At 31.8% G+C, this 144179-nt stretch overlaps 7 protein-coding genes and 1 pseudogene across 7 annotated transcripts; 7 read left to right on the top strand and 1 right to left on the bottom strand.

The window, feature by feature from the left end:
- The first annotated feature begins 6104 nt into the window (after positions 1–6104).
- LOC110660499 (ent-kaurene synthase TSP4, chloroplastic) lies at positions 6105–11807 on the top strand. The gene is made up of 11 exons (XM_058129468.1): positions 6105–6548; positions 6639–6841; positions 8402–8522; positions 8742–8839; positions 9441–9646; positions 9729–9838; positions 10148–10246; positions 10362–10577; positions 10805–10946; positions 11035–11280; positions 11400–11807. The coding sequence occupies exons 1-11, from the start codon at positions 6109–6111 to the stop codon at positions 11718–11720; spliced, it is 2202 nt and encodes a 733-aa protein (XP_057985451.1). The 5' UTR covers positions 6105–6108; the 3' UTR covers positions 11721–11807.
- Positions 11808–16953: 5146 nt separating this feature from the next.
- On the top strand, positions 16954–19939 carry LOC110660509 (la protein 1-like; annotated as a pseudogene).
- A 661-nt stretch (positions 19940–20600) lies between these two features.
- On the bottom strand, positions 20601–21669 carry LOC110662234 (uncharacterized). The gene is made up of 3 exons (XM_021821151.2): positions 21413–21669; positions 21248–21317; positions 20601–21119 (listed from the first exon to the last, which is right to left on the bottom strand). The coding sequence occupies exons 1-3, from the start codon at positions 21667–21669 to the stop codon at positions 20601–20603; spliced, it is 846 nt and encodes a 281-aa protein (XP_021676843.2).
- A 26286-nt stretch (positions 21670–47955) lies between these two features.
- Positions 47956–54966, top strand: LOC110660517 (ent-kaurene synthase, chloroplastic). Its single transcript, XM_058129899.1, has 13 exons — positions 47956–48075; positions 48502–48545; positions 48665–49137; positions 49226–49428; positions 51364–51484; positions 51704–51801; positions 52406–52611; positions 52694–52803; positions 53117–53215; positions 53331–53546; positions 53774–53915; positions 54004–54249; positions 54369–54966. The coding sequence occupies exons 1-13, from the start codon at positions 48003–48005 to the stop codon at positions 54687–54689; spliced, it is 2352 nt and encodes a 783-aa protein (XP_057985882.1). The 5' UTR covers positions 47956–48002; the 3' UTR covers positions 54690–54966.
- Positions 54967–58046: 3080 nt separating this feature from the next.
- LOC131170214 (la protein 1-like) lies at positions 58047–76019 on the top strand. Its single transcript, XM_058129284.1, has 9 exons — positions 58047–58092; positions 58267–58409; positions 58531–58643; positions 58863–58964; positions 59052–59475; positions 59746–59893; positions 60095–60173; positions 71691–71790; positions 75939–76019. Exons 1-9 carry the CDS (start codon positions 58047–58049, stop codon positions 76017–76019), a joined length of 1236 nt encoding a protein of 411 aa, XP_057985267.1.
- Positions 76020–84852: 8833 nt separating this feature from the next.
- Positions 84853–91229, top strand: LOC131170577 (ent-kaurene synthase, chloroplastic-like). Its single transcript, XM_058129898.1, has 13 exons — positions 84853–84985; positions 85315–85358; positions 85477–85949; positions 86040–86242; positions 87779–87899; positions 88109–88206; positions 88812–89017; positions 89100–89209; positions 89511–89609; positions 89722–89937; positions 90165–90306; positions 90395–90640; positions 90760–91229. The coding sequence occupies exons 1-13, from the start codon at positions 84913–84915 to the stop codon at positions 91078–91080; spliced, it is 2352 nt and encodes a 783-aa protein (XP_057985881.1). The 5' UTR covers positions 84853–84912; the 3' UTR covers positions 91081–91229.
- Positions 91230–97300: 6071 nt separating this feature from the next.
- Positions 97301–100884, top strand: LOC110660481 (la protein 1). Its single transcript, XM_058129897.1, has 10 exons — positions 97301–97434; positions 97529–97607; positions 97725–97874; positions 98395–98534; positions 98655–98803; positions 98989–99090; positions 99178–99601; positions 99871–100018; positions 100230–100308; positions 100465–100884. Exons 1-10 carry the CDS (start codon positions 97384–97386, stop codon positions 100562–100564), a joined length of 1422 nt encoding a protein of 473 aa, XP_057985880.1. The 5' UTR covers positions 97301–97383; the 3' UTR covers positions 100565–100884.
- A 34734-nt stretch (positions 100885–135618) lies between these two features.
- Positions 135619–142227, top strand: LOC110662210 (ent-kaurene synthase, chloroplastic-like). Its single transcript, XM_058129467.1, has 13 exons — positions 135619–135761; positions 136186–136229; positions 136353–136825; positions 136917–137119; positions 138653–138773; positions 138983–139080; positions 139684–139889; positions 139972–140081; positions 140384–140482; positions 140598–140813; positions 141036–141177; positions 141266–141511; positions 141631–142227. The coding sequence occupies exons 1-13, from the start codon at positions 135689–135691 to the stop codon at positions 141949–141951; spliced, it is 2352 nt and encodes a 783-aa protein (XP_057985450.1). The 5' UTR covers positions 135619–135688; the 3' UTR covers positions 141952–142227.
- The last annotated feature ends 1952 nt before the right edge of the window (positions 142228–144179 follow it).

Below are 144179 nucleotides of genomic sequence, written 5' to 3'. Positions count from 1 at the left end.
CACATTGAATTCCAAACTTAACAGAGTTCTAAGAACGTAATGTTGGAGAAATTTATCTAGGCTGACTCATTAATAAATAATGTCAATTCCTGCAAAATGAGTAACTATAAAATTAGTATCCCAAAAACTCAAAATCCCTAATCTATAGATGGTGTCTCTCCCATTGTAAAGGATCTTCTCTCATGCAATGAAATTAGAAGAGAAAGACACACGCAGAGGTGGACAACCAAGGAATGGTGAGTTTGGAGTAGCAACAATGCAAAGGTAATCCATCTGTCCAAATTGCTGCAAACAACAAACAAGAGGCAATACTTCTTCATTTTTGTGCTTCTTTGTATCTTCCATCACCATTTCCTCTTTCTTACTTTCTTTTAGAATATTCATCTCTTCCATTACTGTATCAATTTCCTCTAAAATAATACCTGCCCTATCCATCTTCCTTAACTCCTTCATCTCATATTCTAGCTTTTTGTTCTCCCTCAAAACATCATTAATCAAATCATTCACTCAAGCAGGTGCCTCAGCATCAATCCAATCAAAATATCCATATCCTCTATAATCTCCATTATGCATATGCATATAAAATTCAAAAATTCAATTCCTAAATTAACATTACCACATAATAACAATAACATCTAATTTTATTAACAAAATTTACTTGCCCAAAATTTCGCACATCTAGAAAAAGGTCCTGATTTGTGTCCTTCCATGTTGTCCATATTTTTATAGGTACATGATAGTAGCACCATCTTTGACATGCCCTCTTTTGTGTGAACTACCTCTTGCTGAAGCAAATGATAGCGTCGATAATGAAGATGAATCCATTCCACCTTATCTCTCTCACAAATCCTCACACAAGGATCAACGAACTATCTAAATTTGTTTACGATTTATATTGAAATTGTGAGTGAATGGAGATGATGGCAAACAGTTGGAAGAAAATAGTGTTTATTTGTCACGTGACCACGTGACTCCTTTTTGGTCTAAAATATGTTAATCTATGTTAAGTTTGGAGTTTAATGTGCTGTTTTAAAAACTTGAGAGGCTTAAATGGACCTCGAAAAACTTTAAGTACTAATTTGACTTTTGCATAAAACTTAAAGGGCCAAAATGGGCCTTTTGCATATATATATATATATATATATATATATATAGAGAGAGAGAGAGAGAGAGAGAGAGAGAGAGAGAGAGAGAGAGAGAGAGCCATGCTACATTATAGAGATAAGGTTTAAGTACAACTATGAGATATGTAGAAAGTAATTGATATTGACTAGGATATGACCTATCACCTAAAACCCCTTATATCTCCATTTCTAATTTGAAAAGGTATGAACGCAGCCCATTCAGAATTGCACTATCTCTACCAAACAAAATGGACAATGCATCTCCATATGTTCGGAAAAATTTCGATAGCATCTCCCTATAATTCTCTGAGTGCACGATATGAAATATGCACTTAGAGAACAAAAGAAAGACAACATTCAAAATTAAGACAAATATATGCATATGTATGGAGAATAAATTCAATCCGTCTCGTTGACTAGTAGAGTTTGCAGTTTCGAACTATCCAAAATGAAAATTCATTGGCCACCCACATCAAATATGAGAAAGCACAATGATGAGTTTATACATTTTAACAACTATCATGTAATAAATCTACCAAAAAATAGATAGAGTTTCCATAAAAATTAGACATTTTGCAATTTCAAAGACAGAACGTGTATAAAAGAATGTCATTCCAGCCTGCACATTTATTACAAGCATCTCTAGAAATATCCAGAAAAATCAAATGCAAGTAAATGTGATTTCACCAAAGTTAATTGATAATGCATACTCATTCATAACCCACAATCACAAACAGCAAGTTTGAATGAAGCAATTACAAAATAGAATCAAGTTTCACATATTTTATATACTTAAATTAATAAATTGAAAACTTGGAAAATTAAGAAGGTATTTGAATTGATAGAAACAAAAATGATAGAGAATCGCTACATAATTGCAAAATGGAAGCAAGTGAAACTGTAAACTCTAATTTCATAAAAGACTCATTTAAAATCCAGAACCATTTTTATGAAATCCTAAAATGTTGTGAAGATGAACTTTAATTCTTGAACTTTTAATAAATGTTGAATAGTTTGACTTTTAAAAATCCTAGAGGACTGAATTGTAAATCTTTTTCAGGTCAATTTAGGAAATAGAGATGAGGACCAAAACATGAATATATGTAAATAATTGAAATTACCAATGAATTATTAATGGATTAGGTCAGTTGCAGTGAATTTCGTTGGTAATCTTTTTATTAATGGATTTTAAGTCCATAGGTATTTGCCAACATATCACTAGCGGGTCTTTCATTGGTAAATTGAGAGTAAAATAAAAAATTTAGAAAATATCAAATATTACAATCCGTGGGTAATTTAAAAAGTTTTTTTAAAAAAAAAGTATTTTCAATTAAAATAATAATTTTATTATTATTTTTAATTAATTTTTGATATTTAAAATTATTTTTTTGTTATAAATATGTTTTTATTTTATGATAAATAATTATTAGAAATACATTATAATGAGAGAAAAATGATATTAGAAAAAAATAAGGATGAGGAAATGATACGATGGAAAATTGTATTAATGAAAATGGAAACATATGGTTAAAATTAAAAGGGTGAAGGAAAAAAATGAAAGTAAAGAAAATGATAGAAAAGAAAAGAAAAAAAGAAGAAAAAAAAAGAAAATGAGTGAAAGAGAAAAGAGAATAAAATGAAGAGAAGAGAAAAGAAAATGGAATAAAATAGATAAAAATGAAAGAAAAAAAAAGAAATGACAAAAAAAAAAGAAGAAAAATTGAAATGGGAGAGAAGAAAATTATTGGATGAATGAAATGAAAGTTAATGTTTGTATATATAAATATGCAATTGACAAACAAATTGTAAAATCCGTTGCTTGCTTTAAATTTTTCTTTTTTCCTCTAAAAATTATTAGCAAATTTCAAAATCTATTGGAAGTTGAAAAAAGATGAACTTTTAGAAAAAAAATTGAGATTTTTCTCTGAAATTTACCAACAAATTTTGAAATTATTAGTAATTCATTGGTAATATGAACAATTAATTTTTTTTTTTATATCTCACAATTTATCAACAAATTTGAAATCCATTACTAATTTAAAAAAATAATAAAAAATATAATAATATTTTTTTTGACAATTCTGCATTAACACTCTAATAATGTATAAATATTTTAAATTATAATAAGTCACATTCATTTGTATTTTAATTAAATTATTAAAATGACTCTAATTTAAAATTCAAATGCTATGTGTTAGAGATTTAGAGAGCCCAAAATGCCTGGAGTGAATTATTCTTGATGGGTCTTATAAAATAACACACTAATAAGTTTGATATCACATCTAACTCAAAACCTTAAGGTGTTTTGAGCTCTATAGATCTCTAACAAATTGTATCAGAACTGATGAGTCGACAATGATGAATATGAAAACGGTAATCAATAATTCTCATAGTATTCTGATACATGGATGAGTCTGTTAAACCCAATAGAGCAAGAATGTACTCTTCTAATGAACAATAGACTGATAGAGTAATAGACTGATAGAGTGAAAACTCTTATTACACTTGATAGCTCTAACTTTAGGCTCTGTAAATCTCTAACATTTTAATTTATATTATTTAATTTTTTTTCCATGTTTCGTTGGCTCAATATTTTCTTCAGTGGAAAATTGTTTATTTAATATTATTAAGTAGGAATTTATGCGTGAATGGGGGGAGGAAGGAATTTGTTGTCATCTATCATGGACTTTGACTCATCCATCGTCTCGGTTCAATGTAAGTAATCGTTTTCAAATTGAGAAAAAAAATAGTTCCAGGAGCAAAGTGGAATTCTTGACAGGAATTAATATTTCAAAAGCTAATTGTGAAAGATAAAACAAACTTTTGGCTGTTCAACCTTAATAATATGTCTCAAAATTCTTTTATGGAAAATCTCTGCAATTCAGATAGATCTAGACTGTGAAATATATATTTAATTCAAATATAATATATGATTAACTATAAATTAGTGATACAAAGCAGATTTTAGGGTTTAAATGCATGATTTAATATGATTATAGTTATATTATTTTTTCAAATATCCTTTAAGAATTACCAATAAATTTTAAAATCTATTAGTGACCCTTTAATAATTGAAAAAAAAAAAAGCAAGGTTTTTAAATAGAAAGACGAAAATTTTCTTTTAAATTTTATCAACAGATTTTAAAATTTGTTAGCATCAATAAATTTCAAATCTTTGGTAATTTAAACACTTAATTTTTTTTTATATCTCACAAATAAATAATGAATTAAAAATTTATTATTAATTTAAAAAATAAAAAATTTATTATTTTATTTGCAGCGGGTCATATGCAATGTGCATTTTTAAATTATTAAAATACTCCAATTCAAGATTCTACTGCTTCAATTTGTATTTTTTTTTTAGCTCAATAATGGAAATTTGTTTATTTAATATTATTAATTAGCAATTTGATAGTGGCCTGCATTGAATTTTATAATAATTAAATTGTTATTAAATGACCCTCCAACCAATCTAAGATTAATGTATTATCTCCTCATCATCATAATCTAGGCCAAATTGGAATATTAGGGACAAAAATTAAGTCTAACAAGAAAGCCTAATCTCTCTTGGGTTTGTATTCTGTTTTTAATTTTTGATGGCGAGTTTGATGGGTCTCGCCGGTCCTCTAGAATAATCAAGTCCCTCGCTTTCAAATGTGGCGGCTTTAACTGTGACTCCCTTTTTTAACTCAACCAGCTATAATGTCTTTCAATGGCCACCTTTGCCTTCAAAGCTTTCAACAAATGCGTAAGCCACTTGTGGAGAGTAATATTAATTAAATGATGTATTGCTTTGGGTAAGGTTAATTTTTTTTATTGCTTTAAAGGTTAAAAAATATTTTAATATTTTTTTATTGAAATAAATAAAATTTTATTTTAAATTAAATATGTTATTCATATATATATATATCGTACGTCATTTTTAATTTAACGGAGCAGGAGAGTCATTGAGCCTTGTTCCCTGATATTCCATCGAATTGCGAACAAGTGGGGCCACAATATATGCACACACTTGTATTTTCCATATGTGTATCCTACGTCAGTTTGAAGGAGCAGGAGAGTCATTTTCCTTGGCTCCTTCCCTGATATTTCGTCAAATTGCGAATAAGTGGGGCCATAAATTAATATTTTCAATTAAATTATTTTTATCTTAAATCACATAATTAATATATATATATAAAGATAAAATAATTTGTCTCTATAAATATCGGAAGGACTCTAGTTTTATGGAAGCACCATTACTCTCTCTGTCTCTCTCTCTCTCTCTCTCACACACACAGGAGAGTTAACAGTTGCCACAGAGTTAACATAATGATGCTCTCATGCACTGGGACTCTCAAGATTGTGCTATCACAAAGCACCAAAGGAGAGCCAAACTCAGCAGGTAATAGAAAAAGAACGCTAACCGCATAATTTATTTTTGTTACACATATTTAAATTTCATGAAAAATATTTTTTAGATAATATTTTTTATATTTGATACACTTAGAAAAATTGAATAATGAAAAATATTACCTTAATAAAAGTAAAAATTAAGTCATTTTTAAAAAAAATAACTCTATTTTTCAAAATGAGAGTTATTTTTTATTTTTTAAATTTTGATAATTTTATTAAAATATAAATATATATATATATATATAATAAATACGTATTATTAATTTAATATTATGATTAAATAATAAAAATATTTTTATAAAAAATATTTTTTATATACAAATTATGGTTGAGAAACAAACGGAGCCTTGTTATTAAGGAGCAATTCTCTTATTTTCTTTTGTATTGAGCTTGCGCAGACCCATCTCTACAACTGTTCAATAAAAAGCAGCAAAATGTTGTCGTAAGCACACTCTCTCTCTTATGAAGATCTAATTTTTTTTTTTTTTATGAAACATTATAAACTATTAATCAACTAATTAAGATGGCCACATTTCCACATTTCAATCTGTTACAGAACACAAAAGATTCACTTAGAAAAATCAAAGAAATGTTGAAGAAAGATAAGGTTGAGCTGACAGTTTCTTCATATGACACTGCATGGGTTGCGATGGTACCCTCCCAGAATAGTTTCAAGCAGCCTCTTTTCCCAGAATGCTTGAACTGGATAATGGAGAATCAACAGCCTGATGGTTCATGGGCTCTCGACAATGCCCATCCCCTCCTAATTAAAGACTCACTCTCTTCCACGTTGGCCTGTCTACTAGCTCTACACAAATGGAATGTTGCAGACCAACTTGTACATAAAGGTCTGGACTTCATCGCCTCTAACATTTGGGCTGCCACTGACAAGCATCAACGTTCTCCGCGTGGATTTGATATAATATTTCCAGGCATGATTGAGCATGCCAGAGAAACGGGCTTGAATCTTTCTTTCAACAACTCTGCAATAGAGGGGATGCTTCTCAAGAGAGATTTGGAAATTAAAAGGCATAAATATATATATTTTTTATTATTCAACTTTTATGAATAATTATTGACTTGGCGTTATATTTTAATACTGAGTTCCTCCATGTACAGTTTCCTGGGAGAGACAAACCGTTTTGCATACGTTGCAGAGGGACTAACCCGATTAAATGATTGGCAAGAGCTAATGAAATATCAAAGAAGCAACGGCTCACTCTTCAATTCACCATCTGCAACTGCAGCTGCTCTAACTCATCTTCATGATGAAAAATGTTTAGAGTACCTATCCTCACTGGTGAAAAAATTCGACAACGCAGGTGATCATTTATAGTTTTATTTTTAAGGCTATTGAAAGTTATTATTAAATTGTTTAAAATTAAAAATTCTACGTATAATTAGTAAATAAGGTAAAATTTTAGATTTATTTAGCCGATAGAAGTTAAATTACAAGTTAAATTACAAGTTAATTAATAAGGTTTGTCACAACCCACAACTTAAAGCCTTTATTTTCAATTTGAAATACTTTAGACTCTAAAATTTTATTTTATTAACAAATTAGTTCATCCACCCAAATTTAACCAATTTACCATTAATTATATAAAAAAATAACTAAAATAGTTTTAACTTTATTTTCAATTTGAAACAAATAAGTCTCTTCAGTTTTATTTTATTAACAAAAGAAGACACTTCATCTGAATTTTATATTTGAATAATTAAAATATTTTTATTTAAATTATTATATATATTATTTAAATAATTAGATATATTTTGTAAAATATAATATATTCATATATTATGTCTAAAATATAATAAATATAATTTTATTAAGATATCCTCTACTCATGTTCTAAATCATTAAGAATACATGCGTTAAAATATTTGTGTCATTCTGTATTTATAATTTTTAAATTAATTAAATATGTGTTATTGTCATAAGAAACTTTTAAAATTAAAAGGGTAAAATAATTTGATTATAATTTTTCATTATTTATAGCAATATTTTATGGGTAAATATTACATTAACCAAATTAATAAATTACACAATATGGTAACTTTTTATTTATACGTGTATAGTATATTATAAATATAATGTATTATATTAATCAAATTAATAAATTGTACAATATGAAAAAGGAGAAATCGTTTAAATAAAAAATAGTTTACCTAATGTTTTTTTTCCTTTATATTTTCTCATAAAACTCTAATTTGTCACTATATAGTCTAAAATTTTATTTCTTAAGTAATAATTAAAACTAGTGTGATAGGAATTCTAAAAAAGTTAATGTGATTGGATAATTTTCTTATAAAATTATATGAATAAAAATGATCACATTTTGAAAATTATTAATTTGATAAATATAAAATTTACTCATAAGAGTTTGCTATAAATCATGAAAAACTAATATATATATATATATATATATATATATATTATTCTAATATTAAATATTTCTTATCACACCCATATACATGTAAAAGGTTTATAAATCATAAATATGCATACGAAATGCAAATATTTTCGAACAGTTGAAGAGATTTTAATATATTTAAATGCAAGGATCATTTTGTTAATAAAATAAAAATTTAGAGATTTAATTGTTTCAAATTGAAAATTAAAAGTATTTTGTTTATTTAACCCATAATTAATGATAAATTTGATGAAATTTGGATACACATACTAATTTGTTGACAAAACAAAAATTGATTTCAACTCAATTATTTAAAATTGAAAATAGATAACTAAATTATGGATTTTGACGAACCTCCTAAACTAAGTTGTAATACACTTAATTTTAGATGTAAATTATGGCATTTTTCAGATATATATACTTGAGGTTTTATGTTGCATGTGCTGAGTTAAAATTTTTCTTTTACAGTTCCTACCATTTATCCCCTGGATATCTATCCCCGTCTCCATATGATTGACAATTTAATAAAGCTGGGAATAGATAGACATTTCACAGAAGTAATAGCAACCACACTAGATGATATATACAGGTGATTCCTCACTTAACCCTTTATTAATTGGAAAATTAAAGCATGCTCCAGGAGCATAAAAAATAGTGATTCTTTATACACAAAATTTTTGTTTTTCCTTGTTTACAGTAAAGTGAAACTCATATATTTATAGAGAGGGAGTATATGCTCTGAAAGCATTGAATAATCCCTTCTAGTAATTAATTAAGAAATGAAATGATTAAGTGGGTTGGTGAACAGATCTTGGATGCAAGGCAGTGAAGAAATATTTTTAGATCCTGCATGTTGTGCCTTGGGATTTCGACTTCTACGGATGAATGGCTACGAAATCTCTTCAGGTAAAATTTTTCCATCTATGAATTTGAGGTGTTTGAGCGTTAGTACTTAGCTTACCATTGGAATACCTATTAGGGGGTGTTCGATTTTGGCTTTGAGTCTAGTTCTAACTAAGAATTGAAATTGGAATCAAGCCTTTAATTTTTTAATTTTTAGGAATTAAAATTGGAACTAAAATTTGACTTCAATTCTAGATAAGTTCTAAACAATTTTGGTATGATTTCAATTCTAGTTTCGGTTCCATTTCGATTGCAATTTTAGTTTCAATTTCAGTACAAATCTTGATTCATACACCTAAAACTATAGCATTCCTGTGTTCATTTCAAAAGAATAAATTTAGCCTTAAATTTCTAACATCAAAATAAAAACAAAAATAATAGTATTAACATTATACAATAGTGTGTGTATAACATACGTTTAAATTCAGTTTCGATTCCGTTCTTATAAAGAACTAAAACTGAATCAAAACAATAAATATAAGTTTAGCTTGCTATGGTTTAGTTCTTATAATGATGGTTCTTCTTTCAATTTGGGTACCGTTTTTCAATTCAGTTCTAAATTAGAAACTGTACACAACCCTAATTTCTATATGTCTTGGTGCAGATGCATTGGCAAATTTTGACAAACAAGAAAATATTTTAAATTCAATGAGTGACATAAATTCTGCTTTGGAGTTATACAAGGCTTCACAGATGATAATATTTCCAAATGAACCTGTTCTTGAAAGAATTTATGATTGGACAAGAACTTACCTTGAAAATGAGTTAGTGAGTACTGGGGCGATTCAAGACAAGAGTTTGCATAATGAGGTACAACACTTGAGCAAATCACATTTTCAATTAATTAATGTTTTCTTATATTAAAAATAATTAAATAATATTAAATTTACAGGTGGATTATGCTCTGAAACATCTATACGCCAGTTTGGAAAGAACTGAAAGTCGTCGCTACATTGAGAATTACAATGTAGACAACATTTTACTTCTTAAAACATCTTATAGGTAAGGTGACATCTCTTGTTGGGGAAATTTTTAAATAAATTCATCGTGAACCTAAGATATAAATAAATAATAGACTATATCTATATAAAGGTAAATTCTACAATAGACACCCGCTGTAGCATGTGCTCCCTCACTCACATAAATGTGAGATCCACTTCTCATAACTTATGGTAGCACTCACATTTATATGAGCGTTAGGAGCACTAAAATCTAGTGTGCTAGACACACCTAATAATTTCCTGTAACTGTGAGGAAGTTTATATTTTTGAATAATAATAATAATATATTCCTTTTTTTTCCTCTTTATAGGTATTTCAATATTGATAACAGAGATCTCTTGACACTTTCATTCCAAGACTTCAATAAGTGTCAGGCCATACACCGCGAAGAACTGGACTATTTGGAGAGGTAATTTCACTAGTCTGTTGTTGTTTTAGTTTTAGTTTTCCCCTAGCCAATGGAGGAAAAAGGAATTTCCTTGAATAATTAATTTTAAATTGTATTTTTGAATAAAATTAAGCAGATGGGTCAAAGAATATAATTTGGATAAATTGAAGTTTGCAAGGCAGAAGATCGCATATGCCCATTTTTCCATTGCTGCAGTCCTTTCCCACCCTGATCTTTCCGATGCTCGCATCTCATGGGCTCAAAACACTGTTCTAACAACAGTTGTTGATGATTTCTTCGACTTTGCTGGTTCAATGGAGGAACTTCTAAATCTAATCGAATTGATTCAGAGGTATATATAAAAAAATTTACTTAGACTTGAAACATCATGAATTCAAGATATGAACATACGATTTCATCTATTTTACATGTGATTTTTATTATATATGTTATGTCTTAAATTCATAATAGATTAAGTCTAAACAAGAATTTTTTGGTATACATATATGTAATATACTAGAGCTTCTATTATCCATTTTATGATATAGCTAACAAATTAAATGATCTATTGAAACTCAGATGGGATGAACACTCAACAATTGGATTCAAGTCCAAAGATGTGGAGATACTCTTTTATGCAATTTATGGCACAACTAATTACCTTGCTGACAAGGCCAGCAAACAACAAGGCCGATGCGTCAAAAAGCATTTGATTGATATTGTAAGAAGTATTCATTTTAATTAATTAGTTTGCTAATTTATATGTTTAACGTAATCATCTAATAATATATTTATATTCATGTGTGTAGTGGATCACTCTGCTGGATACCATGTTAAAGGAAGCTGAATGGGCCAAAAACAAACTAGTGCCGACAATGTATGAGTACATTACAAATGGATATGTATCATTTGCCTTAGGACCTGTTATTCTCATATCACTTTATTTAATGGGATCTAAGCTCCCTGAGCAAGCTGTGGAAACCCAAGAGTACAATAATCTCTTCATGCATGTCAGCATAATTGGGCGACTTCTAAATGATTGCGTAACCGTTGCGGTATGTATATGTAGCTAGGTTAATTCCTCAGTGTATATAAATATAATAACCATACATCAATTTCTATTCACCAACTTCATCTTTACTCCATCTGTGCATTGATGCAAATTAACTTGCAGAGAGAAGGTGCACAAGGAAAACTGAATAGTGTGTCATTAGCTATAGTACATGGTCGTGGAGCCGTAACTGAAAAGGAGGCTCAAGAGGAGGTTACAAGACTCATAGAGAGCCATAGAAGAGAATTACTGAGAATGGTTCAGCAAACAAAAGGAAGTGTGGTTCCTAAAGATTGCAAAGATTTGTTTTGGAAGATGAGCAAGGTCTTGCACCTCTTCTACATGGGTGATGATAAGTATTCAAGTCCACACAAGATGGTTAGCGCTGTGAATGAAATCATTAATGAACCAATCCTTCTACCCCCATACTCAAAGTTGGATTAAATTAATAAACCTTAACCATGATTAGACTGTGCTGGGATTACTCCCTTTTTTTTTTTTGTTTTTTTCCCCACACCCTTTAAAAGCAATAGTCCCTTCAGATTCAATATATGCGTATATGCAAGGTGGAAAATTCTGTACTATCAATTTAGTGTAATGAAGTTCCAAGTCTTTTCTCTTCCACCAATGAAAATGAAAAATTCAGTGTTGAATGGACTAAAAAAAAGGAAGGAAATTCAAGTAATGCTGAAAATTCAAAATCACATGCAATTACTATTGTAGTACGAATTCTACATTTTTACAATTAAAAATTTGTGGCTGCACTGCCACATGTATAGATTAAAAAAAAATAGAAACTCAATAAAATTTCTTACTTATACAAATAATATAAAAAATAATTAATTGTTTTTCGCATCTATCAAAATTTCTCTCGTAAACACAATTATAATGAGTTGTTTTGTCCGCACCCATTGCGCAAATTATTTATTGTTTTATTTTAATAATATAATATAATTTTCATTTAATATTTTTGAAATTATAATTTTGTTAATGATTGAATTTTAATTAATTAGAACTTATTTTAAGTTTTAATAAATAAAATTTTTTAATAGTAACTGATAAATTTTATATTTGATAAAAGATATAAAATTATTTAGTTTTCAATTTTAAATTTTGAAATAAGTTTATTAATAGATTATTTTTGATTATTTTTTTAAATTAATTGATATGTACCAATCAAAGGATAAATAAAGTAGAAAAAAAATATATAAGCTATTTTTGAAGTTTTATTATTAAAATTTTTAAATTTTAATTATAAGAAATTTTTAAAAACAAATGTTTAAATTTTGTAATAATTTTTTATTGAATAATTTTATATATATATAAATATATATATATTTAATTTTCAAAGAATAAAAAGACGGTTAAATTTATTTTGAATAATGTCAAAAACTAGAAATCTTACAGTAGTTCACCATTTTTCTAATCTCATTGAAAATTTAGTTACAAGAATTATTGATTTTTAGAGATATATGATATGATGAGTAGAGTTTTATAATACATAAAATTGTAAGTTTAAGAATTTTAAAGTTCTTACTTATAAAAAAAATAGGATTTTAAAATTCTTAATACATGTAGTAAAAAAATTTAAGTAACATTTTTTTTGTATGAGATAAGATTTTAGTAATTGAAATTTTTAAACTTTTAGATAAAAATTGATGTTTAATATAATATGCTAATTTTTATATAAAAAAAACATAAAAATAAAGATAAAAATTAAGAGGATATATATATATATATATATATATATATATATATATATATATATATATATATATATTATTTTCTTTATGCCCCACTGAATTTTTTTCAATGCTTTTATTGAAAATTTTCCCCCTAAACTATATAAGATTTTATATATGAGAATCGAAATTTGATTAGAATATATTAAGGTTTAGTAATTATTTAATTGTTTACTGAGGAAATAATTTGAAAATTTTTGATAAGATTCTTACATTTAACAGGTAGCCGTAAGCTGTGAGATAATCAAATTGTTTCTCAAAAAAGAAACAGGTAATGATAAACTTAACAATTTTATTCAATAAATTATGATTTTTTGGGTTGAAACTCACTATTGTAGTGTTATTATCATTTACAAAAGGATTAATCAATGAAAAAGATGCTTTTATAGCATCTGATAAATATTTTAGGTTCAATGCTAAAGATTTAAAAACTATTAATCAAATTTTGAAACTTTTATTCACCATTAATTAACATTTAATATAATTAAAAATTAATAATTTTATTTAAAAATACGAAATATTCTAAATTTCACTTTTTATATATACAAGTGAAAGTAACTTAGGTAAGACTTTAGTAAGCTTGAAATTTCATTTAATTTATATTTTACAAACTATAAATTTAATTATTAGCAGTAGATAATGCTTAACTTAATAATTTTATCTTAATTAAGTTAAAATTTTTATTTTTATTTTTATCTCTTAATTATAGATTTAAGTAAATAATAAACAAAATTGGATACTTCTATTCACCATTAATTAGCATTTGGCATAATTAAAAAATTAATAATTTTATTTAAAAAATATAAAATGTTATAATTCTATCTCTTAAGAATTTTTCTTACAGAATTTTTCATATATTTATTTTACTTTGATATATGATTTCGATTTAAACTAAATACTGCTAAATTAATATATATATTGAGATAAAAATTAATATAATATAATTTTTAGCAATATATAATGGAAATAAATAATTCAATAGGTTTAAGTTCACTTGATTCAAATAAAATAAAAATTAAAAATAAAGCTAAAAATTATTACCGTGGAACACGTGGGTAGATGACCAGTTGCAAATTTGGGACAAATAAGAAAAGTAAGTTTATTTTATAAGACAGAAAGACTATATAATTTCTCATACTTTTGGATTCTTTGCAATTCTTCAAATCGATTTTCACTATATTTGGGAGAAGATTTTTTTGAAGATAAGGTGTGAGTTTTGAAGGTAATTGTAATTAGCTGACATATTTGAGAGTATGATTATTTTAATGAGGTAAGGTTTTTGAGAGTTTTTAGAAATTTTTAAAACTTTCAAAACCTATATTTTTTATTCATCAAATTGGTAGATTTTGAATGTGTTATTTCCAATATTATCTCTTTATTTTTTATTAAATTAAATATTTTATGTTAACTATGTTATCTTTTACCAGTGCCGATTTTGACAACTTCAAAGGATCAAAGATTGATATCATTTCATTTTTTTTTTTTATATAAATGTTAGTTTTCAACTTATGGGTCAATGGATTTCTTGTTGCATTTGTTAGATTGTACTGATTTTTCTATATTTATTTTTAAATTTTATTTAAAAAATAGTATTTTTTTAGATTTATTTTTTATTTAATTTTTTCTTAAAATTTATTTAAAAGAATCATATTTATTAAAAAATGATTAATTTAAATATTAAAATATATATCCCTATATGATAAGGATATTTTTGTTATATCATATTTCATCCTATCTTCCCATACATTCCACTCTAATAAAATAAGATTAAAAAAAATTTACTTTTTATTACCTTACCTTATCTTACTTTACTTAAAAAAAAAAAAAAAAAAATCTTACATTGCCTCCTTAAATTTCTCCACATAGTATAAGACTGCCTCCTTAAATTTCTCCACATAGTATAAGACTAAATGATAACTACTCAATCTTGTAAATATGTTTTTTAATTTAAAAATTCAAATAGCTAAAAAATTGAGTTTTAGGATCTAGTTGGATAAGGGGTAAAGAAAAGTAAGAAATTATGTCAATGTTTAGAAATGTGTGAATTAATGGAAAGTAAAGGTAAGTAGGGGTGCGCCTTACCCTCCCTTACCTCTCAAATCTCAATTTTTCTTACATTTCAAATGAGAGATAATAATAGGAGGTGAGACCTAGAACTATTTTTATTTCTACACCCTTTTTTGTAGTCAATCTATATTTTGCATATTAATCCCATTGTAGATGTGTTTTTTATTTCTACATCTCTTAAGTTTATTCTTCCTTCACTTCTTCTCAATCATAAAAAAAACATATTATCTATCTATACATTTCCATTAGGTCATGTTTAGTACGGCATAATCAAAGTTGCAATATAATTGTGATTACATTATATATTTAATTACGTAGTTTGATAACACAAAAAAAAAATTAACGTAATGTAATGACAATTACATAATGTAATTAATTAAAGTAATATAATGATCGTTGCACATAAGAATGGATGTAATTATGATTATATGTTTTCATTTTTTGTAGTTATTATCAATACTATCACTACTATCTGGTCACCATTGCTACAACTACCACTACCTCTATTCTATCACCATTACTACCACCACCGCTACCACCACCACCACTCCATCATCCTATAATATTACCACTAGTTGACCACCGGTATCACCATTTAGCCATTGTTACCTCAATCAGCACTTAGCCACTATCACCATTGCTAACTCACCTTGCTATCGCCACACCATTTATTGATGTCGCTACCACCACTTAGTCACCATTACCACTTGATTATAAATCACTGAATTACTATTTATTATTAACATTATTAAATAAATTAAATATTAAAATAAAAATTAGCGTTACATTACATTAGTTATATTTTTATTTTGCAACTAAATATATGAATGTAATGATAATTATATCACATTATATTACAATTTTGATTGTATTATATAATTGATTACATTACATTACATTCTACAAAACGTAACCTTAATTCACCCATTTCCAAATATTTTTTTTTATTGTAATCCCCTTTAATCTTCCTTGTCCTTGCCCTTTATTACCCTTCCATATTACTTATCCTTTTTTTACCCCATACAAACAGAACCTCAGTTTTTATCCACTTTTACCATCTCAAAACAACTATATCATTATCTGTTTTTAGAATTTCTTTACATTACATAACATTTTTCATGTGAAAAATATTATCTGGACATTTTTAAAATTTAATTTTAACTTTATTTCTTATGGAAAAAAATTTCCATATATATTTTTTAAAAAAAGGTTAATTTAGTTTTTTTTTATTTATAAGGTGTTTGACTTGTTTACTTACTTTAATTTTTGACTTAAAATAATTTTTTAACTTAAAAATAAATAATTAATCATTTGATAAAATTACTTAAAAATAATTTTTAAATAATTTAAGTGTTTGATTAAAAAGCGCCTAAAAGTAATTTAATTTATTAATATTACTAAAAAATTTATATAATTTAAGTGTTATAGTAGTTAAAATAAAAATAATGTTAATATTTTTTTAAAATTATAAGAATAAAATAATTTTTTATTTAATTAAAAATAATTTTAAAATAAAATATATTCATTTATGTTCCTTAACTTTTTAACTTTATAAATTAAATTAAAAGCTAGTTTATATAAAACTCTTTAATTATATGTAAAACTAATTTGCTTCTAAGTCAAATCATCTTGATTTTTGTCTAAAGGTTTGCTGCCACGACAAAACCGTGAACCGCGGAGAAGCTAAACCCTTAACCGTGTGCGGTTCACAGGACGCACTTACAAAAGTTAAATCCCTCTCTCTCAACCGGACTTCCAAAAACCCTAGCAAAACTCTTTTGCTTTTGATTGATCAGCTTCTCTCTCTTTTTCCTCTCTCTCTCTCTCTCTCTCTCTCTCTCTCTCTCTCTACCTTCAGCTGTACGATAATGGCGATGCCTTCTTTGGAATAAGGGACGGCGAAAGAAGTCCTTAGACAGGTGTGTTGCATATAATCTGGAGTTCGATTTCTTGTTCAATGGCATAATAAATTATTAACTTCTCACTATTTGGTTCCTGTGCTGTGTATTTCAGGTGGAGTTTTACTTCAGTGATAGCAATCTCCCTAGAGACAATTTTATGAGAAGAACTATCAACGCCAGTGAGGATGGCAGTATCCTTGCACTTTAATATCATTTCTCTTTTGTATATGATTGTGAGTTTGGCTTCAGTTCAGATTAGATTCTTTGTTGTTTGTTTGGAAATTGTTGATCTTGACTCCGGGAAAAAGTGGTAAGTCTTGCATTGATATGCTCGTTTAAGAAGATGAAAGGTTATCTGAAATTGAAGGACTTGAAGCCCGAAGAGGTGCCGGAAGATACTGTCAAGGCAGTTGCTGAAACTCTTAGGAAATCTACTTCTCTTAAAGTTTCTGAAGATGGTAACTTTTCTGTCATTTTGCCCCCTTTTTTTGTCCCTAAATTTCTTTTATTCTTTGTCTAGGCAATGAGTGAATCGCACGATAAGAAAAGAAAATCAGCTTAGTTAATTTCGCTGAACTAAGATTTCTAAAATCTTTGCTCAGTGGAACTTCGGTTTAACTTCATGGCTTAGAAGGGAGTTATTTCATTTTGTTTTGTCCTTTGTGCTATTAGATTTCGATTTCATAAGGCTGCAGCAATTTTATCTTTCCACTACTTTTAGAGGTTGATGCAAGTACCCTTCAAGAATTCAAGCTTTCTGACTTGTTTTCTTTGTTGGTTTGTCTTAGTGGGATTGGGTTTCTAAATCTGGGAATTTTCCTAGTTGAATATCTGATTTGAACGGTAATTTGGGCTCCAAACCGAATCTGTCATCTGTTGTTTTGCCTCGTATTCACAGAAAATGTAATTTTTCTTACCAAATTATTTGTTGGCTTTGTCCATCTTAGGGAAAAAAGTTGGTAGGATTGCTGCACTCTTAAAGCCAGAAGAGGCAATAGAGCAATTGGACATAAGAACAATTGCTGCATCACCTCTAGAGTATGATGTGAAGCGGGAGGATGTGGAATCATTTTTAGGAAAATATGTCAAGGTAATAGATGGTCCCACGAGTTGCTGTGACTGGTTTTGGATTATCAACGATGCCACATGAAATATAGCTGCTTCGTGAATTTATGGTTTTTAAAGCTTGACAATCTTTCTACCCATTTTAGGTGTCAAGTGTGAGGATGCCTCGTCACGTGGCAGACAAAAGGGTATTTCGTGGCACTGCATTGATTGAGTTCTCAACAGAGGAAGATGCTGAAAATGTTTTGAAGCAAAGTTGGTTTTTGGTGGTGTACAACTAGAATTAAAGCCAAAGTAAGCTATAATTGTAATTGTTTCTTGTCATGCTAATCATGCATGCATATTCTTCTTTTTAATTTGAATAATGGACATGTGGTTATAAAGTATGAAGTAGTACAAAATTTTTGTTGTCCAAGAGAATTGCTCTCTTTTTTTTCCCCCTTTTCCTTCTAATATATGCTTTGTCCAAATCAGGAAGGAATTTGATGCAGAAAGAGCAAAACAAGAAGAGGAATTCAAAAATTCCGCCTCTTGACAGTTTCAAATAACAAGAACTATTCAAATGCAGAAGCAACGTTAGTAACAACCGATCTTTTGTTTTCTTGTGGAACTTTTTCTCTGATGGTTGTTATTGAATTCATCTCTTGATGTTATGATAACAGCAATCCAAAGGGTTTAATCGTCGCATTTACTTTAAAGGGCTTGTCAGCTGGAGATTCTGTGGAAGGCGATGGTGCTCAAGAGCCTGTCAGTGTTGATTCAAAGGTCTGTAAAGCTGACGGGGGACTAAAATCCTCAGAGAACGATGCTCAAGAAAATGAACAGAAGGAGTCAGAGAATGTCTCTGATGATAAAGAAAATAATGAGATGAATGTTGAGGAGGGAAAGGAAGAAAAGGCCAATGAAGAAATTGGCTCTGAAAGTAAAGAAATACAAGTGGAAGAAGGGGAGAAGTCTGCTGAAGATCCCACTGGAAAGGACAAGGAAAAAGAGGGGAAATCCAAAGCTGATGCCTATAGGGACGACATGAATGTTGTATTGCGTGAAGATTTGAAGGCTGTCTTGGGAAAATTTGGCACTGTCAAGGTACCATGAAGGTTCCCTCTTCTTTCATTGGGCTATAATTATCCTGCTTGCTAAATTATGTTATTTTTCAAATCCAAGGTCAAAATCATCAAGAAGCTGTGCGCTGTACTTGAATCTTTCATCTCTAGTGTCGGTCCTTTTCTTTCTATTCCAATCATTTGGTTAGGATGGAGAAGAAATTCTTGCAACTTGTAACTAGAAGTTGGTCTGGGTTTTTGTGCTTTTTGCATTGCATTGACTCCTCGTTATTTTTTTCCCTCCTTGGTTTAGTTCGTTGATTTCAAGATTGGAGAGGATTCAGGATATGTTAGATTTGAACAACCTGAAGCAGCACAGAAAGCTCGTGCAACTGCAGTCTTAGCTAAAGAAGGTGGCTTGGTTGTAAAAAATTTCATTGCCATTTTAGAACCAGTGACTGGTAGGTTCCAACGTCAGCTTTAGTCGAGTTCGAAGTGTTGCTTGAGTTCTTATATTGTCACTTATTTTAATATTTTTCTTTTCTTTTTTCCTTTTACTTCTAAATTGCATTCCGATTGGTGGGCCTTTTATGGCCACTGTTCTGCATGACAAGATGTGAACTGATAGAATGTTGTTTTTCTTTCTTCATTTGTGCTCATAGGTGAGGCAGAGGAGGAGTACTGGAACCTGCTGCGTGGCAATCAAGAAAAACATTAGGAAAATAAAGGCAACCGCGGAAGGTCGGACTTAATATATTTTATACTTCCCATTTTAAGAGTATGTTTGGATATTTTGAAGGGGAGGAAGGAAAATAAGAGTGGGAAAATAAAATAAAATTTTCTTATTTTCTTTTCTCATGTTTGGATAAATAAAAATAAAAGAGGAATGAAAGAAAAATAAAATTTATTTTTCCTTGTTTGGAAATAGATTGAGTGGAAAGAAAATAATATAAATTACCATTTTATCCTTTTTTATAAATTATATTTTTACTATATACTAGCAAACTCATAAATAATAATACAATTAAACTATTTAAATAATAATAATAATTCCCTTATCCTTTCTACTTTTACATCTAATATAGACGGAGATAAGATTAATACAAATAATATAATAATATTTCTTTTCTAAATAATAAATAATATAATAGATTTTATAGATCACATAATATAATTAATTTTCTTACAATACTTGGATGCTTTGCATTCCTATAGCCATAATTGACATTGCCTATTGCTGCTATTGTTTCAAGCAAAATCTAATTCCAATATTGATGGTATGTCCTATTAACCATTAAAATTTATACATATAAATCAAAATACTATTATTTATGCCTAATATTACATACAAAATAAGTTCACATAACACTAAATATCATCAGTCAAACAACATACAGTCAATTAGCCTTCATCTTTAGATCACTTGTCATTCACAACTCTCATCAACCATTCCAAATGCCTTGCACGTGGAACACCAAAAAATGACCTTGTTGCTGATGGATTTTTTTAAAGGTAACAATAAGCTGTCATCACGAAATCCGGATGGACCCCTATTAATTCCAACTCTGTAAATAACTCTTCCTCTTTATAATAATGGGGTCGACCACTTTCAAGAATTGCAAGAGACTTTTCTGCAATAGCATTTCCTCTTTCCAAGATTTTTGACACCCTTTCAATTCCACTATTTAACCTTTCATATTGCTTTTCTAACATCTCCATCATTGAAACTTTGCATTTAGAACCTCTAGAAGAAGTGCCCTGAGAATGAAGTGAAGGTTCAGGACTATTCATATTGTTATCAGTGACCTCATTAGCCCAATTGAACTCACTGTCAGACATTATGACATTTTCAAATGTGTCATTCAAATCAATTTGAGATGAACTTCCCTCCCGTTGCCAGCGTCTAACCTTTTCTCTTGCACTTTCTGCATATTCACCTGTAGCTCTTTGGTTAACATAAAGCTCATATAGTTTGTCATAATTATTAATTGGTGTATGCATCCACTTGCGTGCTTCCGGTTTTTCCTAAATTAAAAAAATACCATTTTATTAAGTAAATAATTACATAAACAAATCTAAATTAATGAAAAAGCATATATATTACACTACTAAACTTTAACTTAATATATTCTTATAAATATTATAACCTTTACCTGAATTAATTGCTCCCAAAGATCAAAAGTAGCTTCAAACAATTTTGTTACAGGATTCCAAGCAAAGCCACTAAGACCATGAAATAAACATCAAAAGTAGCTTCAAACAATTTTGTTACAGGATTCCAAGCAAAGCCACTAAGACCATGAAATAAATCCTTACACTCAGCAAAGGTTCTCTTCAAGGTCTTCATTCGATTCTTAATGTTTGATTTTTGAATTACAGGGCCAAATGCTGCCCTTAACACTTGTAGCATATTGTCAAAAGCTCCACTATTCCATGTTCCTTCAGGTCGATTCCCTTTATGATCTTCTTCCAACATAGCATTTATCAACACATTGTCCATTTCATTTGTCCATACTACATGTTCTCTTCCATACATTGAACTTTCCTGGTTTGGAATCTTTTTCCTCCTTGGCATTTTTTATCTGCAAGAAAATTACATAACATATTTTTGCTGAATAGAAGATATTAAACATGGAATGTAAATTGTATACCACACATGTATATATAATAACAATAAATATCTTAGTAATATATATTTACTTATTAATGTTAAGAGATCATACATACTAGTTACACATTGCAAGTATTTGTGATTACAAGTTATTATAATAGTCATTCCACATTTGTGATGCTATTTGTTCCCTTCACATAACTCCTATTCTATAATCTGCATCCGTTGCTAAACCACTAGTGCCCACATGGTGATCAACCTCGGCATGCATAAGCTCACGATCAACTTCAGCAATTAAATTTTCATCTGGATCAACACCCATTAAGAAGTTGTGTATTATACAACATGCCAAGACAATTTCAGTCATTGTTTCAAATGAGTAATGGGGTTCAGTGCCACTAGCTATAATTGGAAACGTTTTCTTTAAAACACCGAAAGCTCTTTCAATGACATTACAGAGTGATGCATGATGATGGTTAAATAATTCTTTAGCATTTTGAGGTCCGCGTCTGGAGTATTCATTCAAATGGTAATGAACACCTCGATATAGTGCAATTAATCCACTCCTCAATGGTAATCCAGCATCCACGAGATAAAATTTTCCTACCAAAGAGGGAAATTAATGAATTTTTGTCCAATAACATACTTAAATGCAAAAGCTTTCCATATTCAATTATACTTACCTTGTGGAATTAAAAGTTTATCCTCTCCATCCAATGCATTTTTTAGATTCTTGAGTCAGAGGCAGTTCCTTCCCAACCAGGTAACACATAAGTGAATTTCATATCAAAAGAACATGCTGCTAACACATTTTGTGTAGGCCATTCTTTTCTCCCTCGAAATCTAGGGCCATTTTGTGTGTTCCATCTAATGCACCAACACAATCCTGTATAGACAAGTAAATGCACCTAGATCTTCTTAGAAGTTACAGTAACAAAATAAAATACGTAATATATATTCATTTGACCTGAAATTTGCTTACCTTGAAGTATGGATAGAATCTATTATTATTCAAAATCTGAGGGGGAACATCAGCTCCAGTTGGTTGGTTAAGGAACTCGGCTTCAAGTGCCACTACTGCTCTCAAGACATTATGAAAATGATGATCGATGGAAAAAAAATCCCAATGCGTGATTTCTAAAGTTCTGGCCTAAAATTTGCAAGAACTTAGCTACTTTCTCTTCCATTGTAGCACGTCTAAAGTCCTTAAGTAAACTAGTAGCTCTGAGCTTTCCACAAAATTCAGTAAATGCGACTGGACCCATGCGAAGAATATCACGACAAGTGACTTCATTTGCAGTGAGCTCACGCATTAACTTATGTCATAATGCATCTCTTTCCGCATTTATACTGCTTAAGGGTTTAGCAATAATAATTGCTTGGATGTTCAATAACCATAAGAGATTAACGATATAACATAATAACTGAACTATAGCCTCCACTCGTTGTCGTTGCCAAGTGTCCATAACATGTTTCCACATATTTTCAAACTCTAAACCATCATTTGTATTGGATATTGACATGTCATCACTTGCATCATCTACATTATCTTCTAGGCAATTTTCTCCACTATGTTCCCTATCCATCTACAAATTAAATTATTAATATACTACTCCTAAATAATAAAAAATAAATGCATCATAAAGTAAACTATTTAATTGCAAACACATCTATATGTACTTATACTTTTTTGTGTTAGATTTTATAAAGTTTAAGTTTTACATAATTGCTTTGTTTAATGATTTCTTAAGGCAACCTTAAATATGAAATTTAATCCAACATAATGAAAGTAATACCATATCTAATGAGTAGCATGAATTTAAAAGTATTATAAAGTAGAAATTGTGTACCTCAAATTCAATATGAGATTCAAGAATTGACAGACTTCAACATGGTTGGCACCGGTATTAGATTTCCAAATGCACTAATCAACACTTCAGGAAGAATCCGCAAATGTCTAAAGAAAGCATGCAAGTGTAGCAAATTTCTAAATTACAAAATAGTACAAAGCCATAAATAAATAAATAAATAAACAAATAAACAAATAAATAAATATATATATATATATATATTGTAACACCCTAGGCAAATCCCACATGGGCAAAACATGGGAGAGATGCTGGGTTTATAAGTTGGTTGTTCGTAACCCCTAGTGACGCGTTTTAAAACCGTGAGGGCTTCGGCCCAGAGCGGACAATATCACTAGTGGGCGGAGCCGTTACATTAGTGGTATCAGAGCCGCTCCGCGTGCAACCTTGAGCGATGGTGGGGCAAACCTCAGCGAGGACGCTGAGTCCCATAAGGGGGGTGGATTGTAACACCCTAGGCAAATCCCACATCGGCAAAACACGGGAGAGATGCTGGGTTTATAAGTTGGTGGTTCATAACCCCTAGTGACGCGTTTTAAAACCGTGAGGGCTTCGGCCCAGAGCGAACAATATCACTAGTGGGCCGAGCCGTTACATTTGAAAACCATCGCTCAAGGTTGCACTCGGAGCAGCTCTGATACCACAAATGTAACGGCCCGGCCCACTAGTGATATTGTCCTCTCTGGGCCGAAACCCTCACGGTTTTAAAACGCGTCACTAGGGGTTACGAACCACCAACTTATAAACCCAGCATCTCTCCCGTGTTTTGCCGATGTGGGATTTGCCTAGGGTGTTACATATATATATATAAACACACGCATATAAAATAAATGAAGATAAGAGAAATTAATTAATCTTAATCTAACTCTTTGCTAAGTTGTGGTTGAGCATTTTAGATTTTCTTTGCAAACGTTCCTCTTTTATTTGTCCCTCAACCAGTTAGCATGCTTATGGCCTTCTACCAGTACAATAGAACCTAGTTTGTTTCTTTCATTATATATATGTATATTGTAAAAGATTATTATTTGTTTCTAACAGAGTTCCACCCTCATGAACATAATTTTATAAGGCCTAGAACCAACTGCTAGCTAGGTCAAACAACAAATCAACAATTAATTAATTTTACTAGAAGTTGTTTCCTTTAATGGTACATTGTTTCATAGTCCATTTTCTCAACAGTTATTGAACATAAAAAACAAATAGACCCAAGTATGTTTAAATTAAGGTGCTAAAACATATGCCACAGTTAGAAGTGTCTAGTAATAAAAATAATCTCACAACATCTAAGAGAGTCAAGAAACAGGTACAAAAAATCAGAATTGAAAAATATACAACATCAAGGAAATAAGTGTGATTCTATCATTGCAGCATATTTCCTAGGCAATTTCTTTAAATAAACAGCACAAACATAGTAGGACCTATCAAAAGAAAAAAATCATTTATTTATCAATAAAGCTGACAGGTGATGTTCAATAGCCATTCCATTAAGAGAACTGGTTTTCCCTCTTGAGACTTATCAAATGCCTTAAGCTTGAATATTACATAATGCATTCATATTTCTCCTTTTTCCCTCTTTTATGGATACAGAAGCATACAACTTAATGGACAACAAAGAAAAATTGAAATTGTATACTTTTTGTCCATCAAATTATGCATACAACAATATATTCAACTTCTTATGATTGTGACCAATTTGAAATTATTAACTATAATATATATATAAAATAGGAACAACACCATCAGGTCATAGGTAGATTTTTTTGTTAAGCTGAGAATGTATGGGAAGTGAAAGTTCTCATAATCATAAATTGAATTTCAAAAAATCATAGATAAATATGTAAACCTTCACATGAACAGATAATTTTATCTCAATCAATTTATGCTGGACAATAGAACTCTAAAAATAAATTTACTTTTCTTAATTTTCTCCATGATTTCCCTCCATCCAAACAGAAAAGGAAACAAATCAATAATACGTATTTTAGTCTCTCCCATCCAATTTAAAAAAAAAAAAACTCAAGCCTCGCTAATGAACAGAATGCATGAAAGGTGAATATATCAAAATAACGAAATTCAAATATTATTCTATCCTCATAAAAACCAGAAAACCATTTCAGTTAGTTTCCGTATACTAAAACACACACACAGAGCATAAGATCCAAAAATTTTCCTCTCAAATCGCTCACTTTCCTACTAACCAGGGAAAAAAAAATTAAATATGAAGCGTACCGTATTGGAAGGCCCAGCTCTCAGTCGCTTGAAAGTCGTTAAAGAAGCCCAACATTGAACCTCGACTCAACCACAGTACTCCAGTACTTCAAAATGCTTATCGCTACAACTTGTCATACGGTGATTTATTAGATTAGAGAGTTAACTCAAGAATTGAGAATCGGTTAAAGATCTAGAGAAGCATATAATGAAATGTACCTAGGGTTTTTGATTTGGTAGATAGCCACTCAACAAGAAAGAAGAAAAAGAACAAAAAAGCAAAGACACTAATTTTTCTCCAATGTTTAGAATCTTCACTTTTTTGCTGGAGTAACAATTTTATAACGAAGGCAATAGTGAAGGAAATATCTTGAATTGTTTTTCAGTGGTAGAAGAAAAGGAATTTTTGGTAGAGGGTTTCATTTGCCATTGTCAGGCAGAAAAAGAAGATATAGAAGTGGAAGGGTAGTTAAGTAATTTATTATGCAGACACATACTTTCCCCTCTGAATGCTTATTTTCTCTCCGATTTGGAGAGAAAAAACACAGAGGAAAATAACATCAACTTTCCTTCCCTCTATTATTTTCTCAGCTTTATCCAAACAAGAGAAAGGGTCATATCAAAACTATTTTCTCCTACTTATTTTCTTTCCTCTCTCCTTTCCCCCTTTCCAAACAAAGTGTAAAAGTTTATTGTTTGGTTGATAAGAAAAGAAAACAAAATTTGAATTCTATTTAGCGTTTGATTGAAGTGAAGAAATATTGGGAAAAAAAATTTTATAGGAATATTTATGCAATTTTTTAATAAATTTTGATTTAAATATTTGTAAATTTTTAATAATATTTCAATATTTTTATATTTTATAAAATTATTTTATTTATTATTAACAATATAAATTAATAAAATTAATTATTAAATTTTTAAAATTAATTTTATTTGTTCAATGGAATTTAAATTACCATGCGGTTGTTTATAAATGGCCATCTTTATTTTTATTTAAAAAGGAAGAAATTTTAAAGGTGGGTTTAAATGAGTGAAAAATTTGAGCACAACTTTAAGGTTTTGAAATTTTGATTTTAAATGTTTAATTTAAAAATTTAGAATTTAAAATTTATAAATTTAAAAATATTTTGTTTGACTAATAAAAAGAATTTTCATGAATGTACGTAAAAGATATGATATATATTTAATTGTAGTGGAATAAATTTGAAATAATAAGTTAAAAGTAGTTATTATAAATTTTTAGTTTTTAAATTTTTTTATAAATACATGGTATTTAGATCAAATTCAAATCTATTTTAATTTAAAATATCTAAATAATATATTTATTTCAAATCTAAATCCATATAGTAAAACCCCTCAACCAAACATAGTATAAGTGAAATTTGCTCCATTTTTCAAATGCTTAAGAGGGTTTTTGCCAATTTTAATCAATCTTATGAGGCAATGCGCATCAATTTCTTGGTGGAGAGGCGTGAGCCGGCCTGGTGGGGCTAGTTAACCCAAAATTGCCTAAAGTATTATCTCCGAGATAACGAGAAAGTATAAGGCTACATTTATTGGAAAATAATTTATATATAAAAAATATTTTTTAGAAAAAATTATTTTTTAAAAAATATTTTTATATTATTAAATTATAATATTAAATTAATGATATATATATTATAAATATATATATATTTTTCATATTTTAATAAATTTATCAAATTTAAGAAAATAATTTTTTATTTTGATTTTAATAAAAAAATATTTTTTGCTGATTTTTTTAAGAGTCTGAAACACTAGAAAATGCACTTAAATTTTCAAAAGGTTTTGGATCATAAAAACTAAAAAAATAAAAAAAAAAGCTATATCTTTTCGTGCGTTTTCCAAATTTTATACATATTTTTTTAATTTGAGAAATTTCATTTTAATGGATAAAAGTTGTTCAATTGTATTTTTTTAACCAAAAGGTTTATTTTAGCCATTAAAATATGAGCCAATAATCATATAAGTACTTAAAACATTTCGTGATACAATTAAACCTTTAAATTAAAAAAAAATTAAATAAGTGCTTCAAATTTTAAAAATATATCGAATGAACATTTTTACTATTTTGAGGATAAATAAGCCTTTAACTTTCAAAAATAGATAAAAAAATATTAAATTTTAATTTGTCTTTAATATAAATCCAACCAAGATTATACACGAAAATCTTCTAGTGCATGGAGTCCTCATCAACAATCCCAATTATTTGATTCGGTAAGTATCTGTTGCATCTTAGAGCATATTGATAAGTTATTTTTTGTTGAATTATTCAAGAAGCTTCTCATGGGTTCGCAATATTCGTTATAATTTCTGTAGAGAAACTTCTTAAACCATTCGATGAAAAACAACTGATTAATTTACTCCAGAATATAGCAGATATCCACCAGGATGTTGCAAATCATATATGCAGGATTGCTAATGAGGATGTCGTACACTAGAAGAGAAGGAGCATCATCCAAAGGCATAAGTTGATATTGGGGACCGACAAGATCAAACACCCTATGCCTATAGGGATTGTTGTCACCTTAGACAAATTTTGTAATTGGAACTATCCTTTTAATCAAGATGTTGAAGAAAAGTATAGTTCACCATATCTATGCCATTTATAATAATCCAGTCTAAGCCCCACTTCATAAGATGTAATTGATATTGACTAGTACATGGTCTATCACATCCCCTCAATCAGAAAACAGTGAGGCTCGAATTGTTAGCTAATCCTAAAGGCTGTGTTCAAGTGAGAGGTTTGGTTAAAATGTCAGCCAGTTGATCCTTTGAAGAAATGTACCAAACTTATATTTTTTTCTTAGCCACCTCAATGTGTTTGGTTTGTGCATGAAAAATTGGATTATTTGTCAAGTATGTGGCACCAATGTTATCACAACATAGAGTAGGAATGTGCAATAGACTATAACCAATTTCCCTTAAGAAGTTTGGATCCATGTGACTTCAGTAATATCGGCACCTGTAACGTGATACTTAGCTTTAATAGAGGATCGAGCTATAGTTTTCTACTTTTTGATTACTGAGAAATAAGATTGGAACCAGGAAAGATAGCATACCTAATTATGGACTTTTGGTCATCAACATTACTCATCTATTCAACATTCGAATAAACATGCAAAGCATTACTAGAGGACTTAGTTAGATGTAGGTCGAAAGTGCTCGTGGCGTGATGATATCAAAGAATCCATTTTACCTTGAACCAATGCATATCCATGGGACTATGAAGGAATTGCACCACTTTGTTTACAGAGAATGTGAGGTTGAGACGTGTAAAGGAAAGGTATTGAAGCCCTCCAACAATGTTACGAAATAAAGTTTGTTGCTCTATAGGTGTCCCTTTAGCAAGAGTTAGTTTGTCATTAGAAGAGGCAAGAGTGGAGATTCAATGACACATTGTAACGCCCTCACCATAGGTAGTCGATACAATTTACTGTTCCGATGACTAATGTCTGTTCGAATAGTCAAAATATCTGGAACTACACCTAGACTATAGTGAGGAGGCATAAATTGAAGAAATAAATGTTAAGAAAATATAGGAAAAATGTAGAGAAAAAAAATAAATTAAAGTTTAGAGAATTTATAAATTGATACAAAAATAATAAAAATAACCCAATATGCACTACTAAGGGCATTTTGGTCATTTCACCCCTAGAGGTGAATTTTGACTTAAATATCAAATTAAAATTTGAAAATAGAATAATTAACATAAATTAATTTTATGAATTTGAATTTGAAAAATGAGAAGAGAAAGAAGAAGAAAAGAAAAGAAAAGGAAAGAAAAGAAAAGAAAGGAAATAGATTTATGAAATTTAAAAACAATAAAGTACGCATAAATGTATATATATAAATAACCACAAAAGACAAAACCCCACCAACCATCTTCTTCTTCCTCTTCTCTCTTTCTCCTTGCCGTCTCCCTTGGTCTATCCCTCCCCACCATTGTTATCAAGCTTAAAGCTTGATTTCCCAAGCTTTCACTCACCAAAACCCATAGACCCTTTCACAAAAAATATAGCCCACACCATAAGGAAGCTTTAGATACCCATAAGAAGAAGAAAGATTAAAGTTTGAAGTGGGTCATAAGAGGTTAGTGCACTAATCCCTCTTCTTCTCTTTATTAAACATGAAAAACATGTTTAGCTAAGCATAAATACCATTAAGACAAAAAGAAAATCTAGAGGAAAGAACCCTTGAATTTTTTGACAGCCATGGAACTTGAAGTTTATTGCTTTTAAGTGATGAAAAATGGTTCCATGAGAATGTGTAATTAGTTGAAATGTTTGGGTGTTTGATTGTGTAGTATTTGTGTAAATTTGAAACTTTGAAAACTAGGGTTTGTGTAAATGTTGAGGACTTTGTGTAAAATGTTGAGATTGACCTATTGGGATGAGATTGTTGCTTATAGAAGTGTATTGCATGCAAATTGAAGTAAGGAAGTTGGAGGAGATTGAGTTTTGGAAGTGTTAATTTTCTGCAGGTTGTGTTTGTTGAGGGCAGTGTACATTTTAGGCCATAAATAAAATTGTGTGACCCCAATTGGTTTGAGGCCAATTGGAGGTGAAACTAGACCCAAAATAGCCCATTTTCCATGAAGAAACCATGCCTAAATTCTGTCCAAAACTTGAGCTAAATACTGCCCAAATTCGGATTTCCCTGCACCCAACCCAGAAAATGACCAAATGAACAGTACGTGTTCGTTTGGTCATAACTCTCTCTATACTGGTCCAAATGACCTAAAATTTTACCCATGGAAAGTTTAGACATAGGGATACACTTTTCATGAAGACTACTTAACCCAGTTTTGCCTTTAACAAATTCAAATTGTTAGCACAAGTTGGGTCACTGAAACTGCCAACCCAGAAAATGACCAAATGAACAGTACGTGTTTATTTGGTCATAACTCTCTCTATACTGGTCCAAATGACCTAAAACCCATGGAAAGTTTAGACATAGGGCTACACTTTTCATGAAGACCACTTAACCCAGTTTTGCCTTTAACCAATTCAAATGGTTAGCAAAAGTTGGGTCACTGAAACTGCCAACCCAGAAAATGTCTCAAAATACTATTCCTTTGGTATTTTATGCATAACTTGAGTTCTATAACCCCAAACTCAGTGATTCAAAAACTGAAATTCAAGTTTAAACATAGAGGAGCAATTGTTATGAAGGAATTGTGACTAAATTGACATCCCAACCTAGTCAAATTCCTAGATAAAGATAACACATCAATATGAACCTAATGAAAAGTTCATCGGAAAAATGCTATATAGGATAATTAAAATACTCATAAGGAAAATTTAATATTAAAAATGATATGAATATGTAAATTAGGACTAATGTTCTATTAATATGAAATTTATGGTACTAATGAACAGTACTAGAAAATAGTAATAGTGAATAGTGCTAAATTAATTAAAAATATTTAATTGCCCATAGTATACCTAGACTTATTTATTTAGTTGGATAAATTGGTATACCAATTAGGGACTACAGATAGCAGTACTGCCTACCGAGAAAATCATGAACTGACAATATATGTCTAGTATGATTGTTCTACAGGCTATATGCCTACTTTATTTCTGGCTTTACAAGCTCGACAGAGTCTTGTGCCGACGGTGGCCTCGTGCACGATGGACATTCTTGGATAGACATATGGCTTTCTAACCAGTATACACCCGTACATCCAGCTTTTATAATTTGTTATAGGTTTTCTTGGGCACTGATAAAAAAAAATAATAATAATTAAGACTTAAAATACAATAAGTAATCATAAAAGATTCCAATAATGTTTATTATTTCCAAAGAGCAATAAAAATGTAAAAGACCCAGAAATTATGAGTTGCATATATTGTTTCAAAATATTAAATTATTGTTATTATAAATTATGCACCACTAAGCATTATGCTTAGCGCATTGGTTTTCCATCGCGTGAGTCTGGAGATCGGTCCAGCAGTGAAGACACCGATAGTGCACTGACAGAGCTTTGATTAGATCTGCCATTGTCCAGAGTCACCTCACCGGTCTGTTGTATTTTGGTAGGGCCCATGTATAGACTAGTATTTTGGTTCATTATGTTTAGTCATGATGTAATTACTAGTTTATGATGTATTTCATTTTGGACTTGTAATTAAACTTTGAGATTGAAATGAAAACTTGTAATTTATTATCTATGAATTTCTATATGAATGCAATAGATAATACTTCATTTTGAGATCTCATAAATAATTGTAAATGATATGATACATGAGAATATGATATGGAAATGTGTGAAATGAATATGGACATGTTAACAGGTGATTAGTGGAACCCGCCAGATGCTAATAAAATAAGGGAGGCTCTATCCGGGTCTCCACAGAAATAAGATATAAAAAAAAAAAATCTACACATAGAATACATGTTTTAAATGACATCAAAAGTTTACAATAGATATGATAAAACAAGATAGGGTGCTCCGGCACCGAATGTGGCACTTCTTGCTCGACTATATGGTAGACGGGTAAGGGGCGTTACATTTAGTGGTATCAGAGTAGAGGTTTAGGCGGTCCTAGACCTAGATAGATAGAAAGAAATAGTTGCATCACATGCATGGGCCTTTAAATAGAGTCGAGGTGACACTAATGCAGATATGTTCTTTGTCTATTTTATAGGATCGATGGCATCTGATCCATCAGAGCACGGACCTCCGAGACCGATAGAGGAGGAAGTAGAGAGTCACGCACCTGCTCTTAGTCGAGGAAGAAGTGGTAGTAGAGCAGAGTCATCTCGAGATACTGTGAGTAGGGCACAGCAAGCCTTCTATGAACAGATGACACAGCTATTCCGTCAGTTCGCCGGAGCCATTCCCCAGCCACAGCCACCTCCACCTCCACCTCCACAGCCACAGTCACAGCCACCTCCACCTCCACAGCCACAGCCACAGCCACCACCACCACCACCACCTGTACAGCCACCTCCATCCCCACAGCCGCAACCTATACACAGATCTCCACTAGAGAGACTGCAAAAGTATGGGGCAATTGATTTCAGAGGTAAGAGGGATGATGATCCAGCCACAGCAGAGTATTGGCTGGAGAGGACAGAGAGGGTATTGCAGCAGTTGCACTGCACCCCAGAGCAGCAGTTGGAGAGTGCTCTGTCACTGCTACAGGAGGATGCATATAGATGGTGGGTGACAGTATCTATAGTAGTGCAGCCTGCACAGATCACCTGGGAGTTCTTTCTGGCTGAATTCAAAAAGAAATACATCAGTCATATGTACTTAGAGGCCAGAAGAAGAGAATTCCTGGCACTGAGACAGAGGCAGCTGACAGTCTCTGAATATGAGCAAGAATTCGTGAGACTTAGCGAATATGCATTGGAGTTGATGCCGACAGAGGTTGATAAATACAGAAGATTTGAGGACGGACTGAATGACAACATCAGGTTAATAGTGACATCTCACCACTTCACAGATTTCTCTCTGTTGATAGCATCAGCCCTTGATGTGGAGAGAGTCAGAAATGAAGAGCAGTCCAGAAAGGATAGGCAACGTAAGAGGGGTTAGTGCAGTCGGTCGGTTCAAGTGACACGGGTAGTAAGAGACCCAAGGAGTCTCAGGGTTAGACTCAAGGTCGGGGCAAGAAACAGAAGTCTCGGTTTGCTCCAAGGAGAGGAGGAGGACAATCTGGTGCATCAGTGGGTAGTTCACCAGGTGCAGCTACACGGGGATCAACCCCGCCACCTGCTTGTGTACATTGTGGTAGACCCCATAGAGGAGAGTGCAGATTGTTGATGGGTGGATGTTTCAGATGTGGGTCTACGGATCACTTCCTGAAGGATTATCCACAGAGGAACACTAGTGCTCCCACTGCTCCACCTCAGATGGAGAGTGCGCGGCCACAGAGGGTAGGAGACTGTGAGGCTGATCTGGTGGCACGTCACAGAGGCCTACTGCAGAGATAGTCCAGAGGCAGGAGATTAGGGTAGCACCTAGTTCTTATGCCATGAGAGCTCTAGATGAGCCTGAGCCAGCTGATGTCATTAGAGGTACATTTTCTTTTTATGACCTGCTAGTATGTGTATTGATTGATCCGGGTTCCACACATTCATATGTGTGCATCACACCACCAGTTGATAGAGGGGTACAAGTAGAGGAGCTAGAGCAGGACATACAAGTCACAAACCCTTTAGGCCATAGTGTCATGGTGAAAAAGGTCTACAAGGGTTGTCCTCTGAAAATACAAGGGTATGAGTTTTTAGCTGACTTAATTGAGCTACCATTCCATGAGTTCGATGTGATATTAGGTATGGACTGGTTATCACGTCATCAGGCGATGGTAGATTGTCGACTAAAGAGGATGTCACTACAGACAGTAGATGGGGATGTGATTACAGTTGTGGGTGAAGGAACGGGTTGTCTTTCCACCATCATATCAGACACAACAGCCAGGAGATTGATAAGAAAGGGCTGTGAGGCTTTCTTAGCACATGTGGTTGATACCAGGAAGACTAGCCCAAGCATGTAGGAGATCCCCACTGTATGTGATTTTCCAGATGTGTTTCCAGAAGAGTTGCAGGGTTTGCCACCCGATAGAGAAGTGGAGTTTGCTATAGAGGTTATGCCTGGTACTGCACCAATGTCCATTGCTCCATATAGGATGGCACCTACTGAACTGAGAAAGTTGAAAGTTTAGTTATAGGAGCTACTAGACAAGGGCTTCATACGCCCTAGTGTGTCACCCTGGGGAGCACCAGTGCTATTTGTGAAGAAGAAGGACGGTACCCTTCGGCTATGTATAGACTACCGACAACTGAATAAGGTGACTGTGAAAAACAAATACCCTTTACCTAGGGTAGATGACCTGTTTGATCAGTTGAGGGGAGCTGGAGTATTCTCCAAGATAGATCTCAGATCAGGCTATCACTAGTTGAGAGTGAAGGAGACAGATGTTCCTAAAACTGCTTTCAGGACCTGGTATGGACACTATGAGTTCCTAGTGATGCCATTTGGGCTAACAAATGTACCAGCAGCTTTAATCGACCTAATGAACCGCATCTTTCATCCCTACTTGGATCGGTTTGTTGTGGTCTTTATAGATGATATCTTGGTGTATTCTAAGAACCGGGAAGAGCATGATGAACACCTGAGAGTAGTACTACAGACACTGCGAGAAAAGCAGTTGTATGCCAAGTTATCCAAGTGTGACTTCTGGTTGGATGAGATATCCTTTCTTGGACACATTGTGTTAGCAGATGGAATCAGGGTAGATCCAAGGAAGATTGAAACAATAGTTGAATGGAAGCCTCCCAAAAATGTAACAGAAGTCAGAAGCTTTTTGGGGTTAGCTGGATACTACAGGAGATTTATGAAGGGATTTTCCCTTATAACAGCCCCACTGACTAAGTTACTGCATAAGAATGCAAAGTTTGACTGGAATGAAAAATGTCAAACCAGCTTTGAGAAGCTGAAGGCTATGCTTACAGAAGCTCCAGTATTGACACAGCCAGAGTCAGATAAAGACTATGTGATCTACAGTGATGCCTTTCACAATGGGCTTGGGTGTGTTATAATGCAGGAAGGGAAAGTAGTTGCCTATGCTTCTAGACAGCTAAGGCCACATGAAAAGAACTACCCAACTCATGATCTGGAATTGGCGGCAATAATATTTGCATTGAAGATATGGAGGCATTACCTATATGGTGAGAAGTGTTACATCTACACTGATCACAAGAGTCTAAAGTACTTGCCAACTCAGAAGAAACTCAATCTGAGACAGAGGAGATGGATTGAATTCCTTAAAGACTATGACTGTGTGATCGACTACCATCCTGGGAAAGCAAATATAGTGGCTGACGCCCTAAGCAGGAAGTCCATAATGGCTTTGAGAGGATTGAATGCTCGGTTGTCTTTAGCACAGGATGGGGTACTTTTGGCTGAGTTGTGTGTAAAGCCAAGTTTGTTACAGCAAATACAAGAAGCACAATTAAGGGATGAAAAGTTGCTAACTGTTATGGGCAGAACTAAAGAGGGGAAGGAGACTGATTATGAGTTGAGAGGAGATGGGTGCCTGTACTATAAAGGCAGAATATGTGTACCAAGAGATGAGGAACTGAAGAAGAATATCTTGAAAGAGGTGCACAGTAGCTTCCATGCTATGCACCCAGGAAGTACCAAGATGTACCAAGACCTGAAAACACATTATTGGTGGCTTGGAATGAAGAAAGAGATTGGTGATTTTGTGACTAGATGTTTGACATGCCAGCAAGTTAAGGCTGAGCATCAGGTTCCATCAGGGTTGTTGCAACCTATATCCATACCAAAATGGAAATGGGACCGCATTACCATGGATTTTGTGACTGGGCTACCATTGACACAGAGGAAGCATGATACTATATGGGCGATTGTGGATAGATTGACCAAGTCAGCTCATTTCCTACCAGTTAGAACCAGCTACTCATTAGAGAGATTAGCAGAAATTTACATAGATGAGATAGTCCGGCTACATGGAGTGCCAACATCGATCATATCTGACCGAGACCCGAGATTTACTTCGAGGTTTTGGAAGAGGCTACAGGAGTCTTTAGGCACTCGACTACACTTCAGTACGGCTTTTCATCCACAGACGGATGGACAGTCAGAACGGGTGATTCAGGTATTGGAGGATATGTTGAGAAGCTGCATCATTGACTTTGAAGGAAGTTGGGAGAAGTATCTTCCTTTGGTAGAGTTTGCTTACAACAACAGCTACCAAGCCAGTATAAAAATGGCTCCATATGAAGCGTTGTATGGGAGGAGATGTAGAACTCCCTTATGCTGGACAGAAATGGGTGAGGAGAAAATAGTGGGCCTAGATTTAGTGAGACAGACAGAGGAAAAAGTGAAACTCATCAGAGACAATTTGAAAGTCGCCTCGGACAGACAGAAGTCATATGCCGACCTGAGGAGAAAGGATATAGAGTATGAGGTTGGCGAGAAGTGTTTCTTAAGGTATCGCCTTGGAAGAAAGTGCTAAGATTTGGTAAAAAGGGTAAGTTGAGCCCTAGGTTTATTGGTCCATATGATGTCATTGAGCGTGTGGGTCCAGTAGCCTACAGGCTAGCTTTACCACCTAAGCTGGACAAGATCCACAGTGTATTCCATGTGTCGATGCTCAGGAGATACATATCAGATCCTTCACATGTCATTTCAGCAGAGGAGATAATTGTGCAACCTGATTTGACATATGAAGAAGAACCAGTCAGAATCTTGGCACGGGAAGTGACAGAACTCAGAAACAAGAGGATCCCACTAGTGAAAGTCCTATGGAGACACCACAACATGTAAGAAGCGACATGGGAGAGCGAGGAGACGATGAGGTAGCAGTTCCCTCAGCTCTTCACATTAGGTAAATTTCGAGGACGAAATTTCTATTAGAGGAGAAGAATTATAACGCCCTCACCGTAGGTAGTCTATACATTTTACTGTTCCGATGACTAATGTCTGTTCGAATAGTCAAAATGTCTGGAACTACACCTAGACTATAGTGAGGAGGCATAAATTGAAGAAATAAATGTTAAGAAAATATAGGAAAAATATAGAGAAAAAAAAATAAATTAAAGTTTAGAGAATTTATAAATTGATACAAAAATAATAAAAATAACCCAATATGCACTACTAAGGGCATTTTGGTCATTTCACCCCTAGAGGTGAATTTTGACTTAAATGTCAAATTAAAATTTGGAAATAGAATAATTAACATAAATTAATTTTATGAATTTGAATTTGAAAAATGAGAAGAGAAAGAAGAAGGAAAGAAAAAAAAAGGAAAGAAAAGAAAAGAAAGGAAATAGATTTATGAAATTTAAAAACAATAAAGTATACATAAATGTATATATATAAATAACCACAAAAGACAAAACCCCACCAACCATCTTCTTCTTCCTCTTCTCTCTTTCTCCTTGCCGTCTCCCTTGGTCTCTCCCTCCCCACCATTGTTATCAAGCTTAAAGCTTGATTTCCCAAGCTTTCACTCACCAAAACCCATAGACCCCTCCATAAAAAATATAGCCCACACCATAAGGAAGCTTTAGATACCCATAAGAAGAAGAAAGATTAAACTTTGAAGTGGGTCACAAGAGGTTAGTGCACTAATCCCTCTTCTTCTCTTTATTAAACATGAAAAACATGTTTAGCTAAGCATAAATACCATTAAAACAAAAAGAAAATCTAGAGGAAAGAACCCTTGAATTTTTTGGCAGCCATGGAACTTAAAGTTTATTGCTTTTAAGTGATGAAAAATGGTTCCATGAGAATGTGTAATTAGTTGAAATGTTTGGGTGTTTGATTGTGTAGTGTTTGTGTAAATTTAAAACTTTGAAAACTAGGGTTTGTGTAAATGTTGAGGACTTTGTGTAAAATGTTGAAATTGACCTATTGGGATGAGATTGTTGCTTATAGAAGTGTATTGCATGCAAATTGAAGTAAGGAAGTTAGAGGAGATTGAGTTTTGGAAGTGTTAATTTTCTGCAAGTTGTGTTTGTTGAGGGCAGTGTACATTTTAGGCCATAAATAAAATTGTGTGACCCCAATTGGTATAAGGCCAATTGGAGGTGAAACTAGACCCAAAATAGCCCATTTTCTATGAAGAAACCATGCCCAAATTCTGTCTAAAACTTGAGCTAAATACTGCCCAAATTCGGATTTCCCTACACCCAACCCAGAAAATAACCAAATGAACAGTACGTGTTCATTTGGTCATAAATCTCTCTATACTAGTCCAAATGACCTAAAATTTTACCCATGGAAAGTTTAGACATAGGGCTACACTTTTAATGAGGACCACTTAACCCAGTTTTGCCTTTAACAAATTCAAATTGTTAGCACAAGTTGGGTCACTGAAACTGCCAACCCAGAAAATGACCAAATGAATAGTATGTGTTCATTTGGTCATAACTCTCTCTATACTGGTCCAAATGACCTAAAATTTTACCCATGGAAAGTTTAGACATAGAGCTACACTTTTTATGAAGACCACTTAACCCAGTTTTGCCTTTAACCAATTCAAATGGTTAGCAAAATTTGGGTCACTGAAACTGCCAACCCAGAAAATGTCTCAAAATACTATTCCTTTGGTATTTTGTCCATAACTTGAGTTCTATAACCCCAAACTCAGTGATTCAAAAACTGAAATTCAAGTTTAAATATAGAGGAGCAATTGTTATGAAGGAATTGTGACTAAATTGACATCCCAACCTAGTCAAATTCCTAGATAAAGATAACACATCAACATGAACCTAATAAAAGGTTCATGGGAAAAATGCTATATAGGATAATTAAAATACTCATAAGGAAAATTTAATATTAAAAATGATATGAATATGTAAATTAGGACTAATGTTCTATTAATATGAAATTTATGGTACTAATGAACAGTACTAGAAAATAGTAATAGTGAATAGTGCTAAATTAATTAAAAATATTTAATTGCCCATAGTATACCTAGACTTATTTATTTAATTGGATAAATTGGTATACCAATTAGGGACTACAGATAGCAGTACTGCCTACCGAGAAAATCATGAACTGACAATATATGTCTGGTATGATTGTTCTACAGGCTATATGCCTACTTTATTTCTGGCTTTATAAGCCTGACAGCGGGTCTTGTGCCCGACAGTTGGCTTCGTGCCTGACAGACGTATACTGGATAGACATATGGCTGTCTAACCAGTATACACCCGTACATCCAACTTTTATAATTTGTTATAGGTTTTCTTGGGCACTGATAAAAAAAAATAATAATAATTAAGACTTAAAATACAATAAGTAATCATAAAAGATCCCAATAATGTTTATTATTTCCAAAGAGCAATAAAAATGTAAAAGACCCAGAAATTATGAGTTGCATATATTGTTTCAAAATATTAAATTATTGTTATTATAAATTATGCACCACTAAGCGTTATGCTTAGCGCGTTGGTTTTCCATCGCGTAGAGTCGGAGATCAGTCCAAGCAGACCACGGCGGCACCGATGAGTGCAATCGTGAGCTTTGATTAGATCTGCCATTGTCCAGAGTCACCTCACCGGTCTGTTGTATTTTGGTAGGGCCCATGTATAGACTAGTATTTTGGTTCATTATGTTTAGTCATGATGTAATTACTAGTTTATGATGTATTTCATCTTGGACTTGTAATTAAACTTTGAGATTGAAATGAAAACTTGTAATTTATTATCTATGAATTTCTATATGAATGCAATAGATAATACTTCATTTTGAGATCTCATAAATAATTGTAAATGATATGATACATGAGAATATGATATGGAAATGTGTGAAATGAATATGGACATGTTAACAGGTGATTAGTGGAACCCGCCAGATGCTAATAAAATAAGGGAGGCTCTATCCGGGTCTCCACAGAAATAAGATATAAAAAAAAAAAAAATTTCTACACATAGAATACATGTTTTAAATGACATCAAAAGTTTACAATAGATATGATAAAACAAGATAGGGTGCTCCGACACCGAATGTGGCACTTCTTGCTCGGCTATATGGTAGACGAGTAAGGGGCGTTACACACATTGACATGTTTGCTTTTTGTAATAAGTCATGGAGATACTTGTGATGGGTGAGAAATTGACCTTTGGTAGTTTTGAGGATCTTAATCCCCAAAAAATAATCAAGATGGCCCGAGTGTTTGACTTTAAAATGATGTTAAAGGGATTTTATAAGCGAATCCATAAAGTTTAATTGTTACTAGTTAGTACAATGTCATCAACATAGACAAGATAGAAAATTTTTATTCCATAACATTACTGGTGAAAGAAAGAAAAGTTAGCTGTAAAAGCTTGGGGAAGCCATGACTTAATAGCGCTCCCGTTAATTTCTTATGCCACTGCCTTAGAGCTTGCTGAAGACTGTAGGAGACCTTTACAAATTGCATACATAATCAGATTTATCTGAATCAATGAAACCTGGTGGTTATTCTATGAAGACAGTATCATTAAGCTTGCCATTTAAAAAGGCATTCAATACATCAACTTGATGAATTTCCTAATCATGAGACACAACGATGGGTAAAACTGTGCAAATAGTTGTAGGCTTGACCACAAGAGAATAAGTTTCAAGAACTTCACACCTAGTTTTTGTTGGAAGCCTTTAGCCACTTATAAGCCTTATATTTGTCAAATTACCATCGGGCTTTTGCTTAATGTAGAAGACTCATTTACACTCGACAATGTTATTTGCAAATTATTGTTGTACTAGCTCCCATGTTCCATTTTGGATAAGAGCATTAACTTCCTTATTCATTGCTTCTCGCAAATTCTTATCAATAATTGCCTTGGTATAGCATGTGGGAACAATTATTGAAGTGGTGGAGGCCAAGTAGGTTTTAGGTTTTAAAATGCCTATTTAGGATCTAGTGATCATAGTATGTGTTTTAGATGGTTGGGATGGCTAGGATGGTGGTTGAGTTGGAGAAGGATCGGTTGAGTTTGGATAAGAGGTGGGATCTGTTACGAGGGAAATACATTATTGTCTTGAAGTGGGAGTCGATTGAGGTGATCTTGTAAAGAGGTGGTTGGATTGGGTCGGATGTTGTTGGGCATGTTGGAGATGGACTTGTAGATAAAGAATTTGGATTAGGTTGGGGATTATGGCATGGTGTGGTTGGAGTAGGACATGGCCGAGATGGTATAGTGGTAGGGGGAAGGGAATTTTACTTCTTTCAGGTCCTAAAATACCTGCTTGTGTGATGGAAGTAGGACTATTAAGGAGGATAAGCGATGGAATGGGTGGACTTGGTGGCAAGGCTCACAAACATTCGTACTAGTAGCTAATTGATCACCTCGTTACAAAAAAGGAAAATCTTGTTCATAAAAACACACATGATGTGAGATATACAATTTACCAGTAAAAAGTTTCTAGAAAAAAAAATACATTTTATGAATTTTATTGTACACAAGGAAAAGACATTTGCTAGATCTTGGAGCTAGTTTATTTGGGGCAGATGGTTTGAGCTAAGGGTAACAAAGACAAGCAAAGACATGTAATTCATGATAGTTGGGTTTCATTTTAAACAATAATTCATATTGTGTAGATTTTTCTGTTAAATGAATTGAAATATGATTAATTGCATAAACTCCACAATCAAAGGCATCATTCCAAAATTTATCTAGAATGTTGGAGTGATGGAGTAAAGCTCTTATTGTTTCAACAATAATCAATGTTTGCGCTCAGCACAACCATTTTGTCCTGGTGTATGTGGATAAGAAACACATTGCGTTATATGCCATTATCACACAAATATTTGGTTAAGGCTTGAAATTCACCTCCCCAATCTGCTTGAAAACTTTTTATTAGTAAATTAAAAAACTTCTCAACAATGTGATGAAATATAATAAAGGTATTCAACACTTTAGATTTCTTTTTGAGAAAATATACCCAAATATATTTGCTATAATGATCAAAGAATAAGACATGATAACAAGAACAAGTTGATCTTGTTTAAACCATGGATTTGTACACTATATTAGGAGTGTCATCAGCATTTTGTTGTGGTGGTGAAATAGAATTCAGCACAATATGAGATGCCAAGTTGTAGCTATGCAGAATGGGCATCAACTGCACCTTCCAGAGCAAATAATGATTAGAGGTAAGTTTAATTGAAAGGTATTGGTTAACATTAGGAAGAGAAGAAATAGAAGAAGAGGTAAAAGATGTTGGGTTTGACGTTAAAACTTACTCGATCACCATTTATGGATCTGTTTGTAGAGCTGATGTGCTTTGATACCATATAGAGACACACAATATTTGGCTATAATCAAAACTTGCATTTATATATATATATATAGGCAAAAGGCCTATTTTGGCCCTTTAAGCTTTATCCAAAAGTCAAATTAGCTCTTAATGTTTTTTGAGGTCCATTTAAGCCCCTCCATTTTTTAAAACAACACATTGAATTCGAAACTTAACAGAGTTCTAACGACGTAATGTTGGAGAAATTTATCTAGGCTGACTCATTAATAAATAATGCCAATTCCTGCAAAATGAGTAACTATAAAATTAGTATCCCAAAAACTCAAAATCCCTAATCTATAGATGGTATCTCTCCCATTGTAAAGGATTTTCTCTCATGCAATGAAATTGGAAGAGAAAGGCACACGCAGAGGTGGAGGACCAAGGAATGGTGAGTTTGGAGTAGCAACAATGCAAAGGTAATCCATCTGTCCAAATTGCTGCAAATAACAAACAAGAGGCAATACTTCTTCATTTTTGTGCTTCTTTGTATCTTCCATCACCATTTCCTCTTTCTTACTTTCTTTCAGAATATTCAACTCTTCCATTACTGTATCAATTTCCTATAAAATAATATCAGCCCTATCCATCTTCCTTAACTCCTTCATCTCATATTCCAGCTTTTTGTTCTCTCTCAAAACATCATTAATCAAATCATTCACTTAAGCAGGTGCCTCAGCATCAATCCAATCAAAATATCCACATCCTCTATAATCTCCATTATGCATATGCATATAAAATTCAAAAACTCAATTCCCAAATTAACATTACCACATGATAACAATAACATCTAATTTTATTAACCAAATTTACTTGCCCAAAATTTCGCACATCTAAGAAAAGGTCCCGATTTGTGTCCTTCCATGTTGTCCATATTTTTATAGGTACACGATAGTAGCACCATCTTTGACATGCCCTCTTCTGTGTGAACTACCCCTTGCTGAAGCAAATGACCACATCGACAATGAAGATGAATCCATTTCACCTTATCTCTCTCACAAATCCTCACACAAGGATCAACGAACTATCTAAATTTGTTTACGATTTATATTGAAAATGTGAGTGAATGGAGATGATGGCAAATAGTTGGAAGAAAATAGTGTTTGTTTGTCACGTGACCACGTGACTCCTTTTTGGTCCAAAATATGCTAATCTATGTTAAGTTTGGAGTTTAATGTGCTGTTTTAAAAACTTGAGAGGCTTAAATGGACCTCAAAAAACTTTAAGTACTAATTTGACTTTTGGATAAAACTTAAAGGGCCAAAATGGGCTTTTTGCTTATATATATATATATATATATATATATATAGAGAGAGAGAGAGAGAGAGAGAGAGAGAGAGAGAGAGAGAGAGAGAGAGAGAGAGCCATGCTACATTATAGAGATAAGGTTTAAGTACAACTATGAGATATGTAGAAAGTAATTGACATTAACTAGGACATGACCTATCACCTAAAACCCCTTATATCTCCATTTCTAATTTGAAAAGGCATGAACGCAGCCCATTCAGAATTGCACCGTCTCTACCAAACAAAATGGACAATGCATCTCCATATGTTCGAAAAAATTTCGATAGCATCTCCCCATAATTCTCTGACTGCACGATATGAAATATGCACCTAGAGAACAAAAGAAAGACAACATTCAAAATTAAGACAAATATATGCATATGTATGGAGAATAAATTCAATCTGTCTCGCTGACTAGTAGAGTATGCAATTTCGAACTATCCAAAATGAAAATTCACTGGCCTCCCACATCAAATATGAGTAAGCATAATGATGAGTTCATACATTTTAACAACTATCATGTAATAACTCTACCAAAAAATAGAAACAGTTTCCATAAAAATTAGACATTTTGCAATTTCAAAGACACAACATGTACAAAAGAATGTCATTCTAGCCTGCACATTTATTACAAGCATCTCTAGAAATATCCAGAAAAATCAAATGCAAGTAAATGTGATTTCACCAAAGTTAATTGATAATGCATACTCATTCTTAACCCACAATCACAAATAGCAAGTTTGAATGAAGCAATTACAAAATAGAATCAAGTTTCACATATTTTATATATTTAAATTAATAAATTGAAAACTTGAAAAATTAAGAAGGTGTTTGAATTGATAGAAACAAAAATGATAGAGAAAAGATGCATAATTGCAAAATGGAAGCAAATGAAACTATAAGCTCTAATTTCATAAAAGACTCATTTAAAATCCAGAACCATTTTTATGAAATCCTAAAATGTTGTGTAGATGAACTTTAATTCTTGAACTTTCAATAAATGTTGAATTTTAAAAAGTTTTTTTAAAAAAAAAATATTTTCAATTAAAATAATAATTGTATTATTATTTTTAATTAATTTTTGATATTTAAAATTATTTTATTGTTATAAATATGTTTTTTTTATGATAAATAATTATTAGAAATACATTATAATGAGAGAAAAATGATATTTTAAAAAAAATAAAGACGAGGAAATGATATGATGGAAAATTGTATTAATGAAAATGGAAACATATAGTTAAAATTAAAAGGGTGAAGAAAAAAATGAAAGTAAAGAAAATGATAGAAAAGAAAAGAAAATAAGAAAAAAAAAAAAGAAAATGAGTGAAAGAGAAAAGAGAATAAAATGAAGAGAAGAGAAAAGAAAATGAAATAAAATAGATAAAAATGAAAGAAAAAAAAAAGGAGAAATGACAAAAAAAAAGGAAGAAAAATTGAAATGGGAGAGAAGAAAATTATTGGATGAATGAAATGAAAGTTAATGTTTGTATATATAAATATGCAATTGACAAACAAATTGTAAAATCCGTTGCTAGCTTTAAATTTTTCTTTTTCCTCTAAAAATTATTAGCAAATTTCAAAATCTATTGGAAGTTGAAAAAAGATGAACTTTTAGAAAAAAAAAAATTGAGATTTTTCTCTGAAATTTACCAACAAACTTTGAAATTATTAGTAATTCATTGGTAATATGAACAATTAATTTTTTTCTTTTATATCTCACAATTTATCAACAAATTTGAAATCCATTACTAATTTAAAAAAATAATAAAAATATAATAATGTTTTTTTGACAATTCTGCATTAACAGTCTAATAATGTATAAATATTTTATTTATAACAGGTCACATTCATTTGTATTTTAATTAAATTATTAAAATGACTCTAATTTAAAATTCAAATGCTATATGTGTTAGAGATTTAGGGGGCCCAAAACGCCTAGAGTGAATTATTTTTTATGGGTCTTATAAAATAACACAATAATAGGTTTGATATCACATCTAACTCAAAAAATTAAGGTGCTTTGAGCTCTCCAGATCTCTAACAAGTTGTATCAGAATTGATGATTCGACAAGGATGAATGTAAAAACGGTAGTCAATAATTCTCATAGTACTCTGACACATGGATGAGTCTGTTAAACCTAATGGAGCAGGAAGGTATTCTTCTAAAGAAGAGCAGACTGATGGAGTAAAAACTCTTAGTACACTTGATGGCTCTAGCTTTAGGCTCTCCAAATCTCTAACATTTTAATTTATATTATTTATTTTTGTTCCATGTTTCATTGGCTCAATATTTTCTTCAGTGGAAAATTGTTTATTTAATATTATTAAGTAGCAATTTATGCGTGAATGGGGGAGGAAGGAATTTGTTGTCATCTATTGTTTATTTAATATTATTAATTAGCAACTTTGACTCATCCATCGTCTCGGTTCAATGAAAGGCTTAGAGCCTTAAATGGTTAAAGCATACGTTGTATAGTTTCCAAATTGAGAAAAAAATAGTTCCAGGAGTAAAGTAATCATTTCTTGTATTTCGAGAGGAAGTGGAATTCTTGACAGGAATTAATATTTCAAAAGCTAATTGTGAAGATAAAACAAAATTTTATTTTTTTTTCTTCTTTGGCGGCTCAACCTTAATATAATATTATGCTCTAAAGGTGTTTCAAATTTTTTTTTATGGAAAATCTCTGCAATTCAGATAGATCTAGACTGTGAAATATATATTTAATTCAAATATAATATATGATTAACTATAAATTAGTGATGTGCATGTGAAGGTACTCTAAAGGTTTCTTCATAACGGTGCATGTGCATGTGTAAATATTTTTCTTTTAAAATATTTAATAGAAAGACGAAAAGAAAAAAAAAACAAGGTTTTTAAATAGAAAGACGAAATTTTTCTTTTAAAATTTTATCAACAGATTTTAAAATTTGTTAGCATCAATACATTTCAAATCTTTGGTAATTTAAACATTTAATTTTTTTATATCTCATAAATAAATAATGAATTAAAAATTTATTATTAATTTAAAAAATAAAAATTATATAATAATGTTTTTTTGACAATTCTTCACAACGGTCGATCAACGTGTAAATATTTTATTTGCAGCGGGTCAAGATTCTACTGCTTCAATTTGTATTTTTTTAGCTCAATAATGGAAAGTTGTTTATTTAATATTATTAATTAGCAATTTGAGGCCTGCATTGAATTTTATAATAATTAAATTGTTATTAATTAATTAAAGAAAAATGACCCTTCAACCAATCTAAGATTAGCGTATTATCTCCTCATCATCACAATCGAGGCCAAATTGGAATATTAGGGACAAAAATTAAGTCTAGCAAAGCAGCCTCATCATCATCGCTTTCAGATGTGGCGGCTTAACATTGACTCCTTTTTTTTTTAACTCAACCAGCTATGATGTCTTTCAATGGCCACCTTTGCTTTCAAACCTTTCAACAAATGCGCAAGCCACTTGTGGAGAGTAATATTAGTTAAATGATATATTTTTTTTTTTATAGATATAAAAATATTTTTATATTTTAATAAAATAATTAAAATTTAAAAAATCAAAAAATTATTTTTTTTAAAAGTATTTTTTAAAAATAGATTAATTTTTTTCTTTGAGTAAGGTTAATTTTTTTTATTGCTTTAAAGGTTAAAAAATATTTTAATATTTTTTTATTGACATAAATAAAATTTTATTTTAAATTAAATATGTTATTCATATACATATATATCGTACGTCATTTTTAATTTAACGGAGCAGGAGAGTCATTGAGCCTTGTTCCCTGATATTCCATCGAATTGCGAACAAGTGGCGCCACAATATATGCACATGCTTGTATTTTACATATGCATATCCTACGACAGTTTGAAGGAGCAGGAGAGTCGTTGAGCCTCCTTGGCTCCTTCCCTGCTATTTCGTCAAAATGCGAATAAGTGGGGCCATAAATTAATATTTTCAATTAAATTATTTTTGTCTTAAATCACATGATTAATATATATATATATAAAGATAAAATAATTTGTCTCTATAAATATAGGTAGGACTCTAGTTTTGTGGAAGCACCATTACTCTCTCTGTCTCTCTCTCTCTCTCACACACAGGAGAGTTAACAGTTGCCACAGAGTTAACATAATGATGCTCTCATGCACTGGGACTCTCAAGATTGTGCTATCACAAAGCGCCAAAGGAAAGCCAAACTCAGCAGGTAATAGAAAAAGAACGCTAACCGCATAATTTATTTTTGTTACACATATTTAAATTTCATTAAAAATATTTTTTAGATAATATTTTTTATATTTTTTATATTTGATACACTTAGAAAAATTAAATAATAAAAAATATTATCCTAATAAAAGTAAAAATTAAGTCATTTTTTTAAAAAATAACTCGATTTTTTAAAAAGAGAAAATTATTTTTTATTTTTTAAATTTTGATAATTTTATTAAAATATAAATGTATTTATATATTTATAAAATAAATATATATTATTAATTTAATATTATAATTAAATAATAAAAAATATTTTTTTATAATAAATATTTTTTATATACAAATTATCGTTGAGAAAAAAAACGGAGCCTTGTTATTAAGGAGCAATTCTCTTATTTTCTTTTGTATTGAGCTTGCGCAGACCCATCTCTACAACTGTTCAATAAAAAGCAGCAAAATGTTGTCGTAAGCACACTCTCTTTCTTATGAAGATCTAATTTTTCTTTTTTTTTTTTTATGAAACATTATAAACTCTTAATCAACTAATTAAGATGGGCACATTTCCACATTTTAATCTGTTACAGAATACAAAAGATTCACTTAGAAAAATCAAAGAAATGTTGAAGAAAGATAAGGTTGAGCTGCCAGTTTCTTCATATGACACTGCATGGGTTGCGATGGTACCCTCTCAGAATAGTTTCAAGCAGCCTCTTTTCCCAGAATGCTTGAACTGGATAATGGAGAATCAACAGCCTGATGGTTCATGGGCTCTCGACCCTGACCATCCCCTCCTAATTAAAGACTCACTCTCTTCCACGTTGGCCTGTCTACTAGCTCTACACAAATGGAATGTTGCAGACCAACTTGTACATAAAGGTCTGGACTTCATCGCCTCTAACATTTGGGCTGCCACTGACAAGCATCAACGTTCTCCGCGTGGATTTGATATAATATTTCCAGGCATGATTGAGCATGCCAGAGAAACGGGCTTGAATCTTTCTTTCAACAACTCTGCAATAGAGGGGATGCTTCTCAAGAGAGATTTGGAAATTAAAAGGCATAATATATATATTTTTTATTATTCAACTTTTATGAATAATTATTGACTGGGGGTTATATTTTAATACTGGTTCCTCCATGTGCAGTTTCCTGGGAGAGACAAACCGTCTTGCATACGTTGCAGAGGGACTGACCCGATTAAATGATTGGCAAGAGCTAATGAAATATCAAAGAAGCAACGGCTCACTCTTCAATTCACCATCTGCAACTGCAGCTGCTTTAACTCATCTTCATGATGAAAAATGTTTAGAGTACCTATCCTCACTGGTGAAAAAATTCGACAACGCAGGTGATCATTTATAGTTTTATTTTTAAGGCTATTGAAACTTGTTATTAAATTGTTTAAAATTAAAAATTCTACGTATAATTAGAAAATAAGGTGAAATTTTAGATTTATTTATCCCATAGAAGTTAAATTACAAGTTAATTAATAAGATTTGTCACAACCCACAACTTAAACCCTTTATTTTCAATTTGAAAAAATTTAGACTCTAAAATTTTATTTTATTAACAAATTAGTTCATCCACCCAAATTTAACCATTTTACCATTAATTATATAAAAAAATAACTAAAATAGTTTTAACTTTATTTTCAATTTGAAACAAATAAGTCTCTTAAGTTTTATTTTATTTATATTTAAATAATTAAAATATTTTTATTTAAATTATTATATATATTATTTAAATAATTTGATATATTTTGTAAAATATAATATATTCATATATTATATCTAAAATATAATAAATATAATTTTATTAAGATATCCTCTACTCGTTTTCTAAATCATGCGTTAAAATATTTGTGTCATTCTGCATTTATAATTTTTAAATTAATTAAATATGTGTTATTGTCATAAAAAATTTTATTTAAATTAATTAATTTTTAAATTAATTAAATATGTGTTATTGTTAAATAATTTAGACTCTAAAATTTTATTTTTAAATTAATTAGTTCATCCACCCAAATTTAACCAATTTACCATAAATTATATAAAAAAATAACTAAAATAGTTTTAACTTTATTTTCAATTTGAAACAAATAAGTCTCTTAAGTTTAATTTTTTTTAACAAAAGAAGACACTTTATCTGAATTTTATATTTGAATAATTAAATTATTTTTATTTAAATTATTATATATATTATTTAAACAATTAGATATATTTTGTAAAATATAATATATTCATATATTATGTCTAAAATATAATAAATATAATTTTATTAAGATATCCTATACTCATGTTCTAAATCATTAAGAATACATGCGTTAAAATATTTGTGTCATTCTGTATTTATAATTTTTAAATTAATTAAATATGTGTTATTTTCATAAGAAACTTTTAAAATTAAAAGGGTAAAATAATTTTATTATAATTTTTCATTATTTATAGCAATATTTTATGGGTAAATATTACATTAACCAAATTAATAAATTACACAATATGGTAACTTTTTATTTATACGTGTATAGTATATTATAAATATAATGTATTATATTAATCAAATTAATAACTTGTACAATATGAAAAAGGAGAAATAGTTTAAATAAAAAATAGTTTACCTAATTTTTTTTTCTTTATATTTTCTCATAAAACTCTAATTTGTCACTATATAGTCTAAAATTTTATTTCTTAAGTAATAATTAAAACTAGTGTGATAGGAATTCTAAAAAAGTTAATGTGATTGGATAATTTTCTTATAAAATTATATGAATAAAAATGATCACATTGTGAAAATTATTAATTTGATCAATATAATATTTACTCATAAGAGTTTGCTATAAATCATGAAAAACTAATGTATATATATATATATATATTATTCTAATATTAAATATTTCATAAATATGCATACGAAATGCAAATATTTTCGAACAGTTGAAGAGATTTTAATATATTTAAATGCAAGCATCATTTTGTTAATAAAATAAAAATTTAGAGATTTAATTGTTTCAATTTGAAAATTAAAAGTATTTTGTTTATTTAACCCATAATTAATGATAAATTTGATGAAATTTGAACATAGATACTAATTTGTTGACAAAACAAAAATTTATTTCAACTCAATTATTTAAAATTGAAAATAGATAACTAAATTATGGGTTTCGACGAACCTCCTAAACTAAGTTGTAATACACTCAATTTTAGATGTAAATTATGGCATTTTTCAGATATATATACTTGAGGTTTTATGTTGCATGTGCTGAGTTAAAATTTTTCTTTTACAGTTCCTACCATTTATCCCCTGGATATCTATCCCCGTCTCCATATGATTGACAATTTGATAAAGCTGGGAATAGATAGACATTTCACAGAAGTAATAGCAACCACACTAGATGATATATACAGGTGATTCCTCACTTAACCCTTTATTAATTGGAAAATTAAAGCATGCTCCAGGAGCATAAAAAATAGTGATTCTTTATACACAAAATTTTTGTTTTTCCTTGTTTACAGTAAAGTGAAACTCATATATTTATAGAGAGGGAGTATTTGCTCTGAAAGCATTGAATAATCCCTTCTAGTAATTAATTAAGAAATGAAATGATTAAGTGGGTTGGTGAACAGATCTTGGATGCAAGGCAGTGAAGAAATATTTTTAGACCCTGCATGTTGTGCCTTGGGATTTCGACTTCTACGGATGAATGGCTACGAAATCTCTTCAGGTAAAATTTTTCCATCTATGAATTTGAGGTGTTTGAGCGTTAGTACTTAGCTTACCATTGGAATACCTATTAGGGGGTGTTCGATTTTGGCTTCGAGTCTAGTTCTAAGTAAGAATTGAAATTGGAATCAAGCCTTTAATTTTTTAATTTTTAGGAATTAAAATTGGAACTAAAATTTGACTCCAATTCTAGATAAGTTCTAAACAATTTTGGTACGATTTCAATTCTAGTTTCAGTTCCATTTCGATTGCAATTTTAGTTTCAATTTCAGTACAAATCTTGATTCTTACACCTAAAACTATAGCATTCCTGCGTTCATTTCAAAAGAATAAAAATAACCTTAAATTTCTAACATCAAAATAAAAACAAAAATAATAGTATTAACATCATACAATAGTGTGTGTGTGTATAACATACGTTTAAATTCAGTTTCGATTCGGTTCTTATAAAAAACTAAAACTGAATCAAAACAATAAATATAAGTTTAGCTTGCTATGGTTTAGTTCTTGTAATGATGGTTCTTCTTTCAATTTGGGTACCGTCCTTCAATTCAGTTCTAAATTAGAAACCATACATAGCCTAATTTCTATATGTCTTGGTGCAGATGCATTGGCAAATTTTGACAAACAAGAAAATATTTTAAATTCAATGAGTGATATAAATTCTGCTTTGGAGTTATACAAAGCTTCACAGATGATAATATTTCCAAATGAACCTGTTCTTGAAAGAATTTATGATTGGACAAGAACTTACCTTGAAAATGAGTTAGTGAGTACTGGGGCGATTCAAGACAAGAGTTTGCAAAATGAGGTACAACACTTGAGCAAATCACATTTTCAATTAATTAATGTTTTCTTATATTAAAAATAATTAAATAATATTAAATTTACAGGTGGATTATGCTCTGAAGCATCCATACGCCAGTTTGGAAAGAACCGAAAGTCGTCGCTACATTGAGAATTACAATGTAGACAACATTTCACTTCTTAAAACATCTTATAGGTAAGGTGACATCTCTTGTTGGGGAAATTTTTGTATAAATTCATCGTGAACCCAAGATATAAATACATAATAGACTATATCTATATAAGGGTAAATTCTACAATAGACACCCGCAGTAGCATGTGCTCCCTCACTCACATAAATGTGAGATCTACTTCTCATAACTTATGGTAGAACTCACATTTATATGAGCGTTAGGAGCACTAAAATCTAGTGTGCTAGACACACCTAATAATTTCCTGTAACTGTGAGGAAGTTTATATTTTTTAATAATAATAATAATAATATCTTTCTCTTTTTTTTTTCTTTATAGGTATTTCAATATTGATAACAGAGATCTCTTGACACTTTCATTCCAAGACTTCAATAAGTGTCAGGCCATACACCGCGAAGAACTGGATTATTTGGAGAGGTAATTTCACTAGTCTGTTGTTGTTTTTGTTTTAGTTTTCCCCTAGCCAATGGAGAAAAAAGGAATTTCTTTGAATAATTAATTTTAAATTGTATTTTTGAATAAAATTAAGCAGATGGGTCAAAGAATATAATTTGGATAAATTGAAGTTTGCAAGGCAGAAGATCGCATATGCCCATTTTTCCATTGCTGCAGTCCTTTCCCACCCTGATCTTTCTGATGCTCGCATCTCATGGGCTCAAAACACTGTTCTAACAACAGTTGTTGATGATTTCTTCGACTTTGCTGGTTCAATGGAGGAACTTCTAAATCTAATCGAATTGATTCAGAGGTATATATGAAAAAATTTACTTAGACTTGAAACATCATGAATTCAAGATATGAACATTCGATTTCATCTATTTTATATTTGATTTTTATTATATATGTTATGTCTTAAATTCATAATAGATTAAGTCTAAACAAGAATTTTTCGGTATACATATATGTAATATACTAGAGCTTCTATTATCCATTTTATGATATAGCTAACAAATTAAATGATCTATTGAAACTCAGATGGGATGAACACTCAACAATTGGATTCAAGTCCAAAGATGTGGAGATACTCTTTTATGCAATTTATGGCACAACTAATGACCTTGCTGACAAGGCCAGCAAACAACAAGGCCGATGCGTCAAAAAGCACTTAATTGATATTGTAAGAAGTATTCATTTTAATTAATTAGTTTGCTAATTTTTATGTTTAACGTAATCATCTAATAATATATTTATATTCATGTGTGTAGTGGATCACTCTGCTGGATACCATGTTAAAGGAAGCTGAATGGGCCAAAAACAAACTAGTGCCGACAATGTATGAGTACATTACAAATGGATATGTATCATTTGCCTTAGGACCTGTTATTCTCATATCACTTTATTTAATGGGATCTAAGCTCCCTGAGCAAGCTGTGGAAACCCAGGAGTACAATAATCTCTTCATGCATGTCAGCATAATTGGGCGACTTCTAAATGATTGCGTAACCGTTGCGGTATGTATATGTAGCTAGGTTAATTCCTCAGTGTATATAAATATAATAACCATACATCAATTTCTATTCACCAACTTCATCTTTACTCCATCTGTGCATTGATGCAAATTAACTTGCAGAGAGAAGGTGCACAAGGAAAATTGAATAGTGTGTCATTAGCTATAGTACATGGTCGTGGAGCCGTAACTGAAAAGGAGGCTCAAGAGGAGGTTACAAGACTCATAGAGAGCCATAGAAGAGAATTACTGAGAATGGTTCAACAAACAAAAGGAAGCGTGGTTCCTAAAGATTGCAAAGATTTGTTTTGGAAGATGAGCAAGGTCTTGCACCTCTTCTACATGGGTGATGATAAGTATTCAAGTCCACACAAGATGGTTAGCGCTGTGAATGAAATCATCAATGAACCAATCCTTCTACCCCCATACTCAAAGTTGGATTAAATTAATAAACCTTAACCATGATTAGACTGTGCTGGGATTACTCCCTTTTTTTTTTTTTTGTTTTTTTTCCCCACACCCTTTAAAAGCAATAGTCCCTTCAAACTTCAAGATTCAATATATGCATATATGCAAGGTGGAAAATTCTGTACTATCAATTTAGTGTAATGAAGTTCCAAGTCTTTTCTTTTCCACCAATGAAAATGAAAAATTCAGTGTTGAATGGACTAAAAAAAGGAAGGAAATTCAAGTAATGCTGAAAATTCAAAATCACATGCAATTACTATTGTAGTACGAATTCTACATTTTTACAATTAAAAATTTGTGGCTGCATTCCCACAAGTATAGATTAAAAAAAAAAAAGTCAATAAAATTTCCTAATTATAAAAATAATATAAAAAATAATTAATTGTTTTTCGCGTCTATCAAAATTTCTCTCGTAAACACAATTATAACGAGTTGTTTTGTCCGCACCCGTTGCGAAAATTATTTATTGTTTTATTTTAATAATATAATATAATTTTCATTTAATATTTTTGAAATTATAATTTTGTTAATGATTAAATTTTAATTAATTAGAATTTATTTTAAGTTTTAATAAATAAATTTTTTAATAGTAACTGATAAATTTTATATTTGATAAAAGATATAAAATTATGTAGTTTTCAATTTTAAATTTTGAAATAAGTTTATTAATAGATTATTTTTTATTATTTTTTAAATTAATTGATATGTACCAATAAAAGGATAAATAAAGTAGAAAAAAATATATAAGCTATTTTTGAAGTGTTATCATTAAAATTTTTAAAAACAAATGTTTAAATTTTGTAATAATTATATATATATATATAATTTTCAAAGAATAAAAAGACGGTTAAATTTATTTTGAATAATGTCAAAAACTAGAAATCTTACAGTAGTTCACCATTTTTCTAATCTCATTGAAAATTTAGTTACAAGAATTATTGATTTTTAGAGATATATGATATGATGAGTAGAGTTTTATAATACATAAAATTGTAAGTTTAAGAATTTTAAAGTTCTTACTTATAAAAAAAATAGGATTTTAAAATTCTTAATACATGTAGTAAAAAAATTTAAGTAACATTTTTTTTGTATGAGATAAGATTTTAGTAATTGAAAGTTTTAAACTTTTAGATAAAAATTGATGTTTAATATAATATGCTAATTTTTATATAAAAAAACATAAAAATAAAGATAAAAATTAAGAGGATATATATATATATATATATATATATATATATATATATATATATATATATTATTTTCTTTATGCCCCACTGAATTTTTTTCAATGCTTCTATTGAAAATTTTCCCCCTAATCTATATAAGATTTTATATATGAGAATCAAAATTTGATTAGAATACATTAAGGTTTAGTAATTATTTAATTATTTACTGAGGAAATAATTTGAAATTTTTTTATAAGATTCTTACATTAACAATTGCCTAATTATATTGTATGAGCTAAAGTAATATATATATATATATATATATATATATATATATATATATATATATATATATATATATATATATATATGAATAAATTACTTATATATTTTAATTGATTGGTAATTAATCACTAATATTTTATTTAAAATATAATTAAAAAACATATAAATAAATATATAATCATTTTTTATTTTTTTAAGAAATATAATTAATGATATAATTGAATATTATACATTTCATTTCAAAATAAAGTTTAATAAATTGAAATTTTAGCATATTTTATTAAAAATATATATATATTTATTTATTTATTAATGACACAATATTTTATAAATAAAAATATTTTTATTCAAATATTTTATAAATACATGAAGATAAAATTTTTACCCTCACTAATAAAAATTTTTGGCTTCGCTTTAGAAAGTTATTAAATCTTCTCTATTTTTTTAGTAATTGGTTAATTGCTCTAAATTATTATTAATTCAACCTTAATAATAATAATAATAATAATAATAATAATAATAATAATAATAATAAGCTATTATGGTAAGTTACAATATTTTATTATTATTATATAAATATCACCAATAACAAATTACAATATCATTTGTTTTAAAATATGATATAGAAAAGTGTATTTATGAGTGTAGAGAAATGAAGGAGCCATAATTAAGCTATAAGATGGCCAGGCCAATTATTACAAGCTTTACTTTTAATTCTTTTAACTTCATTTAAACAACTTTATATTGCACTTGTTTCACGATAAAATCATTGGCCTATTCAAAATAGCGTTTTTAAGGTCCGGACGCTATTCAAAATAGCGTCCGGGTGAAAAAGTTGAAAAAAGAGCTGGACGCTATTTTAAATAGCGTCCAGTTCAGCTCTCAGTTTAAAGGTTGGATGCTACTTACAGTAGCGTCCAACCTTTTTTTTTATTTTTAATAATTTTATTTTATATTTTAAATAAAATATAAATATTATTTTAATAAATAAAATTATAATATGTAATATTATATATTATAATATTTTTATTATGAATATTATTTTTTAATTTAAAATTAAATTAAAATTTAAATAAATAAAAAATTAAAATTAAAAAATAAATAATTAAAAAAATTTAAGAAAAGTTGGACGCTACTATAAGTAGCGTCCAACTTTTCTTTAAATTTTTAATAATTTTATTTTATATTTTAAATAAAATATAAATATTATTTTAATAAATAAAATTATAATATATAATATTATATATTATAATATTTTTATTATGAATATTATTTTTTATTTTTTAATTTTAATTTTTTATTTATTTAAATTTTAATTTAATTTTAAATTAAAAAATAATATTCATAATAAAAATATTATAATATATAATATTACATATTATATTTATTAAAATAATATTTATATTTTATTTAAAATATAAAATAAAATTATTAAAAATTAAAAAAAAAGGTTGGACGCTACTATAAGTAGCGTCCAACCTTTAAACTGAGAGCTGAACTGGACGCTATTTAAAATAGCGTCCAGCTCTTTTTTCAACTTTTTCACCCGGACGCTATTTTGAATAGCGTCCGGACCTTAAAAACGCTATTATAATTAGCGTCCCGCACTCACCTCCTCCACCTCAGCAAAATTTATCCCTTTTTGATAATTAGTTTCAAACTCACCCTTTTTTGATATTTTATATTTTTTTATTACACTTTTTTTGTCAATTGCCCGTTAATTTCGCTGAACTGAGATTTCTAAAATCTTTGCTCAGTGGAACTTCGGTTTAACTTCATGGCTTAGAAGGGAGTTATTTCATTTTGTTTTGTCCTTTGTGCTATTAGATTTCGATTTCATAAGGCTGCAGCAATTTTATCTTTCCACTACTTTTAGAGGTTGATGCAAGTACCCTTCAAGAATTCAAGCTTTCTGACTTGTTTTCTTTGTTGGTTTGTCTTAGTGGGATTGGGTTTCTAAATCTGGGAATTTTCCTAGTTGAATATCTGATTTGAACGGTGATTTGGGCTCCAAACCGAATCTGTCATCTGTTGTTTTGCCTCGTATTCACAGAAAATGTAATTTTTCTTACCAAATTATTTCTTGGCTTTGTCCATCTTAGGGAAGAAAGTTGGTAGGATTGCTGCACTCTTAAAGCCAGAAGAGGCAATAGAGCAATTGGACATAAGAACAATTGCTGCATCACCTCTAGAGTATGATGTGAAGCGGGAGGATGTGGAATCATTTTTAGGAAAATATGTCAAGGTAATAGATGGTCCCACGAGTTGCTGTGACTGGTTTTGGATTATCAACGATGCCACATGAAATATAGCTGCTTCGTGAATTTATGGTTTTTAAAGCTTGACAATCTTTCTACCCATTTTAGGTGTCAAGTGTGAGGATGCCTCGTCACGTGGCAGACAAAAGGGTATTTCGTGGCACTGCATTGATTGAGTTCTCAACAGAGGAAGATGCTGAAAATGTTTTGAAGCAAAGTTGGTTTTTGGTGGTGTACAACTAGAATTAAAGCCAAAGTAAGCTATAATTGTAATTGTTTCTTGTCATGCTAATCATGCATGCATGCATATTCTTCTTTTTAATTTGAATAATGGACATGTGGTTATAAAGTATGAAGTAGTACAAAATTTTTGTTGTCCAAGAGAATTGCTCTCTTTTTTTTCCCCCTTTTCCTTCTAATATATGCTTTGTCCAAATCAGGAAGGAATTTGATGCAGAAAGAGCAAAACAAGAAGAGGAATTCAAAAATTCCCGCCTCTTGACAGTTTCAAATAACAAGAACTATTCAAATGCAGAAGCAACGTTAGTAACAACCGATCTTTTGTTTTCTTGTGGAACTTTTTCTCTGATGGTTGTTATTGAATTCATCTCTTGATGTTATGATAACAGCAATCCAAAGGGTTTAATCGTCGCATTTACTTTAAAGGGCTTGTCAGCTGGAGATTCTGTGGAAGGCGATGGTGCTCAAGAGCCTGTCAGTGTTGATTCAAAGGTCTGTAAAGCTGACGGGGGACTAAAATCCTCAGAGAACGATGCTCAAGAAAATGAACAGAAGGAGTCAGAGAATGTCTCTGATGATAAAGAAAATAATGAGATGAATGTTGAGGAGGGAAAGGAAGAAAAGGCCAATGAAGAAATTGGCTCTGAAAGTAAAGAAATACAAGTGGAAGAAGGGGAGAAGTCTGCTGAAGATCCCACTGGAAAGGACAAGGAAAAAGAGGGGAAATCCAAAGCTGATGCCTATAGGGACGACATGAATGTTGTATCGCGTGAAGATTTGAAGGCTGTCTTGGGAAAATTTGGCACTGTCAAGGTACCATGAAGGTTCCCTCTTCTTTCATTGGGCTATAATTATCCTGCTTTCTAAATTATGTTATTTTTCAAATCCAAGGTCAAAATCATCAAGAAGCTGTGCGCTGTACTTGAATCTTTCATCTCTAGTGTCGGTCCTTTTCTTTCTATTCCAATCATTTGGTTAGGATGGAGAAGAAATTCTTGCAACTTGTAACTAGAAGTTGGTCTGGGTTTTTGTGCTTTTTGCATTGCATTGACTCCTCGTTATTTTTTTCCCTCCTTGGTTTAGTTCGTTGATTTCAAGATTGGAGAGGATTCAGGATATGTTAGATTTGAACAACCTGAAGCAGCACAGAAAGCTCGTGCAACTGCAGTCTTAGCTAAAGAAGGTGGCTTGGTTGTAAAAAATTTCATTGCCATTTTAGAACCAGTGACTGGTAGGTTCCAACGTCAGCTTTAGTCGAGTTCAAAGTGTTGCTTGAGTTCTTATATTGTCACTTATTTTAATATTTTTCTTTTCTTTTTTCCTTTTCCTTCTAAATTGCATTCCGATTGGTGGGCCTTTTATGGCCACTGTTCTGCATGACAAGATGTGAACTGATAGAAAGTTGTTTTTCTTTCTTTATTTGTGCTCATAGGTGAGGCAGAGGAGGAGTACTGGAACCTGCTGCGTGGCAATCAAGAAAAACACTGGGAAAATAAAGGCAACCGCGGAAGGTCAGACTTTATATATTTTATAAATACATAGTATTTAGATCAAATTCAAATCTATTTTAATTTAAAATATCTAAATAATATATTTATTTCAAATCTAAATCCATATAGTAAAACCCCTCTACCAAACATAGTATAAGTGAAATTTACTCCATTTTTCAAATGCTTAAGAGGGTTTTTAATCAATCTTATGAGGCAATGCGCATCAATTTCTTGGTGGAGAGGCGTGGGCCGGCCTGGTGGGGCTAGTTAACCCAAAATTGCCTAAAGTATTATCTCCAAGATAACGAGAAAGTATAAGGCTACATTTATTGGAAAATAATTTTTATATAAAAAATATTTTTTAGAAAAAATTATTTTTTAAAAAATATTTTTATATTATTAAATTAATGATATATATATATATTATACATATATAAATATTTTTTATATTTTAATAAATTTATCAAATTTAAGAAAATAATTTTTTATTTTGATTTTAAGAAAAAAAATATTTTTTGCTTATTTTTAAGAGTCTAAAACACTAGAAAATGCAGTTAAATTTTCAAACGGTTTTGGATCATAAAAACTAAAAAAAAAAAAAAAAGCTATATCTTTTCATGCGTATTCCAAATTTTATACATATTTTTTTTAATTTGAGAAATTTCATTTTAATGGATAAAAGTTGTTCAATTGTATTTTTTTTTAACCAAAAGGTTTATTTTATCCATTAAAATATGAGTCAATAATCATATAAGTCCTTAAAATATTTCGAGATACAATTAAACCTTTGAATTTAAAAAAAAATTTTAAATAAGTGCTTCAAATTTTAAAAATATATCAAATGAACATTTTTACTATTTTGAGGATAAATAAGCCTTTAACTTTCAAAAATAGATAAGAAAGATTGAATTATAATTTGCCTTTAATATAAATCCAACCAAGACTATGCACGAAAATCTTCTAGTGCATGGAATCCTCATCAACAATCCAAGTATTTGATTCGGTAAGTATCTGTTGCATCTTAGAGCATATTGATAAGTTATTTTTTATTGAATGATTCAAGAAGCTTCTCATGGGTTCGCAATATTCGTCATAATTTCTGTAGAGAAACTTCTTAAATCATTCGATAAAAAACAACTGATTAATTTACTCCAGAATATAGCAGATATCCACCAGGATGTTGCAAATCATATATGCAGGATTGCTAATGAGGACGCCGTGCACTAGAAGAGAAGGAGCATCATCCAAAGGCATAAGTTGATATTGGGGATCGGCAAGATCAAACACCCTATGCCTATAGGGACTGTTGTCACCTTAGACAAATTTTGTAATTGGAACTATCCTTTTAATCAAGATGTTGAAGAAAAGTATAGTTCACCATATCTATGCCATTTATAATAATCCAGTCTAAGCCCCACTTCATAAGATGTAATTGATATTGACTAGTACATGGTCTATCACATCCCCTCAATTAGAAGACAGTGAGGCTTGAATTGCTAGCTAATCCTAAAGGCCGTGTTCAAGTGAGAGGTTTGGTTAAAATGTCGGCCAGTTGATCCTTCGAAGAAATGTACCAAACTTATTTTTTTTTTCTTAGCCACCTCAATTTGTTTGTTTTGTGCATGAAAAATTGGATTATTTGTCAAGAATGTGGCACCAATGTTATCACAACATAGAGTAGGAATGTGCAATAGACTATAACCAATTTCCCTTAAGAAGTTTGGATCCATGTGACTTCAGTAATATCGGCACCTGTAACGTGATACTTGGCTTTAATAGAGGATCGAGCTATAGTTTTCTACTTTTTGATTACTGAGAAATAAGATTGGACCCAAGAAAGATAGCATACCCAATTGTGGACTTTTGGTCATCAACATTACTCATCTATTCAACATTCGAATAAACATGCAAAGCATTGCTAGAGGACTTAGTTAGATGTAGGTCGAAAGTGCTCGTGGCTTGATGATATCAAAGAATCCATTTTACCATGAACCAATGCAGATCCATGGGACTATGAAGGAATTGCACCACTTTGTTTACAGAGAATGTAAGGTTGAGATGTGTAAAGGAAAGGTATTGAAGCCCTCCAACAATGTTACGAAATAAAGTTTGTTGCTCTATAGGTGTCCCTTTAATAAGAGTTAGTTTGTCACTACAAGAGGCAAGAGTGGAGATTCAACGACACATTGACATGTTTGCTTTTTGTAATAAGTCATGGAGATATTTGTGATGGGTGAGAAATTGACCTTTGGTAGTTTTGAGAATCTTAATCCCCAAAAAATAATCAAGATGGCCTGAGTGTTTGACTTTAAAATGATGTTAAAGGGATTTTATAAGAGAATCCATAAAGTTTAATTGTTACTCGTTAGTATAATGTCATCAACATAAACAAGATAGAAAATTTTTATTCCATAACATTACTGGTGAAAGAAAGAAAAGTTAGCTGTAAAAGCTTGGGGAAGCCATGACTTAATAGCGCTCTCGTTAATTTCTTATGCCACTGCCTTAGAGCTTGCTGAAGACTATAGAAGACCTTTACAACTTGCATACATTATTAGATTTGTCTGAATCAATGAAACCTGGTGGTTGTTCTATGAAGAAGACTGTATCATCAAGCTTGCCATTTAAGAAGGCATTCAATACATCAACTTGATGAATTTCCTAATCATGAGACACAATGATGGGTAAAACTGTGCAAATAGTTGTAGGCTTGACCATAAGAGAATAAGTTTCAAGAACTTCACACCTAGTTTTTGTTGGAAGCCTTTAGCCACTTATAAGCCTTATATTTGTTAATATTATCGTCGGGCTTTTGCTTAATGTAGAAGACTCATTTACACTCGACAATGTTATTTGCAAATTATTGTGGTACCAGCTCCCATATTCCATTTTGGATAAGAGCATTAACTTCCTTATTCATTGCTTCTCACAAATTCTTATCAATAATTGCCTTAGTATAGCATGTGGGAACAATTATTGAAGTGGTGGAGGCCAAGTAGGTTTTTGGTTTTAAAATGCCTATTTAGGATCTAGTGATCATAGTATGTGTTTTAGTTGGTTGGGATGGCTGGGATGGTGGTTGAGTTGGAGAAGGATCGGTTGAGTTTGGATAAGAGGTGAGATCTGTTACGAGGGAAATACATTGTTGTCTTGAAGTGGGAGTCGATTGAGGTGATCTTGTAAAGAGGTGGTTGGATTGGGTCGGATGTTATTGGGCGTGTTGGAGATGGACTTGTAGATAAAGAATTTGGATTAGGTTGGGGATTATGGCGTGGTGTTGTTGGAGTAGGACATGGCCAAGATGGTATAGTGGTAGGGGGAAGGGAATTTTACTTCTTTCAGGTCCTAAAATACCTGCTTGTGTGATGGAAGTAGGACTATTAAGGAGGATAAGCGATGGAATGGGTGGACTTGGTGGCAAGGCTCACAAACATTCGTACTAGTAGCTAATTGATCACCTTGTTACAAAAAAGGAAAATCTTGTTCATAAAAACAAACATGATGTGAGATATACAATTTACCAGTAAAAAGTTTCTAGAAAAAAAAAATACATTTTATGAATTTTATTGTACACAAGAAAAAGACATTTGCTAGATCTTGGAGCTAGTTTATTTAGGGCAGATGGTTTGAGCTAAGGGTAACAAAGACAAGCAAAGACATATAATTCATGATAGTTGGGTTTCATTCTAAACAATAATTCATATTGTGTAGATTTTTTTGTTAAATGAATTGAAATATGATTAATTGCATAAACTCCACAATCAAAGGCATTATTCGAAAATTTATCTAGAATGTTGGAGTGATGGAGTAAAGCTCTCATTGTTTCAACAATAACCAATGTTTGCGCTCAGCACAACCATTTTGTCCTAGTGTATGTGGATAAGAAACACATTGCGTTATATGCCATTATCACACAAATATTTGGTTATGTGACGCCCCTTACCCGTCTACCGTATAGCCGAGCAAGAAGTGCCACATTCGGTGCCGGAGCACCCTATCTTGTTTTATCATATCTATTGTAAACTTTTGATGTCATTTAAAACATGTATTCTATGTGTAGAAATTTTTTTTTTTTATATATATCTTATTTCTGTGGAGACCCGGACAGAGCTTCTCTTATTTTATTAGCATCTGGCGGATTCCACTAATCACCTCTTAACATGTCCATATTCATTTTACACATTTCCATATCATATTTTCATGTATCATATCATTTACAATTATTTATGAGATCTCAAAATGAAGTATTATCTATTGCATTCATATAGAAATTCATAGATAATAAATTACAAGTTTTCATTTCAATCTCAAAGTTTAATTACAAGTCCAAAATGAAATACATCATAAACTAGTAATTACATCATGACTAAACATAATGAACCAAAATACTAGTCTATACATGGGCCCTACCAAAATACAACAGACCGGTGAGGTGACTCTGGACAATGGCAGATCTGATCAAAGCTCTGTCGATTGCACTCATCGGTGCTTCCGCTGTGATCTCCAAGTACTCACGCGATGGAAAACCAACGCGCTAAGCATAACGCTTAGTGGTGCATAATTTATAATAACAATAATTTAATAATTTGAAATAATATATGCAACTTATAATTTCTGGGTATTTTACATTTTTATTGCTCTTTGGAAATAATTAACATTATTGGGATCTTTTATGATTACTTATTGTATTTTAAGTCTTAATTAATTTTTTTTTTCAGTGCCCAATAAAACCTATAACAAATTATAAAAGCTGGATGTACGGGTGTATCTTTGGTTAGACACCATATGTCTATCCAAAGATATGTCTGTCGGGCACGAGGCACCGTCGCACGAGGCATTGTCGAGCTTGTAAAGCCAGAAATAAAGTAGGCATATAGCCTGTAGAACAATCATACCAGACATATATTGTCAGTTCATGATTTTCTCGGTAGGCAGTACTGCTATCTGTAGTCCCTAATTGGTATACCAATTTATCCAACTAAATAAATAAGTCTAGGTATACTATGGGCAATTAAATATTTTTAATTAATTTAGTACTATTCACTATTACTATTATCTAGTACTGTTCATTGGTACCATAAATTTCATATTAATAGGACATTAGTCCTAATTTACATATTCATATCATTTTTAATATTAAATTTTCCTTATGAGTATTTTAATTATCCTATATAGCATTTTTCCCATGAACCTTTCTTTAGGTTCATATTGATGTGTTATCTTTATCTAGGAATTTGACTAGGTTGGGATGTCTATTTAGTCACAATTCCTTCATAACAATTGCTCCTCTATGTTTAAACTTGAATTTCCGTTTTTGAATCACTGAGTTTGGGGTTATAGAACTCAAGTTATGGTCAAAATACCAAAGGAATAGTATTTTGGGATATTTTCTGGGTTGGCAGTTTCAGTGACCCAACTTGTGCTAACAATTTGAATTGGTTAAAGGAAAAACTGGGTTAAGTGGTATTCATGAAAAGTGTAGCCCTATGTCTAAACTTTCTATGGTTAAAATTTTAGGTCATTTGGACCAGTATAGAGAGAGTTATGACCAAATGAACACGTACTGTTCATTTGGTCATTTTCTGGGTTGGCAGTTTTAGTGACCCAACTTGTGCTAACAATTTGAATTGGTTAAAGGGAAAACTGGGTTAAGTGGTCTTCATGAAAAGTGTATCCCTATGTCTAAACTTTCCATGGTTAAAATTTTAGGTCATTTGGACCAGTATAGAGAGAGTTATGACCAAATGAACACGTACTGTTCATTTGGTCATTTTCTGGGTTGGGTTGCAGGGAAATCCGAATTTGGGCAGTATTTAGGTCAAGTTTTGGACAGAATTTGGGCATGGTTTCTTCATGGAAAATGGGCTATTTTGGATCTAGTTTCACCTCCAATTGGCCTCATACCAATTAGGGTCACACAATTTTATTTATGGCCTAAAATGTACACTGCCCTCAACAAACACAACCTGCAGAAAATTGGCACTTCCAAAACTCAATCTCCTCCAACTTCCCTACGTCAATTTGCATGTAATACACTTCTATAAGCAACAATCTCATCCCAATAGATCAATTTCAACATTTTACATAAAATCCTCAACATTTAAACAAAGCCTAGTTTTCAAAGTTTCAAATTTACACAAACACTACACAATCAAATACCCAAACATTTCAACTAATTACACATTCTCATGGAACTATTTTTCATCACTTAAAAGCAATAAACTTCAAGTTTCATGGCTGCCAAAAATTCAAGGGTTCTTTCCTCTAGATTTTCGTTTTGTTTTAATGGTATTTATGCTTAGCTAAACATGCTTTTCATGTTTAATAAAGAGAAGAAGAGGGATTAGTGCACTAACCTCTTGTGACCCACTTCAAACTTTAATCTTTCTTCTTCTTATGGGTATCTAAAGCTTCCTTATGGTGTGGGCTAAATTTTTTGTGAAGGGGTCTATGGGTTTTGGTGAGTAAAAGCTTGGGTAATCAAGCTTTAAGCTTGATAACAATGGTGGGGAGGGAGAGAGCAAGGGAGATGGCAAGGAGAAAGAGAGAAGAGGAAGAAGAAGATGGTTGGTAGGGGGTTTTGTCTCTTGTGGTTATTTATATATATATATATATATTTATGTGTACTTTATTGTTTTTAAATTTCATAAATATATTTCCTTTCTTTTCTTTTCTTTCCTTTTCTTTTCTTTTCTTTTCTTCTTCTTTCTCTTCTTATTTTTCAAATTTAAATTCATAAAATTAATTTATGTTAATTATTCTATTTCCAAATTTTAATTTGACATTTAAGTCAAAATTCACCTCTAGGGGTGAAATGACCAAAATGCCTTTCATGGTGCTCATCGGATTATTTTTATTTTTTTTATACCAATTAATAAATTCTTTAAATTTTATTTTATTTCTCAAAATTTTTCCTATATTTTTTTTAATATTTATTTCATTAATTTATGCCTCCTCACTATAGTTTAGGTGTAGTTCCAGACATTTTGACTGTCCGAACAGATATGAGTCGTCGTAACAGTAAATTGTACGGACTACCTATGGTGAGGGCGTTACAATTCTTCCCCTCTAATAGAAATTTCGTCCTCGAAATTTACCTAATGTGAAGAGCTGAGGGAACTGTTGCCTCATCGTCTCCTCGCTCTCCCATGTCGCTTCTTCCGTGTTGTGGTGTCTCCACAAGACTTTCACTAGTGGGATCCTCTTGTTTCTGAGTTCTTTCACTTCCCGTGCCAAGATTCTGACTGGTTCTTCTTCATATGTCAAATCAGGTTGCACAATTATCTCCTCTGCTGAAATGACATGTGAAGGATCTGATCTGTATCTCCTGAGCATCGACACATGGAATACACTGTGGATCTTGTCCAGCTCAGGTGGTAAAGCTAGCCTGTAGGCTACTGGACCCACACGCTCAATGACATCGTATGGACCAATAAACCTAGGGCTCAACTTACCCTTTTTACCAAATCTTAGCACTTTCTTCCAAGGTGATACCTTTAGAAACACCTTCTCGCCAACCTCATACTCTATATCCTTTCTCCTCAGGTCGGCATATGACTTCTGTCTGTCCGAGGTGACCTTCAAATTGTCTCTGATGAGTTTCACTTTTTCCTCTGTCTGTCTCACTAAATCTGGGCCCACTATTTTCTCCTCACCCATTTCTGTCTAGCATAAGGGAGTTCTACATCTCCTCCCATACAACGCTTCATATGGAGCCATTTTTATACTGGCTTGGTAGCTGTTGTTGTAAGCAAACTCTACCAAAGGAAGATACTTTTCCCAACTTCCTTCAAAATCAATGATGCAGCTTCTCAACATATCCTCCAATACCTATTATGTGATTCATGTCATTTTTAGTAGTCTTTTAACATTTATAATAATTTACTAGGTTCTAAGGGTTACCTGAATCACCCGTTCTGACTGTCCATCCGTCTGTGGATGAAAAGCCGTACTAAATTGTAGTCGAGTTCCTAAAGACTCCTGTAGCCTCTTCCAAAACCTCGAAGTAAATCTCGGGTCTCGGTCAGATATGATCGATGTTGGCACTCCATGTAGCCGGACTATCTCATCTATGTAAATTTCTGCAAATCTCTCTAATGAGTAGCTGATTCTAACTGGTAGGAAATGAGCTGACTTGGTCAATCTATCCACAATCACCCATATAGTATCATGCTTCCTCTGTGTCAATGGTAGCCCAGTCACAAAATCCATGGTAATGCGGTCCCATTTCCATTCTGGTATGGATATAGGTTGCAATAACCCTGATGGAACCTGATGCTCAGCCTTAACCTGCTGGCATGTCAAACATCTAGTCACAAAATCACCAATCTCTTTCTTCATTCCAGGCCACCAATAATGTGTTTTCAGGTCTTGGTACATCTTGGTACTTCCTGGGTGCATAGCATGGAAGCTACTGTGCGCCTCTTTCAAGATATTCTTCTTCAGTTCCTCATCTCTTGGTACACATATTCTGCCTTTATAGTACAGACACCCATCTCCTTTAAACTCATAAACAGTCTCCTTCCCCTCTTGAGTTCTACCCATAACAGTTAGCAACTTTTCATCCCTTAACTGTGCCTCTTGTATTTGCTGTAACAAACTTGGCTTTACACACAACTCAGCCAAAAGTACCTCATCCTGTGCTAAAGACAGCCGAGCATTCAATGCTCTCAAAGCCATCATGGACTTCCTGCTTAGGGCGTCAGCCACTATATTTGCTTTCCCAAGATGGTAGTCGATCACACAGTCATAGTCTTTAAGGAATTCAATCCATCTCCTCTGTCTCAGATTGAGTTCCTTCTGAGTTGGCAAGTACTTTAAACTCTTGTGATCAGTGTAGATGTAACACTTCTCACCATATAGGTAATGCCTCCATATCTTCCATGCAAATATTATTGCCGCCAATTCCAGATCATGAGTTGGGTAGTTCTTTTCATGTGGCCTTAGCTGTCTAGAAGCATAGGCAACTACTTTCCCTTCCTGCATTAGAACACACCCAAGCCCATTGTGAGAGGCATCACTATAGATCACATAGTCTTTCTCGACTGGGTGTCAACACCGAGCTTCGTAAGCATAGCCTTGACTTCTCAAAACTGGTTTGACATTTTTCATTCCAGTCAAACTTTGCATTCTTATGCAAGAACTTAGTCGATGGAATGCTATAAGGGAAAATCCCTTCACAAATCTCCTGTAGTATCCAGCTAACCCCAAAAAGCTTCTAACTTCTGTTACATTTCTGGGAGGCTTCCATTCAACTATTGCTTCAATCTTCCTTGGATCTACCCTGATTCCATCTGCTGACACAATGTGTCCAAGAAAGGATATCTCATCCAACCAGAAGTCACACTTGGATAACTTGGCATACAACTGCTTTTCTCGCAGTGTCTGTAGTACTACTCTCAAGTGTTCATCATGCTCTTCCCGGTTCTTAGAATACACCAAGATATCATCTATAAAGACCACAACAAACCGATCCAAGTAGGGATGAAAGATGCGGTTCATTAGGTCCATGAAAGCTGCTGGTGCATTTGTTAGCCCAAATGGCATCACTAGGAACTCATAGTGTCCATACCGGGTCCTGAAAGCAGTTTTAGGAACATCTGTCTCCTTCACTCTCAACTGGTGATAGCCTGATCTAAGATCTATCTTGGAGAATACTCCAGCTCCCCTCAACTGATCAAACAGGTCATCTACCCTAGGTAAAGGGTATTTGTTTTTCACAGTCACCTTGTTCAGCTGCCGGTAGTCTATACATAGCCGAAGGGTACCGTCCTTCTTCTTCACAAATAGCACTGGTGCTCCCCAGGGTGACACACTAGGGCGTATGAAGCCCTTGTCTAGTAGCTCTTGTAACTAAACTTTCAACTCTCTCAGTTCAGTAGGTGCCATCCTATATGGAGCAATGGACATTGGTGCAGTACCAGGCATAACCTCTATAGCAAACTCCACTTCTCTATCGGGTGGCAAACCCGGCAACTCTTCCTAAACACATCCGAAAATCACATCTGATGGGGATCTCCTGCATGCTTGGGCTAGTCTTCCTGGTATCAACCACATGTGCTAAGAAAGCCTCACAGCCCTTTCTTATCAATCTCTTGGCTGTTGTGGCTGATATGATGGTGGAAAGATAACCCGTTCCTTTACCCACAACTGTAATCACATCCCCATCTACTGTCTGTAGTGACATCCTCTTTAGCCGATAATCTACCATCGCCTGATGACGTGATAACCAGTCCATACCTAATATCACATCGAACTCATGGAATGGTAGCTCAATCAAGTAAGCTAAAAACTCATACCCTTGTATTTTCAGAGGACAACCCTTGTAGACCTTTTTCACCATGACACTATGGCCTAAAGGGTTTGTGACTTGTATGTCCTCCTCTAGCTCCTCTACTTGTACCCCTCTATCAACTGGTGGTGTGATGCACACATATGAATGTGTGGAACCCAGATCAATCAATGCACATACTAGCAGGTCATAAAAAGAAAATGTACCTCTAATGACATCAGCTGGCTCTGGCTCATCTCGAGCTCTCATGGCATAAGCACGAGGTGCTACCCTAATCTCCTGCCTCTGGACTGTCTCTGCAGTAGGCCTCTATGATGTGCCATCTGTATCAGGCCTCGCAGGTCTCCTACCCCTCTGTGCTGCTGGGGCAGACCTCTCCGTCTGAGGTGGAGCAGTGGGAGCACTAGTGTTCCTCTGTGGACAATCCTTCAGGAAGTGATCCATAGACCCACATCTGAAACATCCACCTGTCAACAATCTGCACTCTCCTCTGTGGGGTCTACCACAATGTACACAAGCAGGTGGTGGGGCTGATCCCCGTGTAGCTGCACCTGGTGAACTACCCACTGATGCACCAGATTGTCCTCCTCCTCTCCTTGGAGCAAACCGAGACTTCTGTTTCTTGCCCCGACCTTGAGTCTGACCCTGAGACTCCTTGGGTCTCTTACTACCCGTGTCTGTTGAACTGGACTGACCAGACCCAGAACCCCTCTTGCGTTGCCTATCCTTTCTGGACTACTCTTCATTTCTGACTCTCTCCACATCAAGGGCTGATGCTATCAACAGAGAGAAATCTGTGAAGTGGTGAGATGTCACTATCAACCTGATGTTGTCATTCAGTCCGTCCTCAAATCTTCTGCATTTATCAACCTCTGTTGGCATCAACTCCAATGCATATTCGCTAAGTCTCACGAATTCTCGCTCATATTCAGAGACTGTCAGCTGCCTCTGTCTCAGTGCCAGGAATTCTCTTCTTCTGGCCTCCAAGTACACATGACTGATGTATTTCTTTACGAATTCAGCGTAAAGAACTCCCAGGTGATCTGTGCAGGCTGTACTACTCTAGATACTGTCACCCACCATCTATATGCATCCTCCTGTAGCAGTGATAGAGCACACTCCAACTGCTGCTCTGGGGTGCAGTGCAACTGCTGCAATACCCTCTCTGTCCTCTCCAGCCAATACTCTGCTGCAGCTGGATCATCATCCCTCTTACCTCTGAAGTCAACTGCCCCATACTTTCGCAGTCTCTCTAGTGGAGATCTGTGTATAGGTTGCGGCGGTGGGGCTGGAGGAGGCCGCAGTGGTGGTGGTGGTGGTGGTGGTCGTGGTGGTGTGGAGTTGGAGGTGGCTGTGGCTGTGGCTGTGGAGGTGGAGGTGGCTGTGGGTGGAGGTGGCTGTGGCTGTGGCTGTGGAATGGCTCCGGCGAACTGACGGAACAGCTGTGTCATCTGTTCATAGAAGGCCTGCTGTGCCCTACTCACAGTACCTCGAGATGACTCTGCTCTACTACCACTTCTCCCCCGACTAGGAGCAGGTGCGTGACTTTCTACTTCCTCCTCTATCGGTCTCGGAGGTCCGTGCTCTGAAGGATCAGATGCCATCGATCCTATAAAACAAACAAAGAACAGATCAGCATTAGTGTCACCTCGACTCTATTTAAAGGCCCATGCAAGTGATGCAACTATTTCTTTCTATCTATCTAGGTCTAGGACCGCCTAAACCTCTGCTCTGATACCACTAAATGTGACGCCCCTTACCCGTCTACCGTATAGCCGAGCAAGAAGTGCCACATTCGGTGCCGAAGCACCCTATCTTGTTTTATCATATCTATTGTAAACTTTTGATGTCATTTAAAATATGTATTCTATGTGTAGAAAATTTTTTTTTTATATATATATCTTATTTCTGTGGAGACCCGGACAGAGTCTCCCTTATTTTATTAGCATCTGGCGGATTCCACTAATCACCTGTTAACATGTCCATATTCATTTTACACATTTCCATATCATATTTTCATGTATCATATCATTTACAATTATTTATGAGATCTCAAAATGAAGTATTATCTATTGCATTCATATAGAAATTCATAGATAATAAATTACAAGTTTTCATTTCAATCTCAAAGTTTAATTACAAGTCCAAAATGAAATACATCATAAACTAGTAATTACATCATGACTAAACATAATGAACCAAAATACTAGTTTATACATGGGCCCTACCAAAATACAAATGCATCGGTGAGGTGACTCGACAATGGCAGATCCGATCAAAGCTCTGTCGATTGCACCATCTGTCTTCTGCCACGGTGATCTCGATCACTCTACGATGGAAAACCAACGCGCTAAGCATAACGCTTAGTGGTGCATAATTTATAATAACAATAATTTAATAATTTGAAATAATATATGCAACTTATAATTTCTGGGTATTTTACATTTTTATTGCTCTTTGGAAATAATTAACATTATTGGGATCTTTTATGATTACTTATTGTATTTTAAGTCTTAATTAATTTTTTTTTTCAGTGCCCAATAAAACCTATAACAAATTATAAAAGCTGGATGTACGGGTGTATACTGGTTAGACAGCCATATGTCTATCAAGATATCGTCTGTCGCACGAGGTTCACCGCCAGCTTGTAAAGCCGTAAATAAAGTAGGCATATAGCTCGTAGAACAATCATACCAGACATATATTGTCAGTTCATGATTTTCTCGGTAGGCAGTACTGCTATCTGTAGTCCCTAATTGGTATACCAATTTATCCAACTAAATAAATAAGTCTAGGTATACTATGGGCAATTAAATATTTTTAATTAATTTAGCACTATTCACTATTACTATTATCTAGTACTGTTCATTGGTACCATAAATTTCATATTAATAGGACATTAGTCCTAATTTACATATTTATATCATTTTTAATATTAAATTTTCCTTATGAGTATTTTAATTATCCTATATAGCATTTTTCCCATGAACCTTTCTTTAGGTTCATATTGATGTGTTATCTTTATCTAGGAATTTGACTAGGTTGGGATGTCTATTTAGTCACAATTCCTTCATAACAATTGCTCCTCTATGTTTAAACTTGAATTTCCGTTTTTGAATCACTGAATTTGGGGTTATAGAACTCAAGTTATGGTCAAAATACCAAAGGAATAGTATTTTGGGATATTTTCTGGGTTGGCAGTTTCAGTGACCCAACTTGTGCTAACAATTTGAATTGGTTAAAGGAAAAACTGGGTTAAGTGGTATTCATGAAAAGTGTAGCCCTATCTCTAAACTTTCCATGGTTAAAATTTTAGGTCATTTGGACCAGTATAGAGAGAGTTATGACCAAATGAACTGTTCATTTGGTCATTTTCTGGGTTGGCAGTTTCAGTGACCCAACTTGTGCTAACAATTTGAATTGGTTAAAGGGAAAACTGGGTTAAGTGGTCTTCATGAAAAGTGTAGCCCTATGTCTAAACTTTCCATGGTTAAAATTTTAGGTCATTTGGACCAGTATAGAGAGAGTTATGACCAAATGAACACGTATTGTTCATTTGGTCATTTTCTGGGTTGGCAGTTTCAGTGACCCAACTTGTGCTAACAATTTGAATTGGTTAAAGGCAAAACTGGGTTAAGTGGTCTTCATGAAACGTGTAGCCCTATGTCTAAACTTTCCATGGTTAAAATTTTAGGTCATTTGGACTAGTATAGAGAGAGTTATGACCAAATGAACACGTACTATTCATTTGGTCATTTTCTGGGTTGGCAGTTTCAGTGACCCAACTTGTGCTAACAATTTGAATTGGTTAAAGGCAAAACTGGGTTAAGTGGTCTTCATGAAAAGTGTAGCCCTATGTCTAAACTTTCCATGGTTTAAATTTTAGGTCATTTGGACCAGTATAGAGAGAGTTATGACCAAATGAACACGTACTGTTCATTTGGTCATTTTCTGGGTTGGGTTGCAGGGAAATCCGAATTTGGGCAGTATTTAGGTCAAGTTTTGGACAGAATTTGGGCATGGTTTCTTCATGGAAAATGGGCTATTTTGGGTCTAGTTTCACCTCCAATTGGCCTCATACCAATTGGGGTCACACAATTTTATTTATGGCCTAAAATGTACACTGCCCTCAACAAACACAACCTGCAGAAAATTGACACTTCCAAAACTCAATCTCCTCCAACTTCCTTACATCAATTTGCATGTAATACACTTCTATAAGCAACAATCTCATCCCAATAGATCAATTTCAACATTTTACATAAAGTCCTCAACATTTACACAAACCCTAGTTTTCAAAGTTTCAAATTTACACAAACACTACACAATCAAACACCCAAACATTTCAACTAATTACAAATTCTCGTGGAACCATTTTTCATCACTTAAAAGCAATAAACTTCAAGTTCCATGGCTGCCAAAAATTCAAGGGTTCTTTCCTCTAGATTTTCGTTTTGTTTTAATGGTATTTGTGCTTAGCTAAACATGCTTTTCATGTTTAATAAAGAGAAGAAGAGGGATTAGTGCACTAACCTCTTGTGACCCACTTCAAACTTTAATCTTTCTTCTTCTTATGGGTATCTAAAGCTTCCTTATGGCGTGGGCTAAATTTTTTGTGAAGGGGTCTATGGGTTTTGGTGAGTAAAAGCTTGGGTAATCAAGCTTTAAGATTGATAACAATGGTGGGGAGGGAGAGAGCAAGGGGGACGGCAAGGAGAGAGAGAGAAGAGGAAGAAGAAGATGGTTGGTGGGGGGTTTTGTCTCTTGTGGTTATTTATATATATATATATATATTTATGTGTACTTTATTGTTTTTAAATTTCATAAATATATTTCCTTTCTTTTCTTTTCTTTCCTTTTCTTTTCTTTTCTTTTCTTCTTCTTTCTCTTCTTATTTTTCAAATTTAAATTCATAAAATTAATTTATGTTAATTATTCTATTTCCAAATTTTAATTTGACATTTAAGTCAAAATTCACCTCTAGGGGTGAAATGACCAAAATGCCTTTCATGGTGCTCATCGGATTATTTTTATTTTTTTTTATACCAATTAATAAATTCTTTAAATTTTATTTTATTTCTCAAAATTTTTCCTATATTTTTTTTAATATTTATTTCATTAATTTATGCCTCCTCACTATAGTTTAGGTGTAGTTCCAGACATTTTGACTGTCCGAACAGATATGAGTCGTCGGAACAGTAAATTGTACGGACTACCTATGGTGAGGGCGTTACAGGTTAAGGCTTGAAATTCACCTCCCCAATCTGCTTGAAAACTTTTTATTAGTAAATTAAAAAACTTCTCAACAATGTGATGAAATATAATAAAGGTATTCAACACTTTAGATTTCTTTTTGAGAAAATATACCCAAATATATTTACTATAATGATCAAAGAATAAGACATGATAACAAGAACAAGTTGATCTTGTTGAAACCATGGATTTGTACACTATATTAGGAGTGTCATCAGCGTTTTGTTGTGGTGGTGAAATAGAATTCAGCACAATATGAGACGTCAAGTTGTAGCCATGCTGAATGGGCATCAACTGCACCTTCCAGAGCAAATAATGATTAGAGGTAAGTTTAATTGAAAGGTATTGGTTAACATTAGGAAGAGAAGAAATAGAAGAAGAGGTAAAAGATGTTGGGTTTAACGTTAAAGTGTACTCGATCACCATTTATGGATCTGTTTGTAGAGCTGATATGCTTTGATACCATATAGAGACACACAATATTTGGCTATAATCAAAACTTGCATTTATATATATATATGGGCAAAAGGCCTATTTTGGCCCTTAAAGCTTTATCCAAAAGTCAAATTAGCCCTTAATGTTTTTTGAGGTCCATTTAAGCCCCTCCATTTTTTAAAACAACACATTAAATTCGAAACTTAACAGAGTTTTAACGACGTAATGTTGGAGAAATTTATCTAGGCTGACTCATTAATAAATAATGTCAATTCCTGCAAAATCAGTAACTATAAAATTAGTATCCCAAAAACTCAAAATCCCTAATCTATAGATGGTGTCTCTCCCATTGTAAAGGATCTTCTCTCATGCAATGAAATTGGAAGAGAAAGACACACGCAGAGGTGGAGGACCAAGGAATGGTGAGTTTGGAGTAGCAACAATGCAAAGGTAATCCATCTGTCCAAATTGCTGCAAATAACAAACAAGAGGCAATACTTCTTCATTTTTGTGCTTCTTTCTATCTTCCATCACCATTTCCTCTTTCTTACTTTCTTTCAGAATATTTAACTCTTCCATTACTGTATCAATTTCCTCTAAAATAATACCAGCCCTATCCATCTTCCTTAACTCCTTCATCTCATATTCTAGATTTCTGTTCTCCCTCAAAACATCATTAATCAAATCATTCACTTAAACAGGTGCCTTAGCATCAATCCAATCAAAATATCCACATCCTCTATAATCTCCATTTTGCATATGCATATAAAATTCAAAAACTCAATTCCCAAATTAACATTACCACATGATAACAATAACATCTAATTTTATTAACCAAATTTACTTGCCCAAAATTTTGCACATCTAAGAAAAGGTCCTGATTTGTGTCCTTCCATGTTGTCCATATTTTTATAGGTACACGATAGTAGCACCATCTTTGACATGCCCTCTTCTGTGTGAACTACCCCTTGCTAAAGCAAGTGACCGCGTCGACAATGAAGATGAATCCATTTCACCTTATCTCTCTCACAAAACCTCACACAAGGATCAACGAACTATCTAAATTTGTTTACGATTTATATTGAAATTGTGAGTGAATGGAGATGATGGCAAATAGTTGGAAGAAAATAGTGTTTGTTTGTCACGTGACCACGTGACTCCTTTTTGGTACAAAATATGCTAATCTATGTTAAGTTTGGAGTTTAATGTGCTGTTTTAAAAACTTGAGAGGCTTAAATGGACCTCGAAAAATTTTAAGTACTAATTTGACTTTTGGATAAAACTCAAAGGGCCAAAATGAGCTTTTTACCTATATATATATAGAGAGAGAGAGAGAGAGAAAGAGAGAGAGAGAGAGAGAGAGAGAGAGAGAGAGAGAGAGAGAGACCCATGCTACATTATAGAGATAAGGTTTAAGTACAACTATGAGATATGTAGAAAGTAATTGACATTGACTAGGACATGACCTATCACCTAAAACCCCTTATATCTCCATTTCTAATTTGAAAAGGTATGAACGCAACCCATTCAGAATTGCACCATCTCTACCAAACAAAATGGACAATGCATCTCCATATGTTCGGAAAAATTTCGATAGCATCTCCCCATAATTCTCTGAGTGCACGATATGAAATATGCACCTAGAGAACAAAAGAAAGACAACATTCAAAATTAAGACAAATATATGCATATGTATGGAGAATAAATTCAATCCGTCTCGTTGACTAGTAGAGTATGCAATTTCGAACTGTCCAAAATGAAAATTCACTGGCCTCCCACATCAAATATGAGTAAGCACAATGATGAGTTTATACATTTTAACAACTATCATGTAATAACTCTACCAAAAAATAGATAGAGTTTCCATAAAAATTAGACATTTTGCAATTTCAAAGACACAACGTGTACAAAAGAATGTCATTCTAGCCTGCACATTTATTACAAGCATCTCTAGAAATATCCAGAAAAATAAAATGCAAGTAAATGTGATTTCACCAAAGTTAATTGATAATGCATACTCATTCATAGCCCACAATCACAAACAACAAGTTTGAATGAAGCAATTACAAAATAGAATCAAGTTTCACATATTTTATATACTTAAGTTAATAAATTGAAAACTTGCAAAATTAAGAAGGTGTTTGAATTGATAGAAACAAAAATGATAGAGAAAAGATGCATAATTGCAAAATGGAAGCAAGTGAAACTGTAAACTCTAATTTCATAAAAGACTCATTTAAAATCCGGAACCATTTTTATGAAATCCTAAAATGTTGTGTAGATGAACTTTAATTCTTGAACTTTCAATAAATGTTGAATAGTTTGACTTTTAAAAATCCTAGAGGACTGAATTGTAAACCTTTTTCAGGTCAATTTAGGAAATAGGGATGAGGACCAAAACATGAATATATGTACATAATTGAAATTACCAATGAATTACCAATGGATTAGGTCAGTTGCAGTTATTCTCATTGGTAATTTTTTTATTAATGGAATTTAAGTCTATAGGCATTTGCCAACATATTACTAGCGGGTCTTTCGTTGGTAAATTTTTCGTTGGTAAATTAAGAGAAAAACAAAAAATTTAGAAAACATCAAATATTACAATCCATGGGTAATTTAAAAAGTTTTTTTTTTTAATTTCAATTAAAATAATAATTTTATTATTTTTTTAATTAATTTTTGATATTTAAAATTATTTTATTGTTATAAATATTTTTTTATTTTATGATAAATAATTATTAGAAATACATTATAATAAGAGAAAAATGATATTTAAAAAAAAATAAAGATGAGGAAATGATATGATGGAAAATTGTATTAATGAAAATGGAAAGATATAGTTAAAATTAAAAGGGTGAAGAAAAAAAATGAAAGTAAAGAAAATGATAGAAAAGAAAAGAAAATAAGAAGAAAAAAAAAGAAAATGAGTGAAAGAGAAAAGAGAATAAAATAAATAAAAATGAAAAGAAAAAAAAAAGGGAAATGACAAAAAAAAGAAGAAAAATTGAAATGGGAGAGAAGAAAATTATTGGATGAATGAAATGAAAATTAATGTTTGTATATAAAAATATGCAATTGACAAATAGATTGTAAAATCCGTTGCTAGCTTTAAATTTTTCTTTTTCCTCCAAAAATTAGTAGCAAATTTCAAAATCTGTTGGAAGTTGAAAAAAGATGAACTTTTAGAAAAAAAAAATTGAGATTTTTCTCAGAAATTTACCAACAAATTTTGAAATTATTAGTAATTCATTGGTAATATGAACAATTAATTTTTTTCTTTTATATCTCACAATTTATCAACAAATTTGAAATCCATTACTAATTTAAAAAAATAATAAAAAATATAATAATGTTTTTTTTGACAATTCTGCATTAACAGTCTTATAATGTATAAATATTTTATTTATAAGAGGTCCCATTCATTTGTATTTTAATTAAATTATTAAAATGACTCTAATTTAAAATTTAAATGCTATGTGCTAGAGATTTAGGGGGCCCAAAACACCTGGAGTGAATTATTCTTGATGGGTCTTGTGACGCCCCTTACCCGTCTATTGTATAGCCGAGCAAGAAGTGCCACATTCGGTGCCGGAGCACCCTATCTTATCTTTTCATGTCTATTATAAATTTTAATGTCATTTAAATCAGGTAATTTATATGTAAAAATTTTTTTTTTAATCTTATTTATGTGGAGACCCGGACAGATCCTCCTCTGTTTTATTAGTATCTGGCGGGTTCCACTCTCACCTGTTAACATATTCATAGTCATCTCACATATTTCTATATCATATTCTCTTTTATCATATCGTTCACAACTATTTATGAGATCTCAAAATGAAGTGTCATTTATTGCATTCATATGGAAATTCATAGATAATAAATTATAAGTTTTCATTTCAAGTCCAAAATGAAATACATCATAAACTAGTAATTACATCATGACTAAACATAATGAATCAAAATACTAGTCTATACATGGGCCCTACCAAAATACAAAAGACCGGTGAGGTGACTCTGGACAATGGCAGATCTGATCAGAGCTCTGGGACTGATCTCCAGTACCTACGCGATGGAAAACCAATGCGCTAAGCATAACGCTTAGTAGTGCATAATTTATAATAACAATAATTTAATAATTTGAAATAATATATGCAACTTATAATTTCTGGGTCTTTTATATTTTTATTACTCTTTAGAAACAATTAACATTATCGGGATCTTTTATGATTACTTATTGTATTTTAAGTCTTAATTAATTTTTATCAGTGCCCAAGAAAACTTATAACAAATTATAAAAGCTGGATGCACGGGTGTATGCTGGTTAGACAGCCATATATCTATCCAGTATATGTCTGTCAGGCACGAGGCCAGTTGTCGGGCACGAGACCGCTGTCAGGCTTGTAAAGCCAAAAATAAACTAGGCACAATGGCCAGTAAGTAGGCATATAGCCTGTAGAACAATCATACCAGATATATATTATCAATTCATGATTTTCTCGGTAGGCAGTACTGCTATCTGTAGTCCCTAATTGGTATACCAATTTATCCAAACTAAATAAATAAGTCTAGGTATACTATGGGCAATTAAACATTTTTAATTAATTTAGCACTATTCACTATTACTATTTTCTAGTACTGTTCATTGGTACCATTAATTTCATATTAATAGGACATTAGTCCTAATTTACATATTCATATCATTTTTAAATATTAAATTTTCCTTATGAGTATCTTAATTATCCTATATAGCATTTTTCCTATGAACCTTTCTTTAGGTTCATGTTGATATGTTATCTTTATCTAGGAATTTGACTAGGTTAGGATGTCTATTTAGTCACACTTCCTTCATAACAATTGCTCCTCTATGTTTAAACTTGAATTTGAGTTTTTGAATCACTGAATTTGGGGTTATAGAACTCAAGTTATGGTCAAAATACCAAAGGAATAGTATTTTGGGACAATTTCTGGGTTGGCAGTTTTAGTGACTAAACTTGTGCTAACAATTTGATTTGGTTAAAGGCAAAACTGGGTCAAGTAGTCTTCATGAAAAGTGTAGCCCTATGTCTAAGCTTTCCATTGATGAAATTTTAGGTCATTTGAACCAATATAGAGAGAGTTATGACCAAATGAACACGTACTGTTCATTTGGTCATTTTCTGGGTTGGCAGTTTCAGTGACCCAACTTGTGCTAACAATTTGAATTAGTGAAAGGTTAAACTGGGTTAAGTTGTCTTCATGAAAAGTGTAGCCCTATGTCTAAACTTTCCATTGATGAAATTTTAGGTCATTTGGATCAGTATAGAGAGAGTTATAACCAAATGAATACGTACTGTTCATTTGGTCATTTTCTGGGTTTGGTGCAAGGTAATTCGAATTTGGGCAGTATTTAGGTCAAGTTTTGGATAGAATTTAAGCATGGTTTCTTCATGAAAAATGGGCTATGTTGAGTCTAATTTCACCTCCAATTGGCCTCATACCAATTGGAGTCACACATTTTCAGTTATGGGTCAATAAACCCACTGGACTCATTGAGTCCAAACCTGCAGAAAATTGAACACTCCCAATATCTCAATTCCTCCAACTTCCTTACTTCAATTTGCATACAATACACTTCTATAGGCAACAATCTCAACTCAATAGGTCAATTTCAATATTTTACACAAAGTCCTCAACCTTTATACAAACCCTAGTTTCAAAGTTTCAAATTTACACAAACACTACACAATCAAACTCCCAACCATTTCAACTCATCACACATTCTGATGGAACCATTTTTCATCACTTAAAAGCAACAAACCTCAAGTTCCATGGTTGCCAAAAATTTAAGGGTTCTTTGCTTAAGATTTTCTTTTTATTTCCACGGTATTTATACTTGGCTAAACATGTTTTTCATGTTTAATAAAGAGAAGAAGAGGGATTAGTGCACTAACCTTACTTGAGCTTCCCTAACTTTAAATTTCTTGCTTCCAATGGGTGCCTATAGCTTCCTTATGGAGTGGGCTAAATTTTTAATGAAGGAGTCTATGGATTTTGGTGGATGGATAGAAAGGAATTCAAGCTTGAAGATTGAAAGAAAATGGTGGAAGAAGGAACCAATGTGTAGCCAAAAAGAGAGAGAAGATGAAGAAGAAGACTTGGTTGGTGGGGTTTGTCTTCTTGTGTCTATTTATATACATTTTTTTTTTTGAATTTTCCTAAGCTTTTTCTTTTCTTTTCTTTTCTTTTCTTTTCCTTTCTTTTCTTTTCTCTTCTCATTAATCTATTTCATAAATTTTAATTAATGTTAATTATTTTATTCTCTAATAAATTTTTTTTTTATTTTGACATTTAGGTCAAAATTTACCTTTGGGTGTGAAATGACCAAAATGCCCTTAGTAGTACATATTGGGTTATTTTTATTATTTTTGTATTAATTTATAAATTCTCTAAACTTTAATTTATTTTTTTTCTCTACATTTTTCCTATATTTTTTTAACATTTATTTCTTCAATTTATGCCTTCTCACTATAGTCTAGGTGTAGTTTCAAACATTTTAACTGTCCGAACAGACATTAGTCGTCAGAACAGTAAAATGTACGAAACTACCTTTGGTGAGGGCGTTACAGGTCTTATAAAATAACACACTAATAGGTTTGATATCACATCTAACTCAAAATCTTGAGGTGTTTTGAGCTCTCCAGATCTCTAACAAGTTGTATCAGAGCTGATGATTCGACAAGGATGAATATGGAAACGGTAGTCAATAATTCTCATAGTACTATGACACATGGGTGAGTCTGTTAAACTCAATGGAGCAGGAAGTTACTCTTCTAAAGAAGAGCAGATTGATGGATTGAAAACTCTTAGTACACTTGATGGCTCTAGCTTTAGGCTCTGTAAATCTCTAACATTTTAATTTATATTATTTAATTTTTTTCCATGTTTCATTGGCTCAATATTTTCTTCAGTGGAAAATTGTTTATTTAATATTATTAATTAGCAATTTATGCGTGAATGGGGGAGGAAGGAATTTGTTGTCATCTATCATGGTCTTTGACTCATCCATCGTCTCGGTTCAATGCAAGGCTTAGAGCCTTAAATGGTTAAAGCATACGTTGTATAGTTTCCAAATTGAGAAAAAAATAGTTCCAGGAGTAAAGTAATCATTTCTTGTATTTCGAGAGGAAGTGGAATTCTTGACAGGAATTTATATTTCAAAAGCTAATTGTGAAGATAAAACAAAATTTTATTTTTTTTTCTTCTTTGGCGGCTCAACCTTAATATAATATTATGCTCTAAAGGTGTTTCAAATTTTTTTTTATGGAAAATCTCTGCAATTCAGATAGATCTAGACTGTGAAATATATATTTAATTCAAATATAATATATGATTAACTATAAATTAGTGATGTGCATGTGAAGGTACTCTAAAGGTTTCTTCATAACGGTGCATGTGCATGTGTAAATATTTTTCTTTTAAAATATTTAATAGAAAGACGAAAAGAAAAAAAAAACAAGGTTTTTAAATAGAAAGACGAAATTTTTCTTTTAAAATTTTATCAACAGATTTTAAAATTTGTTAGCATCAATACATTTCAAATCTTTGGTAATTTAAACATTTAATTTTTTTATATCTCATAAATAAATAATGAATTAAAAATTTATTATTAATTTAAAAAATAAAAATTATATAATAATGTTTTTTTGACAATTCTTCACAACGGTCGATCAACGTGTAAATATTTTATTTGCAGCGGGTCAAGATTCTACTGCTTCAATTTGTATTTTTTTAGCTCAATAATGGAAAGTTGTTTATTTAATATTATTAATTAGCAATTTGAGGCCTGCATTGAATTTTATAATAATTAAATTGTTATTAATTAATTAAAGAAAAATGACCCTTCAACCAATCTAAGATTAATGTATTATCTCCTCATCATCACAATGGAGGCCAAATTGGAATATTGGGGACAAAAATTAAGTCTAGCAAAGCAGCCTCATCATCATCGCTCTCAAATGTGGCGGCTTAACATTGACTCCTTTTTTTTTAACTCAACCAGCTATGATGTCTTTCAATGGCCACCTTTGCTTTCAAACCTTTCAACAAATGCGCAAGCCACTTGTGGAGAGTAATATTAGTTAAATGATATATTTTTTTTTATAGATATAAAAATATTTTTATATTTTAATAAAATAATTAAAATTTAAAAAATCAAAAAATTATTATTTTTTTAAAAATATTTTTTAAAAATAGATTAATTTTTTTATTTGAGTAAGGTTAATTTTTTTTATTGCTTTAAACTTTAAAAAATATTTTAATATTTTTTAATTGAAATAAATAAATTTTTATTTTAAATTAAATATGTTATTCATATATATATATATATATATATATCGTACGTCATTTTTAATTTAACGGAGCAGGAGAGTCATTGAGCCTTGTTCCCTGATATTCCATCGAATTGCGAACAAGTGGCGCCACAATATATGCACATGCTTGTATTTTACATATGCATATCCTACGACAGCTTGAAGGAGCAGGAGAGTCGTTGAGCCTCCTTGGCTCCTTCCCTGCTATTTCGTCAAATTGCGAATAAGTGGGGCCATAAATTAATATTTTCAATTAAATTATTTTTGTCTTAAATCACATGATTAATATATATATATATAAAGATAAAATAATTTGTCTCTATAAATATAGGTAGGACTCTAGTTTTGTGGAAGCACCATTACTCTCTCTGTCTCTCTCTCTCTCTCTCACACACACAGGAGAGTTAACAGTTGCCACAGAGTTAACATAATGATGCTCTCATGCACTGGGACTCTCAAGATTGTGCTATCACAAAGCACCAAAGGAGAGCCAAACTCAGCAGGTAATAGAAAAAGAACGCTAACCGCATAATTTATTTTTGTTACACATATTTAAATTTCATTAAAAATATTTTTTTAGATAATATTTTTTATATTTTTTATATTTGATACACTTAGAAAAATTAAATAATAAAAAATATTATCCTAGTAAAAGTAAAAATTAAGCCATTTTTAAAAAAAATAACTCGATTTTTAAAAAAGAGAAAATTATTTTTTATTTTTTAAATTTTGATAATTTTATTAAAATATAAATGTATTTATATATTTATAAAATAAATATATATTATTAAGGAGCAATTCTCTTATTTTCTTTTGTATTGAGCTTGCGCAGACCCATCTCTACAACTGTTCAATAAAAAGCAGCAAAATGTTGTGGTAAGCACACTCTCTTTCTTATGAAGATCTAATTTTTCTTTTTTTTTTTTATGAAACATTATAAACTCTTAATCAACTAATTAAGATGGGCACATTTCCACATTTTAATCTGTTACAGAATACAAAAGATTCACTTAGAAAAATCAAAGAAATGTTGAAGAAAGATAAGGTTGAGCTGCCAGTTTCTTCATATGACACTGCATGGGTTGCGATGGTACCCTCTCAGAATAGTTTCAAGCAGCCTCTTTTCCCAGAATGCTTGAACTGGATAATGGAGAATCAACAGCCTGATGGTTCATGGGCTCTCGACCCTGCCCATCCCCTCCTAATTAAAGACTCACTCTCTTCCACGTTGGCCTGTCTACTAGCTCTACACAAATGGAATGTTGCAGACCAACTTGTACATAAAGGTCTGGACTTCATCGCCTCTAACATTTGGGCTGCCACTGACAAGCATCAACGTTCTCCGCGTGGATTTGATATAATATTTCCAGGCATGATTGAGCATGCCAGAGAAACGGGCTTGAATCTTTCTTTCAACAACTCTGCAATAGAGGGGATGCTTCTCAAGAGAGATTTGGAAATTAAAAGGCATAAATATATATATTTTTTATTATTCAACTTTTATGAATAATTATTGACTTGGCGTTATATTTTAATACTGAGTTCCTCCTTGTGCAGTTTCCTGGGAGAGACAAACCGTCTTGCATACGTTGCAGAGGGACTGACCGGATTAAATGATTGGCAAGAGCTAATGAAATATCAAAGAAGCAACGGCTCACTCTTCAATTCACCATCTGCAACTGCAGCTGCTCTAACTCATCTTCATGATGAAAAATGTTTAGAGTACCTATCCTCACTGGTGAAAAAATTCGACAACGCAGGTGATCATTTATAGTTTTATTTTTAAGGCTATTGAAAGATATTAATAAATTGTTTAAAATTAAAAATTTTACGTATAATTAGTAAATAAGGTAAAATTTTAGATTTATTTAGTCGATAGAAGTTAAATTACAAGTTAATTAATAAGATTTGTCACAACCCACAACTTAAATCCTTTATTTTCAATTTGAAATAATTTAGACTCTAAAATTTTATTTTATTAACAAATTCCTTCATCCACCCAAATTTAACCAATTTACCATTAATTATATAAAAAAATAACTAAAATAATTTTAACTTTATTTTCAATTTGAAACAAATAAGTCTCTTAAGTTTTATTTTATTAACAAAAGAAGACATTTCATCTGAATTTTATATTTGAATAATTAAAATATTTTTATTTAAATTATTATATATATTATTTAAATAATTAGATATATTTTGTAAAATATAATATATTATATATTATGTCTAAAATATAATAAATATAATTTTATTAAGATATCCTCTACTCGTGTTCTAAATCATTAAGAATACATGCGTTAAAATATTTGTGTCATTCTGTATTTATAATTTTTAAATTAATTAAATATGTGTTATTTTCATAAGAAACTTTTAAAATTAAAAGGGTAAAATAATTTTATTATAATTTTTCATTATTTATAGCAATATTTTATGGGTAAATATTACATTAACCAAATTAATAAATTACACAATATGGTAACTTTTTATTTATACGTGTATAGTATATTATAAATATAATGTATTATATTAATCAAATTAATAACTTGTACAATATGAAAAAGGAGAAATAGTTTAAATAAAAAATAGTTTACCTAATTTTTTTTTCTTTATATTTTCTCATAAAACTCTAATTTGTCACTATATAGTCTAAAATTTTATTTCTTAAGTAATAATTAAAACTAGTGTGATAGGAATTCTAAAAAAGTTAATGTGATTGATAATTTTCTTATAAAATTATATAAATAAAAATGATCACATTGTGAAAATTATTAATTTTATCAATATAATATTTACTCATAAGAGTTTGCTATAAATCATGAAAAACTAATATATATATATATATATATATTATTCTAATATTAAATATTTCTTATCACACCCATATATATGTAAAAGGTTTATAAATCATAAATATGCATACGAAATGCAAATATTTTTGAACAGTTGAAGAGATTTTAATATATTTAAATGCAAGGATCATTTTGTTAATAAAATAAAAATTTAGAGATTTAATTGTTTCAAATTGAAAATTAAAAGTATTTTGTTTATTTAACCCATAATTAATGATAAATTTGATGAAATTTGGACATAGATACTAATTTGTTGACAAAACAAAAATTGATTTCAACTCAATTATTTAAAATTGAAAATAGATAACTAAATTATGGGTTTTGACGAACCTCCTAAACTAAGTTGTAATACACTCAATTTTAGATGTAAATTATGGCATTTTTCAGATATATATACTTGAGGTTTTATGTTGCATGTGCTGAGTTAAAATTTTTCTTTTACAGTTCCTACCATTTATCCCCTGGATATCTATCCCCGTCTCCATATGATTGACAATTTGATAAAGCTGGGAATAGATAGAAATTTCACAGAAGTAATAGCAACCACACTAGATGATATATACAGGTGATTCCTCACTTAACCCTTTATTAATTGGAAAATTAAAGCATGCTCCAGGAGCATAATAAATAGTGATTCTTTATACACAAAATTTTTGTTTACAGTAAAGTGAAACTCATATATTTATAGAGAGGGAGTATTTGCTCTGAAAGCATTGAATAATCCCTTCTAGTAATTAATTAAGAAATGAAATGATTAAGTGGGTTGGTGAACAGATCTTGGATGCAAGGCAGTGAAGAAATATTTTTAGACCCTGCATGTTGTGCCTTGGGATTTCGACTTCTACGGATGAATGGCTACGAAATCTCTTCAGGTAAAATTTTTCCATCTATGAATTTGAGGTGTTTGAGCGTTAGTACTTACTTAGCTTACCATTGGAATACCTATTAGGGGGTGTTCGATTTTGGCTTCGAGTCTAGTTCTAACTAAGAGTTGAAATTGGAATCAAGCCTTTAATTTTTTAATTTTTAGGAATTAAAATTGGAACTAAAATTTGACTCCAATTCTAGATAAGTTCTAAACAATTTTGGTACGATTTCAATTCTAGTTTCGGTTCCATTTCGATTGCAATTTTAGTTTCAATTTCAGTACAAATCTTGATTCTTACACCTAAAACTATAGCATTCCTGCGTTCATTTCAAAAGAATAAAAATAACCTTAAATTTCTAACATCAAAATAAAAACAAAAATAATAGTATTAACATCATACAATAGTGTGTGTATAACATACGTTTAAATTCAGTTTCGATTCAGTTCTTATAAAAAACTAAAACTGAATCAAAACAATAAATATAAGTTTAGCTTGCTATGGTTTAGTTCTTATAATGATGGTTCTTATTTCAATTTGGGTACCGTCCTTCAATTCAGTTCTAAATTAGAAACCATACACAGCCCTAATTTTTATATGTCTTGGTGCAGATGCATTGGCAAATTTTGACAAACAAGAAAATATTTTAAATTCAATGAGTGATATAAATTCTGCTTTGGAGTTATACAAGGCTTCACAGATGATAATATTTCCAAATGAACCTGTTCTTGAAAGAATTTATGATTGGACAAGAACTTACCTTGAAAATGAGTTAGTGAGTACTGGGGCGATTCAAGACAAGAGTTTGCATAATGAGGTACAACACTTGAGCAAATCACATTTTCAATTAATTAATGTTTTCTTATATTAAAAATAATTAAATAATATTAAATTTACAGGTGGATTATGCTCTGAAGCATCCATACGCCAGTTTGGAAAGAACTGAAAGTCGTCGCTACATTGAGAATTACAATGTAGACAACATTTCACTTCTTAAAACATCTTATAGGTAAGGTGACATCTCTTGTTGGGAAAATTTTTGTATAAATTCATCGTGAACCCAAGATATAAATACATAATAGACTATATCTATATAAGGGTAAATTCTACAATAGACACCCGCAGTAGCATGTGCTCCCTCACTCACATAAATGTGAGATCTACTTCTCATAACTTATGGTAGCACTCACATTTATATGAGCGTTAGGAGCACTAAAATCTAGTGTGCTAGACACAAATAATTTCCTGTAACTGTGAGGAAGTTTATATTTTTGAATAATAATAATAATATCTTCTTTTTTTCTTTATAGGTATTTCAATATTGATAACAGAGATCTCTTGACACTTTCATTCCAAGACTTCAATAAGTGTCAGGCCATACACCGCGAAGAACTGGATTATTTGGAGAGGTAATTTCACTAGTCCGTTGTTTTTGTTTTAGTTTTCTCGTAGCCAATGGAGAAAAAAGGAATTTCTTTGAATAATTAATTTTAAATTTTATTTTTGAATAAAATTAAGCAGATGGGTCAAAGAATATAATTTGGATAAATTGAAGTTTGCAAGGCAGAAGATCGCATATGCCCATTTTTCCATTGCCGCAGTCCTTTCCCACCCTGATCTTTCTGATGCTCGCATCTCATGGGCTCAAAACACTGTTCTAACAACAGTTGTTGATGATTTCTTCGACTTTGCTGGTTCAATGGAGGAACTTCTAAATCTAATCGAATTGATTCAGAGGTATATATGAAAAAATTTACTTAGACTTGAAACATCATGAATTCAAGATATGAACATACGATTTCATCTATTTTACATGTGATTTTTATTATATATGTTATGTCTTAAATTCATAATAGATTAAGTCTAAACAAGAATTTTTCAGTATACATATATGTAATATACTAGAGCTTCTATTATCCATTTTATGGTTTAGCTAACAAATTAAATTATCTATTGAAACTCAGATGGGATGAACACTCAACAATTGGATTCAAGTCCAAAGATGTGGAGATACTCTTTTATGCAATTTATGGCACAACTAATGACCTTGCTGACAAGGCTAGCAAACAACAAGGCCGATGCGTCAAAAAGCACTTGATTGATATTGTAAGAAGTATTCATTTTAATTAATTAGTTTGCTAATTTATATGTTTAACGTAATCATCTAATAATATATTTATATTCATGTGTGTAGTGGATCACTCTGCTGGATACCATGTTAAAGGAAGCTGAATGGGCCAAAAACAAACTAGTGCCGACAATGTATGAGTACATTACAAATGGATATGTATCATTTGCCTTAGGACCTGTTATTCTCATATCACTTTATTTAATGGGATCTAAGCTTCCTGAGCAAGCTGTGGAAACCCAGGAGTACAATAATCTCTTCATGCATGTCAGCATAATTGGGCGACTTCTAAATGATTGCGTAACCGTTGCGGTATGTATATGTAGCTAGGTTAATTCCTCAGTATATATAAATATAATAACCATACATCAATTTCTATTCACCAACTTCATCTTTACTCCATCTGTGCATTGATGCAAATTAACTTGCAGAGAGAAGGTGCACAAGGAAAACTGAATAGTGTGTCATTAGCTATAGTACATGGTCGTGGAGCCGTAACTGAAAAGGAGGCTCAGGAGGAGGTTACAAGACTCATAGAGAGCCATAGAAGAGAATTACTGAGAATGGTTCAGCAAACAAAAGGAAGCGTGGTTCCTAAAGATTGCAAAGATTTGTTTTGGAAGATGAGCAAGGTCTTGCACCTCTTCTACATGGGTGATGATAAGTATTCAAGTCCACACAAGATGGTTAGCGCTGTGAATGAAATCATCAATGAACCAATCCTTCTACCCCCATACTCAAAGTTGGATTAAATTAATAAACCTTAACCATGATTAGACTGTGCTGGGATTACTCCCTCTTTTTTTTTTTTTTTTTTTTTTCCCCACACCCTTTAAAAGCAATAGTCCCTTCAAACTTCAAGATTCAATATATGCATATATGCAAGGTGGAAAATTCTGTACTATCAATTTAGTGTAATGAAGTTCCAAGTCTTTTCTTTTCCACCAATGAAAATGAAAAATTCAGTGTTGAATGGACTAAACAAAGGAAGGAAATTCAAGTAATGTTGAAAATTCAAAATCACGTGCAATTACTATTGTAGTACGGATTCTACATTTTTACAATTAAAAATTTGTGGCTGCATTCCCACATGTATAGATTAAAAAAAAAACTCAATAAAATTTCTTACTTATAAAAATAATATAAAAAATAATTAATTATTTTTCGCGTCTATCAAAATTTCTCTCCTAAACACAATTATAATGAGTTGTTTTGTCCGCACCCGTTGCGCAAATTATTTATTGTTTTATTTTAATAATATAATATAATTTTCATTTAATATTTTTGAAATTATAATTTTGTTAATGATTAAATTTTAATTAATTAGAATTTATTTTAAGTTTTAATAAACAAATTTTTTAATAGTAACCGATAAATTTTATATTTGATAAAAGATATAAAATTATGTAGTTTTCAATTTTAAATTTTGAAATAAGTTTATTAATAGATTATTTTTTATTATTTTTTTAAATTAATTGATATGTGCCAATCAAAGGATAAATAAAGTAGAAAAAAAAATATAAGCTATTTTTGAAGTTTTATTATTAAAATTTTTAAATTTTAATTATAAGAAATTTTTAAAAACAAATGTTTAAATTTTGTAATAATTATTTATTGAATAATTATATATATATATATATATATATATATATATAAAACTCAACTCAACTAAGCCTTTATCCCAAAAATTTGGGGTCGGCTATATGGATTCACTTTCTCCACTCTGAACGATTTTGGGTTAAATCCTCAGAAATGTGTAATGCTTCTAGGTCATGTTGTACTACTCTCCTCCAAGTCAATTTAGGTCTACCCCTTTTTTTTTTTATCCTCTAACCTAATGTGCTCTACTTGTCTAACTGGAGCCTCCGTATGTCTACGCTTCACATGACCAAACCATCTCCCTTCTCTCAACTTATCTTCAATTGGCACCATTCCTACCTTTTCTCTAATACTCTCATTACGGACTTTATCTAGTCTAGTATGGCCACTCATCCACCTTAACATTCTCATCTCTGCAAATCTTATCTTAGATACATACGACTCTTTCAGTGCCCAACACTCACTACCATATAACATAGCCGGTCGTATGGCTGTACAGTAAAATTTTCCTTTCAATTTATTGGGAATCTTACGATCACATAAAACTCCCGTAGCACATCTCCACTTCAACCATCCGGCTTTAATCCTATGACTAACATCCTCCTCACATCCCCCATCTACTAACTCCACTTCACTGAACTTGCAATGCATGTATTCTATCTTCGTTCTACTTAACTTAAAACCCTTTGACTCTAGAGTACTTCTCCAAAGTTCTAACTTTCTATTGACTCCTTCTCGTGTCTCATCTATCAGAACAATATCATCGCAAACATCATGCACCAAGGAATACTCTCTTGTATATGTTTCGTCAGTTCATCTAAAACTAATGTATATATATATATTTAATTTTCAAAGAATAAAAAGACGGTTAAATTTATTTTGAATAATGTCAAAAACTAGAAATCTTACAGTAGTTCACCATTTTTCTAATCTAATTGAAAATTTAGTTACAAGAATTATTGATTTATAGAGATATATGATCTGATGAGTAGAGTTTTATAATGCATAAAATTGTAAGTTTAAGAATTTTAAAGTTGTTACTTAAATCTTGACCATTTGCTCGAAGTATGCTTCCAAAACTCAATCTCTTTTCCTTTCTCTTTCTTCTCTCTCTGATGTCTAGCACTTTAGCCCACAATCCATCTCCTCTAATTGTCCGTGCCCGCTTTCACTAGTGAAACCCCAATTTTCCGATCACTTCTCCCTCTCTTCCCTTCTTCTTTTCCTTCTCCCTCCCATTTTTCGTCCCTTTCTTTCTCATTTCTTATTTTTTTTATGTTACTGGAGAAGACAATCACTTGGGCTAAAATGAGAAGAAGATGGGCAGCCAACTGTCATTTTTTAAGAAATTTCATTTTGATCCTTTAACCTTTTCAAAATTCTATTTTCCATCCTAAAACTTCAAAAACTTCACTTACAAGTCCAAATTAAAATTAAACTTCTTCCTCAAAATTTTTATAAATTGTATTTTAATTTTCTAATACATCCATCTTTATTATTTCTAAAAGTTGGGGTGTTATATAATTTGTGCTGATATCTCCACAACCCAATCTATCTGTATGGAAAATCTCAAATTTGAAAGCTGAAGTTGTTTAAATATATTTATCTCCTTGATTCTATAAACAAAAGGCCTTTTGCAGGCCCAGCACTATTCTGAACCTTTGATTGGTATTATGAAATTTCAAAATAATTTGATCAAGCTTCTTTTACTTGTTAAACTCTTAATGATCGACAATAAATTTGCACTAAACCTTATGCTTGGCAATTGCGTTTTGATTTTCTTGTATAAGATTTTAGCCAGTATTCAATTCTGATTCACTTGCCTTTAACTACTTGTTATTCGTGAAATTGACGAAACTGCATACAATAGATTCAGTTCCCACAATCGTTTGATTTGAAAAGTAAGAGTGCAATTCCAAATGATATACTCAGTATCTGACACGCTCAAATAACCGTAAGCTGTGAGATAATCAAATTGCTTCTCGAAAAAGAAACAGATAATGATAAACTTAACAATTTTATTCAATAAATTATTATTTTTTTGGGTTGAAAGTCACTATTGTAGTGTTATTATCATTTACAAAAGGATTAATCAATGAAAAAGATGCTTTTATAGCATCTGATAAATATTTTAGGTTCAATGCTAAAGATTTAAAAACTATTAATCAAATTTTGAAACTTTTATTCACCATTAATTAACATTTAATATAATTAAAAATTAATAATTTTATTTAAATATACGAAATATTCTAAATTTCACTTTATATATATACAAGTGAAAGTAACTTAGGTAAGACTTTAGTAAGCTTGAAATTTCATTTAATTTATATTTTACCAACTATAAATTTAATTATTAGCATTAGATAATGCTTAACTTAATAATTTTATCTTAATTAAGTTAAAATTTTTATTTTAATTTATATCTTTTAATTATTGATTTAAGTAAATAATAAACAAAATTGGATACTTCTATTCACCATTAATTAGCATTTGGCATAATTAAAAAATTAATAATTCTATTTAAAAAATATAAAATGTTATCATTATATTTTAAGAATTTTTTTTACAGAATTTTTCATATATTTATTTTACTTTGATATATGATTTCGATTTAAACTAAATACTACTAAATTAATATATATTGAGATAAAAATTAATATAATATAATTTTTTAGCAATATATAATGGAAATAAATAATTCAATAATTTTAAGTTCACTTGATTCAAATAAAATAAAAATTAAAAATAAAGCTTAAAATTATTACCGTGGAACACGTGGGTAGATGATTAGTTGCAAATTTGGGACAAATAAGAAAAGTAAGTTCATTTTTATAAGACAGAAAGACTATATAATTTCTCATACTTTTGGATTTTTTGAAGAAAGGTAATTTTTAAAACTTTCAAAACCTACATTTTTTATGCATCAAATTGGTGGATTTTGAATGTGTTATTTCCAATATTATCTCTTTATTTTTTATTAAATTAAATATTTTATGTTAACTATGTTTTCTTTTACCAGTGCCGATTTTGACAAGTTCAGAGGATCAAAGATTGATATCATTTCATTTTTTTTTTTTTTTTTGATAAATGTTAGTTTTCAACTTATGGGTCAATGCATTTCTTGTTGCATTTGTTAGATTATACTGATTTTTATATATTTATTTTTAAATTTTATTTAAAAATAGTATTTTTTTTTAGATTTTTTTATTTAATTTTTTCTTAAAATTTATTTAAAAAATGATTAATTTAAATATTAAAATATATCTCCTTATATGATAAGGATATTTTTGTTATATCATATTTCATCCTATTTTCCCATACATTCCACTCAAATAAAATAAGATTAAAAAATATTTACTTTTTATTACCTTACCTTATCTTACTTTACTTAAAAAAAAAAAAAAAAATCTTACGTTGTCTCCTTAAATTTCTCCCAGACATAGTGTAAGACTAAAGGATAACTACTCAATCTTGTAAATATGTTTTTTAATTTAAAAATTCAAATAGCTAAATAATTGAGTTTTAGGATATATTTAGATGAGGGTGGATGATGGGTAAAGAAAAGTAAGGAATTATGTCCCATGTTTAGAAATGGGTGAATTAATGGAGAGTAAAGGTAAGTAAGGATACGCCTTACCCCTCAAATCTCAATTTTTCTTACATTTCAAAGGAGAGATAATAATAGGAGGTATGGCCTAGGACTTTTTTATTTCTACACCCTTTTTTGTAGTCGATCTATATTTTGCACATTAATCCCATTGTGTATGTGTTTTTTATTTCTGCACCACTTAAGTTTTTCGTCCTTCACTTCTTCTCAATCATAAAAAATACATATTATCTCTCTATATATTTCCATTAGGTCATGTTTAGTATGGCATAATCAAAGTTGCAATATAATTGTGATTATATTATATATTTGATTACGCAGTTTGATAACACAAAAAAAAATTAACGTAATGTAATGACAATTAGATAATGTAATTAATTAAAGTAACATAATAATCATTACACATAAGAATATATGTAATTATGATTATATGTTTTCATTTTTTATAGTTATTATCAATATTATCACTACTATCCGGCCACCATTGCTACAACTACCACTATCTCTATTCTATCACTATTATTATCACCACCGCTACCACCACCGCCACTCCACCACTACCATCACCATCATCCTATAATATTACCATTAGTTGACCATCGCCATCACCATTTAGCTATTGTCACCTCAATCAGCACTTAGCCACTATCACCATTGCTAACTCACCTTGCTATCGCCACACCATCTATTGTTGTCGCTACCACCACTACCACCACTTAGTCATCATTACCACTTGACTATCAATCACTGAATTACTATTTATTATTAGCATTATTAAATAAATTAAATATTAAAATAAAAATTAACATTATATTACATTAGTTATATTTTTATTTTGCAACTAAATATATGAATGTAATGATAATTATATCACATTACATTACAAATTTAATTGTATTATATAATTGATTATATTACATTACATTCTACGAAACGTAACCTTAATTCACCCATTTCTAAATATTTTTTTTTATTGTAATCCCCTTTAATCTTCCTTGTCCATGCCCTTTATTACCCTTCCATATTACTTATCCTTTTTTTACCCCATACAAACAGAACCTCAGTTTTTATCCACTTTTACAATCTCAAAACAACTCTATCATTATCTGTTTTTAGAATTTCTTTACATTACATAACATTTTTCATGTGAAAAATATTATCTGGATATTTTTAAAATTTAATTTTAACTATATTTCTTATGGAAAAAAATTTCCATATATTTTTTTTTTTAAAAAAAAGGTTAATTTAGTTTTCTTTTTTAATTTATAAGGTGTTTGACTTTTTTACCTACTTTAATTTTTGACTTAAAATAATTTTTTAAATTAAAAATAAATAATTAATTATTTAATAAAATTATTTAAAAAAAATTTTTAAATAATTTAAGTGTTTGATTAAAAAGTTCCTAAAAGTAATTTAATTTATTAACATTACTAAAAAAGATATATAATTTAAGTGTTATAATAGTTAAAATAAAAATAATATTAATATTTTTTAAAATTATAAAAATAAAATAATTTTTTATTCAATTAAAAAATAATTTTAAAATAAAATATCTTCATTTATGTTTCTTATCTTTTTAACTTTAAAAATTAAATTAAACGCTAGTTTATATAAAACTCTTTAATTATATGTAAAACTAATTTGCTTATAAGTCAAATCATCTTGATTTTTGTCTAAAGGTTTGCTGCCACGACAAAACCGTGAACCGCGGAGAAGCTAAACCCTCAACCGTGTGCGGTTCACAGGACGCACTTACAAAAGTTAAATCCCTCTCTCTTGCTTTTGATTGATCAGCTTCTCTCTCCTTTTCCGTCTCTCTCTCTCTCTCTCTACCTTCAGCTGTACGATAATGGCGATGCCTTCTTTGGAAGAAGGGACGGCGAAAGAAGTCCTTAGACAGGTGTGTTGCATATAATCTGGAGTTCGATTTCTTGTTCAATGGCATAATAAATTATTAACTTCTCCCTATTTGGTTCCTGTGCTGTGTATTTCAGGTGGAGTTTTACTTCAGTGATAGCAATCTCCCTAGAGACAATTTTATGAGAAGAACTATCAACGCCAGTGAGGATGGCAGTATCCTTGCACTTTAATATCATTGCTCTTTTGTATATGATTGTGAGCTTGGCTTTAGTTCAGATTAGATTCTTTGTTGTTTGTTTGGAAATTGTTGATCTTGACTCCGGGAAAAAGTGGTGAGTCTTGCATTGATATGCTCGTTTAAGAAGATGAAAGGTTATCTGAAATTGAAGGACTTGAAGCCCGAAGAGGTGCCGGAAGATACTGTCAAGGCAGTTGCTGAAACTCTTAGGAAATCTACTTCTCTTAAAGTTTCTGAAGATGGTAACTTTTCTGTCATTTTGCCCCCTTTTTTTGTCCCTAAATTTCTTTTACTCTTTGTCTAGGTAATGAGTGAATCGCACGATAAGAAAAGAAAATCAGCTTAGTTAATTTCGCTGAACTGAGATTTCTAAAATCTTTGCTCAGTGGAACTTCGGTTTAACTTCATGGCTTAGAAGGGAGTTATTTCATTTTGTTTTGTCCTTTGTGCTATTAGATTTCGATTTCATAAGGCTGCAGCAATTTTATCTTTCTACTACGTTTAGAGGGTGATGCAAGTACCCTTCAACAATTCAAGCTTTCTGACTTGTTTTCTTTGTTGGTTTGTCTTAGTGGGATTGGGTTTCTAAATCTGGGAATTTTCCTAGTTGAATATCTGATTTGACCGTTGATTTGGGCTCCAAAACAGCAAACTAATCTGAATTATAGGTCAAGAACCGAATCTGTCTTCTGTTGTTTTGCCTGGTATTCACAGAAAATGTAATTTTTCTTACCAAATTATTTGTTGGCTTGTCCATCTTAGGGAAGAAAGTTGGTAGGATTGCTGCACTCTTAAAGCCAGAAGAGGCAACAGAGCAATTGGACATAAGAACAATTGCTGCATCACCTCTAGAGTATGATGTGAAGCGGGAGGATGTGGAATCATTTTTAGGAAAATATGAGGTAATAGATGGTCCCACGAGTGGCTGTGACTGGTTTTGGATTATCAACGATGCCACATGAAATTAACTGCTTCGTGTGTTTATGGTTTTTAAAGCTTGAGAATCTTTCTACCCATTTTAGGTGTCAAGTGTGAGGATGCCTCGTCACGTGGCAGACAAAAGGGTATTTTGTGGCACTGCATTGATTGAGTTCTCAACAGAGGAAGATGCTGAAAATGTTTTGAAGCAAAGTTTGGTTTTTGGTGGTGTACAACTAGAATTAAAACCAAAGTAAGCTATAATTGTAATAGTTTCTTGTCATGCTAATCATGCATGCATATTCTTCTTTTTAATTTGAATAATGGACATGTGGTTATAAAGTATGAAGTAATACAAAATTTTTGTTGTCCAAGAGAATTGCTCTCTTTTTTTTTTTTTTCCCCTTTTCCTTCTAATATATGCTTTGTCCAAATCAGGAAGGAATTTGATGCAGAAAGAGCAAAACAAGAAGAGGAATTAAAAAATTCCCGCCTCTTGACAGTTTCAAATAACAAGAACTATTCAAATGCAGAAGCAACGTTAGTAACAACCAATCTTTTTTTTTCTTGTGGAACTTTTTCTCTGATGGTTGTTGTTGAATTCATCTCTCCATGTTATGATAACAGCTATCCAAAGGGTTTAATCGTCGCATTTACTTTAAAGGGCTTGTCAGCTGGAGATTCGGTGGAAGGCGATGGTGCTCAAGAGCCTGTCAGTGTTGATTCAAAGGTCTGTAAAGCTGACGGAGGATTAAAATCCTCAGAGAACGATGCTCAAGAAAATGAACAGAAGGAGTCAGAGAATGTATCTGATGATAAAGAAAATAATGAGATGAATGTTGAGGAGGGAAAGGAAGAAAAGGCCAATGAAGAAATTGGCTCTGAAAGTAAAGAAATACAAGTGGAAGAAGGGGAGAAGTCTGCTGAAGATCCCACTGGAAAGGACAAGGAAAAAGAGGGGAAATCCAAAGCTGATGCCTATAGGGACGACATGAATGTTGTATTGCGTGAAGATTTGAAGGCTGTCTTGGGAAAATTTGGCACTGTCAAGGTACTATGAAGGTTCCCTCTTCTTTCATTGGGCCATAATTATCCTGCTTGCTAAATTATGTTATTTTTCAAATCAAAGGTCAAAACCATCAAGAAGCTGTGCGCTGTACTTGAATCTTTCATCTCTAGTGTCGGTCCTTTTCTTTCTATTCCAATCATTTGGTTAGGATGGAGAAGAATTCTTGCAACTTGTAACTAGAAGTTGGTCTGGTTTTTTGTGCTTTTTGCATTGCATTGACTCCTAGTCATTTTTTTCCCTCCTTGGTTAAGTTCGTTGATTTCAAGATTGGAGAGGATTCAGGATATGTTAGATTTGAACAACCTGAAGCAGCACAGAAAGCTCGTGCAACTGCAGTCTTAGCTAAAGAAGGTGGCTTGATTGTAAAGAATTTCGTTGCCATTTTAGAACCAGTGACTGGTAGGTTCCAATGTCAGCTTTAGTCGAGTTCAAAGTGTTGCTCGAGTTCTTATATTGTCACTTAGTTTAATATTTTTCTTTTCTTTTCTTTTCTTTTTTCCTTTTCCTTCTAAATTGCATTCCGATTGGTGGGCCTTTCATGGCCACAGTTCTGCATGACAAGATGTGAACTGATAGAAAGTTGTTTTTCTTTCTTTTTTTGTGCTCATAGGTGAGGCAGAGGAGGAGTACTGGAACCTGCTGCGTGGCAATCAAGAAAAACATTGGGAAAATAAAGGCAACCGCGGAAGGTCAGACTTAATATATTTTATACTTCCCATTTTAAGTTGGATTGTAAACTATCTGCAATTGCTGCAGTAAAATATGGTTATTTGCTCTATATAATTGAGGAGCTCACATGGCATTCCTGTTATCATGAGTCTAAACTTTTGTTTATGCTTTTACAGGAGAGGAAAACACCAGAGAGGTGGTGGTAAACACCCCCGATCTAGAGATAATCATTCGACTGGTCGACCAAATAAAGCTCAGAAAGTTGGAGCATCATGAGAGAAATTATCGCTAAGTCGTCGGTTTTGAGGTCACTTTTGTAGACACTCTTGGAGTTTATGTGAGAGCAATTGCACTGCTGCTTACTCTCCCTGATGTCTCTTATCAATAAGTTAATTTGTAACTGATATAAGACATTCAGTTATTTCATAGATGCAAATGAGAGTCGGCTCCAACTTAAGTTTGATATAGTTGATGCAGTCGTTAACCGTACGATGTGCATTGGCCTGCACAGTAGAGTGTGGTCAGTAGGCTGATTTTTTTTTTTCAAATTATATTTATAAAAGCATGTCTCTGAACCCTTTGGTTCAACAGAAAAATTATTTGAAACCTTAATAATATGGATGAAATGGTCATTTCACCATCTCCTGTACATTATTTTTTAGGTAAGAATTCATCTTGTTCATAGGGTAAATTATATGTAAGGTATCTCAATTTAAAAGTATAAAGGAAATTCTAAAGGAAATTTTGAAGTTAAAAGTTTATTGTTTGGTTGATAAGAAAAGAAAACAAAATTTGAATTCCATTTGGCGTTTGATTGAAGTCAAGAAATATTGGGAAAAAAAAAGTTATAGGAATATTTATGCAATTTTTTAATAAATTTTGATTTAAATATTTGTAAATTTTTAATAATATTTCTATCACGACCCAACCTATGGGCCGGACCGGTACTAGGACTTGGGCAGGCATAAAACCCCCGAGATTCGTAGTAAGCCTTACTGTTCTCAAACCCATGATCAGTCCCACAATTTAGGTTCAATATGCATATAAAATAATTTAAATTAAACTGTTATAATTTTATTTCGGGCCAACTTAACCCAGTAATTATCAGAAACTAAAATTAGGGAAGCCCAGCTCAACCCTGTTACATCATTTATAAACTATTTAAAACTCATAAAATTTTTTCATTTTTTAATACAAAAACTTAATTTCATGCAATCCCTGACAGGATTAATGCTACTATTAGTACATGCGGAGTTATAAATTATAAATTTAGATAATAATAATACAGTTAAGTAATTTTTTTTTTCATAACCTGCGAGGAAAGGAACAGGTTATTTTGAAAAAGGTCTCCTTCTGTAGCCTGGAAAAATATGGTGAACAGGAGTGAGCGTTCGACTCAGAGAGTAAAATACCAATTTTAAGTATAATTTCTATAGCTATCTAAAGCTAATGCATCCTAAAGAGTGGAATGCAACACTATCAAAATTTTCATACACATCACATCATAACAGCAAAAAGGCAATTTAGAGCACTCACGCATCCAACAATGTCAAGCAATACATATGTGGGAGCTGATCCCCTATACAGCCCTCTTAATCCAACCTTTGCCAGCGAGTGTCTCTCAAGCAGGACTTTAGCTTAATAAACCAAATGTGGGGTCCTAGCGAGTGTCTCTCAAGATGTGTCTATCCTGACTTATCCATAAAGGACCGGGTCCCAGCGAGTGTCTCTCAAGCCGTGTCTACCCATCCTGTCCATATTCAATACCACGCGGACGCCAACGCACGCATACTGCTCCTAATTACCACAAATAACATCCATAGCAATTCATCAATTAAGAATGCAATATAAAAAGTGCCTAGTGTTTAACTCCATAGATACATACTTATAAGTGATGCATGGGCATACCTGAATATATAATAATATTGAAATTATAATTAAATTTAATATTTTACTTATAGTATACCGAGGACTATTGTGGCTGCTGAATGGAGAAAAATAGTTGACTTCGATCACCTAAATAATTATATTATAAATTTATTAGTACTAAGTCAAAATAAAACTCTAAAGAGACAACATACAACCTAATTCATGTCGAAAATTCTGCAGAGTTTTCCTATACCTAGGACCTAACCAATCTGCACAAAGATTCAAATAACACTTCTAAATTCTCAATTTCCACAATCACATCTCATCAACATTATATGGCCCCTCCTACGCCCTCCAAATCAGACAACAGTCATAAACTTAAAAAATTATGTTTTAGTCCCTATAATTGACATTTCATAAAAATTCACTCCGACAAGCTCTAAAAATTCTAAAATTTTGTCCCGCAGTCCTTAGCAATATTGTAGAGCTAATGCAAAAGGAATTATAATTTTCTAATCACCCATGAATATTTTATGAATTTTATTCTAAATCGGTATTAGCCGAAAATGAGCAACTTGGAGTTCGGCTTTATCTATGCCAATTCTGACACCTGGAGCGCATCCAGAACGTCTGAAAATGTTAGGATTGACTATAATATCGATCATGTTCTGAGACAGGCTGTCGGGCCGCCGGATCTGGCTGAAAATGCGGTCCCGACATCGGTTAGCTATCTTCGATCTGATTGCACCTAAATTATGCCTAAAAATTGTTAATAATTATCATAAAATTATTTTCAAATTTTAAAAATAAAAAAAGTTCGAAAATCTCACCAAGCGATCTAGACGGTCGAATTATCGCCTTTTTCCAACGGTATCCGATCGAAGTGGAGTTGGTCCCATTTTGAAGATTTCATCGTTCTGAGTCCATCGGTGGTCTCGGATTTCCGATCCGACGGTCGGATCACCGGAAAAGTGATCGAAAACCAAGAAACCCATATGATTTTCTTCCAACTTTTCCTCACCAGTTCTCTTTCCTCCGGGGACCAAACGGGTGCCACTGGTCTCATCTGAAAGTTCATCATATTGGGAGTCCGTGGTACTTGAAATCACCTGAAACGGCCGTCGAAGTCGGCCAGGGCGATGCTGCAAAGTAGGGCCCCTGTCGCGCGCTCTCTCCCTCTTTCCTCTCTTTCCTCTCTCCTTCTCTCTCTTTCTACTGCCTCCTGCTAGGTGCTGCCACCGTTTGGTGGTTGTTCTGACATGGGGGAAGGCCTACGGTACCTCGCCGGCACTGATGCTGGCCGCTGGGATGGAAGTGGGGGGAAGAAAGTGAGGGGGAGAGTGGAGTCGAGGAGAGAGAGAGTTGGGGGGGGGGCTGCGTTTTAAATTTTCTGGGTTTTTTTTTTTTTAAATCCCTGAACCTTTCTTATTTGTTCACATAAGTCTCTAATTTTTCTTTAATACATCTAAATTGATAATAATAATAATAATAATAATAATAATAATAATAATAATAATAATAATAATAATAATAATAATAATAATAATAATAATTAAATTAGTGACCACTAAATCAATTGTTAATAATATAAAATAATATTTTATTAAACATTTAATATGGATGAAATTCCATAGTAAAATATTAATTTAAATTCATGAATAAAATATCAATAAATTATTAGCTCAATAAGAGAAAAATAATAAAAATATATTTATTTGAAAAATTGGGTTATTACATTCTTCCCCCTTTAAGAAAAATTCGTCCTTGAATTTTCAAACAACTGAGGATAAAGAGAAGAAGATTATTGGAATAAGTGCAATCATTATTCCTCTAGCTATGCAGAGATTGGTAAAACATTTATTCTTCAAGCTCTTCATATATTATAGATGACATTTTATTACTCTCTGATTCTACAATAGTGTCCTAACTGTCATCATCTCTTCCTAGAGATGCTCTTATCTCTTAGCTATTCATTGACCATTTTTCTGACATCTCAAGTATTCACTATATCTCTCTGCACTCGACTTGATGTCTCATAAATTCAATCAACCTTGGTGCTTACCTCTCTTTCACTGGATCCTAACATGTCTCTTAGTGATTGCGGTCCCCATTTTTCTATTCTAACAACCTCTATTCCCCAATAACATAACTTATGTTCCTTATTCTATGGTATCCTATGAGACGTTTTCCTGTAGCACCCATCATAGGCATTCCGTTCAAAATCTTTACTTGTCCTATGACCTTAATAGTCAACACCTATGCATCTTCTTATTTTCATGATACTTCAAATTTCCAATCTATTTGTGTCATCACTAAGATACTTAGACCAACCTCTGTCCATCTTAGGTAACTAGTTAGGTAGAGTTCCCTCCAAGGGCTAAGTGTACCATTTATCAACATTGAAAAGCAAACTGGGTCTCTTCTCTTATATGACAAAAGTGTTTATATTCCCTGACTACCCAGTCCAAGTGACTTTATCGATTCTCACTCCTCCTCGGGAATGAGAATATCCTGACTTCTTCATAAAGCTTCTTATTATATGGCCTACTTCTGATACATTGGCACTTAGATCGAGGCTTCACTATTCCTTTAATCTATCATCTCATAATAACTTGTTTTAAACTTCTCTTAGTGTGTTCCTAGCATACCTATTCCTTCTTATCCTCATCATTATAACTAGCTTTACCGAGCTTTCTTCCTGTCCTTTGGATCTTATCCACTTTGTAACACCCTCCCTGTAGCAACTCCGTACATTCTACTATTCTGGTGACCAGTGTCGGTCCGGATAGCTAGAACGTTCGGAAAAATATTTAAACTAAAGTGAGGAACCATAATTAACTAAAATATTGATAAGAAAAATTTAGGAAAAATTTTAGAAATAAAATACAACCAAGTTAAATGAGCCGGTGCCCTAGCGATGGGTAATCTAGTGGGAAGTGGCGGTTCTCGCAACTAGGAGCCCTAGACCTGAGGGAAAATTCATAAAATAATTTTTGGGACTCCAGAGAAGGGTCATTGAGGTTCCTATGACATTAGAATGCCAAGAAAATGCTTAGAAAAATTTTTCAATCGGTACAGATAATTTTAGTCTGTTAAGCCAAACGGATGGCATTTTGGTCATTTCACCTTCAGAGGTGATTTTTGGCCGACTTATCTAGTTAAGTAAATAATTATTATGACACAAAATGTGAATAAATATTGTTAAAAATTTAATTGGAATTAAATAGGCAAGAAAAGGATGGAAAATGAGAGAAATTGGACTTATGACATCATAATGATGTCATTATAATCCTCCCACCTAATCAAATGTTGACACATGGAACAAATTTATTTAAAAAGACTTAATGGGTAGAAAAAGGAAAGAAAAAAAATCAAAAGCTCATTTCATCTTTTCCAAGCCGAAACCCTCTCTTCCCTTGTCCACCATTGTTAAGCTTACCAAAGCTTGATTTCTTTGGTTTTTCACCCATTAAAGCGTAAGTACCCAACACAAAATCTTGCTCTTTCATCCTAGTGAAGCTTTTGGGAGCAAAAAGAAGGAGAAAGGAAGAGTTCTTGCAAGATTGAAATTCATTCCCTTAGAGGTTAGTGACCAAACTTCTTTTATCTCTTTCAATTCATGTTGAATGAGTGGTATTTAATGCAAATTTGCAAGAAAATTGAGTAAACATCATGTGTATGTCTTGTTAAAATTTTGACAGCCTTAAACTTGGTAGGATTTTGAAGAATTCTTAGAATTAAAATGATATTATGGCTGCCTTTAACACCAATATATTGCTTAGGATAATGGAAGGTAAGTGTATGCATGCTTGGAGATAGTAGGGTTAGGGTTTAAGCATGAAATTGAAACTTTGATCATGCAATGGTGAAAGTAAGTTTTAATGGTCAATTAGTGACCATTTGGTTATGTGTGAATGAGAAATGAAGTGGTTTGTGTAGTGAGAATTGAAGTTAGTGTTGCTGCCTTGGCTGACCTGCAGGACTCACCATGAGTCCAGCAGGTTTGGGCAGCAATAACTGGAGTTGTAGAGGTTCAATTGGTGCAAGGCCAATTGGACATGAAGTTAAACACATAATGGCACAACTTTGGTGAAGAAACTATGCCCAGAAAATCAAAGTAAGTTGACCTAAAGATTGCCCTAATTTGGGTGACCTGCATTCTGCCTGGGCAAAATGACCAAATGAACAGTATTTATTCATTTGGTCATAACTCAGTGTAGAAAGGTCCAATTGATCTGAAATTTTACCAGCAAATAGCTGAGACATATACCTATAACTTTCATGAAGAAACCTAACTCAAATTTTGACCATAACATGTTCTAAAGGTGACCTGCATTCACTGCACAAAACACTATAAATTGGTCAGTCCAGAAAATCTGGGAAGTTGGCAATCTGGCCAGTCATGGTATTTAGACCATAACTTGAGCTACAAAACTCCAAATGGAGTGATTCAAAAAAAAGAAATGTAACTAGACACAATAAGGAACAACTTTCATGTTGACAACTTTGCCAAATTCCCACTGCAAAAATAACTAATGGAACAGTAAATACAAGGCTTGAAATCTGAAAATTTTGAATAATTAACATTAAGTTTAGAAATGGTATTAGCAACCAATACTAACAATTTAGAATGCAAAATGTGATATGTTGGGAGCATTAAAACCAATGTACCTATTGTCTATGCAAAAGTCAACATTTTTGTTGACTAATGGAATGAATAGTAACACATAAACTTAACTTTCAAGAATTATACAACTTAAGAGTGTAACATGCCCTAGTACACCTAACAAGATTGGTTTGGATAGGTTGGTATGCCAATAGGGTTCTGTTAGCAGTACTGCATATGGCTTCATGCCATTCTGTATTTTATGGCCTCACGTGCCATTTTGTGATAAAATAGCCTTTGGCTATATTGATTGAGTTATTATACTTGAATTTTATCCCTAATGATTATTATAGCTTATTAGCTGTTCTGTTGCACACCAGGAGACACAATGTGACCGATGGTGTGATGGTCTGAGGTACTTAGTACTCAGTGCCAGTTTATCCGTTTATCCAATCCAGTCGACTAGTATGGGTTACTCGGGCAATAGTAATGAATCTTACAAAATTTTAATCGAATAATACTGCAATAAATGCCAGAAATTAAGTCTACCTAAAATGTAAACATACATTCTGCATATTTATGTTATTTTAGTTATTTTACTTTATATTGTCACCACTAAACAGAATTGCTTAGCGCGTCGCTTTTGCCACGCGCAGGTACTGGAGACATAGCTGGGGAGTCCAGCAGATCTCATACTGGGTGAGCTTTCAGATCTGCACACAGAGTCCAGAGTCACCTCACACTTGTAGTGCATTGGTAGGACATTAGTCTACTTTTGGTCTTTTGTATTTGTAAACTTTTGTTATGTATATTTTAAACTCATGTAATTATGCTTTTGATATAATTATTTATGAACCATGTTCAGTACTAAATGTGACGCCCCTCACTCGTCTACAGTGTAGCCGAGCGAGGAGTACCACATTCGGTGCCGGAGCACCCTATCTTGTTTTATCATATCTATTGTAAACTTTTAATATCATTTAAAAGTAGTAATCTATGTGTAAAATTTTTTTTTTATATATCTTATTTCTGTGGAGACCTGGACAGAGCCTTCCCTATTTTATTAGCATCTGGCGGGTTCCACTAATCACTTGTTAACATGGCCATATTCATTTCACACATTTCCATATCATATTCTCTTGTATCATATCATTTACAATTATTTATGAGATCTCAAAATGAAGTATCATCTATTGCATTCATATAGAAATTCATAGATAATAAATTACAAGTTTTCATTTCAATCTCAAGTTTAATTACAAGTCTAAAATGAAATACATCATAACTAGTAATTACATTATGATTAAACATAATGAATCAAAATACTAGTCTATACATGGGCCCTATCAAAATACAAAAGACTGATGAGGTGACTCGGACCTTGCGGATCCGTCGAAAATGTCCGAATACTCTTGTGGTGGTCTTTGTGGCGTCTTGAGCTTGATCTCCAGTACCTACGCGATGGAAAACCAACGCGCTAAGCATAACGCTTAGTGGTGCATAATTTATAATAACAATAATTAAACAATTGAATTAATATCTGCGAATCATAATTTCTGGGTCTTTTACATTTTTTTATTATACTTTGGAAACAATTTAAATTATTGGGATCTTTCCTGTTTACTTATTGTATATTCAGTATTAATTAATTATTATCAATGCCCAAGAAACCTATAACAAATTATAAAAGCTGGATACACGGGAGTATACGGGTTAGACAGCCATGTGTCTACCCTGTATACATCTGTCAGGCACGAGGCCAGCTGTCGGGCAAGAGACCCGCTGTCAGGCTTGTAAAGCCAGAAATAAAGTAGGCATAATGGCCAATGGATAGGCATATAGCCTGTAGAACAATCATATCAGACATATATTGTCAGTTCATGATTTGCTCTGTAAGCAGTAATGCTATCTGTGGTCCCTAATTGGTATACCAATCGATCCAAACTAAATAAATAAGTCTAGGTATACTATGGGCAATTAAACATTTTTAATTATTTTAGCACTATTCACTGTTACTATTTTCTGGTACTGTTCATTGGTACCATTAATTTCATATTAATAGGACATTAGTCCCAATTTACATATTCATATCATTTTTAATGTTTAATTATCTTTATGAGTATTTTAATTATCATATATAGCCTTTTTTCCATGAACCTTTCCTTAGGTTCATGTCGATGTGTTATTTTTATCTAGGAATTTAACTAGGTTAGGATGTCTATTTAGTCACACTTCCTTCATAACAATTGCTCCTCTATGTTTAAACTTGAATTTCAGTTTTTGAATTACTGAATTTGGGGTTATAGAACTCAAGTTATGGTCAAAATACCATAACTGGTCCCTTTGCCTCTAAGCTGTCCAGAATTTACAATTCCTGGTCAATAAACTTTGACCAGTCATTTGATCATTTTATGGTCATTTTTAGACTTAGGTTCCTTCACAAGATATGTTCCCCTATGTCTTAGGGACTCCCAGGTACAATTTCATAATTTTTCAAGCTTGGTATAGTGAGTTATAATCAGTGTATTAACCGGGACTCTCAGTCCTATAAGGGCAATAACCAACTTCAGGGCAGTATGTTTGACCCTCTTTTTAGGATCTTTATACTTAGAATTTGGCAAAGGTGTCTAAATCAATGTTGTAGCCCTAAGTATCATGTTTCCATATCATATTGGCATATCTCAAATGGAATTTCCTAGTGGGAGTTATGGTCAAATGAACACACGGGTATCAAATGGCATTCTGGGTTCAAATTAACATTTTCCAGATTTCAATTCCTAACTTTGGCTAATATTTTCCCTAGGATGCAATGGTTTCTAGAGCTTGGTCAAAACATAAAAATTATTGTGCTATATCTTATAAAACTTTTGGCACTAGTTTCACTCAATTTGCAGCTTTGGAGACCAAGTTATGGCATTTTTGCCAAAACTGGTCAAGCATACCAAAGGAACAGTATTTTGGACAATTTCTGGGTTGGCAGTTTTAGTGACTCAAATTGTACTAACAATTTAATTTAGTTAAAAGCAAAACTGGGTCAAGTGGTCTTCATGAAAAGTGTAGCCCTATGTCTAAGCTTTCCATTGATGAAATTTTAGGTCATTTGGACTAGTATAGAGAGAGTTATGACCAAATGAACACGTACTATTCATTTGGTCATTTTTTGGGTTGGCAGTTTCAGTAACCCAACTTGTGCTAATAATTTGAATTGGTTAAAGGCAAAAATGGGTTAAGTGGTCTTCATGAAAAGTGTATCCCTATGTCTATACTTTCCATTGGTAAAATTTTAGGTCATTTGAACCAGTATAGAGAGAGTTATAACCAAATGAACACGTACTGTTCATTTGGTCATTTTCTGGGTTGGGTGCAGGGTAAATCCAGATTTAGGCAGTATTTAGGTCAAGTTTTGGACAGAATTTAGGCATGGTTTCTTCATAGAATATGGCCTATTTTGGGTCTAGTTTCACCTCCAATTGGCCTCATACCGATTGGGGTCACATAATTTCATTTATGGCCTAAATTATATACTGCCCTCAACAAACACAACCTGCAGAAAATAACACTTCCAATAATTCATTTCTCCTCCAACTTCCTTGCTTCAATTTGACATTCAAGGCACTTCTAAATATCATCAACACATCTCAACAATCCCAATTGCATGGTATAATACAAAAATACCAAAGTTAGGCCAAACCCTAACTCACAATTTCAACCTCATAAAATCTCAATGTAAATCAACTTCTAATACTTATAAATGCATCAACCAACATCATTAAATCACTTTATATACATCATAGTCATAAAAAACCATCACTCACCATGGGTACCAAAAATTCACTCCCCTCATAACTCACCTATTTCTTTTAGTTTCTTACAAATTTCACTTCATTTTAACCTTAACTCAAGGATTAATAAAGGAAGAAAGGAAGATTAGGCACTAACCTCTCGGGTAACTTGTTAAACTTCAACTTTTCTTCTTCTTTTCACTATCAATGGCTTCCTTATGGAGTGGGCTAACTTTTTAATGAAGGGGTCTATGGGTTTTGATGGGTAAATGAGAGAGGAATCAAGCTCCAAGCTTGAGCAAAAATGGTGGAAAAGAACACCATGGCAGCCAACTCAAAAAGAGAAAGAGAAGAGGAATAAGAAGACTTGGTTGGTGGGATTTGTCTTCTTGTGTCTATTTATGTACATATTTTTATTGTACCTTATTTTTATTTTATGTCATAAGCCTTTTTCATTTTTTTTTCTTTTCTTTTCTTCTTCTTTTCTTTTCCTAATTCAAATTCATAAACTTATAATTTTAATTTATTTTAATTATTTTAATTCTCTCAATTTTTAATTTGATATTTATGTCAAAATTCACCTCTACGGGTGAAATGACCAAAATACCCTACATGGTGCTCATCGGGTTATTTTTATTATTTTATATCAATTAATAAATTCTCTAAATTTTATTTTATTTTCTCAAAATTTTTCCTACATTTTTTTAATATTTATTTCATTAATTTATGCCTCCTCACTATAGTTTAAGTGTAGTTCCAGAAACCCTGATTGTCCGAACAGACATTAGTCGTCAGAACAGTAAAATATACGGACTACCTTTAGTGAGGGTGTTACAATTCTTCCCCTCTAAATAAAATTTTGTTCTCGAAATTTACACAGTATAATTAATAGAGGGACCGCTATCTCTTTGTCTTTTCGCCTTTTTGTGTTATAATACTTTACTTTTTCTTTAGTCTATCTTATTAATCCTAGTTTTACAATCTTATCCTTATCTTGATTTACTATTGGAAATACGTAGCTTTATATAATAGTCCCAAAAAAGTACTGTAATCTGCAGCTTACAGCACAAACATCAAGAGCATTGCATAGTTACCACAGTATATCCCAATAAACTAACTCTTTTTTTTTTTTTTCAACAAGTTCTGTACTCATTTTCTTTCATCTCATATACAGCCTCCTTCTCATTTCCATCTATTATCTTTAACATGATCCTTTTCGGTTGATAATCTACAATCACCTGGTGACCTAAAGGGTTGGTGACAAGTATGTCAGCTTCTGACCCATTTATCGGTATCCTCTTTCAACAGGAGGTACAATGCATATATAGGGGTGAACATAGTTAGGGTCTATCAATACATATTTAAAGGTGTTATAATTAGGAAATGTACCTCTGATAATGTCTACTAGATTTGGCCCCTCTCGAGCCGTGGCGTACATAAGGGGTGCTACTTCAGCCTCGGGCTGTTCTATAATCTCAAAAGCTCTCTGTGTTGTACCAACTATCTCTGGTCTCATCGGTCTTCTACCCCTCTGTACTGTTGGGGCAGACCTCTGAGTCTGTGGTGGAGCTGTGGGAGCACTCCTCCGTGGGCAATCTCTCAAAAAATGCTCTATGGACCCACATCTGAAACATCCACCCGTTAGCAATCTACACTTTCCTCTGTGGTTCTTCCTACAATGTGTACAAACTGGCATCGGGGTTGATCTCCGTGCTATAGGACTCGCAGAATTGCCAATTGATACACCCGTCTGACCTCCTCTCTTCGGGGCAAATTAGAACCTCTGCCTCTGTTCTCTGCTCAGAATCTGACCTTGAGACCCCTTGGGTCTCTTGCTCTCTGTAGCAGCTGCGCTGGACTGGCCAGGTCTAGACCCTCTCTTGCACTTCCTGTCTCTCCTAAACTGCTCATCATTTCTAACTCTCTCTACTAAGGCCCTATATACTGGCTGGGGAGGTGGTGGCATAGCTCCAGTGACTTGACGGAGCAATTGAGTCATTTGCTCTAGGAAGACCTATTGTGTCTATACTAAAGTACCCAACGATGGTTCTGCTCTACTGCTACTGCGCCCCTGACTAAACGCAGGTGCAGGTGCGTGACTCTCTACTTCCTCCTCTATCGGTCCTAGAGGTCCGTGCTCTGAAGGATCAGATGCCATCGATCCTATAAAACAGATAAAGAACAAATCTATATTAGTGTCACCTCGACTCTATCTAAAGGCCCATGCATGTGATGCAACTATTTCTTTTTATCTATCTAGGTCTAGGACCGCCTAAACCTCTACTCTGATACCACTAAATGTGACGCCCCTCACTCGTCTACAGTGTAGCCGAGCGAGGAGTACCACATTCGGTGCCGGAGCACCCTATCTTGTTTTATCATATCTATTGTAAACTTTTAATATCATTTAAAAGTAGTAATCTATGTGTAAAATTTTTTTTTTATATATCTTATTTATGTGGAGACCCGGACAGAGCCTTCCCTATTTTATTAGCATCTGGCGGGTTCCACTAATCACTTGTTAACATGTCCATATTCATTTCACACATTTCCATATCATATTCTCTTGTATCATATTATTTACAATTATTTATGAGATCTCAAAATGAAATATCATCCACTGTATTCATATAGAAATTCATAGATAATAAATTACAAGTTTTCATTTCAATCTCAAGTTTAATTACAAGTCCAAAATGAAATACATCATAACTAGTAATTACATTATGATTAAACATAATGAATCAAAATACTAGTCTATACATGGGCCCTACCAAAATACAAAAGACTGATGAGATGACTCTGGACAGTGGCAGATCTGGTCGAAACTCTGTCCGAATACTACTGTGGCGGCTGGTGCTGTGACGGCTGCTGAGCCTGATCTCCAATACCTATGCGATGGAAAACCAACGCACTAAGCATAACGCTTAGTGGTGCATAATTTATAATAACAATAATTAAACAATTGAATTAATATCTGTGAATCATAATTTCTGGGTCTTTTACATTTTTTTATTACACTTTGGAAACAATTTAAATTATTGGGATCTTTCCTGTTTACTTATTGTATATTCAGTATTAATTAATTATTATCAATGCCCAAGAAACCTATAAAAAATTATAAAAGCTGGATACACGAGAGTATACGGGTTAGACAGCCATGTGTCTACCCTGTATACATCTGTCAGGCACGAGGCCAGCTGTCGGGCAAGAGACCCGCTGTCAGGCTTGTAAAGCCAGAAATAAAGTAGGCATAATGGCCAATGGATAGGCATATAGCCTGTAGAACAATCATATCAGATATATATTGTCAGTTCATGATTTGCTCTATAAGCAGTACTGCTATCTGTGGTCCCTAATTGGTATGCCAATCGATCCAAACTAAATAAATAAGTCTAGGTATACTATGGGCAATTAAATATTTTTAATTATTTTAGCACTATTCACTGTTACTATTTTCTGGTACTGTTCATTGGTACCATTAATTTCATATTAATAGGACATTAGTCCCAATTTACATATTCATATCATTTTTAATGTTTAATTATCCTTATGAGTATTTTAATTATCATATATAGCATTTTTTCCATGAACCTTTCTTTAGGTTTATGTCGATGTGATATCTTTATCTAGGAATTTGACTAGGTTATGATGTCTATTTAGTCACACTTCCTTCATAACAATTGCTCCTCTATGTTTAAACTTGAATTTTAGTTTTTGAATTACTGAATTTGGGGTTATAGAACTCAAGTTATGGTCAAAATACCATAACTGGTCCCTTTGTCTCTAAGCTGTCCAGAATTTACAATTCCTGGTCAATAAACTTTGACCAGTCATTTGATCATTTTATGGTCATTTTTAGACTTAGGTTCCTTCACAAGATATGTTCCCCTATGTCTTAGGGACTCCCAGGTACAATTTCATAATTTTTCAAGCTTGGTATAGTGAGTTATAATCAGTGTATTAACCGGGACTCTCAGTTCTATAAGGGCAATAACCAACTTCAGGGCAGTATGTTTGACCCTCTTTTTAGGATCTTTATACTTATAATTTGGCAAAGGTGTCTAAATCAATGTTGTAGCCCTAAGTATCATGTTTCCATATCATATTGGCACATCTCAAATGGAATTTCCTAGTGGGAGTTATGGTCAAATGAACACACGGGTATCAAATGACATTCTGGGTTCAAATTAACATTTTCCAGATTTCAATTCCTAATTTTGGCTAATATTTTCCCTAGGATGAAATGGTTTCCAAAGCTTGGTCAAAACATAAAAATTATTGTGCTATGTCTTATAAAACTTTTGGCACTAGTTTCACTCAATTTGCAGCTTTGGAGACCAAGTTATGGCATTTTTGCCAAAACTGGTCAAGCATACCAAAGGAACAGTATTTTGGACAATTTCTGGGTTGGCAGTTTTAGTGACTCAACTTGTACTAACAATTTGATTTAGTTAAAAGCAAAAATGGATCAAGTGATCTTCATGAAAAGTGTAGCCCTATGTCTAAGCTTTCCATTGATGAAATTTTAGGTCATTTGGACTAGTATAGAGAGAGTTATGACCAAATGAACACGTACTGTTCATTTGGTCATTTTCTGGGTTGGCAGTTTCAGTAACCCAACTTGTGCTAACAATTTGAATTGGTTAAAGGAAAAACTGGGTTAAGTGGTATTCATGAAAAGTGCAGCCCTATGTCTAAACTTTCCATTGGTTAAATTTTAGGTCATTTGAACCAGTATAGAGAGAGTTATGACCAAATGAACACTGTTCATTCCTAGCACATTGTAAATTATTTGTATATCTTGTACAAAATAAACTCATGTAATTAACCTATGAATTATGGAAGCTATTCAAAGTAAGTATTTTAGTATGTGAATTGAATTTGAGTTATAATGAGATTATACTTGTGAATATTGAGATATTGAAAATCTAATGAGATTTCTGAGAAATCTGGATACTGTATTGAGATACATTATGTTTGAAAATTTTTGAGACTATAAAGTTTGAGAAATTGAGTATATATTGAAATTGTCTTTGGCAGGTTCAGAAGAACTGTTAGTCCAAATTACAGCCGACACTTTGTCGGATTATCGTTAAAATTTTTGAAATTTCCAATTTAGTTAGATTTTGATAAAAGTAAAAATAGCCTAAATCTTCAATAAAGTTTTTGAATAAATAAATCAAGAACTGTAATGAAATCAGATAAAATATAGTGCTCCGGCACACTGAGTGGCATAACTTGCTCGGCTACACTGTAGTCGGGTAAGGGGTGTCACATTTAGTGGTATCAGAGCACGGTTTAGGCGTTTCTGGACCTAGATAGATTGCATATCATGCATTGCATTCATATGAGTCGAGGTGACACTATTGCAGATCTGTATTTCTTGTTTATTTTAGGTTAAGGTATGGAATAAGAGAGTGAAGAGACAATGAGATAGTGAATGGAGATGAGAAGGAGACTGTATTTAAGATGAAAAAGGATGAGTACATAACTGTTTGAGGATAGGATTGAGACTAAGGAGAAAGTGAAGTAGGATAACACGGAAAGGTGAAGAAATAAAGAGGTATTAGCTCCTTGGTTATTTACATTGGGTAAATTTCGAGGACGAAATTTAAATAAGAGGGGAAGAGTTGTAACATCCTCCCGGTAGCAATTCCGCTGATCTCTTATTCGGGCCGGTGTCGGTCCGGACAGCTAGAACATCCGGAAAAATATTTAAACTAAAGTCAGGAACCATAATTAACTCAAATATTAATAAGGAAAATTTAGTAAAAATTTTAGAAATAAAATACAACCAAGTTAAATGAGCCGGTGCCCAAGCGAAGGGTAATCAGAGGGAAGTTACGGTTCTCGCAACGAGGAGCCCTAGACCCGGGGGAAAAATTTTAAAATAATTTTTGGCACTCCAGAGAAGGGTTATTGAGGTCCCTATGGCATTAGAATGCCAAGAAAATATTTAGAAAAATTTTTCAATCGGTACAGACAATTTTAACCCGTTAAGCCAAACGGAGGGCATTTTGGTCATTTCGCCTTCAGAGGTGATTTTTGGCCGACTTGTCCAGTTAAGTAAATAATTATAATGATCTAAAATATGAATAAATATTACTAAAAATTAATGTGAAAATGAGTAGAGAAAAGAAGAAAAGAAAATGAAAGAAAAACCTAAATATGACATCACATGATGTCATTTGGAGGGCTTCCACCAATCACAACCTAATAAGCCAAATTAAAAAGAGAAAAAAATGACAAATGAAGACACAAAATTTCTGGTTCTTCTTCTTCATTTGGACGTGAATCTCTCCCTCTCCCTCCACCATTTTATCAAGCTTTGAACTTGATTTTCTCTTCATCCACTCACTAAAACCCATAAGTCTCTTCATCAAAAATTAATCCCACACCTAGACAAAGCTTTTGGCAGCCTAGAAAAGGAAGGAAAGTGAAGTTTTAGCTTGAAGAAATCTGCCCTACAAGAGGTTAAAGTGAGGTTAGTGCTATCCTTTCACTCTCACTCCTTTAATCCTTGTTAAAGCATCATTTTAAGTTAAGAAATTGTAAGAGTTTGAAGTAAGTTATATGTGTTAGGGCATCTTTAATTTTTGGCAGCCCTAAGGAAGGATGAGGTTGATTGTTTTAATGAATTTAAAATGGATAGAAATGATGTTTAAGGTATGAATATGCATGGATGTTGAATTAGTGTGCTAATTGAGGTTTATGGATAATTTAAATTGGACATTAGGGTTTTGAGAAGTGAAACTTGGATTTAGCTTATGGAATTGTGAAAGAACATTATAAGGGTCAATTAGTGACCATTTTAGGTATGTTGACCATGAATTGGACTGAAAAATAGTATAGCCAAGTGAATGTGTAGGCTGCCTTGTTAGTGCAGCAGAGGGACTAAAAATTCAGTCCACTTGCACAGCCATAACTTTGGCTGTGTAGGTCCAATTGATGTTTGGCCAATTGGACATGAAACTAGGCTTATAATGGCACATTTTTTCTGAAGAAACCATGCCCAAAAGACCAAAGCAAGTAGACCAAAACTTGGCCCCAATCCGGATACCCTGCAAACAGCCTCTGCAGAATGACCAAATGAACAGTAACAGTTCATTTGGCCATAACTCACTGTAGATTTGGTCAATTGACCTGAAATATTTACAGCAACAAGTTAAGACATAGACAAACAACTTTCATGAAGAAACCTACCCCAAATTATGACCAGAACCTAACCCAAATGGCAGTCACGATTCTTTGTTCAAACCTGCAACTCTGCAGATTTTCATTTGAGCAGTAATGTTTGGATGGCTATAACTCTCTCTAGAAAACTCGGATTTAGGCGATTCTTGAACCGATGGAAACCTAAGACATAGTAGAACATTTCATATGAAGAAAGTTAGACCAAATTATGAACTTAACTTGATCAAATCACTGACCAAAGTTGGACCAAAATCTGTCAAAACCCAAAAGTGCAGTATGAATAGTACCCGTAAACAGTAAACTTATTTTGGCCATAACTTGAGCTACAAAACTCCGATTGGGGTGATCCAAAAATGAGAATACACTTAAGACAATAAGGAACATATTCTATGAAGGAAGATTTGTCAAATTCCAACAGTAGACCGACCAATGGAACAGTGCAACCTCAGAGCACCAAAACCGAAAATTGGCAATTTTGCCAAAATGACCAAAGCTTTGAGAAAGTGACCAAAACCAACAAGTTTTAAATGCAAAATGTGGTACATCGGGAGTGTTAAAACCAATGTACCTATTGTCTATGCAAAAGTCAACATTTTTGTTGACCAATGAGGTGAATAGTGACACCAAAACTTGAAATTCAAAATTTGAAATTAGAAATGCATCTAGAGGACTTTAAATTGCAATTGGCAATTAATACTAGTAAATGTAAAACTCAAAATGTGGGATCTTGGTGTAATTAGAATTAATATATTCATTAAGTATAAAAAAAGTCAACATTTTGGTTGACTAGTAAGGTGAATAGTAATCAAAATGATTAGTAAATTAAGATGAAGACCTAGAACCAATTCTAAGCTTAAATGCTTAGAATTGTATGACAAATATGGACTATGCATCCTAGTCAAAATTGTTAAAAAGAAATTAAGGCCATAAATTTGAAATCCATGAAATATTCATGGATTACTTGAAACATGAAAAATAAGTCACCTAATTGATGTGAATAGATAGTTAGGGCATATATGCCCATCACAAATGGAATTCATAAAATATTAGTAACTCAACTTGAGATATAAAATTTGTAACTACATAAGTAGACTCTTGAATGTATAAATGAGAAAGAAAAAATGTTTTGAATACAATGGTACATGTGAACCATTGTTTAGAATTGTGATCGATATGAATAACATAATGAATGGACAAATAAACCGTATTAATGTATGAATGAGACATTAGTTCTCATTATTGTAAAGAGGAGAAGTATTTTGAGTACAATGGTATAAAAGAATAATTGATGTGAATTGTGATCATATAAATGATCAAATGAATGTATGAATTATGATTGAAATTTATCATAAAAAAAAATGAAGTCATAAAGCACAATATATTAACATTTTAAAATATCAAATGCCCTAGTATACCTAACAAGATTGGTTTGGATAGTTTGGCATGCCAATAGGGTATTGTGTTAGCAGTACTGCGAAAGGCTTTATGCCTGTATTCATGGCTTTTATGCCCGTATTCATGGCTTTTATGCCCGATTATGTGATATCATGGCTTTTTAGCCATACTGACTGCATACATGGTTGACGTTCTGCGTCCCATGGTATGACGGCCCGAGGCACCGCGGTGTCCAGTGCCAACGACCCGTTATCCAGTCCAGTCGTCTAGTATAGGTTACTTGGGCAGTCAATTAAAGTATTATTCAATTCAGGCAGCTAAGTTAAGTTAAGTATAATGAAAATCCAGTACAATTAAATTAAGTATTTAATGAATAAGCAAAAGAGATTAGCAAAAGAAACATAACAAAAATATAAATTGCAGAACCGTACAGACTTGAAATACAATACAGATGAATAAATTATATACCTGCTAGTATTACTGAAAAGTTATAAACTAAGAACTTCCAAAGAGGAACAAACTAGTATATAAGATCGTTGATACTAGAAATACCATACCAAATTAAATTGACTCTGAGTATCTGAATTATCATTTATTTCTTTCTTTACTTGTATATATTATTTCTGGTTATATTATTGCACCACTAAGCAGAAATGCTTAGCGCGATTGAATTGCTTCATCGCGCAGTCTTGAAAGGTAAAACTAGTAGGTGTCGATCGAGATTTTTGGAGTCAGATCTGCGAAGTGTCGGAAGAGTTCAAGATTGTCACCTCCTCAAGAATGCATGTAGATAGGGCTCATTTTATACATGTTATGTATACTGTTCATTCCTAGCACATTGTAAATTATTTGTATATCTTGTACAAAATAAACTCATGTAATTAACCTATGAATTATGGAAGCTATTCAAAGTAAGTATTTTAGTATGTGAATTGAATTTGAGTTATAATGAGATTATACTTGTGAATATTGAGATATTGAAAATCTAATGAGATTTCTGAGAAATCTGATATCGTATTGAGATACATTATGTTTGAAAATTTTGAGACTATAAAGTTTGAGAAATTGAGTATATATTCAAATTGTCTTTGGCGAGTTGGAAGAACTGTTAGTCAAATTACAGTAGACACTTTGTCGGATTATCGTTAAAATTTTTGAAATTTCCAATTTAGTTAGATTTTGATAAAAGTAAAAATAGCCTAAATCTTCAATAAAGTTTTTGAATAAATAAATCAAGAACTGTAATGAAATCAGATAAAATATAGTGCTCCGGCACACTGAGTGGCATAACTTGCTCGGCTACACTGTAGTCGGGTAAGGGGTGTCACAGACTGAGATTGATAATATGATTATATTGGAAGTGTTTTTAACAGATTCAGAAGAATTGTTTTTCCAATTTACAGCCGGCACTCTGTCAGATTTTCTATAAAATTTGCTGAAAATTCAGATTAATAAAAAATTGTAAATAAATGAATTAAAAAAGGTAAATTGTAATAGAAATATGAATTGGTGCTCCGACACACTGTGTGGCATATCTTACTCGGCTACACTGTAAACAGGTAAGGGGTGTCACACACTTCCTTTTCCTGTTTCTGCTATTGTTGATATCTTTTCAATCTGCTGTACTTATTCCTTAATTTAGTCCTATTTCACCCTTACACCTTTTCCTTCAAGGATGTCCATCCCATCATCAACTTTAACTTTCATTTTATTTCTCAGTCTTATCTTGATTCCTAGTTCCATTACTTTGGAAATTCTAACATTACAATTTACTCCTACCAGCACATTCTTCACCTTATGTAACACTTGTAATTAACCATAGAAAATTCTTTTTGTATCCCCTTTTCCAACTTAACTGTCAGAACATTATCATTCCCTACCAACCTTAGTAGGAAATTGCTCATCCTGGATGGATAGGAGCCCCAGAAAATATAAGTTCCATCTAAACTAACACAGCTGTGGGAAATGTGTGCCATGCCTTAATTCCAAACAAGATACTTCACATATTCATTCTCCTTAATATAATCACATATACTGCCCATAGCTTTCCAAACTTCAGCCTCAACTTTTCCCATTAGTAACAATTTGATTCACTGTAACTCATTAGCAAATAGCACTTCCTCCTGCTTATAATTCAAAAGGGTTGTAAGCCCTAGTAACTAGCTCGATTTAATTCCTGTCACCTCTCTTATCATTTTTTCATACTTAACATTAGGTACACCATTATCATCATTTTCGCCTCAAAAGATTAGATATGTGCTAACGCCCATCAAATTTTCAATTAATTGGGTCACTTTGACACAACCTCTCTTCTTAACATAATCTTTTAGAATCGAAACATGAGCTAATTTGAAAAGAAGGAGAAATGTTCTCCCACCATTTATGGTATACCATTGTTTGATAAACAAGGTTTAGCTCATACCCCATAGTTTCCCTTTTTAGTTTCATTATTTCTTTGTAATTATTGTGTTTTATTACAAGATATCAGTTGTATTTACCATTTGTTATACTGTTGTCCTACCTGACATATCATCTTAGAATTTACTATTTCCTTTTTACTCTCCATTTATCTTCCATACTTATAATTATTTGTCCAATGCTCTTTATACTTGATTATATTCTAGAAGATAAAAGCACTTACAGATTCTTTCATATCTACTCTAATCTTACCAACAATCACTCATCTAATCCATGTATTTCTAAATATCTTATAATTACACCTATACCTATCTTGTCCTATTCTGACCTTTACTAGCATTCTGCTACATATTATCATACTATTATTTATTTATTTATTTATTTATTATTACTCTTTTTTTTTGTTTATCTCGTTTACCCTTCTTAGAACCACATTCACCTCCTCGGTATTTTGGCTCTATTCTTCCTAATCTTATCCTAATCTGTTTTTCTAGTTTATTCTTTAGCCAACTCTTTTTATCTTACCCAAATCCGAACTTTCACTTTTCCATCCTTTAGCTCTATTTTCTTTTTGAACCTGATTGTCATATTAGAAACTTATACCTTTCCACTATCCCTACCACGTCATCTATACCTCAATGTTACTCAGAATTGATCCTCTAACTACCCTAGCTAAACTTCTACTAGCATTCAGGCTATCTCTTCTACTGCATTTGAACTGCACTCCATCTATATATATATATATATACATATTCTATGATTTATCGATGCTAATTTTTATCCTTTTTCTTTTACTTTATTTGGAGTATACTTTAGTCTTAAGCATTAAGAAGCTAAGGATGAACTTAGGGAATAACAGTCATACTTCTCCTGCATGATCTCTATTCTTACCCTTTTGGACTACATACTACCCCCTACTACCTTAGGGAGGGGATCTGTAGCAACTTTAATTTCTCATATCCATTTAATTAGCTGAAACTTAAAATACTAGGTATCCAAACCCGTCATTCAATTTAAAGGCTTACATACATCTTGATCTTACATCTTATGATTCCTACATGAAACTTGTACCCTCTCCAGAACACCTGAGCTAACAACTCTCTATCTCACGCAATAGTCTCATCTGGGACACTATTCCATAAGTCATCATTATCAGTAATAACCTTCGATCCCTTCTAAAAAGATAGGACTATACCCTCACTTACTGCAACAAAGGTGCTACATTTACCACCTTGCCAAAACCATGTCAAATTAATGACTCTCTTGTCATATCATAGCTCTGTAAATCATCAATTCACAGTTTCGACCTTCTCTAAGTAGTAGGGTTGTACTTTACACCTTGCTAATACACACAAGGTATACTATTCTCACTAAGCTCTAAGCAAAACGTCTATTGTACTGCAAAAACCATCCAAAATTTCATACCGAAGACCAGATAGTCTCACTCTATAGATGTCACCTTTACTTTGCAACTAATCCACAACCTCTGGTCTGATGGCAACTCTTGATGTAACTCGAGCTCATGCTAGGGTAACCGAGTTACTGACTCTAGTTATCACCCAACTGTGACCTTTCGATATTCTAGCTCTAGACCCCTAACTAGGAATTCCCAACTCCTCTGCAGATATAGAACTCTGTTCTGGCATAACTATACCAAAACACAGGCCATCCGTAAACACCCTTATTATGAAGCACCACGGGGATGCACGTAGCTCTACATAATAATCTCATGTCAGTACTGTAATCTGCAACTTACAGAGCAGACATCGAGAACATTGCATAGTTACTACGATACGTCCTGACAGATTAGGTCTCTTAAATTCTTATCTCTCTCGAATCTACTATTATCATAAACTTACTCTGACTGGGTCATCCACTAACGACTGCCAGCAGTGGTATTGTAACACCCCTCACCCGACTACAGTGTAGTCGAGTAATGCGTGCAACATTCGGTGTCGGAGCACCCTATCTTATCTTACTTTATTCCGTTAACCATTTTCAAGTTATTACCTTTTAATATCAATTATTTTTTGATAGAGAAACTAACAGAGTTTTCCCTATTTTATTATCGTTTGACGTGTTTTACTATTCACCTGTTTGAAAATTTCAATAATATTTTAAAATAAAAATCTCATCATTTCATGCATCATCTATATATTTCAATTCCATATTCAAATCTATACAATTTCATTCATATCCATTTCCATACATTCCCATTCATGCTCAACTCATATATGAAAATTTTCAATCTTCATTAATTTACATGATATACAATTTAATCACATATGAATTAACAGATATATTATTTTACATCACATACCTATTAATTACATTTTCATAATTTACATTACAATACTATAATGAAGCATTTTATACAACATACAAATTATGACCTATATGGGCCCTATCTATATGCATTGCTGAGGAGGTGACCACCTTAAACACTTCTGACACTTCTGCAGATCTGGACTTCAAAATCCTAGTCTAATATCCACTAGGTTTTGCCTTCAGTACCTGCGCAAAGGACACAAATCTATCGCGCTAAGCATTTCTGCTTAGTGATGCAATAATATAACAAGAAAATAATATATACAAAATACAAATGGAAATAAAAACCTAATTTGCATAATCAAGAATTATTTTCATTTCATATGGAATTCCTAATATTAATTATCTTTTGTCATATTATATTGTTCTTTGGAATCGCTTGTTTCCTAAATTTACTGTAATGATATACAAAATACGAAATATATTGGTATATTACATTTCTATTCATGTTATTTCAGAAAATGTAGTTGTAATTATTTATTTAAATGATATCTATTTTGCTAATATTGTTCTAGCTGTCATGATATACAAAATACGAAATATATTAGTATATTACATTTCTATTCATGTTATTTCAGAAGATACAATTGTAATTATTTATTTAAATGATATCTATTTTGCTAATCTTTTTATCCTTTCACTCAACATTTCCTAGGTGTTTGGATCATTTCATAGTAAATAAAATTTTAAAACTAATTCTAGTTTCTTTTTTATTCATTCATTTAATTCACATTATTCTTAACAACTTTCACTGCCCAAGTAACCTATGATAGGCTGACTAAACTGGATAACGGGTTGTTGGCTCTGGACACTGTGGTGCCTCGGGTTGTCATACCATGGGATGCAGAACGTCAACCACGCATGCAGTCAGAATGGCTAAAAAGCCATCATAATATATAATCGGGCATAAAAGCCATGAGTGCAGGCATAAAACCATGAATGCGGGCATAAAGCCATGAATGCGGGCATAAAACCTTTCGCAGTACTGCTAAAACAATACCCTATTGGTATGCTAATCTATCCAATCTGACACACATGTCTAGGCAATACATGGGCACATAGTACCATTTAATGTTAGTATATTGTGTTGTATGACTTCATTATTTCATGATAAATTTCAATTATAATTTATACATTCATTTGATCATTCATATGATCGCAATTCACATCAATTATATTTCTATACCATTGTACTCAAAGTATTAGTCCTTTCTACAATAATGAGAACTAATGTCTCATTCATACATTAATATGATTCATTTATTCATTCATTGTGTCATTCATATTGATCACAATTTATAACAATTATTTCATTAATCACATTATCTATATTAAACATCCTAATAGTTTTTCTAATTTATTATGCCATTTCCTATATCATTGGGGTTACTATTTACTTGATCATTTCCCTTCAATGGTTGACTTTTTAATTCATAATAGAGTTGTTAAGCCTAATTCACCAAGATACCACATTTCGTATTTTATTTTTATTGGCATTGATTACCAAACTCAATTCCTAGCCCCCTAGGTTTTATTTTAAATTTTCAGTTTTTGTGTCCTATGTTTACTATTCCATTGGTCTAAGCTACAGTGATAATTTAACTAACTTGTCCTCATCAAAGTTGTTCCTTTATGTGTCTTCTTTAATTTCCTTTTTGAATCACTCCATTTGGAGTTTTCTAGCTCAAGTTATGGCCTAAATACCATAACTGGCCGGATAGGGCAGTACCCAGAATTTCTGGGCAGAATCCATTCTGGCAGTTTTGGTATCCTGAGTTTGGTGGCCACTTTCATTAAGTTCTGGTCAAAATTTGAAGTTTTGTCCTTCATGAAAGTTGTCCTAAATTGTCTAAGCTTACTATTGATATAAACTTCAGGTTAATTGGATATTTCTACAGTGAGTTATGACTACACTGTTCATTTGGTCATTTTCCAGAGACAGCTTATTGGTCACCCGGATTGGGGCAATTTCTAAGTCATTATAACTTAGTTTTCTGGGCAGGTTTCCTTCATCAAAGTTGTGCCATTATGTGTCTAATTGCATGTCCAATGGGCCTTGCACTAATTCAACCTACACAACTCAAGTTATAGCTGCCCAAACTTGCTGGACTCACATCCAGTCCTACAGGTCACTCAAGGCAGCACACCAACCTCAAATCCAAAGCTACAATTTACTTCAATTCCTTATTAAACTCAGCCAAATGGTCACTAATTGACCATTAGAACTTCCATGCACCCACACATGAGCAAATCCAAATTTTGTGCCCCAAACACTAACTCCAACAACTATAATTCTTCATACACATAAAATCCATGAATTAAAACACCAAAATCATGTTCAATGGCAGCCATACACAATTATTATGCAATTAAATTGATGAAATCCTAAGGTACCCTAAGGCTGCTGAAATTTCATGGAATATAATCATGCATCTTTAATTCAATTTTCAACAAGTTTTCAACTTAGCTTAGCTTAAATTCATGTTTAGAAGGAAGTAAGAGCAAAGAATATGGCACTAACCTCTTGGATGACTTTCTAAGCTTGTTCACACCTCACTTTCTTTCACTTTCTCTTCTTCTAATTGTTGCCTAAGTCTTGCTCTAGTGGTAAGATAAATTTTTGGTGAAGGAAGGATGAGGTTTTAAGGTGAATTGAAGTGGGAAATGAAGCTTAAGGGAGCTTTAATGGTAGAAAGGGCTTTGGGAATGGGTTCCGCTGTTTGGAGGTAAGGGAAAGACAGAAAATTTGATTAATTTTTCTACCTATTTAACTCTTTTAATGGAGTGTATAACATGTGTCACAAGGTGATTGGATGGAAGCATTTTAATGACATAAGCATGAGGTCAAAATTGAAATTTTAATTCATTTTCTTTTCTTTTCTACTCAATTTCAATTTAATTTTTAACAATATTTATTCACATTTTATGTCATAATACTTATTTACTTAACAATATTGAGAAATTTCATTTTAATGGATAAAAGTTGTTCAATTGTATTTTTTTAACCAAAAGGTTTATTTTAGCCATTAAAATATGAGCCAATAATCATATAAGTCCTTAAAATATTTTGTGATACAATTAAACCTTTAAATTAAAAAAAAAATTAAATAAGTGCTTCAAATTTTAAAAATATATCAAATGAACATTTTTACTATTTTGAGGATAAATAAGCCTTTAATTTTCAAAAATAGACAAAAAATATTGAATTATAATTTGCCTTTAATATAAATCCAACCAAGACTATGCACGAAAATCTTCTAGTGCATGGAGTCCTCATCAACAATCCCAAGTATTTGATTCGGTAAGTATCTATTGCATCTTAGAGCATATTGATAAGTTATTTTTTGTTGAATGATTCAAGAAGCTTCTCATGGGTTCGCAATATTCGTCATAATTTCTGTAGAGAAACTTCTTAAACCATTCGATTACTCCAGAATATAGCAGATATCCACCAGGATGTTGCAAATCATATATGCAGGATTGCTAATGAGGACGCCATACACTAGAAGAGAAGGAGCATCATCCAAAGGCATAAGTTGATATTGGAGACCAGCAAGATCAAACACCCTATGCCTATAGGGATTGTTGTCACCTTAGATAAATTTTGTAATTGGAACTATCCTTTTAATCAAGATGTTGAAGAAAAGTATAGTTCACCATATCTATGCCATTTATAATAATCCAGTCTAAGCCCCACTTCATAAGACGTAATTGATATTGACTAGTACATGGTCTATCACATCCCCTCAATCAGAAGACAGTGAGGCTCGAATTGTTAGCTAATCCTAAAGGCCGTGTTCAAGTGAGAGGTTTGGTTAAAATGTCAGCCAGTTGATCCTTCGAAGAAATGTACCAAACTTATATTTTTTTCTTAGCCACCTCAATGTGTTTGGTTTGTGCATGAAAAATTGGATTATTTGTCAAGTATGTGGCACCAATGTTATCACAACATAGAGTAGGAATGTGCAATAGACTATAACCAATTTCCCTTAAGAAGTTTGGATCCATGTGACTTCAGTAATATCGGCACCTATAACGTGATACTTGGCTTTAATAGAGGATCGAGCTATAGTTTTCTACTTTTTGATTACTGAGAAATAAGATTGGAACTAGGAAAGATAGCATACCCAATTGTGGACTTTTGGTCATCAACATTACTCATCTATTCAACATTCGAATAAACATGCAAAGCGTTGCTAGAGGACTTAATTAAATGTAGGTCGAAAGTGCTCGTGGCTTGATGATATCAAAGAATCCATTTTACCGTGAACCAATGCAGATCCATGGGACTATGAAGGAATTGCACCACTTTGTTTACAGAGAATGTAAGGTTGAGACGTGTAAAGGAAAGGTATTGAAGCCCTCCAACAATGTTACAAAATAAAGTTTGTTGCTCTATAGGTGTCCCTTTAGCAACAGTTAGTTTGTCATTAGAAGAGGCAAGAGTGGAGATTCAACGACACATTGACATGTTTGCTTTTTGTAATAAGTCATGGAGATACTCATGATGGGTGAGAAATTGACCTTTGGTAGTTTTGAGAATCTTAATCCCCAAAAAATAATCAAGATGGCCCGAGTGTTTGACTTTAAAATGATGTTAAAGGGATTTTATAAGAGAATCCTTAAAGTTTAATTGTTACTTGTTAGTACAATGTCATCAACATAGACAAGATAGAAAATTTTTATTTGATAACATTACTGGTGAAAGAGAGAAAAGTTAGCTGTAAAAGCTTGGGGAAGCCATGACTTAATAGCACTCCCGTTAATTTCTTATGCCACTACCTTAGAGCTTGCTGAAGACTATAGGAGACCTTTACAACTTGCATACATAATCAGATTTGTCTGAATCAATGAAACCTGGTGGTTGTTCTATGAAGACAGTATCGTCAAGCTTGCCATTTAAGAAGGCATTCAATACATCAACTTGATGAATTTCCTAATCATGAGACACAACGATGGGTAAAACTGTGCAAATAGTTGTAGGCTTGACCACAAGAGAATAAGTTTCAAGAACTTCACACCTAGTTTTTGTTGGAAGCCTTTAGCCACTTATAAGTCTTATATTTTTCAATATTACCGTCGGGCTTTTGCTTAATGTAGAAGACTCATTTACACTCAACAATGTTATTTGCAAATTATTGTGGTACCAGCTCCCATGTTCCATTTTGGATAAGAGCATTAACTTCCTTATTCATTGCTTCTCGCAAATTCTTATCAATAATTGCCTTGGTATAGCATGTGGGAACAATTATTGAAGTGGTGGAGGCCAAGTAGGTTTTTGGTTTTAAAATGCCTATTTAGGATCTAGTGATCATAGTATGTGTTTTAGTTGGTTGGGATGGTTGCGATGGTGGTTGAGTTGGAGAAGGATCGGTTGAGTTTGGATAAGAGGTGAGATCTGTTACGAGGGAAATACATTGTTGTCTTGAAGTGGGAGTCGATTGAGGTGATCTTGTAAAGAGGTGGTTGGATTGGGTCGGATGTTATTGGGCGTGTTGGAGATGGACTTGTAGATAAAGAATTTGGATTAGGTTGGGGATTATGGTGTGGTGTGGTTGGAGTAGGACATGGCCGAGATGGTGTAGTGGTAGGGGGAAGGGAATTTTACTTCTTTCAGGTCCTAAAATACCTGCTTGTGTGATGGAAGTAGGACTATTAAGGAGGATAAGCAATGGAATGGGTGGACTTGGTGGCAAGGCTCACAAACATTCGTACTAGTAGCTAATTGATCACCTTGTTACAAAAAAGGAAAATCTTGTTCATAAAAACAAACATGATGTGAGATATACAATTTACCAGTAAAAAGTTTCTAGAAAAAAAAAATACATTTTATGAATTTTATTGTACACAAGGAAAAGACATTTGCTAGATCTTGGAGCTAGTTTATTTGGGCAGATGGTTTGAGCTAAGGGTAACAATGACAAGCAAAGACATGTAATTCATGATAGTTGGGTTTCATTTTAAACAATAATTCATATTGTGTAGATTTTTCTGTTAAATGAATTGAAATATGATTAATTGCATAAACTCCACAATCAAAGGCATTATTCCAAAATTTATCTAGAATGTTGGAGTGATGGAGTAAAGCTCTCATTGTTTCAACAATAACCAATGTTTGCGCTCAGCACAACCATTTTGTCCTGGTGTATGTGGATAGGAAACACATTGCGTTATATGCCATTTTCACACAAATATTTGGTTAAGGCTTGAAATTCACCTCCCCAATCTGCTTGAAAACTTTTTACTAGTAAATTAAAAAACTTCTCAACAATGTGATGAAATATAATAAAGGTATTCAACACTTTAGATTTCTTTTTGAGAAAATATACCCAAATATATTTAGTATAATGATCAAAGAATAAGACATGATAACAAGAACAAGTTGATCTTGTTTAAACCATGGATTTATACACTATATTAGGAGTGTCATCAGCGTTTTGTTGTGGTGGTGAAATAGAATTCAGCACAATATGAGACGCCAAGTTGTAGCCATGCAGAATGGGCATCAACTGCACCTTCTAGAGCAAATAATGATTAGAGGTAAGTTTAATTGAAAGGTATTGGTTAACATTAGGAAGAGAAGAAATAGAAGAAGAGGTAAAAGATGTTAGGTTTGACATTAAAGCTTACTCGATCACCATTTATGGATCTGTTTGTAGAGCTGATGTGCTTTGATACCATATAGAGACACACAATATTTGGCTATAATTAAAACTTGCATTTATATATATATATATATATATATATATAGGCAAAAGGCCTATTTTGGCCCTTTAAGCTTTATCCAAAAGTCAAATTAGCTCTTAATGTTTTTTAAGGTCCATTTAAGCCCCTCCATTTTTTAAAACAACACATTGAATTCGAAACTTAACAGAGTTCTAACGACGTAATGTTGGAGAAATTTATCTAGGCTGACTCATTAATAAATAATGCCAATTCCTACAAAATGAGTAACTACAAAATTAGTATCCCAAAAACTCAAAATCCCTAATCTATCGATGGTGTCTCTCCCATTGTAAAGGATCTTCTCTCATGCAATGAAATTGGAAGAGAAAGACACACGCAGAGGTGGAGGACCAAGGAATGGTGAGTTTGGAGTAGCAACGATGCAAAGGTAATCCATCTGTCCAAATTGCTGCAAATAACAAGCAAGAGGCAATACTTCTTCATTTTTGTGCTTCTTTGTATCTTCCATCACCATTTCCTCTTTCTTACTTTCTTTCAGAATATTCAACTCTTCCATTACTATATCAATTTCCTCTAAAATAATATCAGCCCTATCCATCTTCCTTAACTCCTTCATCTCATATTTCAGCTTTCTGTTCTCCCTCAAAACATCATTAATCAAATCATTCACTTAAGCAGGTGCCTCAGTATCAATCCAATCAAAATATCCACATCCTCTATAATCTCCATTCTGCATATGCATATAAAATTCAAAAACTCAATTCCCAAATTAACATTACCACATGATAACAATAACATCTAATTTTATTAACCAAATTTACTTGCCCAAAATTTCGCACATCTAAGAAAAGGTCCTGATTTGTGTCCTTCCATGTTGTCCATATTTTTATAGGTACACGATAGTAGCACCATCTTTGACATGCCCTCTTCTGTGTGAACTACCCCTTGCTGAAGCAAATGACCGCGTCGACAATGAAGATGAATCCATTTCACCTTATCTCTATCACAAATCCTCACACAAGGATCAATGAACTATCTAAATTTGTTTACGATTTATATTGAAATTGTGAGTGAATGGAGATGATGGCAAATAGTTGGAAGAAAATAGTGTTTGTTTGTCACGTGACCACGTGACTCCTTTTTGGTCCAAAATATGCTAATCTATGTTAAGTTTGGAGTTTAATGTGCTGTTTTAAAAACTTGAGAGGCTTAAATGGACCTCGAAAAACTTTAAGTACTAATTTGACTTTTGGATAAAACTTAAAGGGCCAAGAGAGAGAGAGAGAGAGAGAGAGAGAGAGAGAGAGAGAGAGAGAGAGAGCTATGCTACATTATAGAGATAAGGTTTAAGTACAACTATGAGATATGTAGAAAGTAATTGACATTGACTAGGACATGACCTATCACCTAAAACCCCTTATATCTCCATTTCTAATTTGAAAAGGTATGAACGCAGCCCATTCAGAATTGCACCATCTTTACCAAACAAAATGGACAATACATTTTCATATGTTCGAAAAAATTTCGATAGCATCTCCCCATAATTCTCTGAGTGCACGATATGAAATATGCACCTAGAGAACAAAAGAAAGACAACATTCAAAATTAAGACAAATATATGCATGTGTATGGAGAATAAATTCAATCCGTCTCGTTGACTAGTAGAGTATGCAATTTCGAACTATCCAAAATGAAGATTCACTGGCCTCCCACATCAAATATGAGTAAGCACAATGATGAGTTTATACATTTTAACAACTATCATGTAATAACTCTACCAAAAAATAGATAGAGTTTCCATAAAAATTAGACATTTTGCAATTTCAAAGACACAACGTGTACAAAAGTATGTCATTCTAGCATGCACATTTATTACAAGCATCTCTAGAAATATCCAGAAAAATCAAATGCAAGTAAATGTGATTTCACCAAAGTTAATTGATAATGCATACTCATTCATAACCCACAATCACAAACAGCAAGTTTGAATGAAACAATTACAAAATAGAATCAAGTTTCACATATTTTATATACTTAAATTAATAAATTGAAAACTTAGAAAATTAAGAAGGTGTTTGAATTGATAGAAACAAAAATGATAGAGAAAAGATGCATAATTGCAAAATGGAAGCAAGTGAAACTGTAAACTCTAATTTCATAAAAGACTCATTTAAAATCCGGAACCATTTTTATGAAATCCTAAAATGTTGTGTAGATGAACTTTAATTCTTGAACTTTCAATAAATGTTGAATAGTTTGACTTTTAAAAATCCTAGAGGACTGAATTGTAAACCTTTTTCAGGTCAATTTAGGAAATAGGGATGAGGACCAAAACATGAATATATGTACATAATTGAAATTACCAATGGATTAGGTCAGTTGCAGTGATTCTCGTTGGTAATTTTTTTATTAATGGATTTTAAGTCCATAGGCATTTGCCAACATATTACTAGCGGGTCTTTCGTTGGTAAATTGAGAGAAAAATAAAAAATTTAAAAAACATCAACTATTACAATCCATGGGTAATTTAAAAAGTTTTTTTTTAATTTCAATTAAAATAATAATTTTATTATTATTTTTAATTAATTTTTGATATTTAAAATTATTTTATTGTTATAAATATGTTTTTATTTTATGATAAATAATTATTAGAAATACATTATAATGAGAGAAAAATGATATTTAAAAAAAAATAAAGATGAGGAAATGATATGATGGAAAATTGTATTAATGAAAATGGAAACATATAGTTAAAATTAAAAGGGTGAAGAAAAAAAATGAAAGTAAAGAAAAAGATAAAAAAGAAAAGAAAATAAGAAGGAAAAAAAAAAAGAAAATGAGTGAAAGAGAAAAGAGAATAAAATGAAGAGAAGAGAAAAGAAAATGGAATAAAATAGATAAAAATGAAAGGAAAAAAAAAAGAGAAATGAAAAAAAAAAAAGGAAGAAAATTTGAAATGGGAAAGAAGAAAATTATTGGATGAATGAAATGAAAGTTAGTGTTTGTATATATAAATATGCAATTGACAAACAAATTGTAAAATCCGTTGCTAGCTTAAATTTTTCTTTTTCCTCCAAAAATTATTAGCAAATTTCAAAATCTCTTGGAAGTTGACAAAAGATGAACTTTTAGAAAAAAATTGAGATCTTTCTCAGAAATTTACTAACAAATTTTGAAATTATTAGTAATTCATTGGTAATATGAACAATTAATTTTTTTTTTATATCTCACAATTTTTTTTTTGACAATTCTGCATTAACAGTCTAATAATGTATAAATATTTTATTTATAACAGGTCACATTCATTTATATTTTAATTAATTTATTAAAATGACTCTAATTTAAAATTCAAATGCTATGTGTTAAAGATTTAGGAGGCCCAAAACGCCAGGAGTGAATTATTCTTGATGGGTCTTATAAAATAACACACTAATAGATTTAATATCACATCTAACTCAAAACCTTAAGGTGTTTTGAGCTCTTCAGATTTCTAACAAGTTGTATCAGAGCTGATAATTCGACAAGGATGAATATGAAAATGATAGTCAATAATTCTCATAGCACTCTGACACATAGATGAGTCTGTTAAATCCAATGGGGCAGAAAGGTACTTTTGTAAAGAAGAGCAGACCGATAGAGTGAAAACTCTTAGTACACTTAATGACTCTAGCTTTAGGCTCTGTAAATCTCTAACATTTTAATTTATATTATTTAATTTTTTTTCCATGTTTCATTGGCTCAATATTTTCTTCAGTGGAAAATTGTTTATTTAATATTATTAAGTAGGAATTTATGCGTGAATGGGGGAGGAAGGAATTTGTTGTCATCTATCATGGACTTTGACTCATCCATTGTTCCAGGAGTAAAGTAATCATTTCTTCTATTTCGAGAGGAAGTGGAATTCTTGACGGCACAACCTTAATATAACATTGTGCTCTAAAGGTGTCTCAAAATTCTTTTATGGAAAATCTCTGCAATTCAGACTGTGAAATATATATATTTAATTCAAATATAATATATGATTAACTAAAAATTAGTGATGTGTATGTGCATGTGAAGGTACTCTAAAGGTTTCTTCATAACGGTCGATCGACCGTCAAACTAGTAGTGTAATAACGGGCGAATATTTTATGTGCAGCGGCTCCTGTGCACGTGCATTTTTAAATTATTAAAATATTCCAATTCAAGATTCTACTGCTTCAATTTGTATTTAAGCAGCCTAATCTCTGTTGGGATTGTATTCTGTTTTTAATTTTCGATGGGTCTCGCTGGTCCTCTAGAATAATCAATTTCCTCAGTTTCAAATGTGGCGGCTTAACTTTGACTCCTTTTTTGAACTCAACCAGCTATGATGTCTTTCAATGACCACCTTTGCTTTCAAAGCTTTCAACAAATGCGTAAGCGACTTGTGGAGAGCAATATTAATTAAATGATATATTTTTTAGCGGACTCCAAATTTAAAAAAAAAAATTTAATTAAATTAAATTGACGTATAAAAATATTTTTATATTTTAATAAAATAATTAAAATTTTAAAAATAAAAAATTTAATTTTTTAAAAATATTTTTTAAAAATAAATTAATTTTTTCTTTGAGTAAGGTTAATTTTTTTTATTGATTTAAATGTTAAAAAATATTTTAATATTTTTTTATTAAAATAAATAAAATTTTATTGTAAATTAAATATGTAATTCATATATATATATATATATCGTACGTCATTTTTAATTTAACGGAGCAGGAGAGTCATTGAGCCTTGTTCCCTGATATTCCATCGAATTGCGAACAAGTGGGGCCACAATATATGCACACACTTGTATTTTCCATATGTGTATCCTACGTCAGTTTGAAGGAGCAGGAGAGTCATTTTCCTTGGCTCCTTCCCTGATATTTCGTCAAATTGCGAATAAGTGGGGCCATAAATTAATATTTTCAATTAAATTATTTTTGTCTTAAATCACATAATTAATATATATATATAAAGATAAAATAATTTGTCTCTATAAATATAGGAAGGACTCAAGTTTTGTGGAAGCACCATTACTCTCTCTGTCTCTCTCTCTCTCTCTCTCTCTCTCTCACACACAGGAGAGTCAACAGTTGCCACAGAGTTAACATAATGATGCTCTCATGCACTGGGACTCTCAAGATTGTGCTATCACAAAGCACCAAAGGAAAGCCAAACTCAGCAGGTAATAGAAAAAGAACGCTAACCGCATAATTTATTTTTGTTACACATTTAAATTTCATGAAAAATATTTTTTTAATAATATTTTTTATATTTTTTATATTTGATACACTTAGAAAAATTGAATAATGAAAAATATTATCTTAGTAAAAGTAAAAATTAAGTCATTTTTAAAGAAAATAATTCTATTTTTCAAAAAGAGAAAATTATTTTTTATTTTTTAAATTTTGATAATTTTATTAAAATGTGAATGCATTTATATATACATAAAATAAATACGTATCATCAATTTAATATTATAATTAAATAATAAGAAATATATTTTTTAATAAATATTATTTTTTATATACAAATTATCGTTGAGAAACAAACGGAGCCTTGTTATTAAGAGCAATTCTCTTATTTTCTTTTGTATTGAGCTTGCGCAGACCCATCTCTACAACTGTTCAATAAAAAGCAGCAAAATGTTGTCGTAAGCACACTCTCTTTCTTATGAAGATCTAATTTTTCTTTTTTCTTTTTTTTTTATGAAACATTATAAACTTTTAATCAACTAATTAAGATGGGCACATTTCCACATTTCAATCTGTTACAGAATACAAAAGATTCACTTAGAAAAATCAAAGAAATGTTGAAGAAAGATAAGGTTGAGCTGCCAGTTTCTTCATATGACACTGCATGGGTTGCGATGGTACCCTCCCAGAATAGTTTCAAGCAGCCTCTTTTCCCAGAATGCTTGAACTGGATAATGGAGAATCAACAGCCTGATGGTTCATGGGCTCTCGACCCTGCCCATCCCCTCCTAATTAAAGACTCACTCTCTTCCACGTTGGCCTGTCTACTAGCTCTACACAAATGGAATGTTGCAGACCAACTTGTACATAAAGGTCTGGACTTCATCCCCTCTAACATTTGGGCTGCCACTGACAAGCATCAACGTTCTCCGCGTGGATTTGATATAATATTTCCAGGCATGATTGAGCATGCCAGAGAAACGGGCTTGAATCTTTCTTTCAACAACTCTGCAATAGAGGGGATGCTTCTCAAGAGAGATTTGGAAATTAAAAGGCATAATATATATATATTTTTTATTATTCAACTTTTATGAATAATTATTGACTTGGCGTTATATTTTAATACTGAGTTCCTCCATGTGCAGTTTCCTGGGAGAGACAAACCGTCTTGCATACTTTGCAGAGGGACTAACCCGATTAAATGATTGGCAAGAGCTAATGAAATATCAAAGAAGCAACGGCTCACTCTTCAATTCACCATCTGCAACTGCAGCTGCTCTAACTCATCTTCATGATGAAAAATGTTTAGAGTACCTATCCTCACTGGTGAAAAAATTCGACAACGCAGGTGATCATTTATAGTTTTATTTTTAAGGCTATTGAAAGTTATTATTAAAATGTTTAAAATTAAAAAATCTAGGTATAATTAGTAAATAAGGTAAAATTTTAGATTTATTTAGCCGATAGAAGTTAAATTACAAGATAATTAATAAGATTTGTCACAACCCACAACTTAAACCCTTTATTTTCAATTTGAAATAATTTAGACTCTAAAATTTTATCTATTAACAAATTAGTTCATCCACCCAAATTTAACCAATTTACCATTAATTATATAAAAAATTAATTAAAATAGTTTTAACTTTATTTTCAATTTGAAACAAATAAGTCTCTTAAGTTTTATTTTATTAACAAAAGAAGACACTTCATCTGAATTTTATATTTGAATAATTAAAATATTTTTATTTAAATTATTATATATATTATTTAAATAATTAGATATATTTTGTAAAATATAATATATTCATATATTATGTCTAAAATATAATAAATATAATTTTATTAAGATATCCTCTACTCGTGTTCTAAATCATTAAGAATACATGCGTTAAAATATTTGTGTCATTCTGTATTTATAATTTTTAAATTAATTAAATATGTGTTATTGTCATAAGAAACTTTTAAAATTAAAAGGGTAAAATAATTTTATTATAATTTTTCATTATTTATAGCAATATTTTATGGGTAAATATTACATTAACCAAATTAATAAATTACACAATATGGTAACTTTTTATTTATACGTGTATAGTATATTATAAATATAACGTATTATATTAATCAAATTAATAAATTGTACAATATGAAAAAGGAGAAATCGTTTAAATAAAAAATAGTTGACCTAATGTTTTTTTTTCTTTATATTTTCTCATAAAACTCTAATTTGTCACTATATAGTCTAAAATTTTATTTCTTAAGTAATAATTAAAACTAGTGTGATAGGAATTCTAAAAAAGTTAATGTGATTGGATAATTTTCTTATAAAATTATATAAATAAAAATGATCACATTGTGAAAATTATTAATTTGATCAATATAATATTTACTCATAAGAGTTTGCTATAAATCATGAAAAACTAATATATATATATATATTATTCTAATATTAAATATTTCTTATCACACCCATATATATGTAAAAGGTTTATAAATCATAAATATGCATACGAAATGCAAATATTTTTGAACAGTTGAAGAGATTTTAATATATTTAAATGCAAGGATCATTTTGTTAATAAAATAAAAATTTAGAGATTTAATTGTTTCAAATTGAAAATTAAAAGTATTTTGTTTATTTAACCCATAATTAATGATAAATTTGATGAAATTTGGACACAGATACTAATTTGTTGACAAAACAAAAATTGATTTCTACTCAATTATTTAAAATTGAAAATAGATAACTAAATTATGGGTTTTGACGAACCTCCTCAACTAAGTTGTAATACACTCAATTTTAGATGTAAATTATGGCATTTTTCAGATATATATACTTGAGGTTTTATGTTGCATGTGCTGAGTTAAAATTTTTCTTTTACAGTTCCTACCATTTATCCCCTGGATATCTATCCCCGTCTCCATATGATTGACAATTTGATAAAGCTGGGAATAGATAGACATTTCACAGAAGTAATAGCAACCACACTAGATGATATATACAGGTGATTCCTCACTTAACCCTTTATTAATTGGAAAATTAAAGCATGCTCCAGGAGCATAAAAAATAGTGATTCTTTATACACAAAATTTTTGTTTACAGTGAAGTGAAACTCATATATTTATAGAGAGGGAGTATTTGCTCTGAAAGCATTGAATAATCCCTTCTAGTAATTAATTAAGAAATGAAATGATTAAGTGGGTTCGTGAACAGATCTTGGATGCAAGGCAGTGAAGAAATATTTTTAGACCCTGCATGTTGTGCCTTGGGATTTCGACTTCTACGGATGAATGGCTACGAAATCTCTTCAGGTAAAATTTTTCCATCTATGAATTTGAGGTGTTTGAGCGTTAGTACTTAGCTTACCATTGGAATACCTATTAGGGGGTGTTCGATTTTGGCTTCGAGTCTAGTTCTAACTAAGAATTGAAATTGGAATCAAGCCTTTAATTTTTTAATTTTTAGGAATTAAAATTGGAACTAAAATTTGACTCCAATTCTAGATAAGTTCTAAACAATTTTGGTACGATTTCAATTCTAGTTTCGGTTCCATTTCAATTGCAATTTTAGTTTCAATTTCAGTACAAATCTTGATTCTTACACCTAAAACTATAGCATTCCTGCGTTCATTTCAAAAGAATAAAAATAACCTTAAATTTCTAACATCAAAATAAAAACAAAAATAATAGTATTAACATCATACAATAGTGTGTGTGTATAACATACGTTTAAATTCAGTTTCGATTCGGTTCTTATAAAAAACTAAAACTGAATCAAAACAATAAATATAAGTTTAGCTTGCTATGGTTTAGTTCTTATAATTATGGTTCTTCTTTCAATTTGGGCACCGTCCTTCAATTCAGTTCTAAATTAGAAACCATACACAGCCCTAATTTCTATATGTCTTGGTGCAGATGCATTGGCAAATTTTGACAAACAAGAAAATATTTTAAATTCAATGAGTGATATAAATTCTGCTTTGGAGTTATACAAGGCTTCACAGATGATAATATTTCCAAATGAACCTGTTCTTGAAAGAATTTATGATTGGACAAGAACTTATCTTGAAAATGAGTTAGTGAGTACTGGGGCGATTCAAGACAAGAGTTTGCATAATGAGGTACAACACTTGAGCAAATCACATTTTCAATTAATTAATGTTTTCTTATATTAAAAATAATTAAATAATATTAAATTTACAGGTGGATTATGCTCTGAAGCATCCATACGCCAGTTTGGAAAGAACTGAAAGTCGTCGCTACATTGAGAATTACAATATAGACAACATTTCACTTCTTAAAACATCTTATAGGTAAGGTGACATTTCTTGTTGGGAAAATTTTTGTATAAATTCATTGTGAACCCAAGATATAAATACATAATAGACTATATAGATAAGGGTAAATTCTACAATAGACACCCGCAGTAGCATGTGCTCCCTCACTCACATAAATGTGAGATCTACTTCTCATAACTTATGGTAGCACTCACATTTATATGAGCGTTAGGAGCACTAAAATCTAGTGTGCTAGACACACCTAATAATTTCTTGAAACTGTGAGGAAGTTTATATTTTTGAATAATAATAATAATATCTTTTTTTTTTCTTTATAGGTATTTCAATATTGATAACAGGGATCTCTTGACACTTTCATTCCAAGACTTCAATAAGTGTCAGGCCATACACCGCGAAGAACTAGATTATTTGGAGAGGTAATTTCACTAGTCCGTTGTTGTTTTTGTTTTAGTTTTCCCCTAGCCAATGGAGAAAAAAGGAATTTCTTTGAATAATTAATTTTAAATTGTATTTTTGAATAAAATTAAGCAGATGGGTCAAAGAATATAATTTGGATAAATTGAAGTTTGCAAGGCAGAAGATCGCATACGCCCATTTTTCCATTGCTGCAGTCCTTTCCCACCCTGATCTTTCTGATGCTCGCATCTCATGGGCTCAAAACACTGTTCTAACAACAGTTGTTGATGATTTCTTCGACTTTGCTGGTTCAATGGAGGAACTTCTAAATCTAATCGAATTGATTCAGAGGTATATATGAAAAAATTTACTTAGACTTGAAACATCATGAATTCAAGACATGAACATATGATTTTATCTATTTTACATGTGATTTTTATTATATATATTATATTTTGAATTCATAATAGATTGAATCTAAACAAGAATTTTTTGGTATACATGTATATACTAGAGCTTCTATTATCCATTTTATGATTTAGCTAACAAATTAAATGATCTAATGAAACTCAGATGGGATGAACACTCAACAATTGGATTCAAGTCCAAAGATGTGGAGATACTCTTTTATGCAATTTATGGCACAACTAATGACCTTGCTGACAAGGCCAGCAAACAACAAGGCCGATGCGTCAAAAAGCACTTGATTGATATTGTAAGCAGTATTCATTTTAATTAATTAGTTTGCTAATTTATATGTTTAACGTAATCATCTAATAATATATTTATATTCATGTGTGTAGTGGATCACTCTGCTGGATACCATGTTAAAGGAAGCTGAATGGGCCAAAAGCAAACTAGTGCCGACAATGTATGAGTACATTACAAATGGATATGTATCATTTGCCTTAGGACCTGTTATTCTCATATCACTTTATTTAATGGGATCTAAGCTCCCTGAGCAAGCTGTGGAAACCCAGGAGTACAATAATCTCTTCATGCATGTCAGCATAATTGGGCGACTTCTAAATGATTGCGTAACCGTTGCGGTATGTATATGTAGCTAGGTTAATTCCTCAGTGTATATAAATATAATAACCATACATCAATTTCTATTCACCAACTTCATCTTTACTCCATCTGTGCATTGATGCAAATTAACTTGCAGAGAGAAGGTGCACAAGGAAAACTGAATAGTGTGTCATTAGCTATAGTTCATGGTCGTGAAGCCGTATCTGAAAAGGAGGCTCAGGAGGAGGTTACAAGACTCATAGAGAGCCATAGAAGAGAATTACTGAGAATGGTTCAGCAAACAAAAGGAAGCGTGGTTCCTAAAGATTGCAAAGATTTGTTTTGGAAGATGAGCAAGGTCTTGCACCTCTTCTACATGGGTGATGATAAGTATTCAAGTCCACACAAGATGGTTAGCGCTGTGAATGAAATCATCAATGAACCAATCCTTCTACCCCCATACTCAAAGTTGGATTAAATTAATAGACCTTAACCATGATTAGACTGTGCTGGGAATATTCCCCCTTTTTTTTTTTTGTTTTTTTCCCCACACCCTTTAAAAGCAATAGTCCCTTCAAACTTCAAGATTCAATATATGCGTATATGCAAGGTGGAAAATTCTGTACTATCAATTTAGTGTAATGAAGTTCCAAGTCTTTTCTTTTCCACCAATGAAAATGAAAAATTCAGTGTTGAATGGACTAAAAAAAGGAAGGAAATTCAAGTAATGCTGAAAATTCAAAATCACATGCAATTACTATTGTAGTACGAATTCTACATTTTTACAATTAAAAATTTGTGGCTGCATTCCCACATGTATAGATTAAAAAAAAAAACTCAATAAAATTTCTTACTTATAAAAATAATATAAAAAATAATTAATTTTTTTTCACGTCTATCAAAATTTCTCTTGTAAACACAATTATAATGAGTTGTTTTGTCTGCACCCGTTGCACAAATTAGTTATTGTTTTATTTTAATAATATAATATAATTTTCATTTAATATTTTTGAAATTATAATTTTGTTAATGATTAAATTTTAATTAATTAGAATTTATTTTTAGTTTTAATAAATAAATCTTTTAATAGTAACTGATAAATTTTATATTTGATAAAAGATATAAAGTTATGTAGTTTTCAATTTTAAATTTTGAAATAAGTTTATTAATAGATTATTTTTTATTATTTTTTTAAATTAATTGATATCTACCAATAAAAGGATAAATAAAGTAGAAAAAAATATATAAACTATTTTTGAAGTGTTATTATTAAAATTTTTAAATTTTAATTATAAGAAATGTTTAAAAACAAATGTTTAAATTTTGTAATAATTTTTTATTGAATAATTATTTAAATATATATATATATATATATATATATATATATATATATATATATATATATATATATATATTTAATTTTCAAAGAATAAAAAGACGGTTAAATTTATTTTGAATAATGTCAAAAACTAGAAATCTTACAGTAGTTCACCATTTTTCTAATCTAATTGAAAATTTAGTTACAAGAATTATTGATTTTTAGAGATATATGATATGATGAGTAGAGTTTTATAATGCATAAAATTGTAAGTTTAAGAATTTTAAAGTTCTTACTTAAATCTTAACCATTTGCTCGAAGTATGCTTCCAAAACTCAATCTCTTTTCCTTTCTCTTTCTTCTCTCTCTGATGTCTAGCACTTTAGCCCACAATCCATCTCCTCTAATTGTCCATGCCCGCTTTCACTAGTGAAACCCCAATTTTCCGATCACTTCTCCCTCTCTTCCCTTCTTCCTTTCCTTCTCCCTCCCATTTTTCGTCCCTTTCTTTCTCATTTCTTATTTTTTTATGTTGCTGGAGAAGACAATCACTTGGGATAAAATGAGAAGAAGATGGGCGGCCAACTGTCATTTTTTAAGAAATTTCATTTTGATCCTTTAACCTTTTCAAAATTCTATTTTCCATCCTAAAACTTCAAAAAATTCACTTACAAGTCCAAATTAAAATTAAACTTCTTCCTCAAAAATTTTTATAAATTGTATTTTAATTTTCTAATACATCCATCTTTATTATTTCTAAAAGTTGGGGTGTTATATAATTTGTGCAGATATCTCCACAACTTGAAAAATCTCAAATTTGAAAGCTGAAGTTGTTTAAATATATTTATCTCCTTGATTCTATAAACAAAAGGCCTTTTGCAGGCCCAGCACTATTCTGAACCTTTGATTGGTATTATGAAATTTCAAAATACTCTGATCATGCTTCTTTTACTGGTTAAACTCTTAATGATCGACAATAAATTTGCACTAAACTTCATGCTTGGCAATTGTGTTTTGATTTTCTTGTGTAAGATTTTAGCCAGCATTCAATTCAATTCTGGTTCACTTGCCTTTAACTACTTGTTATTCGTGAAATTGACGAAGCTGCATACAGTAGATTCAGTTTCCACAATCGTTTGATTTGAAAAGTAAGAGTCCAATTTCAAGTGATATGCTCAGTATTTAACACGCTCACGTAACCGTAAGCTGTGAGATAATCAAATTGCTTCTCAAAAAAGAAACAGATAATGATAAACTTAACAATTTTATTCAATAAATTATGATTTTTTGGGTTGAAAGTCACTATTGTAGTGTTATTATCATTTACAAAAGGATTAATCAATGAAAAAGATGCTTTTATAGCATCTGATAAATATTTTAGGTTCAAT

The sequence above is a fragment of the Hevea brasiliensis genome, chromosome 11, assembly GCF_030052815.1.
Source record: "Hevea brasiliensis isolate MT/VB/25A 57/8 chromosome 11, ASM3005281v1, whole genome shotgun sequence".
Classification (NCBI taxonomy): Eukaryota; Viridiplantae; Streptophyta; class Magnoliopsida; order Malpighiales; family Euphorbiaceae; genus Hevea; species Hevea brasiliensis.
The sequence above is the reverse complement of the archived record's forward strand: the minus strand, read 5'-3'. Positions and strand labels throughout refer to the sequence as shown.

What these genes read in the sequence shown, in the direction of transcription:
- LOC131170214 (XM_058129284.1), top strand. Translation starts at nt 58,047, where the DNA reads ATGCAAGTACCCTTCAAGAATTCAAGCTTTCTGACTTGTTTTCTTT. An exon ending in TTTTAGGAAAATATGTCAAG is followed by an intron (nt 58,410 to 58,530) that starts GTAATAGATGGT and finishes TACCCATTTTAG; the next exon opens with GTGTCAAGTGTGAGGATGCC. An exon ending in AATAAAGGCAACCGCGGAAG is followed by an intron (nt 60,174 to 71,690) that starts GTCAGACTTTAT and finishes ATACTTTCGCAG; the next exon opens with TCTCTCTAGTGGAGATCTGT.
- LOC110662210 (XM_058129467.1), top strand. Translation starts at nt 135,689, where the DNA reads ATGATGCTCTCATGCACTGGGACTCTCAAGATTGTGCTATCACAAAGC. An exon ending in GAAAAAATTCGACAACGCAG is followed by an intron (nt 137,120 to 138,652) that starts GTGATCATTTAT and finishes TTTCTTTTACAG; the next exon opens with TTCCTACCATTTATCCCCTG. An exon ending in GAACTAGATTATTTGGAGAG is followed by an intron (nt 140,483 to 140,597) that starts GTAATTTCACTA and finishes AAAATTAAGCAG; the next exon opens with ATGGGTCAAAGAATATAATT.
- LOC110662234 (XM_021821151.2), bottom strand. Translation starts at nt 21,669, where the DNA reads ATGCCAAGGAGGAAAAAGATTCCAAACCAGGAAAGTTCAATGTATGGA. An exon ending in TTGAAGAGAACCTTTGCTGA is followed by an intron (nt 21,318 to 21,412) that starts GTGTAAGGATTT and finishes TCATGGTCTTAG; the next exon opens with TGGCTTTGCTTGGAATCCTG. An exon ending in TTTGGGAGCAATTAATTCAG is followed by an intron (nt 21,120 to 21,247) that starts GTAAAGGTTATA and finishes TTTTTAATTTAG; the next exon opens with GAAAAACCGGAAGCACGCAA.
- LOC110660499 (XM_058129468.1), top strand. Translation starts at nt 6,109, where the DNA reads ATGTTGAAGAAAGATAAGGTTGAGCTGACAGTTTCTTCATATGACACT. An exon ending in ACAAGAGTTTGCATAATGAG is followed by an intron (nt 9,647 to 9,728) that starts GTACAACACTTG and finishes TTAAATTTACAG; the next exon opens with GTGGATTATGCTCTGAAACA. An exon ending in AAAAGCATTTGATTGATATT is followed by an intron (nt 10,947 to 11,034) that starts GTAAGAAGTATT and finishes TCATGTGTGTAG; the next exon opens with TGGATCACTCTGCTGGATAC.
- LOC131170577 (XM_058129898.1), top strand. Translation starts at nt 84,913, where the DNA reads ATGATGCTCTCATGCACTGGGACTCTCAAGATTGTGCTATCACAAAGC. An exon ending in AGAGATTTGGAAATTAAAAG is followed by an intron (nt 85,950 to 86,039) that starts GCATAAATATAT and finishes CTCCTTGTGCAG; the next exon opens with TTTCCTGGGAGAGACAAACC. An exon ending in TGGCTACGAAATCTCTTCAG is followed by an intron (nt 88,207 to 88,811) that starts GTAAAATTTTTC and finishes GTCTTGGTGCAG; the next exon opens with ATGCATTGGCAAATTTTGAC.
- LOC110660481 (XM_058129897.1), top strand. Translation starts at nt 97,384, where the DNA reads ATGGCGATGCCTTCTTTGGAAGAAGGGACGGCGAAAGAAGTCCTTAGA. An exon ending in TATTCAAATGCAGAAGCAAC is followed by an intron (nt 99,091 to 99,177) that starts GTTAGTAACAAC and finishes TTATGATAACAG; the next exon opens with CTATCCAAAGGGTTTAATCG. An exon ending in GAAAATTTGGCACTGTCAAG is followed by an intron (nt 99,602 to 99,870) that starts GTACTATGAAGG and finishes TCCTTGGTTAAG; the next exon opens with TTCGTTGATTTCAAGATTGG.
- LOC110660517 (XM_058129899.1), top strand. Translation starts at nt 48,003, where the DNA reads ATGATGCTCTCATGCACTGGGACTCTCAAGATTGTGCTATCACAAAGC. An exon ending in GAAAAAATTCGACAACGCAG is followed by an intron (nt 49,429 to 51,363) that starts GTGATCATTTAT and finishes TTTCTTTTACAG; the next exon opens with TTCCTACCATTTATCCCCTG. An exon ending in CTAATCGAATTGATTCAGAG is followed by an intron (nt 53,547 to 53,773) that starts GTATATATGAAA and finishes ATTGAAACTCAG; the next exon opens with ATGGGATGAACACTCAACAA.